At 40.5% G+C, this 102995-nt stretch overlaps 4 protein-coding genes across 4 annotated transcripts; 2 read left to right on the forward strand and 2 right to left on the reverse strand.

Moving 5' to 3' along the window:
• Positions 1-488: 488 nt before the first annotated feature.
• Positions 489-65556, forward strand: LOC127658142 (integrin alpha-10-like). Its single transcript, XM_052147261.1, has 31 exons — positions 489-890; positions 1377-1626; positions 6990-7101; positions 8237-8346; positions 8445-8533; positions 12758-12872; positions 13407-13534; positions 22254-22402; positions 42901-43051; positions 50077-50242; positions 51132-51205; positions 51282-51426; positions 51694-51842; positions 52088-52231; positions 52711-52914; positions 55802-55932; positions 57264-57430; positions 57588-57730; positions 57911-58021; positions 58129-58214; positions 58342-58483; positions 58746-58838; positions 58939-59015; positions 59603-59692; positions 61453-61537; positions 62386-62499; positions 62588-62695; positions 63498-63611; positions 63753-63848; positions 64512-64625; positions 65422-65556. Exons 2-31 carry the CDS (start codon positions 1575-1577, stop codon positions 65476-65478), a joined length of 3516 nt encoding a protein of 1171 aa, XP_052003221.1. The 5' UTR covers positions 489-890; positions 1377-1574; the 3' UTR covers positions 65479-65556.
• Positions 65557-66432: 876 nt separating this feature from the next.
• On the reverse strand, positions 66433-79452 carry LOC127658143 (DNA-directed RNA polymerase III subunit RPC3). Its single transcript, XM_052147262.1, has 15 exons — positions 79319-79452; positions 74135-74281; positions 73769-74033; positions 71991-72194; positions 70875-70957; positions 69928-70029; positions 69647-69739; positions 69417-69497; positions 69258-69309; positions 68950-69010; positions 68708-68858; positions 67056-67157; positions 66908-66957; positions 66681-66830; positions 66433-66580 (listed from the first exon to the last, which is right to left on the reverse strand). Exons 2-15 carry the CDS (start codon positions 74279-74281, stop codon positions 66499-66501), a joined length of 1623 nt encoding a protein of 540 aa, XP_052003222.1. The 5' UTR covers positions 79319-79452; the 3' UTR covers positions 66433-66498.
• A 1941-nt stretch (positions 79453-81393) lies between these two features.
• Positions 81394-95114, forward strand: LOC127658207 (E3 ubiquitin-protein ligase RNF115-like). Its single transcript, XM_052147372.1, has 9 exons — positions 81394-81526; positions 82561-82619; positions 88702-88756; positions 88926-89167; positions 89457-89525; positions 93742-93814; positions 93910-94003; positions 94535-94650; positions 94969-95114. Exons 1-9 carry the CDS (start codon positions 81449-81451, stop codon positions 95086-95088), a joined length of 906 nt encoding a protein of 301 aa, XP_052003332.1. The 5' UTR covers positions 81394-81448; the 3' UTR covers positions 95089-95114.
• A 1228-nt stretch (positions 95115-96342) lies between these two features.
• gba (glucosidase, beta, acid) lies at positions 96343-100531 on the reverse strand. Its single transcript, XM_052147361.1, has 10 exons — positions 100243-100531; positions 99938-100135; positions 99154-99300; positions 98809-98942; positions 98061-98233; positions 97639-97876; positions 97329-97553; positions 96976-97139; positions 96594-96710; positions 96343-96491 (listed from the first exon to the last, which is right to left on the reverse strand). Exons 1-10 carry the CDS (start codon positions 100295-100297, stop codon positions 96386-96388), a joined length of 1557 nt encoding a protein of 518 aa, XP_052003321.1. The 5' UTR covers positions 100298-100531; the 3' UTR covers positions 96343-96385.
• Between the last annotated feature and the right edge of the window lie 2464 nt (positions 100532-102995).

Here is a 102995-nt window from a genome sequence, read left to right on the forward strand (position 1 = left end):
ATTTCCATAGCTATAACGAGCAAGAGTAAATGAATTTGAAGGTGAATCCAGTCATGATCCAAACCACTGTAATGTTTTGACAAAGACTTAACATAACAAAGCTGATAATATCTGTGGCACGATTGTGGAGAGAAGAAATTAACCAAATCTTGTTTGTTTATAGAGAAGGTCAGCCTGCATTTCATGTGCTTGAAATACTATTTTGATTCTGGCACACAAAAAAGGTAAAAGAGGTAATTTAACTTTTATTGTCAACCGAATCTTTATGGAGTTGCCAAATTCATAATATATTTGTTATTCGATGGAAATTACAATACTATTTTCTTTCCACCAAAATCTTTCCAACAAAACCACGTCTGATGTCTTACAGCGTTATGTATGATGATGATGATGAGAGAGAGAGAGAGAGAGAGAGAGAGAGAGAGAGAGAGAGAGAGAGAGAGAGAGAGAGAGAGAGATTTGGTCCAGTTGACTGAGGGAGACTGAGATTGAAGATCTTTCTGCAGAATACAGGCTCTTTCAATTTCCCGTCCATATATTGGAGACGCGTTACGGTCGAAAGGAAGCAGCCAGAAACTTGAGATAAACTTTAACTCAGGACGGATATAATGATAATATAAAGCTTTTGGCCATTTCCGCATACAGTACATAAAGGGTATGCAAAGGCGTCTCTAGCATTGACTAGTTTTTTGTCAGAAACTCAGAGGAGGAAAGACATATTTTTGGGATGTTTTTGCGAATATAGTTATTGTGGAAGCTGTTTATTATAATCCATAAGGACTTTACGAAACTTTGGACGTGCTCTTTTAACTACAGCAGGTGTTAGGGCTGCGCAAAACTGTATTTTGAAATTAGCTACGTTGTTTATCTGGCGGGGGCAAGACAACAAGGTAAAGTCAGTGTTTAATTTATGTTGTTTAATCTAATTTTGCCTGATACTAATGAAGCTGATACTTATCTATATTATGTTCTGTTATAATACCAGCTTGCATTTGCACATTGTCGTTGTAAATAATCATTTATAGAAACATCTAATGTTCTGTGCAATGTGTATAGCCTACTTGGTAATGTCAAGTGTTAGGGGCCGTTCACACCTAAGGCGTTTTTACTTATTATCAATTAGCCTATCAATCAATTTTTCCTATGTAAACATGCGCTAGATACTGACTGCCTTACTAACACTACATAAAACGGTTCTCGAGACACATGCGTTCTGCTCTATTCTTGGCGCTGCTTCTCGCTCTGCGCAAGGACGTGTCCGGAGTGAACGGCCCCCCACCCATAAGAAACGTGGTCGAACATGTTTAGTTATAACTGGTAGCTGATCAGGTGAACAGGCCAGAATACTGTACAGTAATGTCTTATGTCATGCGCAGGTAATGTGAGATCGGCCCGTGTGTACAGTGCGCCAGTATGAGCGCGTGAGTTATGACACTGGAAGAAAAGATCATTTCTACCTGAGAGGACACGCGCAATCACGCATGTGTGCGCGCCTGGTTTAAACTTTTAAACTCCCTGTTCAGAATTCCAAATTAAAGAAGGGAAAAGGACTAAATCACTTAATTAAAAAAGAAATGGAGATTCAGAAGTACCTGCTATTATTGAAGATCACAGTTCTTCTCAGAGGTGAGTTTAACCTTTTGTGGGCATGTGACTAATTAATGTCATTCATTTGATGATGAGTCATGCTTTCTGACTCATGAAATTATGTTTCATCTTTAATGTCATGAATATTGGCAGAAGCACATTATTCATTTGTTTAGCTTCAGTATAAACCCTTTCTCACCACAGATTCTGGTTGTATGACACAATATTTTACTATATAATTTATACATGATGATGGGATTTAATTATAATGTAGAGCATGAAAATATTTGTATCTTTTCATAACTACATCGCTTTCCTCGCTGTGGTACTTTTATTGGAATTACTTTGGCTGTTACAGCATGACCCTAAGTGTGGTTTGCTGTACAGCTCTAAAAAGACTTCACAAAGACATCAACAGTTCAAGATAAGGAGGTTGTTTTGGAGACTTTTGTTCAGATTCAGTACTGTAAGAAGCTGTAAGATTTTAAATGTAATGTTGCCTACTTATCGTAGCACTATTAGGTATAAAAACGTCACACGTCTGGACAAAATACAGTAAACGGCAGAAATACAGCTTTAATGGACCACAACATTGTCATTGAAATATTGCCAGAGTGTAGTCAAGTATAATGCCACTAGTTGCTCGCTAAGTATTACAGACAAGTCATAGTGCACTCAGTGCACACACAGTGACTTCACTGCCTTGATGTGGATGTGTTTATATGCATCTGTGTGAATGCATAACAGTATGTGATTTAGGCATAATATTATACTGTTGGTGTATTTTTTTGGGCATGTATGCTGCTGCTAATGGATTCTGCAGATACTCTGTGATGAGCAAGCTCTCTGGTGTTCAGCAATGTTCTGCTGTGCATTAGATTGAGAACACAGGTCTGGGCTTCTCTGAATTCCACCCTTGAACCTTTATCTTCGTTTTCCCCTGCATTTCTCACTCTCAAACCATCCGCCCCCACATCTTGGATTTAAAACATAAATAGAAGCTCTATGTATTTACCTTACTCAAAATGTGAGCATAAACATGTGCCTGTCTGAACTCAGTAGTGAAAATAGACTGACAGAAACAAGAGAGTTAGAATTTTTCTTTTATTTTAGACATACTGGCATGGCTGAACTGTACATTTGCAATGTAAGACTCTCTCAAATTGGCATCTTTCCTTGTGTGAGTGAGAATGTCTGTGTCTCAGTGTGGTGTGTATGGCTGTATTTATAGTATATGTCTAGAGTGTGTTGGAGATTGTAGCATATATGTGTTTTTGTGTGTATGGAGTGAGAGAATCTGGTCTGCTTCTCCACCACCAAGTTACATAAATGTTTACAGTTGTCATGACAAGGCCCTGGAGGCAAGGACCAAGAAAACCCACAGAACTGAAACAGAGGACCAAGTTCTCTCTTTCTCACACAGAAACAGGCCTGTGACAATGTGGGGGGGGGGGGTCAAAATCAAAAGTGACAGTCAGTATCTGAGTGGTATAGGAGTGGTGTTGGTGGTGGTGTAGTGGTCTAAAGCACATAACTGGTAATCTGGTAATCAGAAGTTTGTTGGTTGCCGATCCCACAGCCACCACCATTGTGTCCTTGAGCAAGGCACTTAACTCCAGGTTGCCCGGGGGGATTGTCCCTGTAATAAGGGCTCTGTAAGTCGCTTTGGATAAAAAGCGTCTGCCAAATGCATAAATAAATGTAAAGTATCTGGTGTGGCCACCAGCTTCACCGATCCCTCCGATCCAACATGTCCCAGACATACTCAATGGGATCGAGATCCGGGCTCTTCTATGGCCATGGCAGAACACTGACATTCCTGTCTTGCAGGAAATCACACACAGAACGAGCAGTATGGCTGGTGGCATTGTCATGCTGGAGGGTCATGTCAGGATGAGCCTGCAGGAAGGGTACCACATGAGTGAGGAGGATGTCTCTCCTCTAATGCACACATTGAGATTGCCTGCAATAACAACAAGCTCAGTCCGATGATGCTGTGAAACACCAACCCAGACCATGACAGACCCTCCACCTCCAAATTGATCCTCCAAATTGATCCTCCATAGTACAGGCCTCAGAGTGATATTTGTGATATACCGATCCTGTGCAGGTGTTGTTACATGTTGTCTGCCACTGCGAGTTTACGCAGCTGAGCAGGGACCCTGGGCATCTTTCTTTTGGTGTATTTCAGAGTCAGTAAAAAGGTCTCTTTAGTGTCCTAAGTTTTTATACCTGTAACAATAATTGCCTACCGTCTGTAAGCTGTTAATGTCTTAACAACCGTTCCACAGGTGCATGTTCATTAATTGTTTATGGTTCATTGAACAAGCATGGAAAGCATTGTTTAAACCCTTTACAATCAAGATCTGTATAGTTATTTGGATTTTTACAAAATTATCTTTAAAATACAGCGTCCTGAAAAAGGGACGTTTCTTAACATGACTCTAGTGTGATAAAATCGCTTACTAACTTTGACTGTGTAAAGTTATCCAGAATTTAAACTCCCTTGTCTTGATAACGTAATACCAGTAAACAATGTAGGCATAAACAGGGTTGGGAGGGTTAATTCTGAAATGTATTCCACTACAGATTACAGAATACTTGCTGTAAAATGTCATTTGTAATATATTTCGTTAGATTACTCAGTAACGTATTCTAAATACTTTGGATTACTTCTTATTTCCCATTGCCGCACCCCCTTTGGGTACCCACATTGTTAATAAAAGAGCGATTTCCTCACTTCCTGGGTCATCTAGCCGGAGCGTGCCATTCTCACAGCACTGAGTTTTTTGTTCCCCGGACGCAGTAACTTTGCCTCCGGACCTGTGAATGCCCATCCCCGGTGGGCCGGCGCTGACGAGTTCCAAGACATCTTCACAGGACCTCCTCCTCAGTCTCTAACCCGCCCCTGGGTGGGTGCGCGGAGGTAGGCTGGGTCTACCTCCGCGGAGGTAGGTAAGTGCTTTGAGTCTTTGGTACGCGCCTTTGCCTCCCAACGCGTTATTACCTGCATTCGACACAACGTCGAGTGAGTGATAGAAGGGGAATGTCATGGTTACTGTTGTAAGCTCCATTCCCTGATGGAGTGAATGAGACGTTGTGTCCCCCTTGCCACGACACTAGACCTACCACTGTAAACGGTCGTACCTTATTCTCAGCTCCTCAGTGCAAAAACCTGACTGACAGACACACACCCTCTTCCCTTTATGTCAAAGGGACATAACATTATGTCTTTTTAGCAAATTCTGTCTGCCAATTTCTCATTGGCCTTTTCTCAAGTTCAGAGGTATGCAAGGCTCTCAAGAAATACCCTTGTGTACCTACATTCGACACATCGTCTCATTCCTTCCATCAGGGAATGCAGGTTACAACAGTAACCATGATGTTACTCCCCAACCCTGCCAGAGCCGAAGTCACATTCATGTGTATATTGAATTCTCTGCTGTAATGTATGCTCACCATGGAGCCCCTCTCATATCTGTTCCAGCCAAGCACTTCTGTCACGTCTACATATATTTTATATTCTCCGCTGTGATATGAGCTCATGCATGAGTTGATGTGCGCAGTGATTGGATGGAAGTGTTCCTTCTCATGAATAATGTGGAGAAACACAACCTGTGTATATGTCACCGATCCTACTTGACCCACCCAGAGCAGGATTCGAACCAGGGTTCCCTGGCATGGGACCCGGATGTGCTAGGAAGGAGGCTATAAAAGCCATGGCCTCTAGCCTTGTTCGCTAGGGCATCTCTTAAGACCAGGAGAGTGAGGTTGACACACTGCACAGCTATCACGGACCAGCTGGCTACCGTTACATTTACTGTATATGTTTACATCTCCAAAAAATGTGTTCTGAGGTTTCACAACCCTATAAATTATGAGAGCAAAAGACTATTGTAAATTTAAAGAGGGGAATATTTAGAGCACATATCTCTAGCAGATCTATCTATCTGTCTGTCTGTCTGTCATAACTGTAAGTACAATTACAGTAAATGTACAAATGTTGGATAGATAGATTTTGACACAGTATGCACACTTAAGCTTACAGTAAGTAAGGGGTAGAAACTCATAAGAGGTAAAACTCATGAGTGTAACTACAACATGGAGGGAAAAAAAGAGGACAAAACATGGAAAGGAAAGCACAAGAGAGAATTGTGGGAAAGCAAGTTAGGTTTTGTGAACAGTTAAGGAAAAATTAACAAATTACAGAGTGTGTCCCATTTCTTCCTTGATCCATCGCCCCCCCTCCCCACCCCAATGTTCTCATTCCACTGGAGGAGAGAGAGAGAGCAAGAGGGAGAGAGGATCAGAGACTGCGAGAGAGAGCTGCAGGCACCCTGTTTGAGGTCTGTGGGGTTTGGTTCTCTGCCTACTCCCTTTCTGATAGCCTCCCCCTTTATGTCGGTCTGCTTTCTGGGTAAACAATCTAATGAAATCCACTCAGAGCACAAATTCATCCACAGTGAATACGACCTCAGTGTGCATGTGGGTTTAAATCTGTATCACACACTGCAGTGTTCACAAAACGGAGAATTCCCTTCATATGGTTTTCAGTGATATATGTCTGATTGACTGATCATCTGTGTTGCACAGTTTAGGCTGTTCAGGTTGTTTGTTGGTTTGAGTTACATTTACCATGAGCTACAAATAATCAAATCTGCATGTGAACTTCCCCCTTCCTTTTCTCTCAGTCATAGGTCTGTATATCATAACAGGAAACCACTATGTTCGTTAGTTATTACAACTGACGCCTTTGCTATATTTTTCCCTATCTTCCCTTATTTTTATTTACTCTCTGTCCTTTTCCTGTCTGTTACTCCATCCCTGTTTTCATTCATCAACTGCAGTGATCACTCATTGTTCAATTTATGGTTCTTACTCTGCAGGACACTTGAGATACGAATATGAATATTCTTGAACTGTATCTTTAGATACACTTGTATCTAGTGATACACTTGTAGGGCAGTGGTGGCTCAGCGGTTAAGGCTCTGGGTTACTGATCAGAAGGTCGTGGGTTCAAGCCCCAACACCACCAAGACACCACTGTTGGGCCCTTGAGCAAGGCCCTTGAACCTATCTGCTCCAGGGGCGCCGTATCATGGCTGACCCTGCACTCTGACCCCAGCTTAGCTGGGATATGTGAAAAATAAATAATTTCACCATGTATATGCAGAAATTTATGTATAATGTGTGACAATTGGTCAAATTAAATTAACTTGAGATAGCACAGTGAATTTGTCTTGACGTTTTTCTTTATCTTCGCATTATCATTGTTTTGACCAAGGAATCAATCCTTTTTGAGATAATTCAAGGTTTTAAAGGTTTAGAATGTTAAAGTCTGAACAACTGTGACACAAAGCAATCAAAACCCTTAAAATGTTTCCATGGTCTCTCTCTCTTAGGGCTGTGTGAGTGTTTTAACATTGATGTTAAGAGGCCACGGATCTTCAGTGGGCCTGAAGATGCTCTTTTTGGTTTCTCTGTGCTACAGCATGAGAGCAATGGAGAGAAATCGTGAGTATTTGTAAAAGCTTTAGAGCACAGGTAATGAGGTGATTTGATAATGAAAATGTCACACATTTAAAAGCTCCTTATTATTATTGAACATCAAGTGAATTGTGAATATTGCCCTTAAACTTGTACTGTGCAGAACTTTGTATTTTTTAAATTTTGTATGTTTCATTATATAGCGGTGTCAAGAGGTGATCACAAACAATAACAGAATAAATGCCTCGATATACTTCCCGAGATGTTCTTCTTCTTTTTTCATTCAGGTGTAAAAAGACGTTCTAAACAGCCAAGCAATAGTATACTGTTTCCGATCATTCAGACACCTGCCACACCGCTGTGGTACGGCATTAATATGTACTGTACATACAAATATGAGGACACTCAAGACATGTAAAATCTTAACTAATGTAACATTAAAATGTGTTATCAATGGCTTCAGAATTCATATGAGCTCAGTAAAAGAAGTTGTTTAAACCACTTGATGATTACACTTTGTTATTGTGATTTATGATAACAGTTATACTATTGCAAAGATGAATGTATAAAAGTGTTAATGTGCAGAATAAAGACAATAGAATGATGACAGAAGCATACCATACTTTAGACAGATGTGTGAATGGATTTCGCTGCAGATGATTAAATGGGCACTTGAGAGTATCTGAGTAGATTTTATTCCTTTTGTAGACTAATTAAACAAACAAACAAAAAAAATTAGCATGGCATGGTCTTGTAAAATGTCTACATGAACGATTGTTTCCACCAGCTCTCTAACAACTCTTCATGACAATGTGTTCATGTTGACTGATTTTTACTGACTGAACAACGTAAACAAAATTAGCCATCAGGCTCAAGGTAGGTGGAGCTTCAGGTCACACCTACCAATTATGTGGACTAATGACAGTAAGGTGTTTAGCTGCCAGTCAGAAGTTGTCCTAAATGTTCTCCCCAGCGAGCTGTTACAAACCACTGAAACGAACGCAAAAGCACCTTCTTTATGGCCAGTTTTTGTTCTAAATGACATCACACCTGTTCGTTCTTCGATTTCTTAGGAAGTATATCGAGGACTTAAGTGCATTAATACAAAAAAGTTTGAGTCTGCTTTTAAGGTCTTGCACTAACTTTTTGTTTTGTGCTACAGAATTCTGGTTGGTGCTCCATGGGATGGACCATCTAATAACAGGATGGGAGATATTTACAAATGCATTGTGGGAGATGAGATGGAATCTAATTGCTCAAAAGTTAACCTAGGTACTTCCTGATCATCTCAATTGTCATTCAGTGTTGTCTCTTTGGTGTGTATGAATTTGAAGTGTTCAAAGCATATTCTTGTGTTTTTCTGCATACAGGTCAAAATGCATTTCAGAATGTGTCTCGAAATCTTAAAAATTCTCATTTGGGGATGACGCTGACCCCAGCTGCTTCAGACGGATTCCTGGTGAGATTATATTTGAAACCACCTAGTGAGAGATATTGTATTTAAAGTATAAACAGATTGCATTTGATCATTTGAACACTAATATTACAAGGATCTTTCTTATAAATTATTTAGCCATGTTTATGTTTTTATATGTGTGAGGATGCATTTGTTGTATGAGTGGCTTAGAGATCCCCTTTAGTGTCTCAACCAACACCACCATTTGTTGTGACCATCGTCTATGTGAACATCATAGTCTATCTACATATCTGTTCGTCCTTCCATCTGTCATGTAAATAGATAGTAATGTTTTTACCAGAATAGACAAAAAGAGATCCACATACAAGGCAAGGTCAAAAGAAAAAGCTTCTTTACTTCAGGACAATGCTCAGAAGAGACAAACTCCAGAAGGATTGAAACACAAAAGAATCAAAATCAGGAACCATCAAAACCAGGACTAGAGACTAAAAACTATATACCTTAGTAGGTAAACGATCTTACTTAGAATACAGAGAAAGTTCATAAAGACCAAGCTACGTGTCGCAGAGTGATGACAACTAACTGCAGTCTGTGCCAGCCAGATATCACTTCAGTCCACTATGATGGACTTCATAGAGGATGAACTGATGCCAACTCCAACCGTGAGGTATGGGATACTTCATATGCCACTGCCTGAACCTTGGATTTAGGATAGACCTTACCGAACCTCACCGAAATGTTCTGCCTGTTGAACTGTGATGCACCTCACTTTTCTCTACCTGCATCACCTTAGTTTAACGATGGACTACACTCTTAAAATGGAATACATAGAATTTTTTCAATTAATTGCCAACAAACGCTTACATCAGCCAACCAACAAAGGGCAATGCATCTACAGTATGTCAACTTCTGAAGATAATCAAGGTTGGACTTCAAATACACTTGTCATTAATCTTACAGTTCATACAAAATCTTGTTGTTTAAACATTGGCCCTTAACACACTTACTTAGTTTACTCATTTCAAACCATGACTTGCACTACACATAAATAAATAAATAATATTGGCATTATATTGCTGTTTAGCCAGAGGGGAACTGGCAGTGAGTCTGGTTTCTCCCAAGGTTTTCCTTGCCACAGTCACATTTGGCTTGCTCACTGGGCTTCTAAATACAATTATTATTTACTTATTTATTTATTAATTTATTTCTAGACACAATTTGCAATAATATTTTTATCAAACTGCACAACGATGACTCTAAGACTTTATAGATATTACAGCTTCATTTTCTGTTAAAGCACGGTTTTCTGTAAAGCTGCTTTTAAACGATGTGTGTTGTGAAAAGCACTATACAATTAAATATGACTTGACCAAGCAAATCATACCAAATACACAGGGTTTAAAGCTAGAGTATGCAATTTATACCAGATGCATTTTTTGTTATACTGGTTGGAAGTCTCTTTGCATCATGACAGTAATCAAAATATCAAGTGCTTTGATTAATAAATAAATAAAAACATTATCTGTTACAGTCACAGGCCTGTAAAAGGCCTGTCCAATCATTTCATTCAGCCTGAATGGAATCATTGGATGGCCTACCTGCCTGTCTAACTACATACCTGCATATCCCACGCACTCTGCCCGTGCACTGAATGGCATGAGTTGGGGGCACGATTAGCTGACTGTTTCAAAAACTGCAGGCAAGGGGCAAATTTTGCAATTCCATTCGGTGGCCATAATGTCGCAGAAATTACATACTCCAGCTTTAAAATAGACAAGTAAAATCAGTTAACTCAGGACAGGTGTGACACATTTCTTCTTGTCTTTTGAGTAGAAGTGGAGCTGGCGGTAACTGAGCCGTGGTGCTTCCCTCTATCTGTGTGGCATGGACATGACATGACATAGATAGATAGATAGATAGATAGACAGACAGACAGACAGACAGACAGACAAACGGACGGACGGACGGACGGACGGACATACGACAGACCGACCAACCGACCGACAGGCAGATAGACAGATAGATTGATAGATATAACAGTAAAGGCCCTGACACACCAAGCCAACAGTCGGCCATCAGCCAATGTTGGACCATCGGTGAGCGTCTGTCGGACTAGTTTTTGTGGTGTGTTCTGTACCGTCGGCTGAAGTCGGTCCACGCTGGCTTTTATTTTCAGCCGATTGAGCATGTTGAATCAGCGACGGAGCTCGTCGGTGAGTCGGATCATCCTGATTGGCTGTTCAGCTTAGCGAACCAGTGCACGAGAAGCAAGCAAATGCCGAAGTCGAGATGGAACACACAAAACGCTCTTCTCATTCCAATATGTGAATATTTTCAAACGACATGGCTGTCTGGAACGAGGCAAGTGAAATTTGAAACTGTATTTTTTAATAGGAAAGGGGCCCAGAGCAATATACAGTCAGGGCCTCGAGCCGCAACGTGCATTCATCTTCAAAATAACACATTCCATCTCAGGATCACCACTTATTATTACACACACAAACGAAATGGAAACTCCTGTTCAAGAACCGGCAATGTTTTTCTGCCTTTTTCTTCAGTATTATTTGAGATGAGATAATGAAAAGCTAATGCAAGCTGGGTGCATAAAATTACATCAGGTATCCAGTTCTAATGTCGACAATATTTCTTTTGGATTCTTTGCTAAATGTAGAGTGGCAGGTCATCTTGGAATTGCTGCGTGCGCTTAGAATAAACAGAACGTTATCATCTGTTGGTGTAAAAGCTAATATAGTTATCTTTATAGTTATCGTTATAATTATCATTCTTGGTGTGAATGGGCCTTAACGAAATCCTAAGCTGAACCAGACACGACAAAAGCAGCCAGTCCTTTTCTTAACATATTCATGGGTTTATCATCTAAAATTATTTTTGCCACACACTCGCTTCCACATTCCTTCTCCGCTGTGGGTTGTAATAATTGCAGGGTGACTATTGCCGGTAGTCAGACTTTTTATGTATGTGAGTGCATGATTTGCTGGAGGGAGTCAGAGTTTGTATCTTCAAACAACAAAATGTGTTTTTGTGTGTGAATGGGAGTTAAACAGAGAGAGAAAGTGAGTGTTGCTTCTGAGATGGAGTCACACATATTTAACTGAGGTGCATGCCAACTAAAACTAGCAGTCTCTGTGTGGGCTTTATGACCCCTATGTTTCACATTCATTCAAAATCACTGCACATCTAACCTATTGTACCTGTTTGTGAGCCTGTCTGTGTGAATGTTTGTTGGAATGACTGTTCCTTTTGGTCAGCTCTATAACAGGATTGGAATGTGACTCAAGCCCTTTGTAATGGCAGGCCTCAGAAAAGCCATAGCACTTCTTGCATTGCACTTCAACTCTCTCTCTTGCACTCATTTATAATTTTTTTATAATATACTTTCTCCATCTTTCTGCTACAGGTCCTTGTAAAAACAGGGTGTGGTGTCGCAGAACATTCCTCTCTCTCCTCATTTACCCCCCTTCATTCTAACCAAACCCTTCTTTCTTTTGTCTCGTTCTGAAGGGACCGTTGTACCTCTTTCATCTTTTTGTATGTTTTCATTCTCTTCAACCATTCCCTTCTTCTTTCCTTCACAATGGTTTCACAGGAATATAAATGGTACGCTTCGAAGACTTAAATATTTGTGTGTTTTTTTTCCTTCTCCCTCCACTTCAACAAAGAAAGCTTAAATTGCTTCATTACAGGGCATCTTCCAACTCTGTCAAATTATTTATGACATCAACCAACACTTATCAACAATTCTCAACAATGATCTCTCTCTTTTTTCCACAATTGCTCCCAGTATCGTTCTGTATTTGACTCATACCCATTTTCCTATTTATGTGCTTTTTGTGTCCTTTTCCATTCCTTATTATTTATCTCATTCTCTGTGTATCTCTGGCTCTCTTGTACTTTCTCTGCTTCACTTAGCCTCAGTAGATTTTATTGGTCTGACCAGTAGTCCTGACAGCACACAATGGTTTCCTCCTCCTTTTAAACAGAAGGCATTTGTCATCAAATTTCCACACACCAGGCTTAACATTTACACAGAGAATTTAACCTGCAATATTAACAATATCTTAGATTTATGTTCATAGCAAGAACACATTCTATGACACAACAAGTGTTTTTAAATTCAGGGGCACAACGGAGCATTATAGAGAATGCATTGATTATCATATGTTACGCATCAGTTGAATACCATAATGTAAAGCTATCCAGATGCTGAACGAGGCATAATTACAGAAGTCTCTCTGTTATCTTCAGGCCTGCGCTCCACTGTGGTCCCAGGAATGTGGAACATCTCTGTTCAGCACAGGAATCTGTGCATCCGTCACCCATGATATGGAGCCCAAAGAAATCATTGCACCCACCGCCCAGAGTGAGATAAACATCCTCAGTGCATCAGTCAAAAGCAACATTAGGAAGGAGCTTAATTATTGAAAACAAGGGTGGCGTTGTCAGGGAAGTGGCTGATTATGTTTGGTGTTAATTAAATTAATTATTAAAAAGATTATTATAACAAATATATTTAAAACATTTAAATAATTTCTTAAAATGTAATTAATTAATTTAATAAATGTATTTGTATTTATTTAGGAAAATATGGAATTTAATAATAATACATTTATTTAATAACAATTAGATAATTAAAAATGACATAAAATATATTTTTTGGTAATTTTAACACTAATTAAAATTGCAAAACAAATTTAGTAATCATTACTAAAACAGTATAACAGCTCAACAACTTTAAAGTAGCATTACATTTAAAATAAAATAAAACACAATAATGACATTTAACCTGTATTTCTTGTGTGTGTGTGTGTGTGTGTGTGTGTGTGTGTGTGTGTGTGTGTGTGTGTGTGTGTGTGTGTGTGTGTGTGTGTGTTTTGTGTGTGTGTATGTCTCCCAGAATGCACCACATATATGGACATAGTGATTGTTTTAGATGGTTCCAATAGTATCTACCCCTGGTACAAGGTGCAGAATTTCCTTAGCAACATCCTCAGCAAATTCCACATAAGCCCTGAGCAAATGCAGGTATGTCTTTATGTTTGTAAATGATTCAGTTATTTATTAATTTTTTATTTTAAAATTTGGTGGATGTTTAGTCAAGATAAAGTATTCAAGCAAAAGTGTAATTGACATAAAGAAATATAGTTTTTTTGTGGTTGTTGTTGTCACAGCTCTGTTTAGTTTGCTGCTTTGTTTTGTATGTTTTGTTATTTTCTCTCCCTCATGTCTTGAAGGCGTGGCCAGTATGCATGATCTGTGTTTCCATGGGAACATTGATTGTTCCTGGGGGAACGCTGATCATGCCACTGATTAGTGTGCCGAGCAACATCTGTTCTCCTCTAATTCACTCCCTTCTCTTCGTGTTCTCAGTATCTTTGTCTAGATTGTTGTTTGATGTGAAGTAACCAACCACACTCTCTCTGCCTAGTTGGTCGTGTCTCCTGTATCTGTTGGTTGCCCAAGTGGTTGCCTTCCAGTTCGCTGCGTGTCAGCTGGGTTCCCACGGAGGATACCTCGTCTTTGCCCGCGTGTCGTGAGCTAGATCGCCCTACCCTGCTGGGTGTCGTTCTGCACCTCACTAAGATTCAATAGAGGATTACACAAATCTATTACTGTCTTCCACAACGCACACACTCATTCTACGAACACACTCTTCACCGACTGCCCCTGGCGCGGCCACATCCCGCGTGCTTCTCAGTCATCTCTCGCCGCTGCTGCATCCGGTGCCGGGAACCTCGACATCCACAGTGACTGTTCACATTTATTGTAAATAAATCCTTTGAACTGTTCCTCTTAATTTGGGACTGTTCCTCTCACTATTGTTCATTACAGAACAATCTAGCCAAGTGTGGACCCAGTGAAGGAATCCACTGTTTGCTCCACCCAGTCTCAGCAGGGAGCTTGGTTGGGATGTCAGCAGGATCAAATCTACACATCATACCAGGCTCTGGAGATGATGGCTTTGCAGCTCGCCGAGCTCATCTCTGCCATGCAGGAGCTCTGCCCAAGGCCATATCTGGGTATTCTGGGGCCCCTGGCTGTATATTGCTTTGGACCCCTTTCCTATTCAAAATATACATTCAAATTTGTTGTGGGGCCCCCCCTGGACCTGTGGGCCCCTAGAACCATTACCACCTTTCACTCATCTAGCTACGGCCCTGGCTCTGCCTATCTCCCGATGCTGGCCTCTCTCAGGAAGCATCCTTACTGGCTCCGGTGGTTCTCCTGGTTTCTGGACACTTTGAAGCTTGCATTCCCCCTCCAGCCCCGTATTCAGGTGAGGGTGAATCCTGTAGTGTATTCCTTTCACAACGTTCCCTGTTCTTCACATTACAGCCCTCTACTTTCGTGTCAGATACGATGATGTTGGTTTGTGTAATCACGCTACTCACCAGAAGGGCTGGTGAATAGGGCACTGCCATGTGGGACAACAGACATCCCTGCTGTGCTTCCTATCACACCTTTTACATGGAGCTCCACCAAGTTTCCCTCGGCTCAAGGTCCAGAGGCGGCGAGGGTCTTATCTTGACTGTCTCAATGAGATTGACAAGTCTCAGATTATGTGATTGAGTTTCACACCCTGGCTGCCCCTTGTGAGTGGAATGACCACGCCATGTGGAATCGATTTCTGCATAGATCTGGACTGTCGCAAGGAAATTGATGAGTCTCTGATTATGCAATCGGGTTTCGCACCCTGGCTGCCTCTTGTGAATGGAATGACCATGCCATGTGGGATCGATTTCTGCATAGGCTTGCCGAAAACATCCTGGATGAGAATTGCTCTTTGGATTTGCTTCCGCGCTTGATGATTTGGTGGATCTGGCTATCCGAGTTGATCGATGCCTGACCTTACGCCGTCGTCACCGTCAACGCCGCTTTCCACCTACCCGGGTGGCTGATCCTCCTTCTCAGTCAGCATCTTCAGCCAACTCACCAGTATCATGGCCTGACACTGAGCCAATGCAAGTCAAATCTCATGTAGGGAGATTCTGTGCTTGGTCTGATCATCTCTCTGCTTCCAGTCCGGTAATAAGACACAGCTCGTCAGTAGGAACGTGTCCTCTCCCTACTTTTTCTAAGCCCTTATGTCACTCCCGGTCCATTCACTCTTCTACTGCGAATTTTATCTAACGGATTTCACAGATGATGTCTTAGCTGGACTCAACACGGAATCATTGATTGAAGCTTTTAATAAATCTTGTAATTTTACACTTGATAATGTCGCTCTGCTTAACCCAAGGAGAATTAAGGGTGTTTCACAGCCTTGGTTAAATGACGTCACCCGCGCACTCAGACAGAACAGAACAGAAAAGCTTGCGCAAGTGGAAACGAGACAAGCTGTCTCTTATGATATTTTAAAGGAGAGTTTAACAAACTATCAGAGAGCTGTAAAGGAAGCTAAAGCCAAGTTTTTCTCTACATTAATCTCTGATAATGCAAATCGACTAAAAGTTTTGTACAAAATAATTGATTCTGTTTTAAACCGAACAAAAGTGTTTTTCTGGACACCACCCAAAAGAACTGTGAAACATTTTTAAACTTCTTTACTCACAAAATTGAGCAGATTAAAGGTGCGAATGTACCTTCACAATCTGATCAACCACTAATTCCTTCCCTGTCCAGCTCCCTGACTCATTTTGTACCAGTTACATCAGAACAGTTTGCAGATGTAGTTTCTAAGATGAAGTGTTCCAGTTACATGGACATACTTTCTAGATGTCTCCTTAAAAAGTTTTCAGGACTATCAGTTCCAGTGTGACAGCTATAATTAACAACTCATTAGCAAGTCGAGTTGTTCCAAGTAGTTTAAACATGCAATTCTATAGCCGTGTCCAAAAGTATTGGCAGTGACATACATTTTGTGTTTCGCAATGTTTTCTGCTTCAGTTGTTGTGGTGTTGATTCACATTGTTTCTTGATTATCGTGCAGAGTGATCAGATGCATTTTAAATCATTGCAAAAAGCTTCATTGGCCAAAAAAAATTTATTTTATCACAAAAACCCAAATTTCCAGCTAACATCATTTCACTAATCATGTCAGCAGCACCGGGGAAAGTGTGAATGAGTGCTAGTCAAGTGAAATCACTCTATCATTCTGGTTGGATTATAACAGCAGACTCTTTACTATAAAAGTAGGGAAAATGTGCTTCCAATCATTGTGTTCTTGTTAGCAATGGTTACCTCTTTTAATAAAGATGTGTAGCCATCATCATTTTGCACCAAAATGGCCTCACATGCAAGGAAATTGCTGCAAAGAATATTGCACCTAAAAGAACCATTTTTCAAGGAGTGAGGTTCAACTGCAGTGAAGAAGGCTTTAGGATGTACTAAAGTGTCCAGCAAGCGCCAAGACCACCTCCTCCTGAGGAGTCAGCTATGGAATCGTGTCACCACCAGTGCAGAGCTTGCTCAATATTGGCAGCAGGTTGGTGTGAGTGCATCTGCACACACATTAAGGCGAAGCCTTTAAGACAATGGCCTGGTGTCAAGAAGGGCAGCAAAGAAGCCACTTCTCTCCAAGAAAAACCTCAAGGACAGACTGAAATTCTGCAGGAAGTACAAGGATTGGACATCAGAAGACTGGTGCAAAGATATTTTCTCTGATGAAGCCCCCTTCCGACTGTTTGGGACATCTGGAAAATCGATAGTCCAGAGAAGAAAAGGTTAACGCTACCATGAGTCCTGTATCGGGCCAACAGTGAAGCATCCTGAGACCATCCGTGTGTGGGGGGTTGCTTTTCATTCAAGGGAGTGGGCTCTCTCATAATTCTGCCCAAAAACACTGCCATAAATAAAGAACAGTATCAAAACGTCTAGCAACTTCTCTCAATGATCCAGGAGCAATTTGGTGAGAATCCGTGCATTTTCCAGCATGATGGAGCACCATGTCACAAGGCAAGAGTGATAATGAAGTGGCTCAGAGATCATTACATTTAAATTTTGGATCCGTGGCCAGGCAACTCCCCGGATCTTAATCCTATAGAGAACCTGTGGTCAATCCTCAAAAGATGAGTGGACAAACAAAAGCCCACAAATTGTGATCAACTCCGAGCACTAATAAGTCAAGAAAGGATCGTCATCAATCAGGATTTGGCCCAGAATCTGATATCCAGCATGACAGAGTGAATTACAAAGGTTATGAAGAACAAGGGTCAACACTGTAAATATTGACTCTTCGCATAAATTGAGTGTTTTTGCCAATAAAAGCCTTTAAATCTTATGAAATGCTTATCATTGTTTTCCAGTATACCAAACGTGTGAAAAAATAATCTACAAATACTGAAGCAGCAAACTTTGCAAAACACAAAATTTATGTCACTGCCAATACTTTTGGCCAGGGCTGTACATAAAAACCTTTTTTGGATCTGTCAGTATACAACAATTACAGACCAATCTCCAAACTGCCTTTTGTTTCCAAGATTTTGGAGATAGTTGTTTATTCACAGCTTTACTCCTATCTAAATACATTTAACATTTTAGATACATTTCAGTCTGGTTTCAGACACTTGCACAGCACTGAATCTGCATTGTTGAAGGTCACTAATGATATTTTGCTCTCCATGGATTCAGGTTACCTGTCATCGTTGTTTTATTAGATCTCAGTGTCGCGTTCGATACAATTGACCATTATATCCTCCTCAATCTTCTAGAATGTATGGTTGGCATCCAGGGGATGACCCTGCAGTGGTTTTCCTCCTATCTAAAAGAAAGGATGTTCTCTGTGAATTTTTCATCTACTTCGTCTCAATTACAGTGTTATGTCCCTCAAAGGGTCAATCTTAGGACCCTATTTTTTCACTGTATATGCTTCCTCTGAGCTCTATTTTTAATAAGTACAGCATATCTTATCACTGTTATGCTGATGATTCCCAATTTTATTTCCCAGTGAGTGTAGACAAGAATTGTTCATCTGAGAATGCCCTAAATTGCTTCAAATATAGTATTAAACATGGGCTGGGAAACTATTTCTTACAATTAAAAGTACTTCTGATTTTAGGTTCCTCCATGTCCTACTTACCTGGCCTGGTTACCCAGTTAGGTCCTCTGTCATCGAATGTACAAGATCATTTGAGGAGTCTTGGAGTGATTTTAGACTGATCATTACTTTTCAATAAGCAGATCAGTGTTGTTGTCAAGGGTAGCTTTTTCTTAGATCTATCACTAAAATAAAATAAAAATTCCCCATAAAGACTTGGAAATTGTGATCCACTCACTTATTTCATCAAGGTTAGACTATTGCAACTCATTGTACATTGGTCTGCCCCAAACTGCGTTATCCAGACTACAGCTTGTTTAAAACATGGCAGCTAGGCTTTTAACAGGGTCAAGAAAGAGGGATCACATTTCCCCAGTTTTAGCATCTCTACACATTGCTTCCAGTGAAATTCTGTGTCGATTTAAAAATTTAGATTTTTGTCTACAAGGCACTATCTGGTCTCGCGTCCCAATATATCAGTGACCTTCTACACCCTTACTTCCCAACCAGAGCACTCTGATCAACTTCTATTGAAGGTTCCTCATTGCTGCAATAGATCTATGGGTGACCTTGCCTTTTCTGTAATAGGTACTAATCTATGGAATAGTCTCCCTTTCCATGTGAGGTCAGCTTCATCACTAGCCATTTTTAAATCTTCTTTAAAAACATTCTATTCTGTGGCTTTTGAATAGATCATTGAATAGGTTGAAATTGATTAATACATGATGTTTTATTTAAATGTTTTTATTTATTTTATTATGTTTTATATTTTTCAGTAGTCACTGAAAAATATTAATTGAGAAAGGTTTGGAAATAAACACTTGCAGTTATTTGACTTGTGAATTTCTTGACATGTCAAATAACCGCAAGTGTTTATTTCCAAACCTTTCTCAATTAATATTTTTCAGTGACTACTGAGAGGTAAACTTCTTAAAATGCTACATCTTTAAATGATTAGATAACATTACATATAGAATATTTAACGTTAAGGGATAATCCACGACGAGGCGGACTTCTGACTGTCCGCTAAAGTTAGACAACACCTCCACTAACTTTAATGGGGTTAACGTTAGGCTAGCCTCACTAAAATCTTTGTATGATTTTTGTGTGTGGCATGCTGCAGCATAGGTGAACTGTACCTGGAAAATGCAACTTAGTTTTTCTGCAGTCATGTCTTTTTCCCTGAGAGAGACTCTTTTATTGTTTCGGAAAACAACGTATTGCTCCATGTCCATGTATCACGCTCTATGATCACGCTCAATTACACAGCATGTACTTTTTTCTTTTTTCTACACAGCTCCGTCCTCATTGGCGCTCTTGTCACGTAAATGACCACATCCGGTCTCGGAATATGAACAAACGGTCCTTTTTTCCGTTTCTGTTTTAAAGTCATTTTATTTTTTGTTATCCGAAATAAAAAATGAAACTCAAAATATTTTAAATATTAAGATTTAAAATATCACTCATCCCTTTTTGACTCTGAAAAAGAGAAACGCTTTGTATTTTATTTTTTTATTTTAAAACAAAAATCAAATAGCCACTTGTTTTTTGTTTTTTAATACCCGATACTAAAAGGAAAATCGGATGACCAAAAGATACACGGACCCATTAGCCTATACATATGCTTCAGCATTATTAATACATGCTTATAACATTCACAGCATTTTTTGCTTGTAAGTACTTGCTTAAATCATCCACTGCATTTTGTGCATTTAACACATACTTAAACCACTCAAAGTTTTTTATGAAGTTATCCAGAATTTAAGGACATGTATGACAGTTTCAACAATACCACTCATGTTTTCACATATAACACATATTACGCTTATTCACTGGAAAACATTCTCGGCTATAAATCATTAAATAAGATATGATTCATTCTAAGTTTACATACCCAACCCTCACATCCATAAGAAATACTAAATTTTAACATCCAACACTTTGTAACACATATTTCATGCAATTTATAAGCATTTTGTCAACAAAATTGAACAAAATTGGGAGCTCTCTTACACAATACATGTTCCCACATCTCTACATGTGGGAACATGTAGACAGTGCTAAAAAGCAGAAAAGTCACAAAACTCTGGTTCTTAAAAGGGCCACGTCCAGATTGTGACTAGAGTTAAATTGCATGTACATCCACTTGGCTACATTAATCATCTGATTTGAAAATTCTAAAATATAATTTAACAAATTTGAATCAACCTGACTAGGTTACACCTTTAAAAATCTTTTTGAATGGTTAGGTCAGGTAGGTTACCAGTTTTTACAGTACTAGCAGAATCTGCTACAGCTTTGTATGTACCTTATCTCTGAAATGCTCAAATAAATAAAATGAGGAAACATTTAGTAAAAGATTTTTTAAAGCTTTTTCTTATAAAGACACAAATGCCAAATACGATTCAAACTGATGTTGCTCTATAACAGGTCTTTTATATCACAAAATCTTTGCTCTAACACTGTGTACTCTTATAAGTAGCAGAGACATAACTGAAATTCTGACAGATGTGTAGACCTGCCTTCTAACCTTAAATGCTCTCAGCAGCCGCTCTAACACAGAACTAGTTGTGATGCATTGCGCTGGTATGAGCGAGTGTGTGTAACACAGCCGCAAGCCATTCTCAGAGTGAACTGAGCCCAAACTGAAACAGTGCTGGCAATATTAATGTGCACAGACAGAAATGGTTTCTAGAGGAGAAGAATACATGGGACAGAGACAGAGTTAGAGATTATTTGTGTGAAACAAGAAAAAAAGTAAGAGAGAGAGGTGTGCTGATTGATGTGTGGATGAAAGAGAGAGAAGAAGAATAGATTAATATGTGTATACATCTGAGTTGCTGTCATGTGTTTTGTCAATGTTAGTTATTTAATGTGGTAGGCAGGCTGAGGGCAACAGGAGGTAAAATGAAATTCCTCTGGTTTGTGGAGTCTTTCTTGCTCTGGCAGCTTTCGACCTTCATGTGTTTTGTTGGTGGGGCAGAGTGCATAGTAGAGATGCCAATCTCCTTCTCATTCTAGAGTTATTCACTCTAAATCATACAGCAGCAGTAATGTGTGCAGAGCAAATGACCACAAATATTTCTTAGACTTTTGTCTTTTAAAAGGTAAATTGTTAATTTTTCAATTGTTAATGCTAGAATTTTACAGCATGCAGTTTAGTAGCAGCCACCCTAAACTGTAACATAACAGACACATAAACTAAACAGTGCTTTACTTGTTAAATATTAATGCGCTTTGTACAGTTGGAGATACATTCATATGCTGTATTTAGTTTCAGCGTCTGAAACATGTTAACTGGAGAGATCAGAGACTATTATTATAAATTATTATTATTATTAACGTCATTAAAATGCAAAAACCCCAAATTAACTACTAACCCTGGGTAAAGTATGATAACCTAGGGTTACATTTTCCATGGTGTTTGATGGCCCTAAAATAACAATTCACACAAAAGTGTGAAGAGCACAAAATAACTTTTGATTTTGACAATTATGTCCCCATTGGTCAAATAAACAACTATCCCCACCCCAGAATCATGCCATTGTATGAGCCAATGTTGCTTTATTGGGCTACTTAAATAAGCAGAGCAATATTTTTATATTGCCATAAATGAGTGTTTACACTTTTGAAGAAATCAACCTTTTACTGTAATTGCTTTCTAGTGTCTTTTCATATTAAACTGGGATAGGATAAAGTATTTTAACGTTGAAAAATGACACATATAATCATTAACTTTAAATACTGTGTGTGACTATGGGTGTGCAGGTGGGCGTTCTACAGTACGGGGAGATCTCAGTCCACGAGTGGTCTCTCAAGGACCATCAGACAAAACAGAATGTGGTGGAAGCGGCTAAGAACATCAGTCGTCAGGGGGGACGAGAGACCCGTACTGCGTACGCCATCCAAATGGCCTGGTATGATGACCCACCACTCTCTCAAACTCAAAACTAACCTAGTCCAGCCCTCTGTCTCTCACCAAAGTCTCACCCACCAAAGTGTATTTCTATATGTACAGTTTACCATTTTCTTGATCCCACCACATCCAGAGATAATGTAAAGTCTAGCACACTTGAGTCTGTCTGGACAATACTGCCTTTGTGTTTGTGTTGATGCTTTGAAGGTGCTTCCTCATAACTGTGGTTCCATTTCCTCCCCAGAGACTTCAGTGTATGAGCAGAAATATGTTTAAAGAGACTCATAATCATTGTTCTCTGTGTCCCATTCATACTCTGTCCATTCCTGTAATGTCTGCTTCTGCTATTCTTCATTATGATGTCTCAATATTGAATCCTTCCAACACAAACATACATACATGCCCATGTGAGACACTAACCATAGCTGGCACTTGCTGACCGCAAAAGCAAAGGCTCACAAACTGAAATTCTACCCAGATTTACTTTGAATGCAGGAGATATTCTTATCTGAAAATGAGGAAATTCCTAAAAATACTTTCTCCTCTTTTTCTAAAGGAAAAGTTAATTCTAATATGAACATTTTGTCATCATTTACTCACCCGTATGTTGTTTCAAACCCGTAAGACTTTCTTTGACCTGTGGAATACAAAAGGAGGAATTTTAAAGTATTTTCCATTCACTGATATAGTGACTCACATTAAAGCTTAAAAAGCAGCTCAAGTTTCCTGATGGCATATGACTGATGGTTATGGTAAGAAACAATCCAAATTATAAATTTCACAGAGAAAATCATATGAGCATTGCATTGTTTTTAGCCACAATGAATAGCTTCTCTCATAGCGCTCTTGAACGGCAAACAGCCATCAAGATTTTTCACTGAAAATGACAAAAAAGATTTTTGAAAATAAAATGTCTTACCAAAACCTATTGTTTGCATTCAAAAGACTTGGAATTTGATGCACACGTTGCATGGACTACTTTTATTATACAATTGCATTCTTTTCTAAGCTTGAAAATTAATCTCTATCTACTTCAATTGTACTGAAACAATAGACTGTGATTTTCATTAAAACATCTCCTTTGTTGTTCCATCCTCACATTGTTTCATACAGGTTTGGAACAACTCGAGAATTATGACAGAATTATTTATGACAGAATTTTCTGAACCTCAAGTGTGTACGAATTCAGTGTGTACTGACAAATTGCTTGTCATTGGAAACTTGTTGCATTTGCACCGATTTAGGGGGCTATGATGTAAGTCAAGCAATACATTTAAAAGGTGCACTCAGTAAGTTTTTGTTTATGTTGGTGAATATGGCAGTCGTCTTGGACACACACACCTAGTGGCAGGGATTCAGCATCATTCAAACGATTCATTTAATGATCCTTTCAATAATTGAAGATTCAAATAATTAATAGTTTGAATCAAACGTATAATTTAATCCATATAATCCAAATAACAGGGCAATTACTGAGATTAAGCGAGTAGAAGGTGGTGGTGGCGTAGTGGCTAAAGCACAGGGCTGTTAATCAGAAGGTTGCAGGTTCTAACCCCATGACCACCACCATTGTGTCCTTGAGCAAGGCACTTAACTCCAGGTTGTTCTGGGGGGATTGTCCCTGTAATAATTGCACTGTAAGTTGCTTAGGATAAAAGTGTCTGCCAAATGCATAAATATAAATATATATAACCCTCATGTGGGGACCCTATCCATACATAAACAGCTTTTAATACAACTGATAAGAGTAAAGTCTTCATCTCATGTGAGTGGTCATGGATTTGCACAGATGTCTCAAAATTACTATTCAATTCTGGAGTAAAACTTGAGTAAAACTTTTTTTAATAAGGAAAAAATACTAAGTGCACCTTTAAAGAGCCATATCATATTCCATGCTATTTTGAAATAAAAACAACAGCAACACAAACTCCCTTACCAAGTCCACCCAAACCATATATTGAAATTACAAAACTGCAAAAATGGGGTCATTCAGAGATCTTCATGTTTGTTATATCACAATCATGAGAATTTTACATTAGCGTATTAATGGGAAAACAACATTGAACATTGACATGATGAACTATGACAGTATGCAGAGGTGAGCCAATTACAGAGGATATTTACATACAGAAGTCTTAAAGGTAGGGAACAATGGGGTTAAAGGCCCTGCGGAGTAAAAGGCTCCATTGATTTTATTTTCTCCCAAAACATTCAATCGCAACAAAAATTGCCACAGTATTTTCCTAAACACTTCACTATACACTGGTTTAACAATTTGTTAAACAATGAAATGAGGAAAATCTGCATACTGTTTTATTCTCCCCTTTTATTAATAAAACAAAAACAATAACAGCAACATTTCAATCAGAGAGATCTTCCTCAGGCACACATCAATAGGCAGCACTTTATTAAATATCCTGGATTCAAACACACCTCTCAGAAATATTCAGTGAGTCACGTTTTAAATACAATGCAGTCATTTGAATAGAAACATTTACAGTAATAGAAAAAATTGGGACATAGGTCAGCATTAAACATATACAGGTACAAGAAATAAATCTCATCCAATATTCTCAGTAAATCAAAGAAATGGATAGATATCAAAATCCAAATGCATGCCCTTAGGATACTGTTAGGCATACCTCGTCTTGTTTCATTGTTCCCTCTTGTTTGCCATTTTTGTCAGTTTTTGCATTCCATAGTTTTCACTTTTGTCCCGTATGTAACTCCATAGTCTCTTTGTTAGCGTTCGTGTTTTCCGTCATTGCTTTCACCTGTCCCTCGTTAACTTGCCACTTGCCTCTGTTTCTTCCCTCGTTATCTTGTTTGGTGTTCTGTTTGTTCATTGGCCCCTTAGTTCTATGTTCATGTATATATACCCTGGTTTTTGGTTCAGTCCTTGTCTATCGTTGAATGTTGTTACCCTGGTATGTGTTCCCTGCCCGTTTTCTCAGTTTTGTTTTCATCGTGTGTTCAGTGTTATGTTCATTTCCCCATTGAGGGTTTTCCTTTGTGTTTCTTGATTGCCTAAGTTAATAAAAGTAAGTTTGCATTTAGATCTGCTTTCCTCGTCTGCCTCCATTCGTAACAGAACGATAGACCGCCAAATATGGATCTAGCAGCTTTTTTTATGGAACTGGCCCAGGCGGATCTGACCTACCGCGAGTACTCCCACTTTTTTTCCACTGTTGCCATCCACACCGGCTTTGACGACACATGCCTGAAGACCATCTACCGGCTCGGGCTACCAAGACACCGGCAGAGGGAATTGCCGGACCCCGGAGACCTCACGTGGATGGAGTATGTGAGTCTGGTCTTGAGGGAGCTCGCTACCGGGAGCCACCTCTCGATCCCGGTTTCGCCTCTGGGCTTTCCGTGCGGCCACGCCAACGAGCCAGCTGCCAGCTTCATCCGCCGGAGGAGGAAAAGAAGAAAGGCTTCTGCTCCCCAGTCTCCGCCTGCCACGGTCAGCGAGCCAGCGCCTACGCCTGCCACGGTCAGCGAGCCAGCACCTACGCCTGCCACGGTCGGCGAGCCTGCGCCTACGCCTGCCACGGTCGGCGAGCCTGCGCCTACGCCTGCCACGGTCGGCGAGCCTGCGCCTACGCCTGCCACGGTCGGCGAGCCTGCGCCTGCGGCCCCTGCCATCCCTGAGCCAGCACCTGCGGCCTCGGCCGTCCCTGAGCCAGCGCCAGTGGCCTCGACCGTCCATGAGCCAGCGCCAGTAGCCATGACCGTCCAAGAGCCAGCGCCAGTAGCCATGACCGTCCAAGCCCCAGCGCCAGTCGCCATGACCGTCCAAGAGCCAATACCCCCCGAGCTTTCCAGAGCTCCGCCTTCCGAGCTTTCCAGAGCTCCGCCTTCCGAGCTTTCCAGAGCTCCGCCTTCCGAGCTTTCCAGAGCTCCGCCTTCCGAGCTTTCCAGAGCGCCGCCCTCCGAGCTTCCTAGAACCCTGTCTTCCGAGCTTCCTGAGCTTTCCAGAGCTCCGCCTTCCGAGCTTTCCAGAGCTCCGCCCTCCGAGCTTCCCAGAGCTCCACCCTCCGAGCTTCCCAGAGCTCCTCACTCCGAGCTTCCCAGAGCTCCACCTCTCAAGCCTCTCGAGCCTTCCAGGGCTCCGCCCCTCTAGCCTCTCGAGCCTTCTACGGCCCTTCTCCCCGAGCCTCCTGTGGCTCCGCCTCCAGAGCCTCCTACGGCTCCACCTTTCGAGCCTCCTACAGCTCTGCTCCCAGAGACTTCTGAGCTTTCCAGGGCTCCGCCCCTCAAGCCTCCCGAGCCTCCTACGGCTCCGCCTCCCGAGCCTCCTATGGCTCCACCTCCCGAGCCTCCTATGGCTCTGCTCCCAGAGACTTCTGAGCTTTCTAGGGCTCCACCTCTCGAGTGTCCTACGGCTCCGCCTCCAGAGCCTCCTATGGCTCCACCTCCAGAGCCTCCTACGGCTCCGCTCCGAGCCTCCTACGGCTCTGCTTCCCGAGCCTCCTACGGCTCCGCTTCCCGAGCCTCCTACGGCTCTGCCTCCAGAGCCTTCCAGGTCTCCGCCTCTAGGGCCTTCTCCCAGGGCCCCTGACCCTGTTCCTGATCTGTGGCCTCCGCCCAGGCCTCCTGACCCAGCCCCTGTCCTGTGGCCTCCTCCCAGGGCCCCTGACCTGTGGCCTCCGCCCAGGCCTCCTGACCCGGCCCCTGTCCTGTGGCCTCCTCCCAGGGCCCCTGACCCTGTTCCTGACCTGTGGCCTCCTCCCAGGCCTCCTGACCCGGCCCCTGTCCTATGGCCTCCTCCCAGGCCTCCTGACCCTGTTCCCGTCTTGTGGCCTCCCCCCAGGGCCCCTGACCCAGTCCCTGTCCTGTGGCCTCCTCCCAGGCCTCCTGACCCTGTTCCCGTCCTGTGGCCTCCTCCCAGGCCTCCTGACCCGGCCCCTGTCCTGTGGCCTCCTCCCAGGGCCCCTGACCCTGTTCCTGACCTGTGGCCTCCTCCCAGGCCTCCTGACCCGGCCCCTGTCCTATGGCCTCCTCCCAGGCCTCCTGACCCTGTTCCCGTCTTGTGGCCTCCCCCCAGGGCCCCTGACCCAGTCCCTGTCCTGTGGCCTCCTCCCAGGCCTCCTGACCCTGTTCCCATCCTGTGGCCTCCTCCCAGGCCTCCTGACCCAGTCCCTGTCCTGTGGCCTCCTCCCAGGCCTCCTGACCCGGTCCCTGTCCTATGGCCTCCTCCCAGGCCTCCTGACCCTGTTCCCGTCCTGTGGCCTCCTCCCAGGCCTCCTGACCGAGTCCCTGTTCTGTGGCATCCTCCCAGGCCTCCTGACCCGGCGCCTGTCCTGTGGTCTCCTCCCAGGCCTCCTGATCCTGTTCCCGTCCTGTGGCCTCCTCCCAGGCCTCCTGACCGAGTCCCTGTTCTGTGGCCTCCTCCCAGGCCTCCTGACCCGGCGCCTGTCCTGTGGTCTCCTCCCAGGCCTCCTGACCCTGTTCCCGTCCTGTGGCCTCCCCCCAGGCCTCCTGACCCGGCCCCTGTCCTGTGGCCTCCTCCCAGAGCCCCTGACCCTGTTCCAGCCCTGTGGCCCCCTCCCAGGCCTCCTGACCCTGTTCCCGTCCTGTGGCCTCCTCCCAGGCCTCCTGACCCAGTCCCTGTCCTGTGGCCTCCTCCCAGGCCTCCTGACCCTGTTCCAGTCCTGTGGCCTCCTCCCAGGCCTCCTGACCCGGTCCCTGTCCTGTGGCCTCTTCCCAGGGCCCCTGACCCAGTCCCTGTCCAGTGGCCTCCTCCCAGGTCCCCCAAACCGGTCCTTGCCCTGTGGCCAGCTACAAGGCCTCCTGAACCTATCCTTGCCCTGTGGCCAGCTCCCAGACATCCCGAACCTACCCTTGCCCTGTGGCCAGCTCCCAGACCACCTGAACCTGTCCTTACCCTCTGTGCCCCCCAGGACTCCCTGCCTGCCCTCTGTGCCCCTTTGGACTTCCTGCCTGCCCTTTGTGCCCTCCTGGACCTCCTGCCTGCCCTCTGTGCCCCCCTGAACTTCCTGCCTGCCCTCTGTGCCCCCCTGAACTTCCTGCCTGCCCTCTGTGCCCCCTTGGACTTCCTGCCTGCTCTCGTGCCCCCCTGGTCTGCCCGTCTGCTCCTGGTGTTTTTTTTTAAATTTTATTATTTGTTTCTTTTATTTATTTCGGATCGTCTGGAATCCGATCCTTGTGGGGGGGCTCTGTTAGGCATACCTTGTCTTGTTTCATTGTTCCCTCTTGTTTGCCATTTTTGTCACTTTTTGCATTCCATAGTTTTCACTTTTGTCCCGTATGTAACTCCATATTCTCTTTGTTAGCGTTCGTGTTCTCTTACGAGAGGTTCTCTCGTATTGCGTAAGCTAGCTTACGCTACGGGGAAAGATTCATCTTTTCTGAGATATTGAAGCCAAAAAATTATCCTTAATTTTTGTATCCATTGTCAACACAGTGCGGCAGCTGCAGACCTTGAGCGGGCTAGCTAGCGAGCTCATAGGTTGCTCTGCGGCAACTGCTGCAGCCTATAGACGAGCTTGGGCGAACTCGCATCCAGTGAGAGGCGTCCGCGCGCTCACTGCATCAAAGCCCGCCAAAATGGGCGTGGAACCCTGATTTTCATCTCTTCAGCGAAGCTCTTCGCATCGCTGACCTGGAAGCCGTGTCGCCGTTCGAGGGGCATCAAGCAAGCGTGGACAGCGCTAGAAGAAGCCGGCTGTCTCAGCCACCTTCAGCCATCCTGCGAGCTACGCCATCCGACGACGTATCCTTTTATTCAGCAAGCTAGTTCTCACGAACTATTCACAAAAGAGTACGAGCGTCTTTTTCAAGATGCCTCGCTCCACTTGCGCCTCATGTCACGCCCTTCTCAGCACAGGAGACCGCCACATCATCTGCGCTCTCTGCCTGGGACTGGGGCACGCAGAGCTCGCCCTCACTGAGGGCGGATGCGATTTCTGCGAGGAGCTACCGATGTCGACCCTGCGGGCTCGACTCGAAGCGCTCAAAGCAGAAACCGCCGCGCCGCCTTACCTTCAGCCGCTCACAAAGGCTGCCGGAAACTGTGGTTGAAGCGACTGCCTCGCCGGAGCCTCTCCCTCGAGCATCGCTTTCACCCTCCCCGCCCCCCCGGGACGCACATTTGCCGCCGAGCGGCCGCACTGCTGCCATCTCGGATGACGAGGCGGAGGATAAGGGCCGCTGTTCCATCATGGCTTCGGACAGCGAGGAGTGGTCAGGCTCCCAAGCCTCCTCCTCGGCCCAGGAATCCAGCAGGACCCGCGCCGAGTCGAAGGGAGTTAACACGCCTCCTCACACAGGCCGTCGACCGCCTCGGGCTCGAGTGGTCACCGCCCCTGAGCAGGCACCCAACAGACTTCGATGGCTGCTTTCTTCAAAGCCATCGCCGCTCTACACCAGCGGCCGGGCGCTCACTTCCTGCCGGAATTACACACGGAGCTTGCAAAGTGCGTGGAGCGCTCCTTTTCAGCCAGGTCCCGTTCCCACGTCTCCACCTCTCTCACATCGGTGGACGGCGCCACTGAGAGAGGCTACTCCTCCATCCCCCCGGTCAAGGACTCGGTAGCAGCACACCTTTGTCCGCCCTCCGCGAGATGGCGTTCCAAGCCTGTGCTCCCGTCTAAGGCCTGCAGAGCGACTTCCGCCTATGTTGGCCGCGCCTATTCCGCTGCCGGCCAAGCCGCATCTGCTCTGCACTCAATGGCCGTTTTACAGATCCTACAAGCAGACCTTCTTCGGGAGTGGGATGAGAAAGGCAGGCACCCAGAGGCTGTTACTGATCTACAAAGCGCGACAGACCTCGCCCTTCGCGCTACCAAAGCTGCAGCCCAAGCTCTAGGGAAGTGCATGGCCTCGCTGACTGTGACCGAGAGACACTTGTCGCTAACACTAGCCGACAGGGGAGAAGCAGAGCGCTCCACGTTCCTCAACGCACCGCTCTCTCCGACCGGTCTCTTCGGCTCCGCGGTGAGTGGCATTGTTGACCGCTTCTCAGAAGTCCAGAAAGCCACCCAAGCCATGAACCTCTTCCTGCCGCGTCGCGCTAAGCTCCTCTGCAGGCCGCTCACGTGATCAGCCTCCTGCACGAGCCTCTTCACAGCGCCCAGTTCAACAAACTCAGACTTCTCAGCGTCGACAGGGCGGCCGCCCTCGATCAGCGCTCAGACAGCCGCCGCAGACCGCCGCCCCGCGGGCCTCGATCTAAGGTAACCCTGAAACCCGAGCAGCCGAAGTCTTCCTAACTGTGTTGAACAAGCGGCGGCTCAGTCCGCCACGCGGCGGACCACCGTCAAAGCTTAGCCCCTGTCAGTCCCCTTCTCTCAGGCTACTGCAGTGGTGAATTTAGCAGCCAACAAGCCGGTGACACTGCCCGCTTGCCTGCACTCAAACGCCGTTTTCACGGCGACCCAAATAAATCTTGTAAAGAGCAAACATGTCTTATGTGTAGAAAATGTGCCCACAACCCAGTGTTCACCCCTACACACAAGCATAACACATCCCGTGCCCCTATCAGAGCACGCTCTCATAAAGCGATTCACGAACCGCTCGGCGTCAGAGTCAATGAAGGCCCACAAATGCATCGCGCGCCCATTCTCTGGCAGCTCTGTCACACGACCAGCCCTATGTGTAGAAAATGTGCCCACAATCCAGTGTTCACCTCTACACACAAGCACTGCATGTCTCGTGTCCCCACCAGAGCACGCTCACATAAAGCGATTCACGAACCGCTCGGCGCTAGAGTCAATAAATGCGCCCACGAATACGTCGCGCGCCCATTCTCTGCCGGCTCTGTTACACGGCCAGCAAACATTCCTCTGTGTGTAAATCCCGTGCCCATGACTATGCTTGCGCATCACGTAACAGATGTGACTCTTTCCCCATTCATTCCAATTGGGAAGTCACTCACAAAACAGCCTGTTCATGCTGTCTGCGAGCAATCATGCATAAACACACTAAACGCGCTCACACATTTTGTTCAGCTCTGTGTCGCGGCAATCAGAGCGAATTGGCCATTCACCCTCTAGCGTTACGCTTCAAAGCGTGGGAAGCTATTCCAGGGATATCCAAGTGGGTGTTAAGCACAATACAACAGGGCTATTTGCTACAGTTCGATCGCCGCCCTCCTCGCTTCAGAGCTGGCTCGAAACCACTGTGAACACGGAAGCTTAGCGTGCATGCTTCGTTCAGAAATAGCAAGCCTTCTGTGCAAACGGGCCATAGAGAATGTGCCACCCTCTCTGAGCGAGTCGGGGCTTTACAGCCGTTATTTTCTTGTTCCCAAGAAAGACGGCGGCCTCAGACCCATATTAGATCTCAGGGTTTTGAACAAGGTGCTTGCAAAAGACCGTTCAAAATGCTTACAATCAGGAAACTCCTCGCGCATGATGCGCCAGGGATTGGTTTATTTCTCTCGATCTGAAAGATGCATACTTTCAGATTCAGATAAATCCCGTCACAGGCCATTCTTGAGATTAGCCTCGGCGGCCAGGTTTATCAATACACCGTCCTTCAGTTCGGCCTGTCCTTAGCACCCCGTACTTTCACGAAGTGCATGGATGCGGCGCTCGCACCCCTGTGGAGTCAGGGTTTGCGAATTTTTAACTATTTGGACGACTGGCTGATTATGGCACAGTCACATATGGAGCTTCTGTCTCACAGAGCAGTTCTCCTCAGCCATCTGAACAGTTTGGGTCTTGCAGTCAATTGGACCAAGAGCTCACTACAGCCCAGTCAGACAATTTCCTTCCTTGGAATAGAACTAGACTCCGTGGCAATGACGGCTTGCTTATCTACACAGCGTGCGTGCCGTGTTCAGCGACTAGCCGCATCTTTTCAGATGAACAGCCTCACGCCTCTGAAGAAATTCCAGAGAGTGCTAGGTTACATGGCCTCAGCCGCAGCAGTACTTCAGCTGGGTTTACTGCACATGTGCCCGCTTCAGCATTGGCTAAACACCCGGCGTCTCGCCGGGCTTGGGCCACAGGCCGCCAGCCCATCAAGGTGACTCAGACCTGTATTTCAGCTCTGCAGCCCTGGACAGTGGCCGAATGGTATCAGCGGGGAGTGACAATGGGAGCTGTATCTCGCCGAAAAGTCATCTCGACAGACGCGTCCAACACGGGTTGGAGCGCGGTCTCGCGAGGGCTCTCCGATTTTCAGCCTATGGTCAGTTCAGGAAAAGCTCCTTCACATAAATTGTCTGGAAATGATAGCAGTCGAGTGCGCGCTCGTCGCTTTCTCCCGGTCATTCAGGGTCACCGCGTCCTGGTCCGTTCGGACAACAGATCTGTGGTATCCTACCTAAACCGTCAGGGCGGTGTCAGATCCAGGAACCTATTCCATCTGGCCGAAGCGCATACTGAGTTGGTCCCAGTGCCACCTGCGCTCGCTGAGGGCGACGCTGCGTGCCAGGCCACCTGAGCGACGGCCCGGACAGACTGTCCAGAGACAATATTCCCCCAGGGGAATGGTCCCTGCATGCTCAAACAGTCCAGACATTATGGCACCTATTCAGCAGAGCAGAGATAGACCTCTTTAGCGTCCAAAGAGAACTCTCACTGCCCAATATTTTTCTAAGCGAGGGCCAGCTGGCCCAGGACTGGCCCAGGCGCCCGGCTTTACGCCTTCCCTCCCGTCTCGCTATTGCCACAGGTAATGCAGAGGATCAGGAAGCGCATCACTCGGTGCTCCTCATAGCCCGCGTTGGGAGAATCAGACATGGTTCCCGGAGCTTACGCAGCTGTCACTGACAGCGCCGTGGCCCATCCCAGTGAGAGCAGATCTCCTCTCTCAAGCTCGCGGCACAATCTGGCATCCCCACCCAGAGCTGGGGCTGCATGCGTGGGTGATCAGCGACTACCCGTCGCTCTGCCAGAAGGAGTAATAAACACCATCATACACGCTAGAGCCCCTTCCACGAGAAGACTCTATGCGTCAAAATGGTCTGTGTTCTCAAAATGGTGCACCGACAGAGACCTGGACCCGCGGACATGTGGGGTGTACGTCAGCTGCTCGTATTTCTACAAGAGCTGCTGGATAAGGGCAGATCCCCATCCACGCTCAAAGTGTATGTGGCGGCCGTTGCGGCGTTACGCTGAACCCCTGCATGGCCAGTCATGGGGTAAAAGCGAGCTGGTCATCTGCTTCCTCAGGGGAGCTAGAAGGATGAACCCCGCGCCCCCATCGGTTCCTATCTGGGATCTTTCTATAGTTCTCGAAACTATGAAAGCCCCCTTTCGAACCACTTCAATCCGTGGATTTGAAATACCTTTCACTCAAAACCGTTTTCTGACTGCCCTGTCATCAGTCAAGCGTGTGGGAGACCTTCACACGCTGTCTGTCAGCCTGCGTGTCTTGAGTTTGGACCAAGTGACTCCAAGGTCATTTTAAAGCCTAGACACGGCTATGTTCCCAAGGTGATCGGTACTCCTTTCAGAGCACAGGTCATTTCCCTATCGGCGCTGCCAGCATCCGATAGCGAATCGCGACGCCAATCTCCTTTGCCCGGTCAGAGCACTGAGATTGTATACTGCGCGCTCCGCCGCTTTCAGGCGCTCTGAGCAGCTTTTCGTTTCGTTCGGGGCGCGCAAAGGTCTCGCGCCTCGAAACAGACACTATCTAGATGGATAGTGGACGCTATTGCTGCTGCATAAGCGTCAAAAGACCTGCCATGCCCGTTGGGCATTAGGGCTCACTCCACTAGAGGCATGGCATCCTCGTGGGCATGGTCCAGCGGGATTTCCATTCACGACATATGTGTGGCAGCGGGATGGACTTCCCCCTCCACCTTTGTCAGATTTTACAATATGGAAGTTCGGTTACCTAACGTAACCTCGGTTCTCTCTAGATGAGGGAACGAGTATTGCGTAGCTGGCCGTGCTCGCGCCATGAGCGACTTTTCGCTTCAGTCAATGAAAACCAGGGTTCCAGCCTACGAACTACGCTTATATGCACTCAAGTCACTCCCATTTTGGCGGGCTTTGATGCAGTGAGCGCGCCGACGCCTCTCATTGGATGCGAGTTCGCCCAAGCTCGTCTATAGGCTGCAGCAGTTGCCGCAGAGCAACCTATGAGCTCGCTAGCTAGCCCGCTCAAGGTCTGCAGCTGCCGTACTGCTTTGACAATGGATACAAAAATTAAGGATAATTTTTTGGCTTCAATATCTCAGAAAAGATGAATCTTTCCCCGTAGCGTAAGCTAGCTTACGCAATACTCGTTCCCTCATCTAGAGAGAACCGAGGTTACGTTAGGTAACCGATACGTTTTCCGTCATTGCTTTCACCTGTCCCTCGTTAACTTGCCACTTGCCTCTGTTTCTTCCCTCGTTATCTTGTTTGGTGTTCTGTTTGTTCATTGGCCCCTTAGTTCTATGTTCATGTATATATACCCTGGTTTTTGGTTCAGTCCTTGTCTATCGTTGAATGTTGTTAGCCTGGTATGTGTTCCTGCCCGTTTTCTCAGTTTTGTTTTCATCGTGTGTTCAGTGTTATGTTCATTTCCCCATTGAAGTTAATAACAGTAAGTTTGCATTTAGATCCACTCTCCTCGTCTGCCTCCATTCGTAACAGATACAGAGTGCTAAGTTTATTAATATAATAGGCCTCTCTTTTTAATAAAATGTTATTGACATCAACACCTCTTCTGGGTGATTTGGCATGTTCAATACCAATGTACTGGAGTGTTGAAGATTATGTTTTTTCAAATTAAAATGAACTGCTACAAGGTTTCTTTGATTAAATACAAAAATTTTCCGCAATCCTTGTATTAAAGCGCGTTGTGTTTTTTCAGTGTAGGCTAACCCACAAGGACATTTAATCATGTAAATGACATTTTTAGTGGTACATGTGAAGAAACCTCAATGATTTGCCTAAATGAGGATGAGAAAACACATTGGCTCAATAGACGATTAGAAACAAGTTGGTCGGTCCACAGGAACATTAGCTCTCACAACAAACTTAAGCACATTAGTGGGACGTTTATATACAAATCTAGGTGACTCTCCAAAAACATAATTAAGTGCAGGATCAGATTTTAAAATGTACCAATGTTTGTTTAAAAGTTTCTTTAGATCTGAACAAATGGGAGACTATTGAAAGGAGAACTGGTCGACCCCTAATGTGAATCATGATGATATGAAGAAGCAGCTAAAAAACTTAAACAGTAAAGAGTCTAGATTTTTTTTCTACATGCTATCACTCTAAATAATTATCTTCGAAACAACAGAATTCCTTGGGGTCTCCGAATACAGAAATCACCCACTATTGGAAACGACAACCCTGATATTTGTGAACGCTGTTGTGAAATTATCAACAAAAGCTCTTTTGATCTAAAGATCTTGCTAATTCAAGAAACGACTAGCCAGCTTGAAAAGTATTTGCCAACGCATACGGGAGACACTTTGGAGAAGGATTGTATTGATATGGAGAAACTAAAAGACTTGGAGCGTGATCAATATAAAGACAAGTTTGAAACATACACTCACCTAAAGGATTATTAGGAACACCTGTTCAATTTCTCATTAATGCAATTATCTAATCAACCAATCACATGGCAGTTGCTTCAATGCATTTAGGGGTGTGGTCCTGGTCAAGACAATCTCCTGAACTCCAAACTGAATGTCAGAATGGGAAAGAAAGGTGATTTAAGCAATTTTGAGCATGGCATGGTTGTTGGTGCCAGGTAGACGGGCCGGTCTGAGTATTTCACAATCTGCTCAGTTACTGGGATTTTCACGCACAACCATTTCTAGGGTATACAAAGAATGGTGTGAAAAGGGAAAAACATCCAGTATGCTGCAGTCCTGTGGGCGAAAATGCCTTGTTGATGCTAGAGGTCAGAGGAGAATGGGCCAACTGATTCAAGCTGATAGAAGAGCAACTTTGCCTGAAATAACCACTCGTTACAACCGAGGTATGCAGCAAAGCATTTGTGAAGCCACAACATGCACAACCTTGAGGCGGATGGGCTACAACAGCAGAAGACCCCACCGGGTACCACTCATCTCCACTACAAATAGGAAAAAGAGGCTACAATTTGCAAGAGCTCACCAAAATTGGACAGTTGAAGACTGGAAAAATGTTGCCTGGTCTGATGAGTCTCGATTTCTGTTGAAACATTCAGATGGTAGAGTCAGAATATGGCGTAAACAGAATGAGAACATGGATCCATCATGCCTTGTTACCACTGTGCAGGCTGGTGGTGGTGGTGTAATGGTGTGGGGGATGTTTTCTTGGCACACTTTAGGCCCCTTAGTGCCAATTGGGCATCGTTTAAATGACACGGCCTACCTGAGCATTGTTTCTGACCATGTCCATCCCTTATGGCCACCATGTACCCATCCTCTGATGGCTACTTCCAGCAGGATAATGCACCATGTCACAAAGCTCGAACCATTTCAAATTGGTTTCTTGGAACATGACAATGAGTTCACTGTACTAAAATGGCCCCTACAGTCACCAGATCTCAACCCAATAGAGCATCTTTGGGATGTGGTGGAACGGGAGCTTTGTGCCCTGGATGTGCATCCCACAAATCTCCATCAACTGCAAGATGCTATCCTATCAATATGGGCCAACATTTCTAAAGAATGCTTTCAGCACCTTGTTGAATCAATGCCACGTAGAATTAAGGCAGTTCTGAAGGCGAAAGGGGGTCAAACACAGTATTAGTATGGTGTTCCTAATAATCCTTTAGGTGAGTGTAGATCAGAATCATCAAAAAGAGAAAGTTTGAAAGAGATGTAGAGGACTATCGTCTTGGAAGGGTGTACTCTTGGAGGAATGCCCCACCTAGTGATAAAAATGGGAAAAAAATCTTCTCACCCACAAAGATGTCCTTTTCCTTCTATGGATACAGATACTTAATTTCAAAGGTGACAAACATCCAAAGCTAACCCAAGAGAAGGAATGGGAGGAAATGTCTGAGCAAAAAATATCCAATGTGATTAATGTGTCGGACAAATCCATTTCCCCTGCTGGCATAGTTGTTTTGAGTAAGGGTTTTTGCTCCTACAACTGATTGTGATGAATTAAACACCTATTTGTTTACCTTCTAAAAAATTTCAGAACTCTGTGTATCAAAGAATTTTCCACTAATAGATTTAATGCCATTTATTATTTATTTATAATAGTGAAGATTTTTCTACTCCTGATCTTGATTCCCCTTGTGAACTCAAGAGAATAACCACAAACTTTCGAGGTAAATCACCATTTGTTCCTTCCTGGAATAAAAACTTGAAACATATTGTAGTCTTGTAGCGGGGGGTGTTCGAAGAATTTCCAATAAACGTGAGAATAAAGCATTCAACAGTCTAACTTCGGATCAAAGAAAAGCTTCATTGGAATTGAAAAATGATAAAACTGTCAAAAATAAACCAGCAGACAAGTGTGGTCTTATTGTAGTTATGAACTCCCCTGATTAAGACCTAGAAGTGAAGAGACAACAAGTTGTTTTTTTTTTTTTTTTTTTTTTATCAAAAATTGAACTCTAATCCCACAAAGACTTTTAAGACTGAGATTCACGAATACCTTCAACATTGTGTGGATGTAGGTGAGATCACGAAACAGGAGTTTGCTTTCATGAAGGTTGACTACCCGATAACCACAGTTATCTAGTATATACTTCCAAAAATATGTTAAGATCTTAAAAAGAAACTCCTGGAAGGCCTATTATATCTGGAATTGGGTCTCTCACTGAGAAAATGTTGACCTTTGTTGATTATTTTCTAAATCCTGTTGTGTCCTCATTACCCTCCTTTGTAAAAGATTTGATTCATGTGATCAAAATTTTAAAAACCATTGAATTACCTGATGAAACTTTTTTGGTCACTATTGATTTTGAGTGTCTCTAAACCAATATACCACATGAGGGAGGAATTGAGGCAATCGATGTTTTTCTAAGAAACCCACATCAAAATAAAAGTCTGAGCATTGATTGTATGAAAACATTAACTACATTTGTGTTAACAAAAACACATTTCTGATATAAAGATATTTTTTTTTTCTCCAAACCAAAGGTACTGCCATGGTAACACACTCATACATGGACAAAGTTATCATCCCACCCCTCTGAAGCGTAGTTTGCCTATCAGCCATTTTAATCAGATATGTCGTATTTGTTGCTCTAATGGGTCGAATACACAACAAAACATTGATCTGGCAAATAGATTTAGAGAGAGAGAGGTTATAATGAAAACTAAATATAGTCCACTGTTAAGAGATTTGAAAATGAAAATCTGGGACCAGTTGTTCAAAAGTAATCTCATTGGATTTAGGCTAAAGGATTTGATCAAATCTTAAAATGGGTTGTTCAAAAGAAAAAAGCTTCTGAAGTCAGATTAGATAACAAAATCTAATCTTGGTTTTGATCTGGATCAAATCGTCAGTTTGTGATGTTCAAAAGTTTTTAGTAAGATTGGAATACTTATGATCCAAAAAAATAATAATAATTCACTATTAAATCTCTATTACAGTATACTGATCCCAGCAGAAGGGTGGATTTCAACAACAAACATGTAATAACTTTAAAATTGGTAGAAAATACACAGTTTGTATCATGTAATTTTTCTATTTGTTTTTGCCCTTGATTAGTTTAAACATTATAGTGATAAAGTATACAAGTAGAACCATTTTAGTGATAAAGTATACAAGTATGAAGAACACACTGGGATGCCAATTAAGCCTTTCAGTAAAGAGAGGGACATTGCACCTTCTAGCAATGTTGTGCAGTTCCACTAGCAAGTAGTTAAGGCATGCAAAGTACCTTTTGAGGACTCCATCTAAGTGCTCAATTGTACATCTTGTTTTGCAATGAGCAGTGTTGAAACGTGCCTGCTCAGGTGTGTTTGCTGCAAGAAAAGAGGTCATCAGCCATGGTAGGAGTGGTTAGGCACAGTCTCCTAATTTTATGCCATCCGGTCTGCTGTTTGAGCACTCTGTATAGAGCACTCACCCTCAGGATACATGCATCATGGACAGACCCAGGCCACCTCACGGCGCAGTTTATGATGAGGTCAGCACTGCCCATAAGTTGGATGTTGATGCTGTGCCTTCCCTTTCGACTGACATACTCCCACTCCCACTCCCTCTCAGGAGGTGCTTGTATGTGCATATGAGTGCATTCAATAACCCCAATTGTGTTGGGCATTTTTCCTAAAAGAAAAAGCTTGTGCTTGCTCTGGGCAATCTGGTCATCCTTTGGAAATTAAACAAATTGAGTGACTTGGCTCGCCAATGCGATTGACACAGATTTCACCACAGCACTGACAGTGGATTTGTTCACTGCTATATTGTCACCAACAACTTGGTAGAAAGTCCCAGTTGCATAGAAGCGCAGAGAAATGAGGACCTGTTCTTCCACAGCCAGAGCGGGACTCTATCAGGTTCTGCATTGAAGTTTTGGCCTGATAAGGTCTGCAGTGTACTTAATATCAGCATTCCCCAAGCGAGACCAAGCATACAGTTCCTCAGTGGTGTACTGCTCCAGTGGTTTTGTATGCTCAACATACACCCTTTGATTAAATTCTCTCCTTCCAAACTGGTGGTGGTGATGGACAATCCCTGCCATGTCAGTGCCTCTCTGTAAGTCCTCTGAGAAAGGCTGAATAAGACGACAGTGATTGGTCTTTTCAAACACACATCCAGTAAACTTCAATTAGCTGATGTGCTTTGGCTTGTGTTCACTCAATCAAGACCAAGGCCTATAAACTCTACCTTCACTACACCAAAGAGGTGGTACCATGGACTCAAAAGGACCTAATTTCACAATTGCAGAAACCCACACGTTGCTGGAGGGTGTTAGGCACCATTATCTCTCAATAGAAGGAAGTTTTAATTCTACTAAGGGTGGGGAAGATGAAATCACTGAAAATGTGAATGCCATGGGGTGTGGCCAGAAGAGGACAACAGAGCAAGTGAAATTTAGAAGAAAAATCTGAAGACCAGGGCAACAAAGGACCATGCTAATTAAAATACACCCAAACAAGCAACAGGCCCTTTAGGAGAGGTTATTACACAGATGTGGTTCTTGACATTATTCGTGGTAGAATCTCTCAATCTCTGCATTGGATTCAAGATGTTGTTGGGGACAGCGAGTCCACGACTGAAAAGGAAAGTGACACTGATCCTTCTAATGCAGAAGGAGCATTTATTCTGGATCTCAGCCCTGTTATTGAGGAAGCAAATGGATCCTCACTTGTAGAGCCAGTAGTTATTGCCACAGGAGCTCCAAAAAGAGGCCAGAAGCATTCTTTCCCAAACATAGATGATGCCTATAAATCACTTGTTGAACGAAAAACCGAAAGAGCAGAAGAACAGATTTGTCTGGCAGAGGAACAAATCACTCTTACATCGCTCTACAGCATACCAAAGCAAGACTTGAGATCCGACTCCTAAAAGCAGAGCTTCAAAAAGCTGGACTCTCTACAAATGAAGGGCTTTAAATGTTCTTTATTTTGTTAACTATTGGACATTTAGCCTTTTGTTCAAAATATCCTCCATGTATTTGCGAATGATGTATATTTGTTTGTTTGTATTTATTTGTTGTGGTTTATATGAGGGGTCTGACTGTTTAAAAGAAATTGAAAAAGGAAGGGGATGTTTGTATTTTTTTTTTAAATTGTGGCGTTTTCTGTCTCTTCAAATTAAAACACTTAAAGTGACCCCGTGCTGGCTATTCTACCTGTTTTTCTTTACATAAATAGGGTGATCCAATCCAATGTTGCTTGGAAAAACCAACACAAAAGTAAAATGGATTACCTGATCCTGGATAGCAAAACATGGTATTTCTAAATCTGGATCATTCTGATCTAGATTAAACTTTTTTAACAACTGGCCCCAGGAGACATCAGAACTAAAGATTTTAAACAAACATTGGTACAAATCTGATCCTGCTGTTAATGATGATTTTGGAGAGTCACCTAGATCCTAAGGGCATGTATTTGGATTTTTGATATCTACCCATTTCTTTGATTTACTGAGACTTTTGGATGAGATTTGTTTCTTGGTGTCTACTTTGTTTGAATCTCTATGATAATGACCTATGTACTGTTGTTTGTCCCTAATTAATTGTTCACATTGAGTGTGATAGAAAGATTATGAGATAATTGCTTCTGATTGTTAACAGGTGTACACAATGAGGTGTGTGTTTGAAACAACGTTATTTAATGAAGTGCTGCCTATTGATGTGTGCCTGATGAAGATCTCTCTGATCGAGATGCTGTTGTTGCTTTTTATAAATAAATGGGAAGAGTAAAACAGTGTGCACATTTTCCTCATTTTGTTTTCAAACCTTTTGCTTTTATCAGGCACCTGTTGGAGTATTTTTGGATGTGTGTACATGTATCATACTTCATAATCAAGCCTTTATTCTCTCCCTCAAAACATTTTGCGTACTAGCTTCATGGAACAAAACTTCTCTCCACCATTAATACATCCCCTCTTTTTTTTACAGACCACATCAAAAAGTCCATCCATTGCTTTCTTGTCAGTCCCCCTTTTCTTTATCTTGGTTAGTGTGTAAAATCAGAGTGGTATTTTCCTTTTCTTCATTTTATATTTCCCCATCTCATGAAATGGAAATATTTGTGTTCTTTCTATAACCTTTAGCTATTGTTTGCTTTCTCCCCTCACTCCTTTCTATGCCTGAACTGTTATTTTCCTCTCCTCTACTCTCCTCTCTTCTGCTCTCCTCTGCTCTGCTTTTCTCTCCTCTCCTCCGCTTTGCTTTCCTCTCTTCTAAGGACTGCTTTCACTGGATGTAATTAGGCAGAAGGCTGAAGGTTGTTTTTAAACTCTGCACTCTTGCGGGGAGCCACATAGTTATATTTAGCCCGAGTCTGGACAACCACCTGAAAATCACTAAGTTGACTAACACTTGTTGTGCCATACAACTGCTGTTTCACACACAGCAGTTACTTGTGCTACATCGATACAATTTATGTGTGTTTAAGTGTAAGGAGAAATCAAGGATAGTTTTCAGATAGACATGGTTACAGAGAGACAGGCAGACTGATATAAGACCTGAATTTTACAAGACATTTACAGTAATCTCCTGAACAAACATTAAGCCTGATTTTGTTTGTCTTGCTCTGTTATAAAGATATATTACTCCTTTATTAAGGGATTATTTATTTTTCAAACATGAAGTGTGGGTAGGAAATATTGAATGGATTGTCCCTTTTTTGAAAAAGCCTATAACGTTTAGTTTACATAAAAGCCATGAATATTTGCTACTTTTGGTCGGTTGCTGGTGGTATTTGGGGGAGGGACATTCTCATTCCAGAAAAATCTGTGTAGTGCAAGATAAGTCATCAATATTTTATAGTAAATGTGTCTATGTGCTAAAAATCTATTTTGTCAACCGTTCAGAGTACACTATAGCTTAAAGATGGCTTCAAAGCTTAAAGACACTGACTAAAAGTCATAATAGTTCAATTTAGATTTTATGGTGTCTGTAAAATTTCTCTGACTCAAATGTTTTCTCACTCACATCTTTTTCTCTCTCTAGCACAGAAGCCTTCAGTCCAGACAGAGGAGCGAGGGAAGGAGCTACTAAAGTGATGATAGTCGTGACAGATGGAGAATCCCATGATGGTGACGAGCTTACTGAGGCGCTGGCCGAGTGTGAGAAACGTAACATCACCAGATACGCCATAGCTGTGAGTGCAAACACACATTCATAGAATAATTCAACCTGACCCCTGAAGTAGGCTGGAAAAACCTGCAACCCCTCCTAAGAAAACCAGTGAGCATCAGAGCATGTGCCTGAATATTACATCTCCACTTATACTGACCATAATTGGCACTGCTCTATTTTCAGTGTCTCTGCTCAGCTCCACCCGGTTCTCTCGTTTTCTGTCCCTGTTTGAATGATAAAGCTGTCTTCTCTCATTCTTTAAACAATCATAACCACATTATTGCTACTCAAAAATAGACTTAAACAGGGCTCTTTACCATCAGAGGAGTGAACCACACCCTAAACCTTTCTACACCAACACTTTGCCCTTGTGGGTGGGTCAGGGGGTGTACAGCATTCCTTAACCACCTCCCTAAACAAATAACAGCACAAGACAAAAACAAAGATGAAGTGAAGCTGCCACCAAAAGGGTCAAAAATGGAGTGTGGCTTCTATTTAGTTTGCTATAAAACTTTGCTATAATAAAACTTGAAATTTAAAACCGGAGATTTGGCAATTACATTTTTTTTTATAACTAAATAAAGAAAATACAACTTGAAACTTGAAGACTTGTAACTGAAAAATAAGCACTTTCATTTAAATTTCTATTTTTCATTTTACAAAAGTCCCTTATTTGGCTACATACTGAGAGGAGTGTCAATGTAGCTATTCAATGGACTTGTGGCAAATGGCAATGGCTGTCTTGAGTGATTGTACTTTTCTACTGTACTCTATTCATTGGAACAGAGCACAGCATGCTAACCTGCTCCTGAATGAGCCCAAGTTTTCCTCTCTTAGACAAACAGTGCCAGAATGGTGTCCAGATTTGTAGAGTCATCTGGGTAATGTGTCATTCTGAGTTTCCTCAGAGGAACTGTGGAATAAAATTATGACTGCTGGTTTTAATGCCCCACCAACTAAAGCATAGCCTTCATGTTTTTATGTGTTTTATGTTCGTTCTCTCTCTCTCTCTCTCTCTCTTTCTCTCTCTCTCTCTCTCTCTTTCCTGTGAAGAATGAGGGGATGGATGGAAAAGTAAATCACTCACAGGAGAGTACAGAAACAACATCACAAGAATTTCAGCATTGGTCGTGTGGTTCAGCTAGGATATGTTTTAGACATAACAGGATAGAGATGCTGGGAATGTGAGCATTGAGGGTGGTTAAGGGGCTGAGAGTTCAGAACAAGATAATAAGAGTGTGTAAATTAAAGCAAATAAGTCCTATCAAGGAATGATCTTCACACAATATAACATTTACAGTAACTCATCTGTGCTCATGATTAATAATTATGTGACTTGATATTCGCCCAGTAGTCCTAACTGATTTGCTGAAAGGCAGACGTTAAGTAGGTGATTGTCATGGTAGGATTACAAAGATTCTATGCCCCCGCAGATTCCCATCCGGCTGTGGTGACTAATTAGAAACCTTACTGTAACAAGGTATAAGGGAAAGGAGGCGGCAAGAACCGGCTTAACAACATATATAACCATTTAATGATTAACTTAAACAAAAAGACAAACACAAACACATGCCGGGCAGCTGCCCGTAACTCGCTCTCTCCAGAACTTCTGCCTCCGGTGGCCTTTATCCCTCTCGAGGGCTTGAGCAGCCTGATTAGGGGTCGGGTGTGCACCATCACGACCCGGCCCCGCTCTCCTCCCTGACACACCTACAAAATCACTTTATAACGGATGTCATTTTACAGTAACTATGTGTATGACAATTAATGGTTTAAATTATATGTCACAAATCATGTCATTAAATCATAGCTATATTAGTGCTGTATTGGTCTTAAAGTATACATCTTACGTGGCTGGCACAATTTATTAAGTAAGTGCTTGGGGGGGGGGGGCAATTGGAGTGACAATTTAGGGTTTGTTAGCATACAATAACTGATAGATTGACTAAAATTGTAAAACAAAATAACTTACCTTTGAGTTCCTGTGAAGCAGAGCTGTTATGTTTGTACCCTGTAAAAGAGACAAGTGATTAGTTTGAGTTACCACATGTTTTTTGTCGATGAGGAAACAAACTGATGCTGATCTATCAGATGGAGTCAGTGGATGTCATGAAGAAATAAGTTTGTGGTGTGAAAGCACGAGTGAAAAATAAAGCTGAAAATTGCAGTAAGTGGGAAAATGGCTACTATTGGGACAGTGGCGGCATTCAGGGAAAAAAATGGGAAGAAGACCGTGAAATTTTGGAGCATTTTTGTTAGGCAAATGACACTGACAATCCGAGAACTAGAGGGTGATACTGAGTGTGATTGGACCCAAGATTATGGAAAAACAATACAACAGATACTGAGAGACAGACTTTTGTGCGGGATTAATGATGAGTGGATCCAAGGACATTTGTTATCGAAGCATAACTTGACTTCGATAATGCCTTGCAAATTGCACACTCCAGCTAATAAACAGCTATAAAAAGCACTTAATCTAGAATTTACTCCGAATGGTGCTAAAAACAAAAAGTACAGTCTACAGTTATTCATATAACTCTGTACAATTGTGATGAGAGGAATAACATCTCAGAATGCTATTCTGAGATGCGAGTTGGCGCTGTTTTGGTGGCACGAGGGGGACCTACACAATATTAGGCAGGTGGTTTTAATGTTTTGGCTGGTCGGTATATACTGGACAAGTTCTGGGTGCTGCCAAAGTTGGAGTGGAATACCAAATGCAAATGAAAAAGCTGCCTGTTGTGGTAGTGACAGGAGATGGTCCAAATCTACTTGGAAGAGAATGAAAGCAGAGCTGAAATTATCATGGGATCAGATTAAGCATGACTGACAAGTACTTCAAGAACAAACAGAAGAAGACTTGTTTCACAGAGTATTGACAAAAACAGTGAAGTCTTTAAAGATTATTTGGGTACACTGAGAGGAGTGCAAGCTAAAATTCATGTTGTCTCTGATGCTGTACTAATATTTTCCCACCCCAGATCTGTGTCATACTCTCTGCGCACAAAAGTAGATAAGGAAATAAGCCATCCACAAAGAGAGAACATAATCAAGCCGGTGCAGTACACTAACTTGGCTGCCCGAGTGGTTCCGTTTCTGAAAGCTGATGGGTCCATTAGGCTTTATGGTGACAATAAATTGGCTGTAAATAGAGCTGCATCTTTAGAGCAGTACCCGATACCCCACCTTGAAGATCTGTTCGCCACACTCTCTTGTGCAAAAAAGTTATCTCGTTAGACATGAGTCATGCTTTCCAGCAGGTTGTAGTAGATGAAGAGTCGCAGAAATACCTTACTGTGAACACTCATCAAGGTATGTTCACTTACTAGAGGTTACCTTTTGGGGTAGCATTGGCACCAGCCATATTTCAAAGAATCATGGAGGGGCTAATGCAAGGACTCCCCAGAGTATCCATGTATTTAGATGACATCCTGATCACTGATGCTGATACAGCAGAAAATCTGTAAAAAATCTCAAAAAGAAGGTGAAGGCCATAGTGGAGGCACCAGCTCCCACAAATGTGTCAGAGTTAAAAGCCTACCTTGGAATATTGAACTACAATGGAAAATTCTTACCTCACCTGTCAACTCCCCTTGCACCACTTCATGATCTCCTAAATAAAAAGAAGCATTGGGAGTGGAAGTCTGAACAAGAAGAGGCTTTGCAGTATTCCAAAAAGTTGTTGCAGTCTGCCATTGTTCTAGTACATTACTCTGCAGACAAAGATCTCATACTAGCATATGACACATCACCGTACGGTACGTAGTGGGGGCTGTGTTATCTCATATAATGTAAGATGGTAGTGAATGTCCCTTAGTGATTGTGTCCCACACTCTCATGCCTGCAGAGAGAAAGGACCCTGAACTGGATAAAGAAGGACTTGCTGTAGAGTTTGGAGAGCAGAAGTTCTGATCATAAACCTTTGATTTAGCTCTTTAAGAAGAAACCCATACCTCAGATGGGCTCGCAAACAGTGTAGCTCCTAAGTGCCTATGAATTCACCATAGCCTACAAACCTGGAGCAACCCATGCAGATGCATTGAGTAGATTGCCCATTAAGGAGGATATAAAGAAAATCAAAGGAGCCAAAGTGCTTCTGATTTTGGATGTGCTGGAGGATGCACCTATGGATACCATCCAAATCAGACATTGGACTTCACGAGATGTGACAATGTCCAGTGTATGTGAATATCTCCAGCGAGGATGGCCAAAAGAGGTAGATCCTGAATTCCAACCTTCCAGCTCTGTTACACCTCTGGGAGTGACCAGCCATGTCTTGGCTAATTGACATGCGATTAAAATATGAACAAAACACGTAAAAAATGACTGAACAGAAATCAATCGACAACTCAAATCTTCCTCCTGGTCCGCATCGACTTAAACTGGGTGCTCGTCTGTGCATAATCAAATGCATCAAGTGAGGCTGATGCTGAGGCAATTGTCATTAGATTTTGTGTCTTTGTCTCGGACAGACGACTTCTCATGGCAGTTTTAATTTAGTTCTGGAGGCTGAAACCAGCGTTTGCCATGTAAAAAGTGGGAGTTGTACACAATAAACATTGAAAACATGCATTTGGAAAAGAGAAAAATCTTGCAGGTGCTTTAATAGCAGAAAGTAATAAAAGGACTCGTTTAGGTTGAAGTGTTTTCTAATTTAAATTAGTTCAATAACTGGGGTGTCTGATATTCGTAAACGATAAGGTAATATTTAAATAAAAGAAATTATAAGACATTCAATGTCTTCACAAATTTGGACAGTTTTTAAATATTTCTTGTTGTTTAATACTCTATTATAATACTTAATTCACATTACTGGTGAAGCAGAAACGTGTGTGGGAAAAAAACTTTGGTGTAGCGTCACTTCATAGATTTTAATGTATTCTGCAGCGCTGACGCGAGTCACGTGAAGCACCCTTAATGCATACAAATATCACTCACTTTTGCACATCAATCATTGTTCTTCACAATCACAAATGTGATGATTATGGTTTCAAAATGGCAAATGTCTCTGAAAAGTGAGGAGTTTGGATTACTGGAATAAATATTATTATTTTTATTTTTTTTATAATTTTCCACAGCACACCTGACATCTTTCACTGCAGACTAGTGTGCCACAGCACAGTGGTTGGGAAACACTGAACTACATTCCCCTCTGGTCTGTTCTTTGAGTTACCACAATAACCATACAATTCTATTATGTGATATTAAGTTGGATGCAAATATTTTGGAAGTTGCATTCAAAACCCTCTTAGCTCCAAAATCTGGGGATCACACAATTCCTCACACCCTCTGGTTTATTCCATCATTCTTCAGGTAATTTTTTGTAAGGCACGTTCATTATCCCAATTGTTCCAGACCTTAAAAAGACAGACCTTGTTCATAAATATGAAAGATGAAAAGTATATTGACTGGACAGTCTGGACCAATCAAATCATCATAACCAGTCAACTGAAGTTTTGTTTGGAAAGTTAAGCGATTTAGGCATATGCTCTTGGAGACTGAACCCTTGATCTGGCACAGATCATTTTCAGGTTGTGTGCTTCCAGTCGATGCACAGAGCTGTGAGTGATATTCTGCTTGCTCTGTGTAGGTCATTTTGTCTCTTGGATGTGTTTCTTTGTTCCTGTGAGCCCTGTATCCCTTCTTTAGTTGATCTATAAGACCATCTGCTCTCATCCATACAGTGTTGGAAGAGGAATTGGCTCTCTGGATGAGAATATCTCTGTTTATGCTCTCTGTCAGACAAGACTTGTGATCAAAAGTCTTGTCTAAATCTTATGAGGAATCAACATTTCTGACTTATTTGAGTCCATTCCTTGTATGGGACAATAGCTTTGTAATAATCATATATACAGTGGGGTGTAAAATCTGAGACCTGTAAATAAACAGAAAGTTTTAGGATCTTGAGAAAGTTAAATCAAAGAAAAGTTTTGACGTAGTAATAATAATAATAATAAAACTATTTCAAGGTCACAAAACAAATGCTAATTTGTGACATTGGCCATGTAAAATTATTTCTTGCTTTCAATGAAGTAAACAAAATTCTCTTAGGAACATTAAATCATGTTGGGATAACATGGATCATCAGCTTTTGCACAAACTTGAGGGGGTCATGCCAGTTTGAATGCATGTATACCAAATACAAAGACATTTTGAAATTCATGTACATTTTTTACTCACATTTTTTATGCTGATAATATAATTGAATAAATGAAAAACTATTGCAAAATTACATTTCTGCTAGTGGTGTCAGATTTTGGAGCCCACTGTATATGCTAACTTTGATATATTGAATATTCACTCATCATTTACTCACCCTCATGCCATCCCAGATTTACATTACATTTACATTTATGCATTTGGCAGACGCTTTTATCCAAAGCAACTTACAGTGCACTTATTGCAGGGACAATCCCCCCGGAACAACCTGGAGTTAAGTGCCTTGCTCAAGGACACAATGGTGGTGGCTGTGGGGTTAGAACCTATGACCTTCTGATTAACAGCCCTGTGCTTTAGCCACTACGCCACCACCACTCACAGATGTTTTTGATTTACTTTTTTCTGCAGAACACAAATTAAGATTTTTAGGAGAATATCTCAGCTCTGTAGTTCCTTACAATGTGAGTGAATTGTGGCCAGAACTTTGAGGCTCTAAAAATTATATAAAGGGAGAATAGATTGTAATCCATAAGACTCCAAGTCTTGCTGAAGTCTTTTTTGCTATAAATCGGGATGGTCAAAGGTGGAGATTTATAGTATAAAAAAAGGGCTTAAATATTGATAGGTTTCTCACCAACACCTATCATATCACTTTTATGTTGACTTTATGTGATTTTAGAGATTCAAAGTTCTGGCCACCATTAATTTGCATTGTATGGACCTACAGAGATATTTTTCAAAAATCTTAATTTGTGTTCTGGAGAAAAAAGAAATTCATATACATATGGGATGGGGTGAGGGTGAGTAATTGGGTGAACTATCCCTTTAAGTATAGTTTAAACCATTTTTTTTCCACCTCACTTTCTCTGTATTTTGCTCTCACAGGTATTAGGTCACTACATCCGCAGACAGCAGGATCCAAAGACTTTTATCAATGAGATTAAGTACATTGCCAGTGACCCTGATGAGAAATACTTCTTCAATGTGACAGATGAAGCAGCACTGAATGATATTGTAGATGCATTGGGGGATCGCATTTTTAGTCTAGAGGGTAAGAGAAAGAACATCCATCCATAATGACCATGGAAAAAACAGATTCCCTTTTCTTGAAAAACAACAGTGACCAGAAGAATGAACAGAAAAATCTGAAGATTTGCTACAAACCCTTCCATTGAGAATATTGATGCTGTTTTGCAACAGGGGACCCAAAAAGTATTTGAATACTTCAGCTACTTAAAAATGGATAAATGCAATTGCATAATAACAAAATATCAAACCAAGTATAATTTATTTTAAAGATACCACAAGCACATTTTTTCCCCCATCGGCTTAGTAGACACAAAGCCACTGTGAATCTTGTGTTTTAAGGAATGGTTATATAAGGCGAGACAAGCAACTATTAGAAAGAGAGGCATGTAAAGGAAAGATGTCACTACAGTAAAACTATTCCTGTTAGAACAGGGTGTTAAGATACCATCTCAATATTGATCAGAGGGAGGAAGGATGGAAGGGAGGAGAGGAATGACCCACAGGAAGAAATGGGCACAGCAGTGTCACCCACAGGATACATAGATTAGATGTACCTAGCCAATGCTATGTAGCAACTGGAATTCACATTGTACTGTATGTATATTTTATTGTACAGACAAATATATTGGGATACCTACCTATATTGCTAAAAACCTGTATCTATTTTTTTTCTGCCATGTTAAGTATGAATTCCTTTTTTAATTGATTTTGTACAATAAGAAAAATGCATAAGATTGGTTTCCAGTACTGTTACAAGTGGACAAATCTAGTGAACTTTTGTGGTCAAGGCAATTAGTTTAAATGTTATCAATGTAAATTATATTGAAAGTTTAAATCGCATTGCATTGTTTGTTCATTAAGACAATTATGTATTCATTTACAGTGTGTAATGCCTTTTTGTGCTTTTGCAGGGACCTTAGGATACAATAAAAGTACCTTTTTAATGGAGATGTCTCAGATTGGTTTTTCAACACACAAGTTGGATGTGAGTTTCCTCATATCATATTGTAGTGTGCTGTATTATTTTGGACTCTATGACATTGTCTTGTGTTGCACTGTAGGATGGCATCTTGTTTGGGATGGTGGGTGCATACGACTGGGAGGGAGGGGTGCTGAAGAAGAGCCCAGAGGGGTGTCTCAAGCCCTCACGAGAAGAGTTTGAGAAGGAGTTTCCACTGGAGCTAAAGAACCATGCAGCCTACCTAGGTAGTGTCTCTCTCAGTTCTCCATTAACACAAGTACATTTTCTTCCTTTGTTCAGCTTTAATATTACATGTACAGTGTTGTATTATGTACAATACTTCACTGAAAAATGGCCTCAAAGTTTCCAGCCAATTGTGTCTTTTTCACTCAAAGTACCAGTAGAATACTGGAACAGTTGTTTTTTTTTAGCAATCTTTATCAATAGAAGAGATATTTATCACTATATAAGCACAATTTGCATGGATTTGTGTGTATATTTATCTGTTGTAGGTTACACTGTGTCCTCAGTGGTGGTAGGTGACTGGAGGAGGTTGTATGTTGCCGGTGCGCCCAGATTCAAACACAAAGGAAAGGTCATTCTGTTTGATCTCACCCCTGTGGGCAATGTCATCATCACACAGGCCCTAAATGGAGAACAGGTGGAGAACTTTTTAATTTTTATATTTACCATGCACTTTCTGAATGCCCACTATTCATTTTATCTTCTATGGATTTTCATCTCTCAGCACTACTTTCAAACTACATTCCTCCTCTCTTACAATTAAGAGGTTATTTTCCCATTAAACAAAAGAAAACTTGCTTTATTTTCTCAGACCCCTCCTATAATGAAAGTGATACTCAAAACAAAATCTAAGACAAAATCTTTTGCTCTCTCGCTGTTCAGATTGGCTCATATTTTGGCAGTGAGGTGTGCGTGGTGGATGTGGATCAGGACGGGATAACAGATATCCTGCTCATAGCAGCTCCCATGTTCTTGGGAGCAGGAAACAAAGAAACAGGCAAAGTCTATATCTACTGTCTGGATGGGGTGAGAACTGGTTTGTGTGAGACGTACAGAGAAATTGTAATTTTCAGAATGTACAGTGGCCACCAATAAGTATTTGGACACTTTTGGAGATTTGAGTCTTATTTTTTTATTTCAATTATGTTTAACCAACTGGTCTCAAGGTGATTTTTTTAGTGGCTTTATGAAGTCTATTTCCCTCAAGTTCACACAATGTCCAAGCAGGTGTCAGATTCCATAGGTGTAGTTCATCACATTAAATATGATCATGTTTGATTTTGATTTTGATTAAGCTTTATTGTCCCGAGGGGAATTTGTCTTGGACATATAATGTTCCACTAATATGTGACAACCAGAAATGTTTTGCTTGAAACGAGTGTTTGTGTTATATTTCTTTAAAACAAATGTGACTTGAATGTGTAGAAATAATTGTAAATCTTTATCTGAAACCTGCTCACCACCTATCTTCTCTCTTTTTTATCTTTCTTTACGTATCTGTTAAGGATGGTTTTGCACCTAATGGTACCCTGCATTCTCAAAAGAAGGCACAGGATGCACGGTTTGGTTACGCCATGACTGTAGCTCCTGACCTAAACCATGACGGATACGCAGACCTCCTCGTGGGAGCTCCACTAGAGGATGACCACCAAGGAGCTCTTTACATCTACCACGGCGATGAATTCTACATAATTCCTCAATACAAACAAGTAAACATGGCACTAAGTAATGTGTACAGTCGCATGAACTTATTTCCCTGATACTGTGGGGTAAAAAGTCTGAGACCATAGGGAAAATATGCTATTTTTTAGGGCCCAAGCACTGAAAGTGCAGAGGCCCTGTTGTTCTTCTAAGGATTATTAGGGCCCAAGCACTGAAAGTACGGAGACCCTATTGTTCTTCTAAGGATAAATCTTCTAAAGATTTTTCAAGATTTTCTGTACTTTTGGGGTACTTAACATGCTTAAAAAGGAATGTTTGCACACACATCAGAGTTGCAGGCCATTGGGGCTGGGCAGAGTTGCAGTGGGAGGCAGTTAGGGGGTGCTCTGTAGCACCACCTAGAAGATGGGCATGTTCGGGGGCTCTTTAGCAAATCCCTTTTGAGCTACCATCACTAAACTTTGTACATATATAGATCTCATCAAGCCAGACAACTTTCTTCCTGACAATCATAAGCTCTGCCCAACATTTTGCATTGTTTGAAAAATGCATGCTCTGGAATTTGAAATACTCCTCCTAGGGATTTCATGTTACAGGTACCAAATGTGAGCGACATCATGCCAAGATATTGATGATGCTAAATGACTAAAAAAATGTATTAGGGCTGTCGATTTAATGCGTTAATAATGTGCGATTTAATTTTACAAAGATTAACGCGTTAAAATTATTTACGCATTTAATCGCAATGCTTTCCTGAGAAATTCCTGAGAAATGCAAGCTTGTAGTACCACCTGTTTACTCCAGAGGACAGTAAGTGAAATTTCAGCTTTGTGAGCAACACACAGTTTATTACAGTGAACAAAACATTAACAACTCTTCAGCAGACACACAACGCAAACGTGCGTTACGTTCTTGCGTTCAAAACACTTGAAGGAGTGCAAATGCGAACCAAGGGATCTCAGCATGTGTTTAAAGATTGAGTATTAAACTATATTTAACTTTACACAGTGACCTAAACATTTTAGTTTTATGACGCAACACACCCGAGACGCGACACAAGCATGTCTGACGCAGGTCGTATGGTCTTTACCTCACAATTATTTAATTAACAACAAGGTTAAGGAGGTGTCCTTTAAACTTACACCGTTTTTACCCAGTCAATCTTTATTTAAGAAACATGCTCCCTGAAATAGATCCACTTTGCTCCTTCTGTAATGCTGTAGATAAATCTGCCCCTCACCTTTTTTGGGAATGTGTCCACGCTGTAGTATTTTGGAGAAAATTTTGTTTGTTTGTACGTACCTCTATTTTAACTAGTTTTTCATTTTATTTGGTTAACTTAAGTTCATATTTTCTGATTAATCTGTTTATTTTTCTTGCCAAGTTTTAAATAAGTGTAAATTTATGTCTATAAAACCCCTATTTGCACTTTTTTGTAAAGACTTAAAATATGATTTAAATAATACCTCCAACAACTCCAAAGCATTGAAAACCATTGCACTATGTAATGCATATGTCTTGGCATTATTGTAATATATATCTGTAGTATTGTGTACTATGTGTAAAAAAAAAAAATTCTGACACAGGTGTACATTGACGGGTCCTTAAACAAGTTTTGTGTCTACGTTTAACACTAGTTGTAACACTAAGCTAAAATACATTTTCATAACTCCTACACTTACTAAAATGGAATAAAAATGCAACTAATTGATTTTAGTTTGACTTTTTGATAGACAGTTTATAATAAAAATTTGAAACTTTTACAACTCGCCTTCTTTATACATGAAAATACAACTTGATAACACTGTGATGACACTGAGAAATTTAACGGTGTGAAACATTTAAATTAAATCATTAACATTGGCAGACATAAATTACTCAAACTAAAATAAACTGGAAAACTTAACTGGAAACTAGAAATACAGACAAAAATGATCACATTTATGCTGCTATTATGGGTCACGGTCATAGCGCCACCAACTGGCAGCAGGAAGTATGCCACTTTTAACAGACTTTGAAATAGCCTTCTTGTGTTTACATGAATTACTGATGTAAAATTGTAAAGGAATATTTTATATCTGAAATAATGTTGCCATGGCAACACATTGATAGTTATTGTTCATTTCTTCCTATATTTTTGAAGCACTTGACATTTCATGAAATTTTGCAAACACATCATAGTCGTTGGCCTTTAGGGCTTGTTCACACGTGGGTGTGGGGGGCTTTTAAAATGCACATGTAAGACTGCCTCTGTAGCACCCCCATTTTCACCTACAGTCACCAAAATTGGTACATATACATAGTTCTCATCAAGCCGGACAACTTTCATGATTCCAGTTATTAGCTCCGCCCAACAAGAAGTCGGACATTTTTTTTTATTTTTTATATTGCAGTCTCTGAACTTTTAAAAACTCCTCCTAGGGGATTCATGAGACCGTCACCACATTTAGGAAATATTATGCCAAGACATTGATGATGCTAAATTGTGATCAGATTTTTTTATATATCAAACAGTGTTGACATGTCAAGGCATTAAATTAATGGCAAAAATGAGAAACAGGAAGTGTCTCATATCTTCTGTGTGCTATGTGTGATTTAGATCAAAATTGAGATGTATGTTTAGTCTTGGGTCTAATCACATGGATGTGACTATTTTTGGTCACGGTCATAGCACCACCACCTAGCAGCAGAATGTGTGGCTCTTATAACAGACTAACAGTCCTCTTATATATTTTTTTAATTGTTTCAAATTTGTTTAGAATAATGTAAAATGCCAAATGCATGTCCACCTTGCATTGTTTTCTGAAAGCCACCGGATGGAAATGGACCCATGGTGCTTGGGCCCATCATTGCTGCTTGCAGACTTTTGGGCGCCAATATATAGTACTTTTAATTTATGCTTACCACTACATATATCTCCCTCTCTTTTTCTAGCGTATTCCAGGCTCCTCTCTCTCAGTGGGGCTGCAGTATTTCGGCCGTAGCTTGAGCGCTCTGCTAGATCTGGATGGGGATGATTTACTGGATTTGTCTGTGGGAGCACAGGGCACAGCAGTGCTGCTAAGGTATTCATGAATCTTACAGTGCTGTGTTTTTCTATGCATCATAAAAACAGCAGGAAACTCAGGTTTGATTTGACTCGTGGTCATCACCTTTGCTGTTCTCTCCTCCAGTGTTACTCTTGTTAAAGAGAGTTCACCCAAAAAATTTTCTCATTTCTCATTTTCTTGCAAATATATATGACTTAATTTTTTTTGCTGACCACAAATTAATATTTCTTTGAGAAATATCTCAGCTCTCTAGGTCAATAAAAATGGAATGGTGAACAAAACTTTGAAGCTCCAAAAACCACATAAAGTCATCATAAAAGTTATTCATACGATTCATACGTGGTTAAATACATGTATTGAAAAGAGATATGACTGGTGTTGGTGAAAAACAGATCAATATTTAAGTCATTTTTTCGTTTCAGGTGTTCAGAATCGGTTCTTTCATTTGGGAGTCAATAACTCCATTTGTTGTGGACTTTGTTTTTTTAAACTTTGCAGACTTTTTACATTCACAAACAGCTTTATAACACTACATGAAAGGTAATATTTGAAAAAACATAATGGGTGCTCTTTAAATATTGATCTGTTTCTCACCCACGCTTATTATATTGCTTCTGAAGACATGGATTTAACCACTGGAGTCTTATGAATTACTTTTATGCTGCCGTTATGTGCTTTTTGGAAATTCAAAGTTCTGGACCTACAAAAATTGTGTTCAGCAGAAGAAAGAAAGTCATACACATCTGGGATGGCAAGTGGGAAGTGAGTTAATGACGAGACAATTTTCATTTTTAGATGAATTATCCCTTTAACGTAAACAAAAATGTAAACTTAATGAGTACATTTTTGTTAACTGTGATAAAAATAATTAAAAACGATGTAATTATACATTACAAAAAATGTAATGTGTAATTCATTTTTAACACTAGTTGTAACACTAAGCTAAAATACATTTTCATAACTCCTACACTTACTAAAATGGAATAAAAATGCAACTAATTGATTTTAGTTTTACTTTTTGATAGACAGTTTATAATAAAAATTTGAAACTTTTACAACTCGCCTTCTTTATACATGAAAATACAACTTGATAACACTGTGATGACACTGAGAAATTTAACAGTGTGAAACATTTAAATTAAATCATTAACATTGGCAGACCTAAATTACTCAAACTAAAATAAACTGGAAAACTAACCTGGAAACTAGAAATACAGACAAAAATAAAACTAACAGTCATAGAGTGAAAAAAACAAATGAAAAAAAAAACCTAAATTGAAAGCACAAATGGAAAATAAAATAGTAGTAACCCTGTTCCCCTCCTGACCTCTCTCTCCACTCTGCAGGTCACGCAGTATAGTCCAGATCAACGTGAGCATGTTATTCAAGCCACAAACCATAAATGTGATCCAGAAGAACTGCCACAGGGCTGGCCGAGACTCGGCATGCCTTAATGCCACGGTTTGCTTCTCGGCCCTGTCTCGCTCTCCTAGCTCTTATGGCACATATTTTGGTAAAACAAATAAAACTCATACAACCAACCTACCTTTAACACTTGGAACATTTTATTCTATTGCTGCACCCAGACAGTAAATTCCTCTCATACATGTTAACTGTATTAATATTAAATCTGATAAATGTCCAACTACCACTCCTGCTTATTAATAAAGATATGCAGATGTGGGCCATGCTGGATGACAGAAAGATCTCGGCTCGTGCTCTGTTTGACTACAACTCCCAAAGGCAGACCCAGATGGGCGTCAGCATTCGTGTTGGATATCCCATGTGCTACACGCTTCCATTTCATGTTTTTGTGAGTCTACAATTGAAGACAAAAAGAGCTTATCCAACCTGAAGTACAAAACTAATTGTTTAGGTCCTCTCAGCTGTCTCCATTTTCAATATAGAATTGATGAACTTCCATTTTTCCTAATTATTTTAGTAAAATAATTCCTCACATTTAGTTTTTTAACACATCCTTTATAACCCCTAGGACACAGCTGATTACATTCGGCCAATCATCTTCACCCTGCGCTTTAAACTCAATGACACAGAGATTGGCCCAGTTCTAGACGAGGGCTGGCCAACAACAGTCAAGAAGTCTGTGAGTGCAGTACTGCTTCAGTTCCTCCATGTTGAATCAAAGAATGTAAATTAATGAGAAATGTAAAAAATTTCTGTTTCAGATGGTCTCTGTTTTACCTGTTTCAGATCCCATTCTTTAAAGACTGTGGGGAGGATGATGTGTGTGTCACCGATCTGACTCTACAGGCCCATATGGACAATCGTGGAACTAGGTAACCTAACAATGCCTAGTAGAAACAATGCAAGTACTAAAGATATTAATAATATCATTCAATTTGCAGCGTGAGTGATAAAAAAATTTAAATGATGCATAAGTATTGCTGTTATCAATGCATGCAGGCAGCAACCGTATGTGATACGCAGCCCTCGACGACGGCTGGCAGTAGAGGTGCAGCTACAAAACCGGCTAGAAAATGCTTATAACACCAGTCTTACTCTTTATTACTCTAAAAACCTGCACTTCAGCAGCCTGAGTATACGGGTACCAACACAATCTCTCCCCTTAACCCATAAACACATGCACAAACACACAGCATATTACACATTAGAAGTTGTCTTGAATCTGGTAATGTGATTCTCTCATGACAAATACGCAATTATATTTGACAGTTTACAAGTAAAGCACAGTATATTGAAGTATATTAAAAGCACAGTATAATTGCCTGTCCAATGAATCACACACTCTCTTGCTTCTTCATTTCCCTTTAGATATTATCTTTCTCCCCCCTTTTATTTCTTTTTAGGAAGATGCCCAGTTTAAGATTGAATGTACAGCTCTGAGCTCAAACAGTCACTCCTGTAATGTCAGTTACCCAGTGTTCCGCTCTCAGTCAAAGGTAAGAAAAGTTTGCTTTGTCATTAGGATTCATTTAAACATCCATTGAGTCTATTTTTGCACTGACCAGTGACTCTCCCAATGGCTTTGCTTTTTCTCAGGTGAATTTCATGCTGGAATTTGAGTTCAGTTGTACATCTATCATCAGTAAGGTGCAGATGAAACTTGTTGCTTCCAGGTACACACACACACATTAGCAGATGGTACTACCAGTACACCAGCATCTTAATACAATTTCAGTTTCATCTTAATGCATTTTCAAATGTACATTTACAGTTTGTTATACAAAAAAAAAAAAGTATATTTTTTTATTAGTTTACTAAAACGGTCATATCCACCTTTTTCCTGATTGCGGAAGTGTTCAATGAATCATAAAAAAGTTTCCACTTTCTAGTCTCCAGTGTTTTTCACTTTCATCTGCATATGTTTTAGTGGATAATCTAAGGGTTAGTCTATTAAATTTGTAAAAAATGCCAAATGAAAAAAACTTTGCCGATATTTTACAGAGTCGCGATTACTGATGATGATGATTTAAGGTAGACTGTAAAGAAATGTTTTGATAGGTAACCAGAAGAATGTGCTTCATGTGGTAACACTTACACTAAATGTTTTTATTTAAGTAAACAATTGTATTCAATCTGATGAAATCAAACTGACAAATTAGGTTACACCAAATAAAGTCATTTTTACAACAGCACTCTCTCTCTCTCATGCGATATTGCTTAAAGGTGCACTGAGTGTGTGTTTATGTGTGTGTTGCCACAGTGACAGTAAGGAGAGTGAAGACACTCTGTCGGACAACATTGTTCAGTTACAGAGTGTTGTTCAGTATGAGCCTGATCTCTTTATCACAAGGTGAGTCATGCCAAAATTACACAAAATTTGAAGTAGTAACATAATCTTTTAGATTTCACCTTTAAGGTAATCTAATCTGATTACGTTTGCATTACATATTGCATACTCTAATCAAAATCTAAACATTTGGCCCTTTCCCACATACAGTTCTGGGACTTTTCCCTTACAAAATTTCTAGATGAGAACTCTTAAGCGGAAAGGGACACCGAGAAAATGTTTCCCCAATTGCATTCCGACCACAAAAGTAACCCTCGTACTACCCTCATCTAGTATCGATAATTTAGCTTGTGACGTTATTTGCACCAGATTCAATAGCAACGACAACAAAATCAACAACACTGACGGAAGATGCTGGGATCAGAGAAACACTTTTGTTTGTTCAGGGCTATTCTATATGACCTTTGGCTGCATCAGAAAACGTAGGCAACTGCCTAATCAGTTAATGAATTAAACAACAGCATTTTTGGATGGATGGAACTCTGAATAGTTTAAAAAGCACCTTATTTCATCCAACATTTATCCATCCTTATATACAGCATCCGAAGGCAACATTTTCCAGTTTTCAGAAAATGTCTTCAGGTTACAGTTGAAACTGGGCTCATGAGTTGCGCGTGCGGTGTCCCTAAAGCCAGAGTGAGAGATTAGACGAGGCGGCGGAGGCGCTTTTAAACCACACAACACATGCTGAACTCAGCAGACAACATGTTGAAAATGCACTATAAACCTAATTATCTACACAGTCTTTTAAAATAAAGGCTTTGATGACTCAACATAAACCACTTTAATGAAATACTCTCTCACTGTCTTAAAAAAGATGTCTTGATGCAAGTTAACAATGCAGTATCAGCCACACAAAAAAGTTCCCTCATGTAAAATAGATTTTAATGACTGTTTAGTGTATAATAAAGTTAAATGACCCACTCTCGATTAACATCTGACTATTTTTCCTTCATCCCAAGAAAATATTATGTAGTAAAACTCAAAATGTGTTTCCCGATGAAGTCATACACACACAAGTGAAACATGCAATTCTCTTTGGATACTTTGTTTGTTATATGTTATTTCTGTTAGCACAACCCTCTGAGTAGAAGGCTAGCAGCTAGTTTGTTTACTAATGGCGGGCGTGGACTCCTCACTTTCTCAATGATTTGTGTGTCATATGTTTTTGACCATTCGCATGCTACAGCACCTCCCACGGTCCCACAGTCCCAATAAACCCCAAAAGTATCTACTTCGGAGTAGGAGCTAAAAATTTCTTCTAAAACGACTTTGAGGAACTATGGTTCCCCAGGTGCAAAAATGACGAAAACAATAATCCCGGACAAAAGTACATTTTTACATTTATGCATTTGGCAGACGCTTTTATCCAAAGCAACTTACAGTGCACTTATTACAGGGACAATCCCCCCAGAGCAACCTGGAGTTAAGTGCCTTGCTCAAGGACACAATGGTGGTGGCTGTGGGGTTAGAACCAGCGACCTTCTGATTACAAGTTTACCAGTTATGTGCTTTAGACCACTACACCACCACCACTCCAGTGGGCTCAGAAAGCTCTTTTAAAATTTAGGAGACAATCAGTAAATTACAAAATAGTTATTGACGTTGGCAGGTTGGTAATTGAATCAAGAATTTAATCCATAAATAGTTACTGTAATATGATTATACATTTATTAAATGTAATATAATAATTATAATAATTAAGAACCCAATTTTTGTTGTCTAATTATGTGCCTTTCCTGTTTTGGTTCAATCCACTACAGTGACTCCAACTTAAACCGCTATGAGGTCCACCCGACCAGGACTGTGTCAGAGGGAACCGGGCCCGAGTTCTACACACATTTCAGGGTGGGTTTATGTAAACATGACTGATAAGTGTGTGTGTGTGTGTGTGTGTGTGTGTGTGTGAGCGTGTATTTATCACTTTGTGGGGACCAAATGTCCCCATAAGGATAGTAAAACCCGAAATGTTTGACCTTGTGGGGACATTTTGTCGGTCCCCATGAGGAAAACAGCTTATAAATCATACTAAATTATGTTTTTTGAAAATGTAAAAATGTAGAAAGTTTTCTGTGAGGGTTAGGTTTAGGGGTAGGGTTAGGTTTAGGGGATAGAATATAAAGTTTGTACAGTATAAAAACCATTATGTCTATGGAAAGTCCCCATAAAACATGGAAACACAACTGTGTGTGTGTGTGTGTGTGTGTGTGTGTGTGTGTGTGTGTGTGTGTGTGTGTGTGTGTGTGTGTGTGTGTGTGTGTGTGTGTGTGTGTGTGAGCGTGTATTTATCACTTTGTGGGGACCAAATGTCCCCATAAGGATAGTAAAACCCGAAATGTTTGACCTTGTGGGGACATTTTGTCGGTCCCCATGAGGAAAACAGCTTATAAATCATACTAAATTATGTTTTTTGAAAATGTAAAAATGCAGAATGTTTTCTGTGAGGGTTAGGTTTAGGGGTAGGGTTAGGTTTAGGGGATAGAATATAAAGTTTGTACTGTATAAAAACCATTATGTCTATGGAAAGTCCCCATAAAACATGGAAACACAACATGTGTGTGTGTGTGTGTGTGTGTGTGTGTGTGTGTGTGTGTGTGTGTGTGTGTGTGTGTGTGTGTGTGTGTGTGTGTGTGTGTGTGTGTGTGTGTGTGTGAAAATCCAATGACTTCATTCAAATATGTGTTTCTTGTTATCAGGTGCAGAATTTAGGTTGTTACGTGGTCAGTAATCTGAAGCTTACTGTCAATTTGCCATCAGCAGCTTCAGGAGACAGAGTTTTCGCGACTGTGGTTGATGCTTTCTCTCACAATGTTAGTATCACTGTGTATTCCTACTGTAATTCCTGTGCATATTTACGTTCCTGTTAAGTTGACATTTTATGTCTATCTGTTTGTGCAGGCTTCAGGTGTAAACTGTAGTATAGTCAGTGATCTCTCTAAGCTGAAGGCTAGTCAGAGACATGTTCGTCCACTTCACCCAGAGGACATGAAGAAAACTGAACTATTGGTGAGAACACAAACCCTCATAGGCCAATGACACTTACAGGAGTAAGAGTAACAGTCAATACTGTGTGAAATTCTCTTTAAATTCTGTTGGGCAGTCAAAGTTGGCCAAAACTCATTGGGGGACCACCTTAAAAAACTTGGGTGGTGCATTGTCCACACATTGCAGTTACTGTACATACATAAAAGAATGACTATACATAAATGGACATTATAACAATAATCAAAAAGTACAAATAATGTACAGGTTCTAAATGTGCAAGTTAGAAAATTACAATGTGTTGAATATACATGTGTGTATATTCAAAGTAAGTACTGTCATGTACTTAAAGTAAGTACTGTCATGATGAATAACGTATTGCTACAGCCTTGTATAGTAGCAATACGTTATTCATCATGACAGTACTTACTTTAAGCCTAACCCCCATTTAAAAAAGTTAACCTAACAACTTCATGTGGTAACATCTAAATTAACTGGATTAAGTCAAAATTATTCACATCACAGTGACACTTTACAATGTTCCATTCATTAGCATTCGTTAATGCATTAGTTATCATGAACTAACTATTAACTATATTTTTGATAGCCATTATTAATCTTTGTTAATGTTACTGCATATAAATAAAATTTTTAATTGTTAGCTCATGTTACCTCATATTGCATTAACTAATATTATCATATACAACTTTTCTTTTTTTTTTTTTAATGTATTACTATTTGTTGAAATGAACATTAACCTAGATTAATACATGCTGTAAAAGTATTGTTCATTGTAGTTCATGTTAACTTATGTTAACTAATGTAGAATTGCAGTTCCTCATGGTGTGTGGAGGTTGTGTGTCTAGTGCAGCAGCTATTGAAGGGAGAGACCGCTCTGATTCGCATCACGAGAAGAATACACGACAGTTTCTTTAGACAGGTAGGTGTATATCTCACACACAGATTGACATGCACTTGAGTACGCACAGCCAAATAGTAACAGATCAAAAAGGACAGTACACACAAAACTGCACAATGTCTTTACTTGGAATCTGTTTGTGTACCATTGTGTTTGTGTCAGGCCAAGTTTAAAGCAGTGATGATTGTGGGCTCTTTCCAGCTGTCTGCTCAGGAGTCCAGCTTGATTTCAATGGGAAATGCTGCCCTCTTGAGGGAGGTGAGAGAACTAAACAGTAATAAATTCATAAACCGCTGAAGGACTTTACACACTACATGGCCAAAAGTGTGTGGAAACCCACTTTAATGATGAGTTTGGCTATTTCAGCTATGCCCAAAGCCAACAGGTGCATATATTCAATGTATAAGAATACATATATTCAATGTAATACTGTCACAGTTTGCGGCCAGTAAATTGTTTACAGAATTTGTTGTGGAAGAACTTGACTGGCCTACACATAGCCTAGACCTGAACACCACTGAACGACAATTGCAAGTCAGATCCAGTGCCTGACCTCACTGATGGTCTTGTGTTTAAATGGAAGCAAATCCCCACAGCCATTTTCAACATCTAGTTGAAAGCCTTCCTAGAAGAGCAGAAGCTGTTAAAGTATGGAACGCCAACTCTACAGTATATTAATTACCATGGTTTTGAAATCAAGTGTTAAACAAGCACATATAGGTTTAGTCTCCACATACTTTTGGCCATGTTGAGTATATAGCATACATAAAATGATGAATACACATTATTAATGTATTTTCTGCAGTTAGCTGTGCTTTTTTAAATTGTATCTTTTAGTAACACCAAGACAGACAGGTTTGTTGACACAAAAATGTATTCCTTCCAACTCCATACTCTCCTGCTGTCTCTCTCTCGGTGTAGACTGTTTTAGAAGTTCTGAAAGGGCGGTCAATCCCGATCTCTCTCTGGATTCTCATTGGTAGCATCATTGGAGGACTGCTGCTTCTAGCACTCTTAGTGTTCATCCTTTGGAAGGTATGGTACACAACAAAACTTTATACATAGGCAGATGTAAATTTACATGGTGTACTACTCGTGACTTAACACAAACTAACAGCACATGACAAGTAATTCTGTGTGGGTGTCATTAAAGGTATAGTTCACCCAAAAATCTCTCATAATTTTCTCACCCTCATGCCATCCCAAATGTGTATGACTTTCTTTCGTCAGCAGAACACAAAGGTTTTTAGAAAATATCTCAGCTCTATAGGTCCATACAATGCAAGTGAATGGTGGCCAGACATTTGTAGCTCCAAAAATCACATAAAAGTAATTAATTTGACTGTGTTTAATCCATATCTTCATAATAGGAGTGGGTGAGAAACAGAGCAATATTTAGGTCCTTTTTTACTCTAAATCCCCACTTTAACTTAAAATTTCAGATGTGAAATTGAAACTAAACATGAGACTTTCAAATGTAAAAGTGGATCTTTAGAGTAAAATAAGGGCCTAAATATGGATTTGTTTCTCACCCATAGCTATTATATAGCTTCTAAAGATATGGATTAGTTTTGTTTGCGTTATATGATTTTTGGAGCTACAAAGGTCTGGTCACCATTCACTTGCATGTTATGGACCTACAGAGCTGAAATATTGTCCTAAAAAATTTTGTTTGTGTTCTGCTTAAGTCACACACATCTGAGATGGCATGAGGGTGAGTAAATGATGAGAGAATTGTCATTTTTGGGTGAACTATCCCTCTAACTACAAATACATCAGAGCAGACAGTCTTTTTTGGCTTATAAGCACTGTGTTGGTTGTTTCTGAACAGTTGGGCTTTTTCACGAGGAAACAGAGGAAGGATGAGGATGGGAAGGATGACAACTGAGCTCTAAAATCACTGCAGCTGATTTCCTTTACAATCAGAAAATGTGCCTTTTGCAGCGATTACTTTCTCTTTGAGACATGACTCTTCTGCTCCAGAAGCACAGATGATCCATAATCAGGCTCAGACCGAATCTGTGGATTTTTTACCTTATCTGTGCTGATTTTAGGGGAAGACCTGCAGAATGTTTTTAAACATGGTATAATGTCTTAAATGGACAATTTTATAAGTAGCTGAAAGCAAAATCAATACTGCCAAAATATGTAGTAAATGAACAGGCAAGGGGTGAATGATGTGTGTTCTAATTCTGTGGAAATCGACAAACATCTGCATGGGCAGATTCCGGTTGGGCATGTCCATTTCCCAGCATCACTAGCACCCCAAGTGTGGACCAGGTTAAAATGTACCATTTGGATTCTGTTGAGGCACAAAAGCACTTATATCGTGTCAATGAGAGAATGGTTTCTTTTGGGAGATTCTCTGGCTTGAAAAAGCTAGATCATTTACAGTTGCATTGAACAGACAAGACGACAAGCAAATGCGCTATTGGTGATAATGGAAATAATGGAATGCATATTTAAGTTGTGAACAAGTGGTATAATAACAAGCAATCAGTTTATTATTATTTTTTTTAACAGAAATTACATTGTCTTTTCAGTCTTCATGGCCAATGCACATGTTCATACATTGTTTTTGCTTTTGACATTCAGACAAATAAATACAATTTAATGAAAAATTAAATTTCATTCATAGCTACACAAACTCTTTCACACTGATAAGTACAAATGAAAACATCGGTGTTCCTTTTCAATACCAACACATAAACATCAATCTCTCATTTTTACCAAAGAAGAAACAAACTGATCTGTCAATGAAAAGAGCATTATTTTTACATCTTCATTCCTCCATCTACCCTTTTTGTCCAACCATCATCTCTACAACCCCCCACCCCATCCCCTTTTTTTTTTCTTTTCATACAGACATGATGTTTTCTTTAACTAGCCTGTTCATGTCTAAAGAAAGTCAGTGAGAGGACTTTGTGGAGTTAATGTAGGATTCAAGAAGAAATATGGTCTCATCCACCTGGTTTTCACTGGAATCCAACCTACGACCATAAACACAAAGAGAAGAGGCCAAGAGAGATTAATGGTTTGCGGTTTATGAGTCTGATTGGTGTGTACATTTTGGTTTGGCTGATGTAGTACTTATTAATGTGATGTCGTAGGGACTCGAGCTGCTGTCTCTCTGGAACTGTGATCATCTCTTCCACCTCTGTCAGCTGTGCTGCCTCTGCTCCTGTGGCCTGCAAAGATGCCAGGATGGCCTCAATCCGCTGAGATTTTTCCAAAAGTCGCCTGTCAATCAATAAACGCATTAATCATGAAACACTCCTTGCTTTAATTTCTCACTGTCAAAAAAGGGAGGGACTTACTTGTTCTCTTTGGTCTCATACAGCCTTCTCTCGATCAGATTACCGACTGTCTGTATGGGGTCCACACAAACACACCAATGTGTATTAACGTCATCATATTTCAACAGCATTAGAAAACAATTGAAAAATATTCATGTGAGCTCTATACCTTGTAGCAGTGTTGCAGCAGTAGCCTGGCTGTGGGAAGCTGATTAACCGTGTACAGATAGAAGGTGCGAGAGGGGGCGTGGTCTGGTGTTTTGGGGATTTCCTGCACATAGATGTTCACATTTTGTGATTTTATCTTTTAAATCAACAGAGGTACTCGGAGAAATGCATTTGATCACAACACATTTGTAGTGTAAATGCCAATCTGTTGTGATGAGTGGTGTGATGTATGTACTCATGAAATCAGAGGCCCTCTCCTTAAAGGGATAGCTCACCCAAAAATGAAAATTCTCTCATCAATTACTCTGCAGACGAGTATGACTTTCTTTCCTCTGCTGAACACAAATGAAGATTTTTAGAAGAATATCTCAGCGCTGTAGGTCCATACAATGCAAGCCAACAGGGTCCAAAACTTTGAAGCACATAAAGGCAGAATAAAAGTAATCCATATGACCCCAGTGGTTAAATGCATGTATTATTAGCGATATGTAGTTGTGGGAGAGAAACAGATCAATATTTAAGTAATGTTTTACTATAAATTCTCCTCCCTGCCCAGTAGGTGGCAATATGATGAAGACTGCAAATTGCAAAAAAAAGAACTAAGGAACTAAATACAACTTAGTTTTAAGAGAGCTTAGGAGTGTTGTTTGAAAGTGGAGATTTATAGTAAAAAGACTTCAATATTGATCTGTTTCTCTCCCACACCTATCATATCACTTCAGAATTGGATTACTTTTATGCTGCCTTTGTGCTTTTTATTTTATATAAGTTTTGTACCCTGTTGAATGAATGAATGAATGTTACATTTATATAGCACTTTTCTGACTCTACACTCAAAGCGATTTACACAGTGAACTCCTCAACCACCACCAGTGTGCAGCATCCACTTGGATGATTGATGGCAGCTGCCAGTATGCTCACCACACACCAGCTATTGATGCAGAGGAGAGAGTGGAGTGATAGAGCAATTAATGGATGGGGATTATTAGGAGGTCATGATTGATGAGGGCCAATGGGGGAATTTGGCCAGGACACTGGCGTTACACCTCTACTCTTTTTCGAGAAGTGTCCTGGGACTTTAATGACCACAGAGAGTCAAGACCTCATTTTATCATCTCATCCGAAGGACAGTGCCTTTATACAGTATAGTGTCCCCATCACTATATTGGGCATTAGGACTTAAACAGTCAACAGGGTGTGCACCCCCTGCTGGACTCACTAATACTTCTTCCAGCAGTAACCTTACTCTTCCCAGGAGGTCTCCCATCCAGGGAGTTCTGGTCAGACGCTACAGGGTGATATGGCGGCTGGCTTGTTGACTTGTATAGTTGCAATGTATAGACCTACAGAGCTGAGATACTCTTCTAAAAATCTTTGTTTGTGTTCTGCAGAAGAAAGTCATACATGTCTGGGATGGTACAAGGGTGAGTAGATAATGAGAGAACTTTCATTGTTGGGTGAACTATCCATTTAAAATCAGATCACAAGGGGTCACAGGAGACATCTCTTGATGTCTCACCTCACCACTTGTCATTGTATAACTCGAGACGAATGTCAGACAGGCAGACATAGAAAGCAAGGTAAACTAAATTATTGTATGATGCTGGTCAGATTACTTTTTGTTTGTATAAACAAGAACTGTGAGTGTGGTACCTGCAGCTGGACAAGGTTTTCAGACAATAGTGTGTACAGCATGTCTTTAGCCTCTTTGGCAGGAATCATGGCAAAATCCTCCACCTGCTTCTGTTCCAGGTGCCGTTTCCGCAGTAACAGGCGAAAGATGCGAGCTGAGCGGGAACCAAACCTGAAACAGAGCATAGCATGAAACAAACCCAAGCAGAACATAACCAACATAAGACTTCAAAGTTAAAATAAAACACTTTGACTCTACTAACCTCTCCTGGACCACAGACTCCAGGGTGGCCCTGGCCAGGTTAGCCAATGCACGGTGCAGGTCTAACCACAGAGTCAAGGCTCAGCCATTTCATTGTCTTTTTTACTTTTTTTGTTATAAGATTTAATTAAACACAGAAAACTGTAAAACCAAATGTTTTGTAGATTTTTTTTTAGCTCAAGGCCATTCAGCTGCTTATTCTATACAAAACATAATTTTAAAGTAAAACGATTTGCTGTTAGACACTGAAAAGTTTAATTTTGTCCTTCAGATGGTTTGATTGTTTGTTTGTTTGTTTTAAAGGGATACTGACAACAAACATTCCACCTCCACTGTCACCTGTCTTCCCCACAAATTCCATCTAAATAAAAAGAGATGAAAGGAAAGAGACAAGCTTTAAATAAAAAAAGTTGTTTGGACTTGGAAAAGTAGCATGTATAAAGTTGTATTTGTGTATGCATGCTTTACTGGATCGTCAACCAGGAGAGTGAGGTATTGGTCTAAAATTTGCCTGGCAATGCTGTAAGTGGATGGAAGAGCTCGGAAAATCTAATGGAGAACAAAAAGAAATGGAATCAAACAGAATTTAAAATAAAACTCCAGCAATCCTAACATAATAACACCCTTTATTAATAATCACTATAAATGTTTCTCAGCAAGAGTGTAACAAAACAAAAATGTGCACGTCCGTTTGTTACCTCATTGGCCGAAAGAGCTTGTGTGTAGACAGCATTAGCTGGCGTTGTAACTTCGCTCATCCGTAAAATGGTCCTAACTATCTCACCGCTGGTCTACAGGGGAGAAGAAGAGAAATATAGCCGATACAGACCTACATTCTACCTTCTCATTATTTCCCTGGAGGAGAATGTTTAAATGTGAGAATCCAGAACATTCAGTCTAATTATATCTCACGGTACATCTTGATGGTGGTCTTGACGGGTCTGATTATTTGATACAACAGGGCAGTAGTTGCAGTTACCTGATCAAGTTTACTGGAAACAGAACTTATGATGGCCTGATCCCTGAAGTGCAGGTGAAACCGGTCAAAATTCACCTGCCAATAGATGCCTTCATCGCCACACTGCAAAGAGCATGAGAGAGAATTAAAGTAGAAGCAAAAAGATAGTTAACAAACATGTGAGTGTTTGTTGTCATTGAGTGCATTTACATGCACATTCTTACACGAATAATGCTTAATAAGCTGACAACGCATGTCATACAAATGCACTAAAGTACCTACCTATTGGTGTAAGATCATAAACCTGATTGGCACGGTACATTTTTGTCTATTACATTGATTTTCACATTGCATGTAAACACATTTACTGCCACATTTACTGGCTTATCCAATGTATACAAGTATTGTGCTGTAACGTTGCTAGCAGTGACTGGCAGACAAAGTGGGTGAAGTGTGAAGAACCCAAGTGCAGTTCATTTACAAGATGAACATCCAAAATAAACTAGAACAAACGACTTGAAAACAACATTACAACAAAACAATACCTGACATTTGACAAGGGTAAACATGAGGGCTTAAATACATGAACACGCATGACAATGACAACCAATCAACAGACAGAGCTGTAAACAAGATAACGACTAATAAACTTAAACCAATGAAAAGACAAGACTGCTAACAAAATACTCAAACAATGAACCAATGAAAACAAGACATATGAACAGGGGAAACACATGACAGGATCACATGAGGGAACAGGAAATCACATTACATGCACACATGATTATAAAACAGGAACTAAACTATTAAAATAAAAGACATTAAATCAAAACATGAACAAAAACACATTTAAACATGACAGTGCACATGTTTCCTTGCCATGTCGGATTTCTTAAAGAAGACAATATTTGGGATTTATCAGCATATTGCTGTGCATGTAAACAGACTCAGTATCTTGACTGAAATACCTCAGTGATGTCTGTCTTGGCTTTCTTTGCCGCACTCTGGTCAGCTTCACCATCATCACTTGAGCGTCTGCGTTTTCCCTTACCTGAACAAACAAACAAACGTCACAATCAAACACTTCGTTTCAAGCTCAACAGGAGTGGATATGATGTCCTAACAATGTGGATATGATGTCCAAAAATGAACATTTCCTCATAGTATTTTACTAATTAACATTAAAACTAATTCTGCAACTTTATGTACATGTTTATGGATATTAGGTAAATATGTAATGTACACAAATCATAATCTGATTGTAGACCATTAGTCAAAGGTTTAGACACACCTATTCACTCTTTATTACAATGAAATAAAACAAATAGTATGAGAATTATGTAGTGACCAAAAATAAAAAAAGAGAAATATATATATATATATATAATGTATACATGACTAAAAAAATAAGCTCTTGCATTTTCCTAAATGGGATACCAAGTCTCTCATTATTTGCTAACCCTCAACCAATCCCAAATGTGTATTAATTTCTTTCTTCTGCTAAACACAAACAAACATTGTAGAAGAATATCTCAGCTCTGACATGGATTTAACAACTGGAGTCTTATGGATTATTTCATGCTGATAACCTTTGTTTGTGTCCTGCAGAAGAAAGAAAGTCATACACATTTGGGATGGCATGAGGGTGAGCAAATAATGAGAGACTAAACATTTTTGGGTTAAGTATTCCTTTAAAGTACAGCCTTTGCCATGATGATAGCTTTGCACTCTTGGCACTTTCTCAACCAAATTTATGAGCTAGCCACCTGGGATGCTTTCTAAACAGTGTTCAAGGAGTTCTCATAAATGCTGGGCATTTATTGACTGCTTTTCCTTGACTCTAGTTGAACTCATCCATCTTAACAAATACTTTCTTTTCAAATATAATTTTAGCTTTGTAAAGAACTTCATTCATTGGCACAACATAGGCCTATACATTTCTACAAACCTACATTTAAGCACTTATGCATTAACTTTTAGAACAAAATGTCTTTAAGTTCATGAAAAGCATGCAGTCAAACAAAGGGTGTACAAACCTTTGACTTGCACTGTATACCATATTGGTCGACCACTGAACAACTCACCAGTAAGATTGATGTAGGGAATTCTGTAGCAGTCTGGGTTGCTCTCTGGTTCAGAGGGTTGTGTCACTGCAGGAGTGGGAGTCTCAGCTACTGCAGAGTTTGATGATCCTGATGAGGCCATTGGAGAACAGCGTTGCAGGAAATGAGTCTCCACTAATCGGGAGAATGCAGTGACAACCTCACTGTAGTCCATACTTTGACCCTCTGTTGCACAAGAGTTGAAATAGGGAAGTTTAAAAAAAATAAATTAAGAAAGTGGATGGACTGCAAAACAAATTTAAAATGTCATTTCAAGGTTCTGTTCTGGTCTTCTCTTTCAAGCTAGGTATTTGGACACTTTTTGACACTTCAATGATCCTTAAAAATGTATGAACTGCATTGCATTGCATTACATCAGGCCTGCAACTAACGATTATTTTGATAATCGATAAATCTAACGATTATTAGAATGATTATTCGACTATTCTGCGATTATTGCAATTAATCATTGATTAATCATTAACTCTTAACCGATTAATTCTGCTTGTGTCCTGATTTAAAAGGCTGTATTAAACGTGCTTACTAACAATAAAAAGGAAAAAAGTAATCTTTTAAAAATACCTCTAAATTACTTGCACTGAATTAAAGGGGTAAAAATTATTTTTATTAGTTTAATTCAGTAAAGAAATTCACTGTAAAAAAAATTATTGTTATCATGTGCTTGTTTTGTTTTCCATTAAAAAAAAATTATAAAAATCCTTAAAACAAGATACATTTAATTGAGAAGCAACATATAAGATATTTAGACTTGCTTTAAGAGATCTATTCAAGATCTCACAAAAAAACAAACCCTCTTATTAATAATGCTGCCTGTTGCCAATTTTTTTCACAATAAGAAATGCACTGTGGCATATTTATGATTCAATAAGTTGCGAGCCAATACGTTATAATCTAGCTGCAGCAAGCGTGCGCGCTGGAGGGACAAGCGTCCCACGACAGTGTGTGCATCAGTCGGATGCAGTTTCAATCTCTCACCCTCAGATCGGGACATTTGTGCAACTCTAAGATGAGGCACTGACCACACAGTCAAATGCCAGTTTTGAAGTTGGTAGATATTTACATGATCTGCTTCCCTATTATTTGAACATTAATAAAGCTATAACGCATGAAATATAACTGCATTATAGATGTAACGTCGGGTGTGTCCTTTAAAGACGCTTGACGTGTAAGTTTTGCTTCAGCGGAGCGGCAGCTCCACTTATTACATAATGAGAGTGCTTCTGTATTTACTTACTTTGTATTTTTGTATAATTACCTCATACTTTGCAATCTACATTACCTGAAGCTGTTTGGAAAGTTTAGAGTGCATCTGGACTGTGATCTGTGTAATTCTTCCTCTCCTCAGTCAGGTGCAAACTGCAGTGCTGCTCTCATCATTAGAGTTTAAAGTGATCTCATGTTACATTAAATTAGATCAAACGACTATTCAAAAAAAAATTTTGTCGACAATGTTTTATTGTCGACGTTGTCGATAACGTCGACTAATCGTTTCAGCCCTACATTACATACAAAATTTTAAACCAAGTGGCATCTGAAAAGGAATTATGATGAAAACTAAGAGATGCGCCCTAGCTGAGTAACCACATGTGTATTTCAGCATATTCCATATAAGCTTCTTTTGGTCCCGCTATATATATATATATATATATATATATATATATATATATATATATATATATATATATATACATACATGTGTGTGAATTAACCCTTCAGTCTGCTTGCACTCTATAGCTCACCTGGCATATTGTGGGTAAGCCTGTCTGCTACAGTCCTGACTGTGCTGCTCATAGTCATCTGGCCTCTCTGCAGAATTTCCTCAACAATGAGCTCGCCTGTGTCCCCATACAGACTCTTGGCCGTGTAGATGTAGCGTGGATACCGAAGCATGTGTAGAACGTGCTCACTGCTAATCCGGTATTCCACAGGTGCCCCTGGCCCACGACGGCCTACAACAAACGTACACATTCCATGCTGCACCAGTACACACAGAGATTTCTTGACCTAGTGAAAGAGTGCATTAAAGAGAAAAATGTAAGACAGAGCCAGAGAAAGAACAAGAGGAAGATGGCTTATTAGGACTTGGGAGGCATTTGTGACCTTACCAGGTCAGGAGAAAGTTTGGTTTCATGGACAAGAGCTCGTAGGTTCAGAACTCCACTGCGGAAAAGATGGGTGCCCACTTTCTCCACCACCTCTCCAAAGTGCTCCTGCAGCAGCAGCCCACACAGACGCACCTCCTGTGCTGTCATCTGCAGCAAAGAGAGGAACAACCAAATCAATTAGAGGCATAGTTCAACCAAAAATTAAAATGTATGGTGTACCAAACTCATATGACTTTCTTTCTTGGGAAACCAAAGGAGATGTTTGGGTAGTACGTAAGTCTCAGTCATAATATACTTTTTTTATTTATTTATTCTAATGACAGTAAATGATTACTAAGGCTAACATCTCCTTTTGTGTACCATGGAAGAAAGTCGGTAACACTTTACAATGAGGTTTCATTTGTTAACATTACTTAATGAATTAGCTATCATGAACAAACATTGAACAATGTACTTTTACAGCATTTATTAATCTTGGGTAATGTTAGTTTATAAAATAAAATTGCTTGTTCATGTTAGTTTAAAATGTATTAACTATTAGCATAAACAACATTTAATTTGACAAATGTATTAGTATATGTTGAAATGTATTAGTATATGTTGAAAGATTAATAAATGCTATAAAAGTATTGTTTATTGATAGTTTATGTTAATGTAGTTAACTAAAGTTAAAGGTTATCTTCTTGGACTTACACTGACACCAAGGGGTGTGGATGCAGCATCATTCAAACGCAACTGTTCTCAGTTATGACGCCATTGTTGAAATTCACTATTCACAGTTAGCCATAACTTATTTATCCACGAGTGAAAGTATCCAATAGCAGGGTGGTTACTGAGATTTAGCAAGTAGTATTCAGCTGTTCGTGTGATCCTTAAATGGCAGCCCCCACAATGGGGACCCTCTCAACATTGAATAAAACCGCTTTATTAAGGTTACTCGTATGACTCAAGTCTTCAATTCATGCGAGTGCTCATGAATTTATACATAAAACTGCATGTTTAAAAAAGAAAAAACTCTATATGTCCACACAATGCAAGTGAAAGGTAATCAGACATTTGAAGCTTCAAAAAGCAGATCAAGTCAACATAAACGTAATCTATCAAACTCCAGTGGGTTAATCAATGTCTTATGAAGTGATCCAGTTTGTTTTGGAAGAGAACAGACCAAAATGAAACTCGTGACAGAAGTCTTCTTGGCGATCATGATTTCAAGCTTGATTACATTTCTTATAGTCCATCTAGCACTATGCGCATGCGTCAAGCACCAGGAAGTGTAATAGAGCTTGAAATGATGATTGTGCCAAGAGATTGCAATTGCAAGATTAACAGTGATAAAGAGTTACATTTTGGTCTGTTCTCACCCAAAACCAGCTGGATCATTTCAGAAGACATGGGGTGCTTCTCGTTTCCTAAATTGTGCATCCTCGAGCCTGTGACCTGGAAACCGATCGAAGTCCACCATCAATAGGGACGTACCAATTCTCTAAATGCACCACGAGGATCGAGGACAACGGATGCTTGAGCGAGGAAACACCAGAGCATCCTATGTGGAAGAAATTTTGGTTGAAGCACATGACATAAACATAAATTATCCTCCACATTCACAGCTCACACAATAGTTTTAATTCATGTTTCCACTCTGTAGTTTAAATAAAATGTAATGGTCACATACTTCAACAGTGCATCTTGAATTATTTGGATTTATTATTAATATATTAATAAATAGTTTCAATAACATAAAGGCAAGTGCACCGAGATGGTGCAGCTGCTAAACACACTCTAAAATGACACGCCAGCGAGCAATGACCTTTCATTTTACAAACGCGTCTTGTTTCGATTCCTCTGTCCTTGTTTCCTAAGAGGGTGGAGTTAGGAAGCGAGAAAATGGGAAAGGAAATGACGACGCACAACTTCAGAAATGAGAAGCACCCATTGATTAAACCACTGGAGTTTTATCGATTACCTTCTTGCTAACTGTATTTCCTTTTTGGAGTTACAGTGCATCCGTAAAGTGTTCACAGTGCTTCACTTTACAGCCTTATTACAAAATGGATTGAATTAATTATTTTCCTCAAAATTCTACAAACAATACCCCATAATGACAACATGAAAGAAGTTTGTTTGAAATCTTTGCAAATTTATAAAAAAATTTTTTTTTTTTAAAAATCACAAGTATTCACAGCCTTTGCCATGACACTCAGAATTGAGCTCAGGTGCATCCTGTTCCACTGATCATCCTTGAGATGTTTCTACAAATTGATTGGAGTCCACCTGTGGTAAATTGAGTTGATTGGACATGATTTGGAAAGGCACACACCTGTCTATATAAGGTCCCACAGTTAACAGTGCATGTCAGAACACAAACCAAGCCATGAAGTCCAAGGAATTGTCTGCAGATTTCAGAAACAGGATTGTATTGAGGCACAGATCTGGGGAAGGGTACAGACACATTTCTGCATCATTGAAGGTCCCAATGAGCATAGTGGCCTCTATCATCTGTAAATGGAAGAAGTTTGGAACCACCAAGACTCTTCTTAGAGATGGCTGCCCGGCCAAACTGAGTGATCGGGCGAGTAGGGCCTTAGTCAAAGAGGTGACCAAGAACCCGATGGTCACTTTGACAGAGCTCCAACATTTCTCTGTGGAAAGAGGAGAAACTTACAGAAGAACAACCATCTCTGCAGCACTCCACCAATCAGGCCTGTATGATAGAGTGGCCAGACGGAAGCCACTCCTCAGTAAAAGGCACAAGACAGCCAGCCTGGAGTTCGCCAAAAGGCATCTGAAGGACTCTCAGACCATGAGAAACTAAATTCTCTGGTCTGATGAAACAAAGATTTAACTATTTGGCCTGAATGGCAAGCATCATGTCTGGTGGAAACCAGGCACCGCTCATCACCTGGCCAATACCATCCCTACAGTGAAGCATGGTGGTGGTGGCAGCATCATGCTGTGGCGATGTTTTTCAGCGGCAGGAACTGGGAGACAACGATAAATGCAGCAATGTACAGAGACATCTTTGATGAAAACCTGCTCCAGAGCGCTCTGGACCTCAGACAGGGGCGAAGGTTTATCTTCCAACAGGACAACGACCCTAAGCACACAGCCAAGATAACAAAGGAGTGGCTACGGGACAACTCTGTGAATGTCCTTGAGTGGCCCACCAGAGCCCAGACGTGAACCTGATTGAACATCTCTGGAGAGATCTGAAAATGGCTGTGCACCGACGCTTCCCATCCAAGCTGATGGAGCTTGAGAAGTCCTACAAAGAAGAATGGGAGAAACTGCCCAAAAATAGGTGTGCCAAGCTTGTTGCATCATACACAAAAGACTTGAGGCTGTAATTGGTGCCAAAGGTGCTTCAAGGAAGTATTGAGCAAAGGCTGTGAATACTTGCAGTATCTCAAAGTGAGTACACCCATCACAATTTTTTAAATATTTGATTATATCTTTTCATGTGACAACACTGAAGAAATGACACTTTGCTACAATGTAAAGTAGTGAGTGTACAGCTTGTATAACCATGTAAATTTGCGTGCATTCAACTTCTTTGCTCGACCATGGCGAGGCCTGTTCTGAGTGGAACCTGTCCTGTTAAACTACTGTAAGGTCTTGGCCACCATGCTGCAGCTCAGTGTCAGGGTCTTGGCAATCTTCTTATAGCCTAGGCCATCTTTATGTAGAGCAACAATTATTTTTTTCAGCTCCTCAGAGTTCTTTGCCATAAGGTGCCATGTTGAACTTCCAGTGACCAGTATGAGGGAGTGCAAGAGCGATGACACCAAATTTAACACACCTGCTCCAGATTCACAACTGAGACCTTGTAACACTAACGAGTCACATGACACCAGGGAGGGAAAATGGCTAATTGGCCCCAATTTGGACATTTTCACTTAGGGGTGTACTCACTTTTGTTGCCAGCGGTTTAGACATTAATGGCTGTGTGTTGAGTTATTTTGAGGGGACAGAAAATGTACACTGCCACAATGTAAAGTAGTGTATAACAAAGTGTAATTTCTTCAGTGTTGTCACATGAAAAGATATAATCAAATATTTTCAAAAATGTGAGGGGTGTACTCACTTTTGTGAGATACTGTATGTACATGTGATTTTTCATTTTTAATTGTAATAAATTTGCAAAGATTTCAAACAAACTTCTTTCACATTGTCTTATGGGGAATTGTTTGTAGAATTGAGGAAAATAATGAATTTAATCAATTTTGGAATAAGGCTGTAACATAACAAAATGTAGAAAAAGTGAAGCACTGTGAATACTTTCCGGATACACTGTACAAAGGCCTGATCACCATTCACTTGCACTGTATGGACCCACAGAGCTGAGATATTCTTCTAAAAATCTTTATTTGTGTTCTGCTGAAGAATAAATAATGACTAATAATATTTGGGTGAACTACCCCTTTAAAAAGCAGCTATTTAAATCAATGTGCCTCTTGCTGAATTGACCATTCTAAACAATACAATACCTGATGTCCCTTAGAAAATATCCTTTCCTTTGAAAATAGTTTGCCACCAAAACACTGTAGCTACTTCGGTTATTATTACTACTGTAAAACAATAGTACATTCATCTACATTGTCCTTCAAACAGTTTAAGAAACGTTAAGTTTTACTTTTTATTACATTGGCTAACACAAAGTTTCGACTGTTACTTGTTTAGTAACTATTGAAGATTGGCAGAAACTACCTTAGCATGGTAAATACTATTTTGTTCAGTGTATTTATTGTACTAGATATTAGATTTTTCGAAAGATAACTACACCAACTGTAAATAAATGTTCATTAGGACCAAATATTGTTTCGTATAGCTGTCATGCATCACCACAAATACATGAGCGTTCACCCTTAAAGACTGATGTGTACATTCATGACATCACTGAACATGCTTTCACATACCAACATGTTGCAAGCTGTAGCTAAGCACCATTTTTTGGAAGCATTAATAACATATAATAAATATAACATTGCAAATACGATAAGCATCGGAAGTTTTAAGCATGCTCCTACGTCAAAGGAACACTCATTCACATTTAAGTTCTGAATGATGCACAAACCAATGCGCATGAACGCAGCATTTGTTGTTTCCGTCTGGCCTTTCTACAAATCACACATGTATCTATACCATTGCACACACACAGAAGATTCATATTCACAGAAATAAACCAACCTCTAAAACTATCCAACAGTCCTCCTCCAAAATCTTATTTAAATTGTATAATCTCACGCGTGTTGTTCTGGCGGCGTGTGGTCATCAGACAAAAGTTTCCGTGGTACGATCGTGTGGATCATGTGTGATCACTGATTCGCAAACGGATCGTTGTTTCAAACTGATTATTTTTAATGATTCAGTTAAACCGATTCGCACAGCGTTTGTGAATCACTCCACTGCAACGTTGTTTGGGAATAAAACAGTGAGGTGGGTGACATGTTAGAAACTAATCAGGATTTAAAGGTGCACTCAGTATTTTGTTTTTCCTAATTAAAAAAGTTTTATTTAGATAAATTAGTTAAAAGTTAAAAAAAAAAAAAAAAAAACAATTTTAAACTTTTACCTTTAACTGAATGTTTTGGGGTTTTTTTGCAAAAAAGAAAAGAAAAGAATATTTAATGACACCTTGTAAAAGGCACACTTAGGCTATATAGTGATGGTACTGGCATTACATGGTATCAGACTTTATACCATATTGAATGATTACCATTCATATACAATTTTAATTTGCATTCATAATTTACATGATTCTCCATACTTGGAAGCAGGGACTAAAAACGATAAATGAAAATTAACAGAAATTTTTGCAGAACATAACAGAAAATGGGAACGAAAAACTTTCTTTTTAAATACTGGTGACCGGTTAATAACTGTGAATAGTGTTCTGATAGTTTTTTCATTAAACCAAAGACCATGTGTTTATATCAGAGTAAATTCTCAGAATTACACTTCATGATTCCCGAAAAAATGAGGCTTCTCTCTTTTTAGGGGAACACAAGCATGCACTTTGATTTGAAGTTTTTTTGGGGAGATATTTATTATTAATAACAGGGACTTAAAACAAAGCGTTTTTCATTTCGGTACGTTCTGAGATAACTTTGTCCTTCCGGTTCAGAAATTCTGCAACCTCCTTTCCAAAGGATTACTGGTTAGAACAAAAAAAGAACACTTAATAACGTTCTTTTAAAATTACAGTGCTCTATGTTAAATGGGTACATTTCCAATTGCAGTGTTGCCAGATCTTGCAAGAGAAACAAACAACCTGGTCTGGAAAAACAAGCCCAAAATAAGTCACTTGCCTCAACAATATAAGCGAAAATGAGCAATTAAATTTTTTCCTGTGTGGTGGATTTATCTGCATAGAAATCTAACAAGCATACAGTTAATTAACAGTTAAGTATCATTTTAATTACAGATCTGCTTCACAGTGAATACGGCAGCATTACATCTATAAATGCATCATATCTAAAGATTATTCAGTGAAGACTTGGAAACAACTGAGAAATATACTTTTTTACCTCTAATAATGTGTTCCTTGTATCTGGATTAATCCTGCATGTATATTTATTATTAGTTGTTAAAAGGACATCCACAACGTGCAATTAGGCAAAGACATGTGTGATGCAGCAGTTTCCTTCAGAATCAAAGCACATGTTTCATTTTTGGGCAGCATGAAGTGGTGTAGTTCCAAAACTTTACAGTGATAAACCCTTTGGCCTTCAGTTTCATGAAAAAAGTATTGGAACAAAATTCACCGGTTATAATTGGTTACCAGCATTTAAAATATTTGTGGCATATTTTATCTTAATTTTGATGAGGCAAGTCCTAATTTTTACCTTGTTTTTATAAAACAGTAGCCTTGTTTCTCTTGTGAGATCTGAAAACACTGCAACCAGGTATAACCTACACTTATCACAGAGTATTGTCATTTTAAAAAGAACGTTATTCACAGTTATTTTATTCCGTTCTAACCAGTTACCATTGGGAAAGGATGCCCTTGAAAAGGAACGAAAAAATACAGTTTCTGCTCAGAATCGAAATAAACAACACTTCGATTTTAGTCCCTTCCTTGAGGATAGCATACAATTATCATGGTACCATATAAAACAACTTGAAAACGCGACTGTAACGCATTGGTAAATTGTCATTTGAACCGAGTAAAAATACCCGTCCGAATGAATCGACTCACCAAAATGAATCGGACTTTCCCAATGCTCGTGTCAGAGCGGAGCGCCTCCCCCTGCAGTGGGCGGACCGGGCAAGCGCTGCTCCTGCTGTTTGGGGACACACACAAGTCTCACGGAAAATATGGCGGAGGCTGCGGCGGTCTCTCCGCATCGCTTCTTCTGTCACTGTTGTAAGGGTGAAGTGAACCCCAAACTCCCGGTAAGCCCGCATTGGTTGTTACGCACAGCCGGTTCATGTTAGTGTGTTTCTTTAGTTTTTCGGTTGGTTTAGCTGCTTTCGTTGTTGTGCTAAGATTAGCATGCTAGCTCACAGCAGTTTATCAGCCTGATGTGGGTGAAGGGCCTGTTGTGGCTTGTTGTTTGTTTTACATACGAAAAATAAATGTATTTATCGTTGTATTAGTTAGACTGATCTTCGTCCACATACAAAAGGAGAGGACTCACGTGTTTTATCACATCACATCACTACACTCATGCAACAGTATATGGAACATACAGTCTTGTGTTAGGACGTGTTTTTGTAAAATTTCCTTGTAAATTATGACGTTTCTTCATTTTACGACAAATCCAGCTAAAATACATGTGCAGTTCATGATGTTACCGTTTAGAAAGGGTCAGACATTTTTATTTAAAATATGATATACCCTGTCCAGGGCAGCCAACTCTGTTAAAGCGAAAGCAAAATATCAAATGTTTCTGTTTCTTTTTTACTTATTTGTAATGTGGCATGTAGGTGTATAACTGAGATCTGTAATGTCAGTGCTAATTTTAGCACTTGTTGGTCAGTATATCAATCCATCATGAGCTGTCCTGATGAGGATGAGTTGTGTCTGATCCCTTGTTTACTACTCATTTCTCTTATTTAAACGCCACAACCTGTTTATATTTTTAGTTTGAATGTGAGAAAGTAGTGTCTGTAAAATACCTATTGTCATCCTTATATTATAGACACATAGGATGACCTGTCTTGACCTGTTCCAATTTGGGAAAACAATAGGGAAGCATCCTCTGTTGAATCAAGCAGCGATTGGTGTGACCCATTGCAGGGAGTGTCTGTTCCCATACAAGGCTTTTAGTTTTAGAATTCAAATGAATGTGTGTTTTAGTACTATGCAAATATGTGCTTCCTTAAAAAAACACAACTTTCTGTTTTGTTTTTTTCATATGTTTAAGGAAGTGTGATCAATGCAGTGATTTTATATAGTGTTTTGATTGTGGGTTGGTTGTGTTTAGGAGTTTATCTGTCCCAGATGCGACTCTGGCTTCATAGAGGAGGTTACAGAAGACTCCAGGTGAGCTTTTCACTGGTAATGCACTTCATTCATTGTCTGCAATGGCATGTTGCAACTCCTGCACTGTTAGATTGATTACCCAGGGCTCCAGACTAAAAAAATGACTTAACTGAAACATTAAGGTTAAGTTCTTAGTCGCCAAATCATATAATTTCTCAATTTAGATTGTTGTTCAGAAACAAGATGGAAAGTAGAAGAAAAAGAAGACAGAAGATAACCCATTAATCGGAGGTTTAGTAAACCGTATATATAGTAGTTGAGAAGATATGTAAATCAATGTTCACACCCCTTTCAATATTTATAAAAATATAAGAGACAAATATTGTTTTTAGTTAGTACTGCCCTTTAGAATCTACATAAGTAGATATTTTTACATAACAAATAGTGTACATATCTTGCGGTATACCTCCGCAAGTGTACGTGTCTTGCCTACTTGAGCATCAATTCATGTTTTCAACTTGTGTAATAGTTGTGTATGAGTCTCTCAACATCAGCACTGCTGTGATTCGGCCGCAGGTAATCACAGCGCTGATTTAGGGCCATATAACACTCAAATGATATTGCTTATATACAACAGTTCAATGAACAAGTGGGTTAAAGCACATAACTGGTAATCAGAAGGGCGCTGGTTCGATCCCCACAGCCACCACCATTGTGTCTTTGAGCAAGGCACTTAACTCCAGGTTGCTCCAGGGGGATTGTCCCTGTAATAAGGGCTCTGTAAGTCGCTTTGGGTAAAAGCGTCTGCCAAATGCGTAAATGTAAAAAAATTAGGAATAACTGAGTACGGTCATAAAACGCATTTGTACATGGAACTACTTTCTTACGTGACTGATCAGAATCTGCCGTTGCTGGTTCAAACCAAATGATGCGTCCAAGCCTTCGTTAGTAATTAAAAATGTAACTACAGAAATAGTATCACGGCTTGTGCTGTTTTTACCAAGTTCTTGGATAAACGTGTGTGTGTGTGATCACCTGTTGCCACTCCTAAGCAGAGATGCTGTCAGCTTTTGGAAGATCAGCTTTCTTTATGGAAAAATAGCATCCAAGCATGGGTATTTCTCCCTTTTTCATGGTAGCCAGTGCGCAAGAGTCAATCACTATAGAATCTGCGATGTCCTCTGCCATTTAAAACAGCATCCATTGTGTAATTAATCAGTCTGTTGTGTCTCTCAGCTGTGATGAGACATAATGCTGAAGTTTTTAGTGTAAAGCTATTTCATAGCTTTAGTAGTGTAGTAGTAATACGAGCCATGACAGAGCACTTTTTATGTAAACACTTGCTGATACGGATTCACTTCACATCACCTAACTGGCTCATATTACACACAAAAATTATCTTTTGCCACCACCTGATGGCTAACATATGTAATGAGAAAGAAAACAAAAAAAACAAAGGCATACAGTAGCTCTTAACACATCTGCACTGCTCTTACACTTTAGTTTAGAAGGGCATGAACACAAGCGGAGTGATACACACATGGTGAAGCGTTGGAGTGCTGATCGTGTCAGACCACCAGTGCTCATGGAACGTCTCTCGTCCAATCAGATTTGAGGATCGGAACTAACTGTTGTGTGTGTGTGTGTATATATATATATATATATATATTAGGGCTGCATGATTATAGCAAAAATCATAATTGTTGATTATTGATATTGTATTATCGTTATATAATTTTTGGCCTCAGTGATTGCACTTTGGAAATTAAAAACAGTCATTTGCGATCAGAGTTTGTGCGATTTGTGAGTTAAGTCTACCAATACCAGCTGAGTGGCAAATGGGTCTTATTAGAGCAGATGCGATAACAATGATGGTGATTCCTGAAATATGCTATTCATGCCATATTCTGTTGGCTACACCTCCAAAACACACTTAGAACAGTTCAGCCGAATTACTTTATTGCTATTTTGTACAAATCAAATTCACATTGGTCTAGTTATTAACATGACAAAACGAAACTATTAAATTTTTAATAAATTGTACACAGAAATCGAGCAAACTCTACCATTACAATGACTGCTGTCACTCACAGCAGATTAACACTGTATGAGATATGTATTTCAACGTGAGCTAAATTACGCTCCACACAAAGTTCTGCACTCTCACAAATGCTCTCATTAAAAACAAAGCTGTCTAATCAGCATAATAAATCGATTATTTATACTTTTCGTTTTGTCTTGTTGCTCATTTGCAGTGTATTTGCAGTGCATTTTGCTATTTCATAGCTTTTAAAGTCCTGTGTAGATTCTTGTTTCAGTGTAGTTACAGTTTTCAGTATCATAAGTATTTAGATCATTAGTTCTGTACAGCATTACTGGCACTCTCTAAACGCAGAGTACACAGCCTACGTAGGGCACCAACCCTGATCGTGGAACACTTGCTGTGTCTGAAACCACCCCTATCCACTATATAGTGCACTATTTTGAGTGTCTGAATTCTGAGTGAGCAACTCGTTCCCTAATTTTGTTCACTCGTTCTTACCCACAATGCACTCTAATTTCAAGTGTACATTGCATGTACGGCTATGAGAACCCTGTGACAACTTTACTGTCGGATTGCTCATGTCTGTTGTTTCTATAAATATTTTGTGTGACAGAATTGCACCGCAAAAGATAATCTATAAAACAAACTCCAGACAATAGGCAGAACCAGCACAAAAAGAGCATACAGTCTCTTCAGACAGTCAAACAAATGTTCAGTGAGCCATTCCATTTGGCTGCAAAGTGAGTATCACAAAGTGACTTACTCACTCCATTGACTTATGAAGGACATCGCTTGCTGTGGGCATGTGAATCTATCATTCTCTCTTGTCGTGTTCGCAAAGTTTGGGAACAAGAAAATGCTGTGGTTCCTCCAAGAAAGCCTTCCTTTACTCCTCGCTTCACGTAACACAAGATCTTTATCAGATGATCTCAGAAATTTGACCAGAATTGTCAGTGCTCAGCCAGCCTGTCACGCTCAGCGGATCGCCGAGCTAAAACCCTGTGAGATCACTCGATTTCCAGCTTATGGTCAGTTATGTCGAGCCCATCCAGGAATTCCACCATCTCCCGTCCCTCCACTTCCTACGGGACCCCCACGATACGGGAGTTATTCTGCCGCCTACGGTTTTCCATGTCCTCCAACTTCTCCCAGACATGCTCCAAATCCACCTTGGTCGCTAACGTGTTAGCAGACAATTCCCTCTATGATGACTCCAGTTAATCAATATCTTTGTTTCTTGACATCCCCCACTTTTGTGACCAAATCAGTCAATTTCGCTTCCATGGCAGTGAGCGATCGACGTATAATCCTCCACAGTAAGATCCTTCAAGTCAGCAATGACCATATACACTCACCTAAAGGATTATTAGGAACACCATACTAATACTGTGTTTGACCCCCTTTCGCCTTCAGAACTGCCTTAATTCTACGTGGCATTGATTCAACAAGGTGCTGAAAGCATTCTTTAGAAATGTTGGCCCATATTGATAGGACAGCATCTTGCAGTTGATGGAGATTTGTGGGATGCACATCCAGGGCATGAAGCTCCCGTTCCACCACATCCCAAAGATGCTCTATTGGGTTGAGATCTGGTGACTGTGGGGGCCATTTTAGTACAGTGAACTCATTGTCATGTTCAAGAAACCAATTTGAAATGATTCGAGCTTTGTGACATGGTGCATTATCCTGCTGGAAGTAGCCATCAGAGGATGGGTACATGGTGGCCATAAAGGGATGGACATGGTCAGAAACAATGCTCAGGTAGGCCGTGTCATTTAAACGATGCCCAATTGGCACTAAGGGGCCTAAAGTGTGCCAAGAAAACATCCCCAACACCATTACACCACCACCACCAGCCTGCACAGTGGTAACAAGGCATGATGGATCCATGTTCTCATTCTGTTTACGCCAAATTCTGACTCTACCATCTGAATGTCTCAACAGAAATCGAGACTCATCAGACCAGGCAACATTTTTCCAGTCTTCAACTGTCCAATTTTGGTGAGCTCTTGCAAATTGTAGCCTCTTTTTCCTATTTGTAGTGGAGATGAGTGGTACCCGGTGGGGTCTTCTGCTGTTGTAGCCCATCCGCCTCAAGGTTGTGTGTGTTGTGGCTTCACAAATGCTTTGCTGCATACCTCGGTTGTAACGAGTGGTTATTTCAGGCAAAGTTGCTCTTCTGTCAGCTTGAATCAGCTTCAAATTGAACAGGTGTTCCTAATAATCCTTTAGGTGAGTGTATATATATACACTCACCTAAAGGATTATTAGGAACACCTGTTCAATTTCTCATTAATGCAATTATCTAATCAACCAATCACATGGCAGTTGCTTCAGTGCATTTAGGGGTGTGGTCCTGGTCAAGACAATCTCCTGAACTCCAAACTGAATGTCAGAATGGGAAAGAAAGGTGATTTAAGCAATTTTGAGCATGGCATGGTTGTTGGTGCCAGACGGGCCGGTCTGAGTATTTCACAATCTGCTCAGTTACTGGGATTTTCACGCACAACCATTTCTAGGGTTTACAAAGAATGGTGTGAAAAGGGAAAAACATCGGCAGTCCTGTGGCCGAAAATGCCTTGTTGATGCTAGAGGTCAGAGGAGAATGGGCCGACTGATTCAAGCTGATAGAAGAGCAACTTTGCCTGAAATAACCACTCGTTACAACCGAGGTATGCAGCAAAGCATTTGTGAAGCCACAACATGCACAACCTTGAGGCGGATGGGCTACCACAGCAGAAGACCCCACCGGGTACCACTCATCTCCACTACAAATAGGAAAAAGAGGCTACAATTTGCAAGCGCTCACCAAAATTGGACAGTTGAAGACTGGAAAAATGTTGCCTGGTCTGATGAGTCTCGATTTCTGTTGAGACATTCAGATGGTAGAGTCAGAATTTGGCGTAAACAGAATGAGAACATGGATCCATCATGCCTTGTTACCACTGTGCAGGCTGGTGGTGGTGGTGTAATGGTGTGGGGATGTTTTCTTGGCACACTTTAGGCCCCTTAGTGCCAATTGGGCATCGTTTAAATGACACGGCCTACCTGAGCATTGTTTCTGACCATGTCCATCCCTTTATGGCCACCGTGTACCCATCCTCTGATGGCTACTTCCAGCAGGATAATGCACCATGTCACAAAGCTCGAATCATTTCAAATTGGTTTCTTGAACATGACAATGAGTTCACTGTACTAAAATGGCCCCCACAGTCACCAGATCTCAACCCAATAGAGCATCTTTGGGATGTGGTGGAACGGGAGCTTCATGCCCTGGATGTGCATCCCACAAATCTCCATCAACTGCAAGATGCTATCCTATCAATATGGGCCAACATTTCTAAAGAATGCTTTCAGCACCTTGTTGACTCAATGCCACGTAGAATTAAGGCAGTTCTGAAGGCGAAAGGGGGTCAAACACAGTATTACTATGCTGTTCCTAATAATCCTTTAGGTGAGTGTATATCTATCTATCTATATATATATATATATATATATGTATGTGTGTGTGTGTGTGTGTGTATATATTAGGGCTGTCGATTTAACACGTTAATTCAGTGCGATTATTTTTATAAAAAATAACGTGTTAAAAAAATTAATGCAATTAATCACAATCACTGACAATGGACAGTAATAAGGAAGATGCCTGAGAAATGTAAGCTTGTAGTACCTCCTGTTTACTCCAGAGGGCAGTAATTGAAATTTCAGCTGTGTGGCAACACGCAGTTTATACAGAGAACAAATTAACCGTTCAGCAGACAACACAACTCAAACATGCGTTACGTTCTTGCGTTCAAAACATGGAGCGCAAATTCAAACTAAGGGATCTCAAGATGTGTTCTAAGTATTAAACTATATTTAACTTAACACAGTGACCTAAAAAGTTTGTTTGTGACGCAACTCACCCGAGACGCTACACAAGCATGTCTGACGCTTGTTGAAATTGACAGGTCCTTAAACAAGCCCTCCTAATAAATCTCGAACTGATTGACAAATTCACTTGCGAAATGGATATTTGTGAACTGTGTGCCAATGTCAATTGTGACAGAAATCGAACGGTAGCCAGGTCTGACGTGAATGTGATTGTTTCCTCCTCAGTCTTCTGGACAGTAGTTCAAATAGCCTTGATGACACAGCTTCACAGTTTGCTGAGGTATGTGGACCCCTTCCTTCCAAAATATATTTTCTGTCTGAGGTAGAGATTGTGTAGCTGTTTACTTGGCCAAAACTTTTTTAATGAGTGGGATTGGGGTAAGGAAAAGTTGCATTGTACTGCTCCTTCATTTCTCTCTATGTCGCTCTTTTCCTCTTTTTTTCTGTAGCTATGGCAGTTGTTGTTTGTGGAGAGGCCGTTCAGTATGGATCTAGACAGTCCTGAATCCGAGCGAGTCCCGGGAGGTGGTCTTGGATTAGGGTCAATTGGCAATTCTGTCCCAGGTGGGCCCCTGGTGGGCCCTTTAGGTGGAGGAGAACACTGGGGTTCTGGTCGTCCTCGCCTGCACAGTCAGAGGAGGTACCGATCCAGAGGAAGCAGTCGACCGGATCGCTCTCCCGCTGTTGAGGGGTTAGTCCTGCCTTTTAATACCTCAACTTTTTGGTCATATCTTGTTGCTCCATCCCCTGTGTTCTATGTTCTCACAGCACTATTAGTAAACAGCTTGTATAACAAAAGGTTGCAGAGAATAAAATATGCCACTGTTCAAAATACTGGCAATATTTTGTATATACAGTATGTGAGTTAGCCGGCTGATTAATAAAACAGCTCATCATGACATGTCAACAAAAAATTAAGGAAGTTGGCAGAATACCCCAGCACCACTATCAGTTCCTCACTAATGTCTGCTCTCTTCCAGAATAGTACAGCAGTTTCTAGCAGGACTTTTTGCCAATTCTGGAGTACCAGGCTCTCCTCCACTGTCATGGTAAAGGAAAAATATTTTGTATTTGAAATAAAAAGGTGTTTAACTACTAGGGCTGTCTGTAGATCATAACATTGGCGTTACTAGACCATTTTTTGGAGGGCTTCAGCCATCAAATCCATCTCAGCCCCCCTAAAAATCTGTGTATATATGTGTGTGTATATATACAGTGCTTCACGTTTTCCACATTTTGTTGTTACAGGCTTATTCCAAAATTGATTAAATTCATTATTTTCCTCAAAATTCTACAAACGATACCCCATAATGACAACTTGAAAGAAGTTTGTTTGAAATCTTGCAAATTTAATAAAAATAAAAAAATGAAAAAAATCCCATGTACATAAGTATTCACAGCATTTGCTCAATACTTCGTTGAAGCACCTTTGGCACCAATTACAGCCTCAAGTCTTTTTATGTATGATGCTACAAGCTTGGCACACCTATGTTTGGGCAGTTTCTCCCATTCTTCTTTGCAGGACTTCTCAAGCTCCATCAGGTTGGATGAGGAGCGTCGGTGCACAGCCATTTTCAGATCTCTCCAGAGATGTTCAATCAGGTTCACGTCTGGGCTGTGGCTGGGCCACTCAAGGACATTCACAGAGTTGTCCCATAGCCACTCCTTTGTTATCTTGGCTGTGTGCTTAGGGTCAGTGTCCTGTTGGAAGATGAACCTTCGCCCCTGTCTGAGGTCCAGAGCACTCTGGAGCAGGTTTTCATCAAGGATGTCTCTGTACATTGCTGCATTCATCTTTCCCTCAATCCTGACTAGTCTCCCAGTTCCTGCCGCTGAAAAACATCCCCATAGCATGATGCTGCCACCACCATGCTTCACTGTAGGGATGGTATTGGCCAGGTGATGAGTGGTGCCTGGTTTCCTCCAGACATGATGCTTGCCATTCAGGCCAATGAGTTCAATCTTTGCTTCATCAGACCAGAGAATTTAGTTTCTCATGGTCTGAGAGTCCTTCAGGTGCCTTTTGGCAAACTCCAGGTGGGCTGTCATGTGCCTTTTACTGAGGAGTGGCTTCCGTCTGGCCACTCTACCATACAGGCCTGATTGGTGGAGTGCTGCAGAGATGGTTGTTCTGGGCAGCCAGCTCTAGGAATAGTCCTGGTGGTTCCCAACTTCCATTTATGGATGATTGAGACCACTGTGCTCATTGGGACCTTCAATGCTGCAGAAATTTGTCTGTACCCTTCCCCAGATCTGTGCCTCGATACAATCCTGTCTTTGAGGTCTACAGACAATTTCTTGGACTTCATGGCTTGGTTTGTGCTCTGACATGCACTGTTAACTGTGGGACCTTATATAGACAGGTGTGTGCCTTTCCAAATCATGTCCAATCAACTGAATTTACCACAGGTGGACTCCAATCAAGTTGTAGAAACATCTCAAGGATGATCAGTGGAACAGGATGCACCTGAGCTCAATTTTGAGTGTCATGGCAAAGGCTGTGAATACTTATGTACATGTGATTTTTATTATTATTTTATTTTTATTTTTTTTTTCATTTTTTATTTGTAATAAATTTGATTTCAAACAAACTTCTTTCACATTGTCATTATGGGATATTGTTTGTTGAATTTTGAGGAAAATAATGAATTTAATCCATCTTGGAATAAGGCTGTAACATAACAAAATGTGGAAAAGAGAAGTGCTGTGAATACTTTCCGGATGCACTCTGTGTGTGTGTGTGTGTGTAATATATATATATATATATACAGTGCATTCAGAAAGTATAATCTACACTCCATACCCAATAATAACAAAACAAAAAACAGATTTAATAAAAAGAAAAAACTGAAATTTCACATTGACATAAGTATTTAGACACTTTGCTATGACACTTGAAATTTAGCTCAGGTGCATCCCATTTCTCTGGATCATCTTTGAGATGTTTCTACATTTTGATTGGAGTCCACCTGTGGCAAATTCAATTGTTTAGACATGATTTGGAAAGGCACACACCTGTCTATATAAGGTCTCACAGCTGAAAATGTATATCAGAGCAAAAACCAAGCCATGAGGTCTAAGGAACTGCGTGCAGAGCTCAGAGACAGGATTGTGTTGAGGTACAGATCTGGGGAAGGCTGCAAACAAATTTTGGCTGGATTGAAGTTTCCCAAGAGAACAGTGGCCTCCATAATTCTTAAATGGAAGAAGTTTGGAACAACCAGGACTCTTCCTAGAGCTTACTGCCTGGCCAAACTGAACAATCGGGGGAGAAGGGCCTTGGTAAGAGAGGTGACCAAAAACCCGATGGTCACTCTGGTGGTTGAGCTCCAGAGATCATGTTTGGAGATGGGAGAATCTTGCAGAAGAAGTTTGGAACAACCAGGACTCTTCCTAGAGCTTACTGCCTGGCCAAACTGAACAATCGGGGGAGAAGGGCCTTGGTAAGAGAGGTGACCAAAAACCCGATGGTCACTCTGGTGGTTGAGCTCCAGAGATCATGTTTGGAGATGGGAGAAACTTGCAGAAGAACAACCATCACTGCAACACTCCACTGATCTGGGCTTTATGGCAGAGTGGCCAGACAGAAGCCTCCTCAGTGCAAGACACATGAAAGCCCTCTTGTATATAGCAAGAATACACCTAAAGTTCTCTTAAGGCTCTGTGAAACAAGATTCTCTGATCTGATGAAACGAAGATTTAACTATTTGGCCTCAATATCAAGCATCATGTCTGGAGGAAACCAGGCACTGCTCATCACCTGCACAATCACATCCCAATGGTTAAGCATGGTAGTAGTAGCATTATGCTATGTTTTGTTTTGTTTTTTTCCAGTGGCAGGGACTGGGGGAACTGGTTAGGGTTGAGGGAAAGCTGAACGCAGTAAAATACAGAGATATCCTTAATGAAAACCTGGTCCAGAGTGATCAGGACCTCCGACTGGGCTGAAGGTTCACCTTCAAACAGGACATTGAACCTAAGCAATCAGCCTAGACAACGCAAGAGTGGCTTAGGGACAACTCTGTGAATGTCCTTTAGTGGCCTAGCCAGAGCCCGGACTTATAAAATATATGGAGAGGCCTAAAAAAATGGCTGTCCACCGACAGTCCCCATCAAACCTAACAGAGCTTGAGAGGAGCTGCAGAGAAGAATGGCTGAAAATCCCCAAATCCGGATGTGCAAAGCTTGTCGCATCATACCCAAAAAGACTTGAGGCTGTAATTGCTGCCAAAGGTAGTACTGAGTACTGCGATAAGGGTCTGAATAATTACGTCAAATGTGATATTTCAGTTTTTTCTTTTTAAGAAATTTGCAAAGTTATCAGAAATCATTTTTTTGCTTTGTCATTTTGGGTTGTGGAGTGTAGATTAAAGTAAAACAAATTTTTAAAACATTTTAGCAATTGTCAGCAACATAAAATGTGATAAAACTTAATGGGTCTGAATACTTTCTGAATGCACTGTATATATACAGTCCATAAATGTGTATATTTATAATACCTTTATTTTACCAGGTTTATTCTATTTAAATCTCTTTTCAGAGTGATTTTCTCTTTTGAACAAATTCTAAAGATTTGAATCACGAGTTAAATGACAAACAGCGAAACATCATCAGGAGTTAATTTACTTCACTAAAGATCAACCAAGCTAAATACGAAATGTATTGTAATAATAGGTTTTGGTATGTTTAAATCTACAGTAGGTGCGAAATTATTGATTTTCACTTTTTTTTTTTTATTATTTGTTAATAAATGTAAAATAAAGAAATTGGTATGTGAATGGTTCTTTAAACGGTTTCAGTGTCATTTAAAACTTTTAAGTGTGTTTATTATAGAAAATGACAAAATTCTATGAATATTAGCCAGCTATCTTGAATGATGTAAAATACAAAAAACTGTCTATGCTAAAGAGTGGAATACATTAAATGTGCACATCTAAGTGTGTCATTAGGGGCTGATTTAGTTCATAAAATAGGGCTGTGCCGATACAATCCTGATGCTTTTTCTCACAATGTCGTAATATATCAATACTTTAGATCCCTGTATCGATATTTTTATTCATCTATTTGTGTATTCTTATATCCAATATTTAAATAATGAAGAAGCAGGTCATCAGAAAGGGAAAGCTGTTTTAACAAAACTATTACACACTTCAGCTTAAAACATATTTAATGAATCTCACAAGTTAACTTTGACAACATTATTACCTACATTTATCAGGTTTAAATGTGGTAAAGCCAGTCATCTTGAGTTTGTGTGTTTATCAGGACAGGAATGCTGCACTCAAACCCTGGGGACTACGCCTGGGGACAGGGGGGTCTGGATGCAGTCATCACACAGGTAGTTGGGGGACTGTTCATACCTATAGGGGGGACCTTATCAGTTTTATGGCTGTATGCAAAAAGGTTAATCATATATGTCTTTCTCTCAAACAGTTATTGAGTCAGTTTGAGAACACGGGTCCTCCTCCTGCTGACAAAGAGAAAATATCCTCCCTCCCCACAGTTAACATCACTCAGAAACAGACTGGTTAGTCTCTTTTCTTCTTGATCCTTTTTTCTGTTCTAGTCGGTCAGGGCAGAGTAAAGTTGTGTATTTTTTCAATGTTAAAATTCTTTATCCTATCCCAGCTCAAAGGGCAGCATATTTTGCTAACCATTTACATGCATAGGCAACTATAATTAAGCCATTCGTAGGTTAGTAGAGCACTGTGGTTCTGTTGTGCTATCAAAATATTGCTGTTTGTTTGAACATAAAAACTAGCCCAACATTTGCTCAACCAATGGAATTAGTTTGGGGTGGACAGATCTATTTGACCAACCTACGTTGATAGGGAGAATGTTAGGGAAATGTTTGAAAACAGGTTTTTGCCATTCTATTTGTTGGTGCCAGTTTGTAGAAATTACACACTTCACCTTTAAGACACAATCATTGACCTACAAATCTGATTCTCTTCTGGTAATGAATTACAATTCCTATTTAAGGCAAAACTCATCTACTGAAATCTCATTATTCTCACTCCCTGCACACTGTCTTTCTCCTCCTCCTCATCTCTCTTAGAATGCAATATGGAGTGTCCTGTATGTAAGGAAGACTACATGGTTGGCGAACCAGTCAGGCAGTTACCCTGTAACCACATTTTCCATAGCGACTGCATCGTGCCCTGGCTTGAAATGGTGAGAGAAATTGTGGAGTGAGCAGAATGGGACAAGAGGAAAACTATTTGGAAAAAGCATTTAGATATGAGCTTTTAAAGAAAGAAACAAAATTAATGAACATTTATTGAAATACGGCAGTACAATAACAGAGTAGCTGCCTTTTGAGCGTTTCAATCAGAATCAGTCCATAATGAGGATCTATTTCAGTTAAGAGGCTGCCAGAAAGTAGCTGCCCATGTAGACATTAGACAGCTTACTAGAGAAACCGAACAGAGCGCTACATTTTCAAAGGTCATGACTTGTCTCCAACATATACTTCTCTCTTCCTCCTTACAGCACGACACTTGTCCTGTGTGCAGGAAGAGTCTGAACGGGGATGACAGTAGCACTCAGTCCACATCAGAGCCTTCCTCCCGAAACAGTGATCCTCGCACACCAGAGAGATGGTCCTTCTGAAATACACATACACATACACATACACATACACATACACACCCATATCTCACCCTAAGCCCTGTGTCTGACACACAGATTGAGGGTTTCCTCATTTGGTTCTCTCTGTCTTAACCCAAGCTTCTTTGTTCCTTTCTTCTTTTTTTCCCCTTTATTTGATTGTATATTGTCTCTTGTGTTCATCTTACTATGCCATTGCATTTTTACTATGTTTTGTTTACTCTCCTCTTTAATGCAGTTTTCTCACTTATGTCTAAAAGTCTATCCCATATTCCCAGAAGTCTGTGATTCTTTGCAGCTATGTGTTTCTACCATGAATTAAACAAACAAACAATGCTGGAAGGAGGTTGTTAGTACAGCAGCACAATTCCCCACTCATAATTGGATTGTGCAGTGTTTTGTTTCCCCTAGAGACAAACTGTACTTCCTGGATAGCACCTCTTATCGTTAAATGTGAATTCTTGTTGGGATGGGGGTGCCGTGTCTGTAGTTTATCAAATTTATTTTCCCAAGACCTTTCATTGTTCTATCAATCATGAAGTTTTGTTTTTCTCTCCTCTTTGTTTCCTTCACTCCACTTTTGGTGTAAATATCAAAAACCCATAAGTTCAGTTGTTAAATTGCATTAAAAGTCCCAATTTTTTTCTAATGTAAATAATTTTTGGTTGGAAAACTCATTTAAGGAAGACAAAAAAATTAATAAAAAACAATTGGTGATGAAAATGACGATGAATCGCTAAAAAGTATATATAAATATATATTGTATGACCACGATGTATTAATAATAAAATGGAATAAAAACCAGGGAACAGGTTGATCTTGCTATACAACAAATGCTTTCAGACCTCCCCATATTGATTTTTGTTGACTCCACAAATATCTGTGAACGGTTGCATTTATTATGTGTTAAATTAGCTTCAGTGCAATGTTTCTCATTAAATTTAAAGCTTAATAAACCAAGTTTTTCCAGGAATAAGATACAGCTTATACAGTATATTGAAGATACTTTTTAAAATGGCACCAAACGTGATTATGCATTTCACTGCCCCATAAATTGTCTATTATCTTAGCAATTTTCAATGCAAGGTGCCGTCAGGCAATATATTAGTTCTTGGCTCTCAGAGCTAGATGTATAGATTATTAAAGTCAACAGAAATTTACTATCTCTTTCATTGATTACTGTAATTGCTGCAATCAGTCTTTTGAAATGTTAGTGGCTTAAAGCATGACTGAAATTACTTGGAGTCACTCATTAAGGTGCATAAATGGGGGAATTGACCCAATGTTTGGTTGCCATCATTCAGGGTCTGCTCCATAGTAGTGTGAGGATGGAGTGAGGTGGGGCATTTCCCAGTAAAAAGCCCAGTGTCTGATCCCAAACCTCAAACTGCACCTCCTCATCAGACCTGCAGAGTTTAATAAACATTTAATATCAAACATTAGTTAATGTGATAGTGATTGCTCCATTCCATCTGTTCAGACTAAATGATAACCACACCTTCCCTTACCTGTTGAGAATGATTAATACTGCTGATGCATTTGGTCTGATATAGGCAGATATTTTCAGGACAGTGCTGTGGCTTACGGAAACACCCACTCTCTGTGAACCCTCCCAAAGGAACTTGCTGTCAGTTTTAAAAGGTAACAGTTACTTTGACGGAATGTAATATCACACAACAATGCGATGCTCTGGTAAATAAGTAGTCCAGTTCTCTTTATTTTTATTTAAAAATGCTGTATGAATTATATAATTGAGAGAGAAAAGAAATACAGCATACTACTGTACAACCCAGGTACTATAAAAATAAAAGTGACTACGTTTATGCAGGCAAAGTACTTACAGCTGTGACAGAAGTACATTTTATGCAAAACTTTAAACCAATGCGTTACCTGAAATGGGCCATGCTGTAGAATGTGGGCTGCTTGTAAAAGACATCTTTACTCTTGTCCACTATGATGGGACTGTCCACAAAGTTCTTCACCCAATTTGGCCCACCACCTGGATCAAGGGCCAAGTTCCAGTCTGTCCATCCTGTCACATAGTTATTCATGTCCTAAAGCAAGAATATTAGTGGAACTGTCCTGAAGCAATTTGACAATCTAAAATTATATACACTCTGTATAGCCTTACTCAATACAAAACCATCTTGCTCAATTTAAACCTTCAAAATCAACATTATAGTAGTAAACAATCACTGATTTTCCAAATATACATCTAAAGTGCTTATAACTTAAGCAAGTACCTCTATGATATCATGTGCATAGTCCTCTGCTCTGCCCCAGCTGCCAAGACGCACACCACGGTCTACTGTATTCCATCCAGCACACGCCTCTGTTGCAAACAAGAAGTATTCTGGGTAGAGGTGGTGTGTAGTTGCCAAGGAGATGTCAGCCGGCACAATATGGTCAAAGTACCAGTGGACACCAATGCCATGGACATAGCGTGCAGCTTGTACATCACTCAGAACCTACAACAAGGAGGATAGGCGAAGAAGTTTTGCAACCATTTGTATGTTCATGAAAATCATCTATTCGCCCATCCTCACAACTTACCACTTTGGCCCAGTGTGGGAGCAGAAGTCGCTGGTCATCAAGGATCATCAGGCGGGTCTTGGCAAAGGATGAGGAATGGAGCGCAGGACCCAGATCCAGGGCAATCCAGTCGCGTTGTGACTCAGGCGTGAAACCCAAAGCCTGAAAACTGTAATTTGTAATTTGGCCTGCAGTAGGCTCGTTCCCTGATGTCAACCCCCAGAATGAAAGATTATACTTGCCATACTCCTCAAGAAATCTGAAGGAGAATAAAGACAAGATAAGGAACAAATATTTGTTCCAATACCAAGATCAAACAATGTTTTAGTAGTCATGTCGTACTGTCATCAAGTCAGTTTGAGTTAATTTAGTAGGCAAGTTGAAGCAAAGCATGTAATTCTAAATAGTTGTATTTCAAAGCCGAATTGGACTACTTCATGTACCTAATATAGTACTGTGCCCAGGACTTATGCTCTTTGCCTCCTGGCTTGCCTTTGAGGGTGCCCTTCCCAATTAGCGCACCATTGGTCTTTAACCAGGCGGGGGCACTCCAGGCACTGGCAAACAGTGACAGTGGCCTAGCAGAGAGAGCCTGTGCCCACTGCAGCAGGGGAATCTGGAATAAAGATGAAATGGATATGAATGTTATGATACGGCTTTATGAGCTTAAGATAAACTGTTTGATCTATTTGAATGGAGCCTTTTCACATTTCTGGTTTTGGAAAATGCAGGCAAACTATAAGAGGATAAACTTCTATAGCAGTGAATGGGAAACCACAGCAAATATTATTTTGTTGTCATTTTCTTCAATAGCAAAAGAAAAAATCCAATATTATGTTTCCATGCCTTTCCAAAAGAGGGAAGAAAATAGAAGAGTGGATTACAGCAGTCAGATGAGAGAAAGATGCTAAATTTACGGTCACTCCCAAAACAGTTGCATTTGAAACCCCATTGTGAGTGTTGCCTAGTGGTTTGTTTGTTTTTATGTCAGGGTTATAGAACACAAAATCTACAAAATCACAAATAAATATTGCATTTTTTTAAAACGCACAAAAAAATGGCTAGATTTATACTAAGGCAGAAATGCATCATCGCAGTCTATGAAAAGGGTCAATAAACAAATAGTGAGCCAGTGTATATATAGGCTGTGGGACATTTGTGATTTTGTCTATTTGTGCATGTAAGCTATACCTTCATGTGAATATCCTCATCTGCCAGGGTGAAGTTTTGGAGTTCGTAGTCCCCTGGAGAGTCAGCGTAGGTGTAGAGGCGAGTTGAAAAATCACAACTGGCCATCGGCACTCTCACAAAACTGTATTCTATTCCTGAAACAGAATATACAATATTTGTACTGTACATCAGAGATAAAGGGTGATGTTTCAAAATCTGCACTCGCATTGTTAACTGTGCAGTAACAGGCATATAATGCTCAGTTCTTCATCCACACTGCATTCCTTTACTTTTATGCAACTTGTTTACGTGCCCTGATTCATCTATTGTACATATTTTTCATTCCAAGATCTCCGTCTCTCTTACCCTCTGGTGAGAAGTACTGTCTGAGCAGCTGGTCCTGTGCTCCAGGAGACAGTGAGAGGATGTTAATGGCCGCTGCATCTGTCATAGCTCCCCCAAATCCTTTGATGCGCTGGTACTTTTGAGTGGGATTCAGAGTGATTCTGAGAGCTGAGATTCAGGAGTAAAGGAAAAGCGAGTGGTTCAACAGTTAAAAGGAACAGGTCTATTCCAGATTCAATACAAGTTGAGCTCAATCGACAGGATTTGTGAATGGGGCCAATGTTTGGAGGGTTTAAGGGCAGAAATGTGAAATTTGTAATTGTATGAAAACACTTAATTTAATTCTTCAGTTAAAACTTGAGAATTATTTGAGCTGTAAAGTTGCTTATATAGTCATTTTCTGGCATTGTGATGTCGAACACAAACAAGTTGTAAAATTGGATACAACTTTACACAGGAAAGTTTAGTTATCAATTGTATCACTCTAAAATCATGTTAGCACACATGTTGTTTAAGTGTTGTACTCTTGAATCAGTGATTATTTTAACGTTTACTGATTGCCCCATTCACTTCCATTGGAAGGGTCTCACTGATTTTTGCTTTTTCGAAGAAAAGGAGGGACATTTTTTTTGGTAATCAATACTATGTCACAAATGCTGTTTATTGAGCTTAACTTGTATTGAACCCGGGACAACCCTTTAACAAACTGAATATGAAGTTCTGGTCCATACTAATATTTAAATTTTAAGGTTCTAGTACGTTGCAAGATATCCAAGAGATATCAGTCTCACGTCAGAGCACTCACCTGCTCCTGTGCTGTTCTTCTGGAACTGGCCTTGACTCTTCAAGAGTCTGCTGCCAGATTTACTGCTGAGGAATTGCAAGAACTGGCCCGGTTCAGGCAGTCTAACCCGGCCAATAGAGTCACAGTATGTCGCATTGCACTCGCAAGCAACCGAACCATGGCCGAAGTTCAGCGCTTGACAGTCATCGTTATTGTCAGCTATACAGACGGGACACAAAGATGCAGACAAACACAACTAAGACAATTTTATCAATAAGTTCATCTGATCATATGCCAATGTACTACGACAAAATGACTGAACATACCTGTAGTAATATGGATTACTGCAGTGAGCAATATGAAAAGAGCCGATTCTCTCATGCTGTCGTTGAGATCTCGTAGATCCTCTTGTTACAATTAAAAACAACAACAGCGTTTATACCAAACATAAACGTGCAACCACGATGTATTCCCAATCAGGAAAACGCATCTGTATATTTAAGTTTAGCGCACGACCAAGAACGGAAATATTATCTAAGTGGACATTTTAGTCTTCCAGCTCAGGAGGTCAGATTCGTGTAGCTGTGCAGTAAACATTGATCAACGCGTTACTGAGTTCCGGGTTTCTTTGGACAGGTTGCGATCATATGACACCTATCCACCACGTGACCTCCAGCAACAACATTTTTACTGGAGTCAGTAACATGATTGGGCATGGGGCAAAGAAAATTAAAGCACGTTTTTATTATGAAAAATTCTGCATGCTTAGAATACTTTATTGAAGAATTCAAATGATTTACAGGTTTGGGTGAGAGACAGACAGAGAGAAGTTAAATCTGAAGTAAAATTTCTCCTCTATGCAGATGATATGGTGCTGCTGTCAGCTACTGGACAAGGGCTACAGCAGCACCTGGACCTGCTGGAGAACTACTGTCAGAACTGGGCCCTGACGGACAATCTGAAAAAAACTCAAATTATGATTTTCCAGAAAAAAGCCAGATTACAGAACACCGGATACACATTCACTCTGGGGAACACTGCAATAGAACACACCCGACACTACGACTACCTCAGTCTAAAAATGAGTGCTTCAGGGGGTTTTGGTCTGGCAGTGAATGCACTAAAAGATAAAGCTAGAAGAGCATTCTATGCTATTATGGGCAAATTTGCCCAAATTGACATTCCTGTAACAATCTGGTGTAAGATATTTGATAGTATTATAATGCCTATTGCTCTGTACGGAAGTGAGGTTTGGGGTCCCCTCTGTATGGCAGATTACTCGAGATGGGACAAACACCCCATAGAATCTCTGCATGCAGAATTCTGTAGAAACATTCTAAGAGTTCAGAGAAGAACCCCTACTAATGCATGCTGGACCAAACTAGGCAGATACCCCCTTATTATACATATTGAAAAACAATCCCTCAAATTTTGGACACACCTAAATTCAAGTTCCCCTAACACACTGCAAGAAGGCACACAATCTTTCCAGGATGGATTAATTTTTGTTGCTGAGAAAGATGAGTTCTTTCTTTCCTTCTTCTGTTCGACCTGTGAGTAAAGCAAAATAAACTAGAAAAAGTTCGTTGAGACAAACTTTAAGTTGGCTTGTGAAAGTTTGGACCAGAAAGTTTGAAGAGGTTTAAAGTAGTTTGAAGTTTAAAGTAGTTTATAGTTTAAACGAGCTTAAAGTTTTAATTAGTTTGTAGTTTAAATTAGTTTAAAGTTTAAAGTAGTTTGTAGTTTAAAGTAGTTTAAAGTTTAACTTAGTTGCTAGATAGATAGATAGATAGAGAGAGAGAGATAGATATTTACCCTCAGATAGATAGATAGATAGATAGATATTGACCCTCAGATAGATAGATAGATAGATAGATAGACAGACAGATAGATGCTAGATGACGCTTTTAGAATTTTTTAGCACTTCAGCTAGGCGATGCTAGCACATTTTTAGCATGTTTTAGCACTTCGCTAGGCAATGCTAGCGTGTGTTAGCATGATGCTAACACGTTTTAGCATGCTTTAGCACTTCGCTGGGCGATGCTAGCATGTGTTAGCATGATGCTAGCGCGTTTTAGCATGTTTTAGCGACTTCGCTAGGCGATGCTAGCATGTGTTAGCATGATGCTATGACGCTTTTTGCATGTTTTAGCAATTCGCTAGGCAATGCTAGCATGTGTTAGCATGATGATAAGACGCTTTTAGCATGTTTTAACACTCGGCTAGGCGATGCTAAGCATGTGTTAGCATGATGATGATAGACGCTTTTAGCATGTTTTAGCGACTCGTTAGGCGATGCTTAGCATGTGTTAGCATGATGATAACGACGTTTTAGCATGTTTTAGCGCTTCGTTAGGCGATGCTAAGCATGTGTTAGCATGATGTTAAGCACGTTTTTAGCATGTTTTAGCGCTCGGCTGGGCGATGCTAGCATGTGTTAGCATGATGCTAGACGCGTTTTAAGATGTTTTAACGACTCGGCTGGGCGATGCTAGCATGTGTTAGCATGATGCTATGACGCTTTTAGCATGTTTTAGCGCTCGCTAGGCGATGCTAGCATGTGTTAGCATGATGCTTAGCACGTTTTTAGCATGTTTTAGCGACTCGGCTAGAGCGATGCTTAGCATGTGTTAAGCATGATGCTATAGACGCGTTTTAGCATGTTTTAACGACTTCGGCTAGGCGATGCTAAGCATGTGTTAAGCATGATGCTATAGACGCGTTTTAAGCATGTTTTAGCGACTTCAGCTAGGCGATGCTAAGCATGTGTTAAGCATGATGCTTAGACGCGTTTTAAGCATGTTTTAGCGACTCGGCTAGGCGATGCTAAGCATGTGTTAGCATGATGCTAAGACGCTTTTAGCATGTTTTAACACTTCGCTAGGCGATGCTAAGCACGTGTTAGCATGACGATATGACGCTTTTAGCATGTTTTAACACTTCGCTAGGCGATGCTAGCATGTGTTAAGCATGATGATAGCATGTTTTTAGCATGATTTAACGACTCGTTAGGCAATGCTAGCATGTGTTAGCATGATGATATAGACGCTTTTAGCATTTTCTAGCGCCGCTGAAGGCG

The sequence above is a fragment of the Xyrauchen texanus genome, chromosome 17 (genome assembly GCF_025860055.1).
Source record: "Xyrauchen texanus isolate HMW12.3.18 chromosome 17, RBS_HiC_50CHRs, whole genome shotgun sequence".
Classification (NCBI taxonomy): Eukaryota; Metazoa; Chordata; class Actinopteri; order Cypriniformes; family Catostomidae; genus Xyrauchen; species Xyrauchen texanus.

Coding starts and splice junctions, on each gene's coding strand:
- LOC127658142 (XM_052147261.1), top strand. CDS start 1,575: ATGGAGATTCAGAAGTACCTGCTATTATTGAAGATCACAGTTCTTCTC. Junction 58,484..58,745: donor TCAGCAGCCTGAGTATACGG/GTACCAACACAA, acceptor ATTTCTTTTTAG/GAAGATGCCCAGTTTAAGAT. Junction 62,696..63,497: donor TGAAGAAAACTGAACTATTG/GTGAGAACACAA, acceptor TAACTAATGTAG/AATTGCAGTTCCTCATGGTG.
- LOC127658143 (XM_052147262.1), bottom strand. CDS start 74,281: ATGACAGCACAGGAGGTGCGTCTGTGTGGGCTGCTGCTGCAGGAGCAC. Junction 70,958..71,990: donor TCCCTACATCAATCTTACTG/GTGAGTTGTTCA, acceptor TTGTTTGTTCAG/GTAAGGGAAAACGCAGACGC. Junction 66,581..66,680: donor CTACGACATCACATTAATAA/GTACTACATCAG, acceptor TTATGGTCGTAG/GTTGGATTCCAGTGAAAACC.
- LOC127658207 (XM_052147372.1), top strand. CDS start 81,449: ATGGCGGAGGCTGCGGCGGTCTCTCCGCATCGCTTCTTCTGTCACTGT. Junction 88,757..88,925: donor CAGCTTCACAGTTTGCTGAG/GTATGTGGACCC, acceptor TTTTTTCTGTAG/CTATGGCAGTTGTTGTTTGT. Junction 94,651..94,968: donor TCGTGCCCTGGCTTGAAATG/GTGAGAGAAATT, acceptor TCCTCCTTACAG/CACGACACTTGTCCTGTGTG.
- gba (XM_052147361.1), bottom strand. CDS start 100,297: ATGAGAGAATCGGCTCTTTTCATATTGCTCACTGCAGTAATCCATATT. Junction 97,140..97,328: donor ATGCACATGATATCATAGAG/GTACTTGCTTAA, acceptor TTCTTGCTTTAG/GACATGAATAACTATGTGAC. Junction 96,711..96,975: donor TACAGCATGGCCCATTTCAG/GTAACGCATTGG, acceptor TAAAACTGACAG/CAAGTTCCTTTGGGAGGGTT.